At 40.5% G+C, this 122,469-nt stretch overlaps 6 protein-coding genes and 1 long non-coding RNA gene across 58 annotated transcripts; 1 reads left to right on the forward strand and 6 right to left on the reverse strand.

The window, feature by feature from the left end:
• Window positions 1-14,775: 14,775 nt before the first annotated feature.
• On the reverse strand, window positions 14,776-17,381 carry LOC112165743. Its single transcript, XR_002922938.2, has 5 exons — window positions 17,237-17,381; window positions 16,563-16,668; window positions 16,161-16,441; window positions 15,400-15,722; window positions 14,776-15,215 (listed from the first exon to the last, which is right to left on the reverse strand). It is a non-coding gene; the product is annotated as an uncharacterized LOC112165743 (long non-coding RNA).
• Window positions 17,382-21,184: 3,803 nt separating this feature from the next.
• Window positions 21,185-27,563, reverse strand: LOC112165742. Of its 18 annotated transcripts, XM_040506275.1 has the most exons (13): window positions 27,156-27,558; window positions 26,654-26,967; window positions 26,267-26,346; window positions 25,190-25,440; window positions 24,966-25,102; window positions 24,735-24,877; window positions 23,796-24,065; window positions 23,653-23,715; window positions 23,436-23,555; window positions 23,198-23,281; window positions 22,204-22,266; window positions 22,063-22,113; window positions 21,185-21,967 (listed from the first exon to the last, which is right to left on the reverse strand). In XM_040506275.1, exons 10-13 carry the CDS (start codon window positions 23,216-23,218, stop codon window positions 21,200-21,202), a joined length of 903 nt encoding a protein of 300 aa, XP_040362209.1. In that variant the 5' UTR covers window positions 23,219-23,281; window positions 23,436-23,555; window positions 23,653-23,715; window positions 23,796-24,065; window positions 24,735-24,877; window positions 24,966-25,102; window positions 25,190-25,440; window positions 26,267-26,346; window positions 26,654-26,967; window positions 27,156-27,558; the 3' UTR covers window positions 21,185-21,199. The 18 variants fall into 18 exon arrangements, 15 of the variants coding, with proteins under 15 accessions (XP_040362209.1, XP_040362211.1, XP_040362210.1 ...); XM_040506277.1 differs by lacking the exon at window positions 23,436-23,555 and having other exon boundaries at window positions 21,185-21,981; window positions 22,234-22,266; window positions 27,156-27,563; XM_040506276.1 differs by lacking the exon at window positions 23,436-23,555 and having other exon boundaries at window positions 27,156-27,563.
• Window positions 27,564-36,269: 8,706 nt separating this feature from the next.
• On the reverse strand, window positions 36,270-38,559 carry LOC112167543 (60S ribosomal protein L28-1). The gene is made up of 3 exons (XM_024304570.2): window positions 37,751-38,559; window positions 36,798-36,954; window positions 36,270-36,712 (listed from the first exon to the last, which is right to left on the reverse strand). The coding sequence occupies exons 1-3, from the start codon at window positions 37,763-37,765 to the stop codon at window positions 36,528-36,530; spliced, it is 357 nt and encodes a 118-aa protein (XP_024160338.2). The 5' UTR covers window positions 37,766-38,559; the 3' UTR covers window positions 36,270-36,527.
• A 293-nt stretch (window positions 38,560-38,852) lies between these two features.
• LOC112202329 lies at window positions 38,853-45,526 on the reverse strand. Of its 9 annotated transcripts, XM_024343314.2 has the most exons (8): window positions 41,423-41,817; window positions 41,223-41,345; window positions 41,080-41,144; window positions 40,918-41,001; window positions 40,613-40,716; window positions 40,150-40,275; window positions 39,735-39,860; window positions 38,853-39,060 (listed from the first exon to the last, which is right to left on the reverse strand). In XM_024343314.2, the coding sequence occupies exons 4-8, from the start codon at window positions 40,934-40,936 to the stop codon at window positions 38,965-38,967; spliced, it is 471 nt and encodes a 156-aa protein (XP_024199082.1). In that variant the 5' UTR covers window positions 40,937-41,001; window positions 41,080-41,144; window positions 41,223-41,345; window positions 41,423-41,817; the 3' UTR covers window positions 38,853-38,964. The 9 variants fall into 9 exon arrangements, 8 of the variants coding, with proteins under 8 accessions (XP_024199082.1, XP_024199078.1, XP_024199081.1 ...); XM_024343310.2 differs by adding an exon at window positions 45,327-45,526 and having other exon boundaries at window positions 40,918-41,345; window positions 41,423-41,593; XM_024343313.2 differs by lacking the exon at window positions 41,080-41,144 and having other exon boundaries at window positions 41,213-41,345.
• LOC112202328 (uncharacterized protein At4g02000-like) lies at window positions 45,087-48,846 on the forward strand. 6 transcript variants are annotated; one of them, XM_040519505.1, is made up of 5 exons: window positions 45,087-45,412; window positions 45,852-46,057; window positions 46,268-46,453; window positions 46,695-47,492; window positions 47,577-48,846. In XM_040519505.1, the coding sequence occupies exons 4-5, from the start codon at window positions 47,001-47,003 to the stop codon at window positions 48,621-48,623; spliced, it is 1,539 nt and encodes a 512-aa protein (XP_040375439.1). In that variant the 5' UTR covers window positions 45,087-45,412; window positions 45,852-46,057; window positions 46,268-46,453; window positions 46,695-47,000; the 3' UTR covers window positions 48,624-48,846. The 6 variants fall into 6 exon arrangements, with proteins under 6 accessions (XP_040375439.1, XP_040375441.1, XP_040375437.1 ...); XM_040519507.1 differs by having other exon boundaries at window positions 47,868-48,846; XM_040519503.1 differs by having other exon boundaries at window positions 45,829-46,057; window positions 46,695-48,846.
• A 591-nt stretch (window positions 48,847-49,437) lies between these two features.
• LOC112166359 lies at window positions 49,438-54,618 on the reverse strand. 20 transcript variants are annotated; one of them, XM_040519515.1, is made up of 12 exons: window positions 54,462-54,618; window positions 54,279-54,385; window positions 53,959-54,017; window positions 53,415-53,547; window positions 53,263-53,334; window positions 52,533-52,627; window positions 52,061-52,152; window positions 51,699-51,727; window positions 51,507-51,591; window positions 51,094-51,182; window positions 50,007-50,118; window positions 49,438-49,868 (listed from the first exon to the last, which is right to left on the reverse strand). In XM_040519515.1, the coding sequence occupies exons 7-12, from the start codon at window positions 52,143-52,145 to the stop codon at window positions 49,702-49,704; spliced, it is 567 nt and encodes a 188-aa protein (XP_040375449.1). In that variant the 5' UTR covers window positions 52,146-52,152; window positions 52,533-52,627; window positions 53,263-53,334; window positions 53,415-53,547; window positions 53,959-54,017; window positions 54,279-54,385; window positions 54,462-54,618; the 3' UTR covers window positions 49,438-49,701. The 20 variants fall into 20 exon arrangements, 17 of the variants coding, with proteins under 17 accessions (XP_040375449.1, XP_040375450.1, XP_040375448.1 ...); XM_040519516.1 differs by having other exon boundaries at window positions 53,415-53,552; XM_040519514.1 differs by lacking the exon at window positions 53,959-54,017 and having other exon boundaries at window positions 54,067-54,385.
• A 17,180-nt stretch (window positions 54,619-71,798) lies between these two features.
• Window positions 71,799-85,156, reverse strand: LOC112164559. 3 transcript variants are annotated; one of them, XM_024300788.2, is made up of 12 exons: window positions 84,441-85,156; window positions 84,141-84,338; window positions 83,379-83,463; window positions 83,147-83,209; window positions 81,605-81,762; window positions 81,324-81,396; window positions 81,158-81,217; window positions 80,350-80,460; window positions 79,507-80,243; window positions 76,606-79,404; window positions 72,707-75,490; window positions 71,799-72,207 (listed from the first exon to the last, which is right to left on the reverse strand). In XM_024300788.2, the coding sequence occupies exons 1-12, from the start codon at window positions 84,998-85,000 to the stop codon at window positions 72,150-72,152; spliced, it is 7,686 nt and encodes a 2,561-aa protein (XP_024156556.1). In that variant the 5' UTR covers window positions 85,001-85,156; the 3' UTR covers window positions 71,799-72,149. The 3 variants fall into 3 exon arrangements, with proteins under 3 accessions (XP_024156556.1, XP_024156555.1, XP_024156557.1); XM_024300787.2 differs by having other exon boundaries at window positions 71,799-72,213; XM_024300789.2 differs by lacking the exons at window positions 83,379-83,463; window positions 84,141-84,338; window positions 84,441-85,156 and having other exon boundaries at window positions 71,799-72,213; window positions 83,079-83,212.
• Window positions 85,157-122,469: the final 37,313 nt, after the last annotated feature.

A 122,469-nucleotide genomic window follows, 5' to 3' on the forward strand; every position in this document is an offset into this window, starting at 1 on the left:
GCAAAGGGTTTGTGGGCGGAGAAGCTCCCGGAGGTTCTATGGGCCATCAGAACAACCCCAACCTCCGCCACAGGTGAAACCCCCTTTTGCATGATGTTCGGAACTGAGGCTGTCCTACCTATCGAGGTAACCCAACCAACCGCTAGGGTCGAAAGGTACTGCCCCGAGACCAACAACGACGGCGTTAACCTCGATAGGGATCTACTAGAGGAAAAGCGAGACACAGCCCATTTGCGCAATCTCCAGAATAAGCGGCGGATATCACGTTTCTACAACGCCAGGGTCAAAGCCCGCAACCTCCAACTGGGGGACTGGGTAATGAAAGAAGTCATACCCCCGCCAACAAAACTCCGCCCAACTTGGGAAGGTCCATACAAAATTGTAGAGGTCGTTAGCCCAGGCACCTTCTACTTAATGGACAAGGATGGCGTCACAACCACCCACTCCTGGAATACCGAACACCTTCGGTATTACTACAAATAGTCATTCCGCTACCCAAGAGCATCTTGACTTAGCTAAATTTTTGTTCAATATTTAGCTAAGGGAAGCTACCCAACGGGTACGACCCCGCTTTTGTAAACGCTGTTCAAACAGCTATCAATGAAACGAGGAATTATTCAAACCATTGTTACCAAGTCTAGCCCTGAGGGCAACTGGCAACGCCAGTCAGCGGATTACGTCGGCCACATTGTGCACTTGGACCAATTTTAATTCCTTTAATGTTTCATTCATGGCCAAAAGCAAGTATCAAGACCTCTAGCGGCACACACATTATCACAAACCAAAAGAAACACAGTAGGAATTTGGGTGCCAACAAATTTCATTTATATCCCAAACTGAATTACATCTATGCCTCAGCGGCTACAAAAACTTTCCTACTCCTATTCAGGGGTTGGCGGGGTTGGCGGGATTAGCGGGGTTGGCCAGGTCGGCCCCGCTACCTTCAGCAGTTCCACCGGCGGCCTGCGGCGGATGGGAGCGGCTCGTCCGGTCTGACCCTCGGGCTATGGGACTGGGAGTCTCCATTGTGCCATCCGCCCGGGTGTGGGCCGCCAAGAACCCAGCGCGGGACACCTCGGACTGCGTAGGCGTCCGCTGGGAGTCGCCTTCTGGAAGCTCGCCACTCTCCCCGCTACCCGAACAGACTCCAACATGACCAGGTGCGGCAGGAGCGGTACTTGTTGTCGGCGGAGCTTCCTTACTTGGCTGCACGACCGGCATCGCCGCTTTCACCCAATCGATGGCGCCCTTCTGCCGCAGCATCTCCACATTGGCCAGGGCACCAGCCTTAGCTGCTTCATTTAGCGCATTCTTGTACTCCGCCGACTGCTTGTATGATTCAACAGCGGCAGTCGCAGCACGGCCCCCCTCTGCCTCCAAGCGAGCGACTTCAACCTCTAGCCGCTTGATCTCCGCTTGTTTGGCGGCAGACTCTCGCTGAAGGATCTCAACTTTCTTCTCCTTCGCTGTCACCTGGTCCCGCAACATGGACATGTCTTGCTCCAGCTTGGCAAACCGCTCATTCTGCTCCAGGTGCCGCTCAATGGCAACGTTCAGCTTGCCCCTGGCATCCGCCGCATCGCAGTCGACCTTTGTCAAGCGTCGCTCGACGTCAGCCAGCTTCTCCTGGGCCTTCCCCAAGTCCCTCTGGAGGCCCGCCACTTCCTCCCTCAGCTCCCGCTCAACCAGGGGCTGTTTGGACGCCGACTGGAACATCTCATGGAGCCCAATGGCGACGTGCCCAAAGGCTGTGTTGAAGGGCGACTGGCTGACGGCGGTCGACCGAACAATCCCTTCCAAGCCGCCGAACCCCAGCCGCTCGCAAAGGTGATACAGGAAGTCCCGCTCACCGTCATTGAGGAACTCGGCGTAAGCGGCAAATGAATCCAAGCCGCTCGTACCCGTCGCTGTAGCCACATCAGCGGGAGCCTCGGGCGGAGCCTGCCTTGACTTCTTCGGCTGCTCGCGGGCCCCGGTGACCTCCACCTCCTCCTCTTCCCCTCCGGAGTCGGGTTGACGGCGCTGAAGGGTCCGCGTACCTCCAGCAGCGACAGACCTCGCACCCCCCCCCTCGACGGCTCCAACCCCGCTATTGTTACTCCCTCAGTTGGGCGCACCGTTTTCTTTGGCACCCCGCGCAGTATAGCCGGCGCTCTTTCCTTCCGCGGCGCCGCCTCGCTCGCCGCGCCGGTCCCCGCCTGAACAGTGGGCAGCCCGTCACCACCAAGGTGAGAGTGGTGCGGCATTGGCAGCACCACCGGAACCTCTGATGGGCTCAGCGCCAGCGTATCGGGGTCCACCGCCGTGTTCTGCGCTGCCAGCCCAGAAGCATACATAGCCTCCAGGAAATTGTCTATTTCAGCGCGGTCCATCGCTTTCTTGAACGCGTCACGGCTGGCCTTGTTTCCCGGAGGAGTCTCTACAAAAGTGCATAATGGCAAGCCGGTCAGTATGAGGCAACGTCACAAAACATGCAGTACAGCAGAGAGTACTTACCAACAGCACGCGTCAGTTGTTGCGCTACCAGCAGCTCCCACCCCGTGAGGAGACGGAAGTCCAGTAAGTTGCGATTCCGCCAACAACCCCTGATGCGTGCTACGCGACACTCTTCCTCACGAGTCAGGTTATACCGCAACCCCGCTGCACAAAAAGGTCATTATCAGTATAGTAAAAAAAAAAAAAAAAAAAACAGAAACCACGCCAGTCGTGTTCAGCGGAAACGACAAACAACCTCGGATGGGCTGAAACTCTGACTTAATTCTAAACGACGGCTCCCCCTCGTTAGACCCCGCTTGGTATTCCCACCCCGCTGTGGCAATGCAAAACGAACCCCGCCAGTACGACATTGAGTCCCACAGGTTCTCGATCAGCTTGGGCGCTCCTTGGCGACGACTGAGGTTTACCTGCCCTCTACAATCCTAGCGCTTCACGTACACCAGTTCGTAGAAGTATAGTACCTCCGCCACGGTCGGTCCTTCGCAACCAGACAACCGCCACAGCGAGTTCAACGCCAGCAACAACCGCCACATGTTAGGACACACTTGCCCAAAGGCGATGCCGAACTCACACACCAGGATCTGTAGGTTAGACACCAACGGCAGGGTCACTCCCTCGAGGAATATAGCCTCGTGCACCGCGGTGTGACCCACTGGCAGAATCGAAGCCTTCTCCTCTACCGTCGGCCGACGCAGCTTCACCACGTCGGGCAACCGGAACACCCGCTTCAGCCGGTTGACCGCAACAGCGGTCATCCTACCTCCCGCCTCGTCAACGGGGGTGCCGTCCTCGAACACCCACGCCGACTCGGTATCCTCTCCCGCTACACCCCCTCCGCCAGCTGAACCGCTGGTGGCACTATTACTTTCTAGCCGCTCCTCGTGCAGAGTGTATGCAGCGGCAGCCTCCCCCGCCCTAGAACTCTCCGGACGCGATGAACGATCCATATGTACGTCCCACAGAATGGTCTGTAGAGGCTCGACCACTAGCGGTTCTGGCAGTGAGGTTCCTGCACGGGCAGACGGACGCAACGAGTCAATAAAATTTCTATCCGCCGCGCTGAACGACACTTCAGATCCGGAGTCCTCACTGCTCAAAATCTCTATGACGTCGGCCATCCCAAAACCCTAAAACCCAAATCAGTTAGCTCACACAAAGATCTAACCTACCCCTATTTCAGCCAGTGCCCAAGAACATCAAGAACACTCAAACCCAGAAAACGCCAAAACAAGAACAAACGCACTCAAACCCAGATTCGACCATCTAGAAAAGTCCTAACAACCCCAATTCTGTCAAACACAACCACCCTTCCCCAAACCCACTCTCACACCCTCACAATACGTCGACAAGTAACATATTACAGAAACACCCAAAACCCAGAAATTCACCGACGCAGACACCCAATGAAACAGGGAAATAGGCCAGAATACCAACCTTAACAGTGGAGCCTCTGACAGCAGTATGTACACTAGTCCTCGAAGCCGGAGATCGTCAGTTCTTCCACGCACGAAAACTCGCCAATATCACCTGACCTTTCTTCTCCGATCTCAGACACAGAACACTTGAAGACGACGAAGGCACAGTTCAAAGTTTACAGCAGTGCCAAATGTGCTCACTTCCCCCCCTTTTTATGTCAACGTCAAACGGCCCCACGCCGTCCATTGAAAAACGACATCAATTGTCAGCCGTACACGTGTCCCACAACTGCAGTTACTCTCCGGATTAACCGAGGCGACGCCTCGGTTACGAAATCCATCATTACTCGACATTAATGGCGAGGAGACGGCTCGGCGGAGGAGGCACGCCTCCGCACGCTAACCCTTTAGGGGTTCGCCACGTGTCCACCACCATCAGGCGAAGCGTCTAGTAGAAGCCACAACTTTTGCGAGGAAGGCGCCAAGTGTCGAAGTCCGCTGAGTGAAACCCCGCTAGCGGAACTTCTCGCTTGTCACTTTCCAAGTGTCGAAGTCCGCTGAGCGAGACCCCGCTAGCGGAACTTCTCGCTTGTCACTTTCCAAGTGTCGAAGTCCGCTGAGCGAGACCTCGCTAGCGGAACTTCTCACACCCCGCTAGCGGAACTTCTCACTTGTCACTTTCCAAGTGTCGAAGTCCGTTGAGCGAAACCCCGCTAGCGGAACTTCTCACTTGTCCCTTTCCAAGTATCGAAGTCCGCTGAGCGAATTCCCGCTAGAGACTTCCACTTGACAATTTGCAAGGGGCAGCCTCGGCTACACGTGGCACTGCCGGCATAACCCCCTCCATCTTGCAAACCCCGTGCGTTGCTGAGCGCAGTTCCGCTCAGTAACCACCGCCGAACACGTCTACCCGACGCTGTTTCCTGCTACATCCAGCGGGGGGTATCCGCCAGCGGCGAATCCCGAGGCTACGCCTCATTCTGACAACGACTGCCACGCGGCGTTACGGTCAGATCGTCCCTACGGGACACGGGGACTTGTCAACAGTCTACGACGACCCTGATCAGGTACGTTGACCCCCGTCACTTGGGTACTAAGATTGGGCTCGCTACCCAACACCTTCTGCTCCGCGCAGCTTCCCCTCAACAAACAATTTGCCGACCATCCGGAGGTCCGTCTTGGCTAGGGAGTGGGGGACTCCCTGACGGGCCTGGCAAGGGCCCACCCGAAAGGGTATAAAGCGTTTGCTCAGTAAATCCATGGCTGACAACGCACTGACGCTAATTATGCTGTTGCAAGTCTAGCGGAAGTAACGCTTCACACCGCCGATCAACTCCCCAACCAAGATTGCCCTCCTTGACTAGGGACTTGGGGGACTTGTACCTACATGTGCCAGAACGAGCATAATTAGCTATAATGAGCCACGCTCATTGTACCGCCAGAGGTACCGACTCCCACCAAGGGGATGACCTGCGAAGGCACGGCCAGGCAGGCTACCGCTTAAGCCCTGGACCGCCCCCAGATCACCGTTGACGCGCCGCCACGCGCCGCGTCAAGATAACATCAGAAGCTCCAGAAGCTGGGAATCGAAGCACATTAGTCCCATATCGGAAACAAGGAGAAGATCAACCTCTTCCTCAACTATAAAAGGTTCTCTCCTCTCTCCTAATTAATTACGCAATTACTACTCATTTATGGTTATGCTGCGCATATAGTGACTGACTTAGGCATCGGAGAAGTGAAGACCGCCCAACGCGGTCTCCTTCTGACGCCCTGTCTATCGTGTTGCAGCGAGCAGGAGTCACCTAATCCTAGGAGTAGCGGTCCGCCCACCGGACCCGCGTTAAGCAAGGAATCGGCTACCGCCGGACTTGAGCATTAACAGTCATCATTATTGTAAAGCAAATGAAGTAGTCGGTATGACACTCTTTGCTATTTGGTGCCTATTTGAATACAAGATTTTTGTGGAGTCCCCTATTATTATTTGGGAGATTTTCTCGAGCTGTATTGTGATTTGGGGGTTTATGCCTTATGTCTCCCCCCATCCCCCCCTCCCTGTGTATTCATATGTTTATTAATCAAGACTTGAGGGCAGCCGCGCAGCCAATATTAAAAAAAAAAAAAACAATTAATATTACAATCAATTCAAATCTTGAACTTCACGACAAATTTAACCAAAGTGACAAATTAGTGAATCACAAATGACAGAACTCACGGTAACAGTTCAAGACTTGAAAACTTCAAACAAATGAAAAAAAAATGGTACAATACAATATCTAGAAGTCCAAACAAATGATTGAATTAACAAAGCAATGTGGTTTTGAAAAACCAAACTTGCATTCCACAATGAAGCTCATCCAAGTCTCCAACAAACAAAAATAACATTCCCTTCATTTAAATTCATTCATTAGCCTGCAAAATTTTTAAGCATTAAAATTTACAAAGTTGAATTTGGACACGTCAAAATTTGAGTTCACTCTTGAATCAATTCTCAATGTTCTAAAGATGCATGTTTATACCAGGCATATAACATGCACTACCATCGGTAAATACATATTGCCGGCCCCCTGGGAACCTCCGGGCAGCTAATAGGCAACAATCGCTGATAAGGCATGGCTGAATAGTCACTCACAACGTGCGGATGACTTGCAAACTATCCTTAATTACTACAAAAATGTTAAATACTTCCGAATCAAGTAAGTCCAAAAACTCTTACCATTTCCGTACTATTACTTTGTTCAAATATTGCACTGATATCTGATTTAGGTATCAGAGGGTTTGTGACCGACACCCCCCCAGTCTCCCTCTTAACCTTGACTCTTTGTGGACAAGATTGTAGAACGAGACATCGGTGATTCAACCAGTCTACAGACCGGCAGGTCCTTGGCGCTAAAAGGAAGGTCCTTGGTGTTTATCACCACGATTCACCGGCATGACTAGCAATGATAACAGTGATCCCAGAACACTCACGTCTCGAGAAACTGCAAAGGAACACGCTGCGATGCTCGCTGCCCAAAACCGGATCGCTAAGATGGAAGCTGAAAACATGATGCTTCAAGCTGCATTCTAACCAAGGTTAGACAGAAATCAGACATTGGACTTGGCATTACTATTTACACCAATACCCACCCTGGCCTCTCAAATGTTTGTACCCCAACCCTCGAAACACGTAACCTGGCAGCGACACCCTCGGGCACAACAAGTGTATAGGTCACTTCCACGACATACAACGACATCATACCACGTAAAATTACCACTATTGCCACGATCCCCCCCTTCAAAATTACTTCTGTGGCCGCCGAGGCATAACCCAACATCATCTACCTTAATGTAGCATTATTCCTAGACCCACTGAATCAATTACCCCAGCATAGCCCACCGTCATAGGTAGCTCTAGTAGAGGTACTGGTGCTAACAACACACCTAACATCAACACCAGACTACTGCTTTAAATGAGCTAGACTATCAGCAGTCTATAATCTAGGATCGAGTTGGCAAAGAACAGAGTGGCATGGCTCCTAGCTACAACAAAATTTGAAGAAACACCGAGACCTTTTATAACAAGAGTGCAGACTGAAAAAGGCCTTCAGGACTCCAAACCATTTAAGATGGAAGGCTACAGTGGCGTCATAGACCCATATGACCACCTGGCAGTATTTCGTTCCCAACTCCATGCTACTCATTTCACTGACGCCATGACCTGCCACGCTTTTGAGAGACACTTTAGAGCAAGTTCACCCGTTAGGTCACCAGGTCACCCACTATTCACTGCTTTTTAGTGTTAATTTCACCCTCTGGGTCACGAGCACAGTGTATTTCGTGACCTGGGTCACCCTGTACAGTGTTCTGGGTCACCATGGTAACATGCACAGTGTATTTCATTCGTGCCCTAGGTCACGGGCACAGTGTATTTCGTGACCCAGAGAATAAAAATATACACTAAAAAGCAGTGAATAGTAAGTGACCCGGTGACCCAATGGGTGAACTTGCTCTTATGGCGAGGCCTTGAGCTGATTCCTCAACCTCTTAGCCAACTCGGTGGATAACTTTAGACAACTAGTGGACAAATTCCTTAACCGGTTCATACTTCGAAGCAGCGAGTACCAAACGATCACATAGTTGTTCAAGATAAAGCAACGGGAGGATGAGAGTCTCAGTGACTTTATTACTAGGTGGCAATAGGGGTGGGCGTCCGGACCCGAAAACCCGACCCGAACAGATCCAAAAAGCCCGATTCGGTTCGATTTTGACTTTGAAAATATCGGTTCGGTCTAGGGCCCGACCGCAATATATTTTCTCGGTTTGGTCTCGGGTCTCAAATATGCAGAGACTGAAAGCCCGAACCGACCCGTATTTAGTTTCTGTTGCCAGTGTCTGACTTGGCCTTTCGAAACCATCTCAGCTTCTCTCACTCTCCTCCCAAGCCAGCTTTTCCTCCTCCTCCTCCTAAACCTCCATAGACCAGACCTGACCTCCTCCTAATCCTCCTTCTCCCGCAAAAAGAAGCTAGCTCGGATCGTCGACTGGACCCGCATCTCCAGCAACCCGTCGACGGCAAATCACCATCTCGTTCCAAATCGACCTAAGGCAGCTCCCTAGCTCGCCGCCACGACAAGCAATATTGAACCTGAAAAGAAGAGGGCTCTCTGTTTTGCCCACATCGAAATCCCATATGCAAGAAGAAGAAGAAGAGGAGAGGAGGGGTCAGATTTTGCGTTTCAAAGAGACGTGGTAGTTTATAATCTTATATCTGGGATTAAAGAAAAGAAAAGATGCTGCTGGTACAGCTCTCCACGTTTCTCAGTTGCTGCCTCACTTCCCAAGCATTATAGAAAAGAAAAGTTGATGCACCTACCAAGACAAGAAAAGAAAGGACGGGGTGGAACGTGGAAGGGAGGAGAAGAAAAGAAAAGTTGTCTCCACCACCAAGAAAAGTTGTGACTTGTCTCCATTCTTCCCAAAAAAAAAAAAAAAGTAGTTGTCTGACTTCTCTCCACCACCAAGAAAAGTTGTCTAGGATGAAATAAATATATACTTTGCACTAATATTGTTGAGAGCCTCTCGTGCTTTAGTGGTTGGGAGTAAGGTTTTTGTGTAGGAGGTCAGGGGTTCAAACCTCGCTTCTTACCGAATTTTATGTATATTTTGTCAGAGTTGGGAAACTGGATTTTGGGCCCGAAAAGCCCGAAGACCGAACCGACCCGTTTGGGATCGGTTTTTGTCGGTTTCCAATTTTGAAAAAGCCCGAACCGGCCCGAACCGATTGTTTCGGGTTCGGTCTTAGTTTTACCAAATTCCAGGCCTGGCCTGACCCGAGCCCAGGCCTAGGTGGCAATCCGCAACCAAGTATTGTAGCTTGGACATAAGCATGGCCAAGATGGCATTTCACCAAGCACTACAACCAAGATGGTTTCTATTGCAAATCAACACCTATCCACCACAGAGTTATGACAAACTGATGGATGTCGCTACGACTCACGCCCAAGTAGAATATGACACATTTGGGGAGCCTGATACTACCCTTAGTACCATCCCCACTACTGCAGCAGTACTTTTATCCTTGGTGAGACCAGCGGTACAATAGCAACAGTAGGACAATATGAAGCACTACCAACACAGGGCTGGTAATGGTGAGGACAAGCGAGGTCAGCAGTATGGTAAGAGCCAAGACAAACCACGGCTACAGTAACCGTAACCGAGACACACCATATACTAAGCCATCAAAACACAGGTATGAAGTATTTACTAATTTGACTACCTCATATGAGGAGATTTGGAACAATCACCGAGACATTACACTCCTTCCTCTCAAAAAGAGGTCCAACAAGAAAAAACATAAAGAAAATAATGGTAAATATTGCACCTACCATAAGGATTCTGGGCACAACACTAATCTATGATGTGCCCTTAAGAATGCCATAGAATATTTGATTCAAAATGGCAAACTGCAGTAATACTGAACCCCTGCTACCGGTGCCAACGCCATTGAAGTCTACGGTAAAGTCTTGACTATACACGGTGGGGCACCGCGAGTTGAGGAATACCGACAAGCAAAATGCCAATGCCTTCGCGGTAAGGAAATGTTTAGAATCCATCAAGATTGCAACAAAGACCAAATCACTTGGGATTCGATTACATTTCAGCGGTCAGAATACCTCATACAACGACACCATAATGACCCATTCCTAATCACGATGCAGATTGACCATTACCTTTGTAGCAGGGTACTGGTGCACGCTGGGGATATAGTCTACGTGATATTCTGTGATTCCTACAAAGGACTAGAGCATGGCCGCATCAAGCTATATAGGAACCATGAACCACTCATTAGTTTCTAAGGAGAGATTACACAACCCTTGGGCTCTGATACATTACGTATCACGCTGGGAACCCAGCCTACCGTTGCCACCATCTCCACACAGTTTATCATTGTTAACTATCAGTCTTCTTACAACTATACTGGGACGAGGCGCTATCTGGGGCCTCCAGTATTTCGTGGCATAACACATGCTGACAATGAAGATTCCAACTCCCGAAAATATCTTGACAATCAGGGGGGACCAGAAGATGGTACGATAGTGCAATACTCTAACAGTAGCAAGGGCTACGGGCATAAGCCAGATTTTTTCACTCGGTGACAACCCATCTCATGTTGACAAGCCAGATGAAGTACGAGAGGACCCAATGGTTAGCAAAAACAAGAAAAAGATGAAGAAAGGAACAGGTACCCCAACCAGACTCTGTTGTCAAAATCATCTCGGTACTATATTTGATGAACACCCAGAAAGGAAGGTCAGGATCGGCTCACGGCTGGGCCTTGCCACATGTGACACCTTGATCGAGTTCCTCAAATCCAGACTGGAGGTCTTTACCTGGTCTTACACCGATATGCCAGGCATAGAGCTGGCACTTGTAACACACAAGTTTATTATCTCCCCCTCAACAACACCAGTATGCCAAAAACACAATGCTTTTAATGAAGAAAAGTATCGAGCGATACAAGTAGAGGTCAAAAGGCTACGCAACATAAGCTTCATTGGTGAGGTGACCTACCCCGCATGGCTGGCCAACGTGGTCATGGTGAAGAAAGCTAACTATCTTCTGGGCTTACCGAGAGTAGATTACTATCGGGGTTTGAAATCACGAATATGTCTTGTCTCAATTCTTTCTCTTCTCGCAATCTGTCTTACACAACAAAAGTCAGAGAGAGACTGGGTTTTCCGACCTATGACTCTTTGATATGGAACAACTAGCAGATAAGTTTGAAGATCAGTTTACTAGGAACAAGAAGAAAATAAAGTAGTTGTGTCTACATGTTTTCCTTAGTATTTCTAAACAGGCAGAAGATCGATGGCAGCAAGACCAGTAATCCAACCAAAAGATCTCAAAGCAGTAGAAGTGGGGCAGCAAATGACCCATATGCTAAGCGCGTTTGGATAAATGTTATCGTTGTGGGAAATCAAGTCATATTTCTAATCAATGTCCTCAATGACTAGCTGAAAAATGTCCTGTGAACTTTATAGAAGAAGAGGATGAAAAAGATGAGTTAGATGAAGAAGAAGTAGAAAAAGAGGAGGAAGAGAGAGATGAATATTCTGGTGATGATGAAGTCTACAACTTAGTTACTCAACGAGTCCTCTGCTCACTAAAACAGGAAACACAAAGACACCATATGTTTCGAAGCCCATGTACCATCAAAGAAAAGCCGATGACATTGATAATAGACAGTGGAAGTTGTGAAAATTTCGTCTCTATGAAAGTTGTGGATCACTTTAATCTTCTTTCTACGAAGGGTAAATTTCACAAACAGTACACCAAATAAAGGCCACCAATAATTCTTATACACAAAGTTTCAAACCCCACTACAACTCTTGCGTCGTGCAGCGTCCTCTCAAGGTTGGGGATTGGGCTATGAAGAGATCATACCAACACCAACATGGGATGGCCCCTATGAGCTCATTAAGTCTTCTAGCCCAGCTACATTCTACCTGAGGAGGACAGATGGCAACACTCTGCCACATCTTTGGAATGCCCAGCATCTGCGTTATTTCCCCAGGTAGGCGACAGCGACACCATCACTAGACTCTCGCTACTGCTTCCCCTCAACACTAACTGTCGGTTGCACATCTACTTTTCCAACCTTTTGTTTTTCAGTCTACCTATGTAATGGCTACTTTACAGCCTCCCTCATATGCTTGTATTTTGATACTGATTTTAGCAGCTTCTTAAAACAACACAGGGGGGATGATTCAGTATATTTTGCCCATGTCTTATGCTTTATCTCTTATACATGCCCAAAATAGTAATCCCTTCAAAGTGTCATTTTAAGCAAAATACAAAGGACTACACGCTAAACAGCATCACACACATGCCTAAACAGCTATAAATCAGTCAAAAGTATGCAAACATACTACTAGCTAACATGTATCCTGATCAAATACATACATCTTCCAACATATAAAAAAACAAATTTAACATATAAGAAGTATAAACAAATTCTGCTAGTTTATTCCACCCAAAAGCTTTGTGGCCAATAGCAATACACTAGGTTTCTGCATTTTTAGACTTCACATCATCTTGTATTGAAAGTTCAGCCTAATGTTGAACTATTTATCGTTGTTTCCAGGTAATTTGGGCCAATTGGGCCAAACTCTTTTCTTGCAACTGTCCAGGTTATTGTTTTAATAGATTTATGATATGGAAAAATTGGGCCGTAAATAAAAAATTAAAAGCCCAACTCAAACTGAACCCAAATTGGGCCGAACTGAATTTTTGGCCCACCGAATATTTCGGTCCACTCCATTTAGAAACAGTTTTCAGCCCAGATTTAGGCCCAACCGATTGAACTGGGTTGAACTTTCGTTGGGCCCAATACCGAGCCGGGCTGACCCGAGCCCACCCCTGGCTTTTACTGTACGGCCGCTTCTGGTTATTTCCTCATTGTTTCTGGTTCTAGAATCTCTGTTTGGCCGGACTAATAGTGGCAAAGTAGCTGTGGGTGCTTCTCTCTCTGCAACAGGTAAAAGCTCCTCATGGCTTTCTCTTTCTGCTGATTTCTCCTTTGGTTTTCGACAACTTGAAAACAGTGATCTTTTCTTGCTTTCTTTATGGTATGCCAAGATTCCAGACAGAACCATAGTTTGGTATGCAAATCATGGGGATAGTCCTGCAATTGTAGCTAAAGGTTCACTTGTGAATTTGACTGCTGCCAATGGACTAGTGCTTACAAGACCTCAGGGCACTCAGCTTTGGAAATCTGAGTCCATTTCTGGAGTTGTTGCCTTTGGGGTCTTGAATGATACAGGCAACTTTGTTCTTGAAGATGACAATTCAGAGACCTTATGGGAGACCTTCAATTATCCAACTCATACCATTTTACCAGGGCAGGATATCGAAAAAGGAGGGAAGCTTTGGTCTCAACAATCCGAGACTAACTTTTCGAAAGGAAGATTCCAGCTACGTATGCAAGATGATGGAAATCTTGTGCTTACCACCATTAACTTGCCAACTAAGTTTGCCAACGCGCCTTACTATGCAAGTGACACTACTGGTGACTTGAATTCTTCTACTGCTGGTACAAAGCTGGAGTTCAATAGCTCAGGCTACATGTATGTTCTGACTTCTGAGAGAGAACAGCGAAAAATCCCCCATCAAAGAAGCAGAGACAGTCTCAGCTAGGAGCTTCTATCTTAGAGGAACCCTCAACTTTGATGGGGTTTTTGCTCAATACTCTCACCCGAGAGATGCCTCTAGTAACTGGAGTGTTGTTTGGTCAGTGCCAGATAACATATGCACTATGGAGGTTGCTTCAGGTCTTGGTGTATGTGGCAACAACAGTATCTGCACTCTCCAAGATCAGAGGCCAACCTGTGCATGCCCAACAAGATACTCTTTACTGGATCCGAATGATCCGTATGGTAACTGGAGTGTTGTTTGGTCAGTGCCAGATAACATATGCACTATGGAGGTTGCTTCAGGTCTTGGTGTATGTGGCAACAACAGTATCTGCACTCTCCAAGATCAGAGGCCAACCTGTGCATGCCCAACAAGATACTCTTTACTGGATCCGAATGATCCGTATGGGAATTGCAAGCCGGATTTCATACAAGGCTGTGAAGAAGATATGCTGAGTCTCACAAATGGTATATACGAAGTTCAAATGCTGACCAATACGGATTGGCCAACCTCGGATTTTATGCGGTTAAATCCTTCTACTCCAGAGAGGTACAATCAATCTTGCTTTGAAGATTGTTTGTGTGTTGTTGCTGTTTACATGGTTGAAACTTGTTGGAAAAGAAGTTACCTCTTTCAGGTGGGAGAGTGGATAGCGGGCTTAATTCAACGGCCTTTATCAAAGTCAGGAAGGGTAATTTAACTCTACCAGTTCCTCAAACGCCAAATCCGGATGACAAGAAGGGGAAGAAACGTACAGACCACTTTATTATGAGTGGTATCAGCGCTTCTTGGTACCTCAATCTTCGCTAACTTAATGTTGTGTTGTAGTTTGTATGGGATTTTTCTTCATTTACCGGTAGAAACATGTGAGGCCTAACCATAGTGTTTTGGACTCGGACTTGCAATCTTTTAGTTATGAAGAGCTTAAAGAAGCAACAAATGGATTTAATGAAGAATTAGGAAAGGGTACCGGTGCTTTTGGAGTTGTTTACAAAGGAATATTGGCAATTGGTTCTGGTGTCCCCGTGGCAGTGAAGAAGCTAAAATTTGTGGTACAAGATAGTGAGAAGGAATTCAAGACGGAACTGAACATAATTGGTCAGACACATCACTAGAATCTGGTTAGACTTGTTGTATATTGTGACGAGGGACAAGAGCGGTTACTTGTATATACTAGGCAAAAAGCCCGCGCGTTGCTGCAGGTATACTATTGATATCAGTGAATTTACATCGAACTTACGTTATAGATATATAACATACAGTAAAACTATATTATACAATGTTGTACTTGGCCAGATTTCAAAATTATACATTAAAACTTCATTATACATTGTTTTACTTGTCCCAAAAATCCGGATGCTCATCCCCTGACCAACTGAACAGCAGTTTTGAGTCGGTTTTGGTCTAAAACTTGCTTTGTCAGGTCGTCCATTTATTGCCTATCCCATTGCTTTTCATGCACCAACTCTTGAATTATAGCCTTAGAATGATCCGTTTTGGTGCTTTTACCAATGATATGTTAGATGCATGTTGTTCTTCAAGATTCCAGATACGATTGAGTACTTGTAATTCTATAGATGTGTTAAGACCCCAATTGGACTCGCCCTTCCTTCCCTTATATGGTGCGACCTACAAAGATCAAAGGGTATCTGAGATTTCAATCTACCAAAAGGAGATATTGGGTAAATTAGCTTCTGAGTCTATGCAAGTCAATTCTGCACCGCCTTCTCAATCGTCAACTCTTGGTATGAACACGATTAAAAAGTCACATTCAATAGACTACAAAAAGAAAGAAAAAAAAAAAAAAGAATACCTGCAGCTCAATCAATGTTTCACGCTTAAGATCTTGCTTAGCTGGATCGATAGAATCAATGATCTCGCAGCAAACATTCAACCTACTGATAAACAGATTCTGCTTCTGTGGATTTGAAACCTCTTTGAGAGACAGATATTACCTCTGCTCCAGCTGAAATGCTTGCTGGGAAAACAACTGAAGACACCCGTTTGACAACATTTAATTTGCTTGCAAGAGAACTGTTTGAAAACCATGTAGCTTGAGTGTTTTTAGGATGATGCTGATGATACTTGATGCTTCTTCAGCTTTTGGCAACAACCACATTGAGTGACTGTCTGAATCTGGGCAGATGAATTATTGGAAACAAAGCAATTGTAAACATTGGTTAGAATGTAAAAGCAAAAGACTACATCAAGTTTTTTCCATGTAGTTTATTTCTCAAGTTCGGGATTTTCATAAGTTGTGGTAATGGAAGGAAAGAGAATGAAACTAAATAGTTGGGCACACAATACTCTGATTATGTGCACGAATTTGCCAAGATGACATTGGTGCACAGGTATGTCAAGCTTTTGTGTTTTGTGAGACAAAAGCTAAAGTAGAAAAACATTAAGCAACGCAATAAAAGATGAAGGCAACTGAAGTCTTCATTGAATGCGTGGAGTTTCCTATTTTTATTTGTTACAACAGTGTTTCCAAATTTTTTCAGTCACCAATCAATTTTGTGCAACTATAAAGAACTAAACTATGACAAACAAACATCAGACCAGAAGAAAACTCACCTCCATTCTCCTTGCGCTGCGATCCTTCCTTGCAAATTTTAGGCTAGCTTCTTCAAGAGGCCCATTGGATTGCCATCCGAGTCACACCACATGGGTTTCTTTTTGTGAATCTCATTATACTTTTCATTAACTACAAAAAATCCAAGTAATAACCTCTTCGACATTCCCAGATTGGACACGTCTTTAGAATCAATAGTCCAATGAGCTATTCTTCTTTCTAAAATATTTTACTTTTATATCTGCAGGTTTCGCATACTTTTTTTGGCATTTTCCAGTTGCACCTATGTGAAACATAAATGATTAAGGTAAGCAGTCAAACAAAACAGATTGAGAACCTACTAAGGCTTGTAAGCAAGCTACCATATTAAATGAATATCTAAGAGCATCAAAGGAGAGTTCTACCTGCAACCCCTTTTTGTAAAATCCTTCAGTGTAGACCCTCTTTGAGTCTTTTCAGCTGGAGACCCAAATGCAACACACAGAACCATCAGTATTGCAGTTTTACCACCTACACAGAACAAACCCATGTAAGGCAATAATTTTACACCATCTAAAGAGTAATTTATAGTTATGAATGAAATTATGTTTTTATTGGTATTATATTGTATAAGTTGAATTCAAGCATGTTGCTGAGATAGTTATTGGTTTGAAGAGTTATTAGAAGCTAGAAATTATCTTCATGATAATACAAATTGAAATAAAAAAGAGTTCGGAAATGAATTTACGAATTTCCTTACAAACCACATCAATTCTTGCAGATTATTTTGTAGCCGCATGAAAGTCTAGCCGTTTAATCATTTGTAGCCGTATGAAAGTCTGTCCGTGTGTGTGTTTGTTGTAGGAAATTGAAGGTGAAATCAAATGATATAGGAACGATTAAACCTTACCAAGATTTTTCTGATATTCAAACAACACACGCACACACGGTTATACTTTTACAATAGCCAATGATCAAGTTCCTATTCCTGAAATTCATACATAGCTATACCATGTATTTTGATATAACCTATGATTGATTTGTTTGTTGTAGGGAATTGAAAGTGAAATCAAATGATATAGGAACGATTAAACCTTACCAAGACTTTTCTGATATTCATTCCGATGCGTAAGGCTGAGGTCGGTTATGAGCAATCTTTGACAGCCATGGACCGTTCTGGAATTGATTAGATGCCGACCTTTTTGCTTATATAGGTTGGACTGCTAGGCAAAACGGTAATCTCATACTGGATCCCTCTCTATTACTGTTTGGCTGACTGCAAAATCTAGAAATATCGGGAATCCTCATCTTCTTTTCATTGTCTTTTCAGATGGTTGTTTTGCTGATATCACCTTGATTGATTTTGAGAGAACATTAACATTAATGGTGAGTGCATTTGTGATTGCAGCATTGAACAGAGCACATTTATTCTTGTTCTTATCAGTAAATTGAGACATAGTGAATAACGTAGTGTAACAAAAGCATTGCAAACTGTATTAATGTAGTGTAATATGTTATGAAATTTTTTACAATAATAATAAAACAATTAAAAAATTTTTGTTAGTATTTCTAAGTTTGATAATATTTTAGTCTATAGATTTCGTAGCACATCTTTATAAACTATATTTTTAGTATATTGATTTGGTATATCATTATTATTATTTATTAAAATTTTTAATCCACTTCTTGATGTTACTCTTGAAAGTGCTACATATAATTATCCATGACTAAAAACTGGTTCCGGCAAATATACACCAACTTGATTCAATGATTGACCCTGACTTTTATTAATAGTCATAGCATAACATGGTCTTATTGGAAATTGCCGTCTCTTAAAAATAAATGACCATCTGTTTTCAGATGCAGTAAGATCAATTCTCGGTATAAAAATTTTTTCACCAGCATTGTTTCCTGTTAAAATTTTTGTTTCTATCAATCTATCAAATAATTTTGTTATTATCAATCTTGTACCATTACACAAACCAGATGTTTGATTTAAATTTCTTAACAACATAATAGGCATTCCAATTTTCAAAATTAATTCATGTGATGGTAATCCATTGAATTCAAGTTTATTCAAAAATTCTATTGGATATAAAGGATTAATGTTCTCATTATTTCCAGAATTTAATATAATACTATCAGCGCTTAAATAAGTTGTTTTATTACCTGGTAATAAATTTATAACATAATTATTTATCTCTTAAACTGTGGTATTTCGTGGTGTAATAATTGCTCGTTCTCGTAAATAATTAAAATTATCATAATTAGTATAAAAATTTAGATAAGTAGCAAGAAAAACTGCTTGTATTGGATTTGTATATGTATGAATAAGCAAATCATTTGGAATTTCAACCCAAGATACATCTATATCATTTTCATCAATAATTGAACATATATTACCTTCTCCAATTTGCAATAACCAATTTGAAAATGTTGAAATATTTAACTTTTCTTCGTCAGTCATATTTTTTTTTGACAATCTCATATTCTCTGTTAAATGAAATATTTTAAATGAAGACCATAGGTATGAACTATTCAATGAAACTTCAACTACTTGTTCTTTACTGCCTCCTGTAACAACTGGTAAAATTTGTCTAAAATCCCCACCTAATAATATTGGTTTGCCGCCAAATGGTTTCTCTGATTTCATATTAGTATTATCTGATAAAATATCACGTAAAGATTTATCTAATGCTTCGAAGCAATATTTATTACACATTGGAGCTTCATCCCAAATGATTAATTCTGTTTTATCAATTAATTTTGCGAGTTGAGTTCCTTTTTTTATTGGACATATTGATAAATTATTAATTGTTAAAGGTATCTTGAATTGGGAATGAGCGGTTCTACCATTCGGAAGTAATAACGAAGCAATTCCAGATGAAGCGACTGCTAAAGCAATTTTGCCTTCATATCTTAATTTAGCAATTATCGTATGCCATAAAAATGTTTTACCAGTTCCTCCATAAGCATGAACAAAAAATGTATTACATGTTTTTTGTTCTATTCCTTTGATAACTTCATCATAAACAATTTTTTGACATGTGTTTAATTGAGCTATTAAATTAGTATGTTCACGTTTTAATTCAAAACAATCATAATTGAGTTCTTCTTTTAACAATCTGTTATTTAACTCTAGTATTTTTTCTATATCAGGCATTGGTAATCGATGATCTTTTAGTGAACTTGATGATTTGTTAAATATTTGTTCTAATTCAAATAGTAATTGATTTTTCAATTCTGATTCTGATAAAGTAAGATTTAAATTTCCAACTTCAAGTCGAGCTTTGTGTAAAATATCATCACACATATATGACCAATATTTATCTAATAATATTTCAGGGTTTACAACATCGCAGAACAATATTATTGTACTAAAAAGCTGACGAAATTCAAAAGCTGTAGCTGTATGTGAAGAGTCCGTTACTGCTTCAATCCATTCTTTGTCATCACCTAATAAACCTAAAACTTGGCAAGCTTCTTGATAAGAAGTATATGTAATACCATTAATTGTTTTTATTGAATCATAACTACGACAACCTTTTTGTACATTTAATAACATTCTCATAAAATATAATTCACCGCATGTAGGATGTACATATGCTATTCGACCAATAGTTTGACATTGTTTCCTTGGTGTCCAACATTTTTTATGGTCATCCCAAACAAATTTACTTGGAAATTCTGCATAAGTTAATTTAGATGCATCTGGATAAATTGAATTTGCTTTGAACCACGCAGTAAGCATAGTATCTTCTGTACTTTTTTGTTTGATAATTGATTGAACAGATTGATATTCATTAAAAACGATCTTTTGCTCTAAAGGTAGATGAATATGCAAGTGTTGAACAGCTGGATGTCGAGAATGAATCGGATATTTAAATAATCTCCATACAGATTCATGAGGAGTTAGATAACGACAATTAAGATAAGTTGCAATTTCATTATTTCCATTTTCAGATAATAGAAGTCGTGCTCGGTCTGGACCTTTATTGATATATTTAAACAAATATTTAATTAGCATAGATTGAGAGCATAATTCAACATTAATATGAGCATTATATCTCAATAATAAATTTGAATTATAAGGTACAACAAAATTATTTCCAACACGTACATTATTTTTTACTGTAAATTTAGTACAATCATCGCGACGTCTATATATTGGGGATCCATTTGTTTCAAATATAGTATTTGTATTATATGGCTTCAGAAAAAATTTTGAACATTTTCCATTTCTCATGCAAGGAGATTTTGAATTTATTTCTCCGCAAGGTCCGTGAATCATAAATTCGCTAACCATATCAAAAAGCCTTGGATTAACCTTTTTATCTGGTAATTCTGCTGAAATAATAGAGTCTATATCAAGTGCTGTATAACATTTATAATCTTTTTGTAACCAAAATAGCATATGAGCATGAGGGAGTCCTCTCTTTTGAAATTCTATAGTATGAACATATGCTTCAATCTGTCCACAAGGTTCTCCAGATTTGATGTAATTGATCATATTTTGTAATTTTATTCTAAATATTCTTGAAATTATATCAGGTCTATCTTCAGCTTTATACTTTGGTATCTTTTTAAGGTATCTTTCTATTTCAGGCCATTTGACATTGCAGGTAAATGTTATAAATAAATCAGGATTACCATATTGTCTACAAATTGCCATAGCATCTTGATAATTATTAATTATATGTCTAAGACTTCCAGTATGAGAGCTTGGTAAAATTATTCTTTGTCCTAAATCATAACCTCTCTTAACTCCTTTTGAAGCTGCGGTATAAATATCTTTAAATATTTCAGTTCGAAATTTTTCTTGGTTTTTTCTAATCCAATTTAAACGATCTTCTTCGACAGTTGCATATGCGTCAACTAAATATTGTTGAAATAACCGTCCACCTTTTAATAAAGTACTATTTTCATTATTTCTATCTTGAATTTGATAAGTAATAAAAGCTCGCATTGACATTCTTTCTCTCTTTTTTTCAGAATCACTTGCATTTTGTTGCAATAATAAATTTATTTTATAACCATCTTCACCATAAGGAAAAAGTATTGGTTACTGTAATGACATATATTTTGGATGTATTCTTGAAACACATTGCATTTGTCCACTATTGGATTCGATAATTACATCTTTATTTGAATTGAATTCTCCAATATCACCAACAACTAACCCACCAATTTCATCACTTATTGACTGTTCATATTGTTTACTATCAGTGGGTTGACGATTAAGTATGGTCATACTTAATGAGGGTAAACAATCGTTTTCATATTTATCTCTCATTGTTCGAAATTCTTTTGCTAACTCATTATTTTCATCAAACATCTTAATAAGACCTTCAACAATATCTGACTTAATATTTGAATTAGCATGGGTAGGATCAATAGCCTTTATACGATTTGATACCTCATTTTTTGTGTCACATACATATAATTGAGCATATTTAGGACATTCTCCGTTAGAAGGTAATATAGAACCCATTAAATGATGTATTTGACCGCTTATTTTAAAAACATAAGGACCTGATCCAGTATTGATTTTTTTATCAATTGTTGCTCCCATAGATGTAAAAGAGAACATTGAATTGTAAACTCTAATATTCTCTCTAAAATGTTTACTTTCTGAACCATTATTAGGATCTAATAATTTTTCCTGAAAATATGGCGTTGGTTTCGATTGTTCAAGCTTGATTTGACCCTTTTTACAACAGCTTGTATAGATAAGCGGTGCATTTGACGATGATTGTTTAATGGCTTCTCCAAACCAAAAACATGCATTGCAATGATTACATGCATGAATATTATCGCCTGAATTTTCATACTGGACAATCAATTCTGCAACAATAATTCCATTTTTTATCAACAATTGTTATAACTATTGTTTTCTGAAAACAACTGAAGTTCAACACAAAATACCTTCTCTATTCTTTTGATATGATGCCTGACCATATGCATGTGAGCATCGACCTGAACGTAAAATTGCACAAAAATCAGTTACATTATCCATAAAAATTAGTTACATTATTCTTAGTTGATGGTTAATTGCAAAAGATAAACCTGTGACCGTATTAGTTTGTACAAATTTACATGAATTAGTTTCCTTGAAATGCTCCGAGTCTCCTGCAATACAAACCAAAACAGTTTAATGATAGTCAAAAAACATAAACAATGGCCTACAGGTTCTTACTCCACTGAATCAACTGAAAATTAGAAAACAGAAATGATACACTATAAAATTTAAAAGATTGGAAAGCCAATGTCAGCTATGCTACTAACTAAACCACAAAAATACAAAAGCCAATTCATGACTCACATGTACTGTTTTTGAGTCCCAAGAACAGAAATACAAAGAAGAAATAAAAAAAAAATAATAATAATAATAATAATAATAAATAAAAAAAAAGCATTAACACCTGGCTATTGTCAACAGCTTTATCAAACAATCTCTGTAGCTAACACATTGTCATTTAACAACCATGAAACATTCCATGTCTAGGTTGCAGTTTAATACTAAGAAATAGAAACATTTAATAAGGGCACCAAATTACATACCTGTCATAGATAAACACAATCAACTCGTTCATATTTCAGCACTCACACATTTTATAACTCTCAAGTAACTTCCTCCATTAATTTCTAAACCAAACATCACAGAAACAAATACAAACCAACATATATGCTCTAAATTAAAGAACCACAATACAGTGGTTTTAGAACCCTTGTTCCACCAAGCAAACAGCCCCTAATAATCAAGCAAAGCCTTCAAACTCTAATAGATGAAGAGAAAACGAAGACCAACCACATAGAAATTTCAAATCGCCATAGCTAATCTTCAAAACTTTATTCTGTGGCAGCCATTAAGCTCAATCCAATTTCAACAAATAACTTCACCAATACTAACTCAAAAAATTCACAGCAACAAATACCCACCCCACATACAAAGTTGCCCGAAAAGTTTCCATCTTCACTTAAATTTCAATATGGCAATCAAAACCCAATTTCCACAATAAATAAACCAAATATCCAGCCATAAACAGAAATCCATTTATACCTTGAGCAGCATTTTCATCATTATCTCTCAATTGCATCTCATTCTGACATTCATTAGATCCTCCAGCATTGTCTGGATCAAGCACTGTAACCAACAACGAAACAATATGACTTAATTTACACTTGCAGACACAATTCAAACAATATGACTTAATATATTTACACTTGCAGACACAATTCTTTTTCTTCACACTACGTATAAACGTCAATGCTTAAGAAAGCATAAAACCTCTACTCACTTGCTTTCAATCTCTTTGATCTGACATGACTACATTCAGATTTTCCTTGATCAACTCGATCACCTGTAGATTGTTCTAAGAACCTCTTTATCCCTCTCTTGGCATTCTTAGCTGCCATCTCTGTATTTACACATATAATCCAATTAAAATGTGGAAGAAACAACTATTAACATTTAATTAACAGATCCAGCTAGTTATACATACATCTACTCTGTACCTTTTTAGATTCAAAGAGGCGTGTCCTCTTTTATATTCTTCTTTGGCTCAACTTTGATAGAGACTGCAAATACAAACAGATCAATTTCAGTGTATGATTAATAGATTAATATAAATACTCATAGAGGTTTACCCAATTCTTACTGTTCTAGATTTCGATTCCCTCGCCGAGGTCGGTTGATTATGGAGCTCGATTTCGATAGAGGCTTCCTGAGAAGGATGGATCACTTTCCTTCTTTATATATAGCAGAAGGAATTATAAATTGAAAATTGCAAAGAAAATATCTTGCACCACTGTTTTTGATTTTTATCTCTGAGGTCGGTTGGTTATAAGACTGGATTTTGATAGAGACTTCCAGAAAAACATGAGGTCGGTTTCAACTGTGGTTATCTATGTTGCTTCAATCGAGATTTCTGGAAAAGAATGAAGTCGGTTCCAACCCGTAATTAAAAACAAAAAGGAGGGTAAAAGCGTCATTCAATTGGGGCTCGAATGAACAGTGAACCGAGCTTTAGATAGATTTACTAGAAATAGCGGCCGCGCTTTGCTGCGGGATTTGTTATTGTTAACCATTATGTATGCAAGGTTTATTGATACAATGTAATAGATTACAACATAAGTTTGGGAATGAACAATTGAACAATTATAAATTCTAACTTAAGCAAACTATGACCCATTTGTAAACACAAAAAAAAAGGATCTCTAGTTATAAATGTTCTAATGTTGCCAAGAATTTCCTATTTGTGAACATTTTAGTTGTAAAAAGGAATCAAAATCATCAACACAACCGAAAAGGAGGTGATATTTGACTGAAGTGATAATTCACACATATCACACATCAAACTAATCATATTTTAACACAATTAAAGAAGCAAAACTAAAACTTCTAAATGAACTCAATGTTGGCAACTTGATGATCAAAGCAAAGCAATGAACTCAATGCTGGCAACTTGATGATCAAAGCAAAGCAAAATTCCAGAATTGAAGAGATTACAAATAGACGAAAATTAAGTCGATTACAGAGATCAAAATTATTGGAAAATTATTGCAAGATCATCATGTCCACCAGCAAATGTGCAAACCTTAAACGCATACTGAAATGTCCTCCAGAGCATTTTTGAGATTTTAGCGCATCCTTTTAATTGCTTCTTATAATTTTGGGTTCCAGTAGTCTACGCCTCTCCACTGGTCTGTACTTCTCTTATTTCCTGCAACAACATAAGGTCTATTTCAAAGTCAGTTGACCACTTAATGATTCTTAATAAGTTTTCCAAAGTTTAAACACAGTAACTAAATATGTGAAACTTTCTTACTGAACTACTCTTTAGCGCCAGCTCCATGCAACTTCTCTTACCCGGATGAGGATATTGAAGTCGGTGGGTCTTTTGACTGAAATTTCTTAATTTCTTCATCTTTTGTTTGCTCCGGTTTACCTATTTTTCCTTCTGATCTGCATGTTGCTTCATTTTTGTTAGTCAAGGGCAGAGATAATCAAAATACATGAAATGAAATTTTCTGTATAGGAGGTTGAGTTTACCTTGGTGAAATAACGCTCAGTCTTCTTAATGAGCAGACAAAAGGGGAGCCTCTATTTTCCAAATGTGTAGTTCTGTGATCATTGCATTTAATTATAATAAAAATGAAGACAAAGGGGAGCCTCCATATACATTAATATCAAGGCCAATCTTGAGAAGATGAGCAACATTATTCTTCAGATACTTCAGCACAGCGTTCCTCTTCTTCTTAATCGTCCCTAGCCTCACCTTTATGCTCTTTATATCAGACTTGCTGCAGCAAAAAGACCCAAAATCAGAATCCAGAACAAAACTTAAAAGAAACAGGAAACCATACTCTACATAAACTTGGGCAGAAAGACAAACTGGGTTTAAATTCATCATTAAAAGCCACAGTCACAATATATGCTGATGAATAACAAAAAGAAAAGGGAGTCTTGCATATTGTGTCAATAACATCTATAGCTCAAAAAGGAAAACATAGTTTCTGGCATTTAGAGGTGTTATTAACTTGGTACAATTATAAATAAAGCCACAGTTTTTCAACCAACAACAGATAGTCTTCAATTTTTTTTTCCTTTCATGTAATGTATACTGTGGTATGCTTAACATGATCAAACAAAAGTCTGAAAGAAAATGCAATGCTTCTTTCATAAGAAGAGAACAGCTTAGGACAACTTGAAGATTCATTCAAAGAGTATTACAATGTTTCCCACCTAATGAGCCACAAAATTTTCTGTAAAAAAATGTAACTGAGAACCAAAAGACACAAAATATTTATAATTTGTGATGATAAAACCACAAAGAATCATGAAAATCAAACCAGGAATGTTAGGGAAAGGAAAACATCTCCTAACGACCACTCAATGTCCAGCTTAAATAACATTCAAAAAGCAGGAACCAAACTTATACATTTATGTGATGAACCTAGAACTGATTTTTATCCTAGAACACAGAACTTAGCTGTTAAGAAGAAGTCCAAATGTATATTTAAAATGAATTTGAAGTATGTAGTTCGATAATTGAAACATAGATCTCTACCACTGAACATTTAGGGATGTGTATTTAACAACTCACTATGACCACACATAGCAACTCACCCAAATCCTACTTCCCTCAAACACCAAAAAAAGCTCCTTCCTTTAAGCACAGACGTACTGATCCAGTATCGTCCTGCTCCCTGCAAAATCACAATTCAAAACATCAATACGAATTCAACTACAAATTTCTTTGCAACTGATATTCAAAACACTTGCATCCAATTTTCTGTAAATTTAATTACTCTTACACAAAAAGTAATAAAACAAATAACACACTAAATGAACCATGAAAATAATAAAACAAAACGTGTGCCAAAGAAAATAATATATAAAGAAAACAAAGTTAAAAAAAATAAAAATAAAATAAAAACATGTAAGAAGAATTCAAATATATGGTTTGACATGAAGCAAAGTGATAAAAGAAAGGAAGGAAGCAACAAACTTTACCTTCTGAAGCTGAAGAAGAGCTCATTTTCCCATTCATCTTCTTCAATTAGCAAAGCTAAGCACACTGCAAAACTATCACTACATATCGTTTAGGAAAATTTAGAGAAAGAAAAAGCCAAAGAACCAAATATCTATTCACCAAAACATAAACCCAAATCCAATCCTTCACCGAAAAATTTTAATGAGCAAAGCTGAGAAGGGTCCAAATCTACATAAATACCAGAAATCCATAGCAAAACACCTTTCTTGGCCATAGAACACCTTGGTATCCACGATTAAGCCTCCGATGGCAAACTCCACACTACCAATGGACACTGAAAACCGAATTCCCAATCAATCAATCCATCCCAAAAAAAAAAAAAAGAAGAAGATGAATTCTTCCCAGAGAAATTAAGGAAACGAATTCCCAATCAATCAATCAATCCAGAAAAAAAAAAAAAAAAACAAAAAGATGAGTGTTTTGCAATGAAATTAAGCTTTGGGGAGTGAGGGTTTCGCTTACTTTTGAAGGGAGGGCCTCTTCTTCTCCCCCTTCTTCCCCTGTTTACTTCGCTCTATCTTTCTCTGTGTCCAGAAAATAAACCAAAACCCAAAAGCTGAAGCGATGGGTTTTCTTGTTGTTAATTTGACCTTCATGAATTTCGATCTGTTTGTCTTGCCGGTTTATGTATGATTCCTTCGGCCTTGCGTTGCAGAGCAAATAACCTCTCTCTCTGTCTCTCTCTGTCTTTCTGTCTCTGTCGATAGAGTGTAGGTGGAGGCTCAGTAAACCTACAGGCGGCAGGGGATAGGACCGTTATAGAAGAATGGCAAATTGTAATTGAAAGAAAAAGCAAGGGCAAAGGCGTCACTCCACTTGGAGCCAAATCACTGTTAGATGAACAGTATCTCTCCTTTAGTATATAGTAAATAATAGATATCTATCAATTACATTTCGCCAAACATTTACACTAAAAGTCTTTTCTGCCCCACCAACACTTTAGGGTGCCAACTTTGCAGGCATGACCGGCCACCATTAACGGATGACAGCATGCCACGAGACCCAATTTCCCTCACCGCCTATGCCACCTATTGCCGTTGGGTCTCCCCAGCCAATCGGAAGACAACGCTGCTCCAATATGGGATCTTGATCTCCACAGGCAATAGCGGACCATCTCTTTGCTGGAGAAGCGGGGCCTACCTGAGATTAAGCTATATAACCTATATCCCAATCCTGAGATTAAACTAAAAAGTCTACTGTGCTCACACAGGGGCATGCCTACAAGCATGGCTTTAACGAGAAGAAGCAAAATCAAAAACACAGAGAAACACATTTTCTTCGTTATCTTGATACTTCACACTCTACCATCGAAACAAGATCTTTGGCTTGGAAAACTTGACCATCAATGATATGCAATACAATGCAATTATGACTGTGTTGGAATTAAAACACCCATTCAATGCCCACAACGCATGGGAAGACTTATTGTCAGTTTACGAAACCCAAAAGCCAACCATGGTTAATTTAAAAACAAGCCACTCCAATTGGGCCAAATGGTGTCCAAATCACTAAGGCAAACAGATTATCCACAATAATCTTAAAAACAAAAAAAGGCTAAACTGGCTGTAGATACAAGAAATTTAATGAAAATAAAATTCATTAAATATATCGGTCAATCTTTAAAATTTTAGCTAAACAAGCTTAGTTGGCACATGAGTCATACAAAAGGTACACATGGCTCGTGCATCACCAAAATTATGTGAGCTTCGAGGATGCCACATGTTAAAACACGAGTGATCCATCGATTGAATGACGCGGAAGCATCAATTGTGGAAGCATCAATTTATTGCTGATTGATTGTTGCTCGAGTTAGTATTTAAAGCGGATCAATCGTATTAAACTGATTGATCTCGATGAAAATCAAGCATCAAAAACAAATATGGATCAGATTAAATTGTTTAATTCTGATTGAAATCAAGTATTAAATACAAATATCGATCAGATTAAGTTGTTTAATTCTGATTGAAATCAAGTATTAAATTCAAATATCAATCACATTAAATTGTTTAGTTCTGATTGAAATCAAGTATTAAATTCAAATATCAATCAAATTAAATTGTTTAATTCTGATTGAAATCAAGTATTAAATCAAATCATATTTGATTGGCATATTCCTTAAATAAAAGGTAATTAAATCAACGAATTAAAACTGATTGATTTAATTACATATTTACGGAATGTGATTAATGCTACGTCATCAATGCATTCCAAATTGAGGGAGGCGACAACACTATAAATACCCCCTCTCGAATCAAGATAGGGAGGACAACAGACAGACGCAAGCAGACGGAAGAAACCTCTCCAAAGCTCAGAAGTCTCTCAAGCTCGTGAAGAACCATCAAGCTGCCAAATAGCCAGTCTCTTCACCTCACCAACTTCAGACAAACAATGGAAATCACCTGCAAGCTCAGAAGTGGTCAAACTCGCGGAAAATCAACAAGCACCAAGCAAACGTGCCGATTCATCAGCCATCAAAGCCATACTCGCCACGTGACACTTCTCGTGGTTCAAGTTTGATCAAGATCAAGCCTCTATAGCCCTTGATCATCCATCGTCTTCAACAAAGTAAGTCCTCTACAAGTTCTTCATCAAGCTTGTGGAGAATCAACAAGCACCAAACACACGTGCCGGTTCGTCCCTACCAATGCCGAAGAACGCTCACCACGTGACACAACTCGTGGCCTAAATCCGATCAAGATCAAGCTTCTACAGCCCTTGGTCAATCGTCTTCCTCAAATCGTCAACATAACAAGAAGTTCACACTACAACCGTCCGATTCAAGATCAACTGCTCACCATCCTTGGATACCAACGTCAGAGATCAAATAAGAGGAGATTCTTGTGAAAGAGTATCCACATAGATTGTAACCCTCAAATTCATTAATAAAAATATATTATTTTGTACACGCACTACTAAAAAACATTGCAATTGCTTCGCTTTTTTACTTCGGCAACAATTGCCGTCTCAATTGATACCTTATTGCCACAGAAATTGTTCTGTCGTGATTGAGCCTTATCATTTGCGACGGAAAATCTTTGGCGTGGTAATTTTGTGCTCAATTGCGACGCTTTCACCCGTTGCTGTCGCAAAACTTATATGTATATGTACTTTACAAAAAAAAAAAAAGAACAACGGAAAGGGCAACACAATAATGTCACTATATTACTCTTTTTTAATATTGGTATGATTGTGCGTGGACATAAAATAAAATTTTCGATTTTAATTATAAAGACATTGACCTATACCAATTTGCCTCCTAAAGTTGTTTGACTTATACATTGCATTTAAATTGTTGGTGTTCATTCTAAAGCAACCATGAAGTGGAAAATAAATTTGGATAAATCAACCGCTCAATGGAGAGATTGTAATGTTTTATGGTGATTGCAAAAAATCCAGCCAATTTGGTTCTCGTTTAGAACTCGATCAACTAGGTCAAACTTAATTATTTTTATATATCATACACTCCAAATGACAACATCTATCAATTCAAGGAAAATAGGAAAACCGACCATTAGATGAGATTATTACAATAAATTATGAGTGTGGTAAAAAATGTAGCCAATTTCACCATATTTTCGAATCCGATAATTGGTCAACTGTAGTCACTTGTATGTCTTCTTAGTTGACCGATGGAGTGACAACCGCGAAACGTGCTTCTTTTTTCACATCACGTTTGTAAATATTCTATCAATAGATGTGCGTGGACATAAGATCAAAATTTTGATTTTAATTATAAAGACATTGGCCTATACCAATTTGCCTCCCAAAGTTGTATGAACTAAACATCACATTTAAATTGTTGAGGCTCATTCTAAAGGAACTATGAAGTGGAAAATGAATTTGCAAAAATCAACCGCTCGATGGAGAGATTGTAATGTTTTATGGTGGTTGTAAAAAATCCAGCCAATTTGGTTCTCGTTTCTAACTCGATCAACTAGGTCAAACTTAGTTACTTTTATAAACCTATATTTATATATTATACACTCCAAATGACAACCTCTACCAATTCAAAGAAAATGGGAAAACCGACCGTTGGATGAGATCAATACAACAAATTATGAGTGTGGTAAAAAATTGAGCCAATTTCACCATATTTTAGAATCCAATCGAATTGGTCAACTGTAGTCACTTGTATGTCTTCTTAGTTGACCGATGGCGTAACGACCGCTAAACATGCTTATTTTTTCACATCACATTTGTAAATATTCTATCAATAGATGTGCGTGGACATAAGAAAAAAATTTCAATTTTAATTACAAAGACATTGGCCTATACTAATTTGCCTTCTAAAGTTATATGACCTAAACATTGTATTTAAATTGTTGAGGCTCATTCTAAAGGAACTATGAAGTGGAAAATGAATTTGCAGAAACCAACCGCTCGATAGAGAGATTGTAATGTTTTATGGTGGTTGTAAAAAATCCAGCCAATTTGGTTCTCGTTTCTAACTCGATCAACTAGGTCAAACTTAGTTACTTTTATAAACCTATATTTATATATTATACACTCCAAATGACAACCTCTACCAATTCAAAGAAAATGGGAAAACCGACCGTTGGATGAGATCAATACAACAAATTATGAGTGTGGTAAAAAATTGAGCCAATTTCACCATATTTTTGAATCCGATCGAATTGGTCAACTATAGTCACTTATATGTCTTCTTGATTGACCGATGACATAACGACCCTAAAACATGCTTATTTTTTCACATCACGTTTGTAAATATTCAATCGACGGATGTGCGTGGACATAAGATAAAAATTTCAATTTTAATTATAAAGACATTAGCCTATACTAATTTGCCACCTAAAATTGCATGACTTATACATTATATTTAAATTGTTGAGGTTCATTCTAAAGTAACCATGAAGTAGAAAATGAATTTGAATTGGACAAACTAACCGCTCGATAGAGAGATTGTAATGTTTATGGTGGTTGTATTAAATCCAGCCAATTTGATTCTAGTTTCGAATTCGATTAACTAGGTTAAACTTAGTTACTTTTATGAATCTATATTTATATATCAAACACTCCAAAGGGTAATCTCTATCCATTCAAAGAAAATAAGAAAATCAACCGTTGGATGAGATTATTATAATAAATTATGAATGTGGTAAAAAATTTAATCAATTTTACCGTATTTTTGAATCGGACCATATTGGTCAACGGTAGTCTTGACGCTGGACCAAAAACTTGCAATATTATTTTCAATTGAAGGCTTGCTCTCCTTCTATGCTGTGATTGTGCTAAAAGCGCCAAAATTTTTGGCCAAATATTAAACTTCCCTCTCGAATGAAAAAGAAAGAGATTGAAGGCCGGTCAAATTTTGCTCACTCTTTCCCTCTCTCTCAAAATCCCCTCTGCTCCCAAAAGGCCAAAACCCTAACCATTGCCACTACTCCTTCTCCACTCGCAGCCCTATCCCCGCCGCCCAGCCTTCCTCCTCTTCTTCTCCAGCGGGACCTCCTGCAACGGCGTCGTTGAGGAGCTCAATAATTTCACCACTCGCTCCCCTACTTGCTTCACGTTTCCGGCGACGGAGGAAGCACTGCCGAGATTCTCTGCGTCCTCGGTAATTTCTAGTGTAATTTGTTTATGGGTTGTGATATTTTACGGATTGATTAAGGATTTGGTGTCTTGGTAACTAGATCTGCTAAGAAGTGTGATCAATTTCATGACTGAGTTTATTGATTTGGATGTCGGAATTGCTGTACGTTGTTGAGTTAGAATTGCTATATATTTTCAATTCCTTACTCCTTACAAATTGGGAGTTGAGGACAGAGAGCTTGTGTCGGTCTCTTTTGATGATTCCAAGCACTGCTGCTGCTGCGTTTGCTTTGGGATTGGGCTTTTGCTGTTTTAAAAGATTTTAATTCGAGAGAGATAGACTTGGTAATCTTTTATGTTTAATCAATTTGGGAACTTTGTGATAGTCTCATAGCAGAGAATTTTGATCAGATTGGTGATGGATTTGTAGTTTAATTGTATTTGAAGTAATGGGAATCATTATGAGTTCATCGTGTCTATGCAGTTCCATGTTTTACTTAGTTTATGTGTCGATTACATATGTGATTATGTGTTTTATGCAGTAGTAGTTTTCTGTATGATCAAAAGAGTAGTATAGTTTAGTGATACTTGCTACATGATTCCCATTTTGGTGTCTGCAACTACCTTAGTAGTTTCATTCAGGCTTAGATTTTGAACCTAGCAACTATTTTTGTTAAGGTCTTTCATTCGTAAAAGGTAGTATTAGTTTGATATATCTGAGCAGAGTGCCGCCACAGATAGTAATGTTGAACCAGTGATATCTCTGATTTGAGCCTCGTTTTTCCATTTACATCATTAAGATAAGTTAGTGTAGCATGTAGGACGGAAGGTGAGGGACAAATGGATTTATTGGTGGAATCTGAACCTGGGTTCTAGTAGTGTATTGGTGATGTCCTAGCCTGCTTGCCATGTTGCTTGTGAAGTGAGATTTGTTATGACTTGGCCTTGATTGATTGAACCCTGTTGACTAGTATTGCTGGTTTGCACAAGTCAGGATCAGATTAGGTGATCAGAACTACTGTTAAGCTAGATGTCTAGTGTTATATTTGATGCACAAGATGCATTAGTTGGTGTAGCTCATTTGCAGGACAACAAGCATCAGAATGTTGAGGACAGAGAGCTTGTGTCGGTCCCTTTTGATAATTCCAAGCACAGCTGCCTTGCATGAATCACACTCGTAGCATCACAAGTAGTTCTAAGGTACTTCTATTTTTCTGAGTTTCAAAGTTAACAGCTATCACAAGTAGTTTTTGTTCCATTGTGGATGTGCGCTTTGTTATTGCTGTAGGTTCTGGAGCATGCTTCTGTATGTCTCTCTGAATTTTTCATATTGGCTTCTTATAACTGAAGTTCATTCCATGTTTTCTTTGTGTATATGTACACAAAACAGGTGCTGATATAAGAATTCACCTCTGCCTCTAGCTGAAATAGGTAAACGCCAAGTTGACTTCTTTGATTGATTGTGTCATATTTATCTTGAACATGTATAAGATGTCATATTTATCTGGTATCATTAACTCTGGATACACTGGTTATATGAATTTGAACCAAGTAGCAAGTAAGATGAGTGAATTTGCTGGAAATCTGCAGAAACTGTCCTGCAGTACAGCCTTCTTTGGTATTTCTTTTTCCTGACTTATTGACCTCCAAATGACCTGAATTTTTGATATGTTTTACTTCTGTTAGTTAGCAAAGGATCTGGAAAGTTTCATTACATTTCGACATAAAGTGAATGTTTTGTGAATTTTCCCAGTTTGGTCTGTAATAGACAAAGTTCCAGAATTTTAAATGTTCCTCTGATTTTATGTTTTGATTTCAATGCCTTAATGTTTTTTATTTTGTTTGTATGGACACCTTCACGAAAGAATATGTGCATTTTGTTATTTATCTTGCTTACTGGACATTAAGCTAACATTGATTTTTCTATGTTTATATTACATGGCAAAAAGGGCAAAGCAAATGAAAACTCACAAGTAAAATGGTGCACTTGTGAGTGCGGTTATAATTTTCAATACTTGTAAATGACAACACATTTATTTTCATATTAGTGTTTGACTATTTGTATTTGAATATGGTACGATGACTCAATGGATATTTTTAATAGTAAACTACATATACCCCCTTGATAAGATTTCAAAACACAAAAAACTCCACAACATTTGGTTTTGAATATTTAAGGACAAAAGTTTACACTTAAGGACCATATGCTCTCCACTTGCCACATGTCATGAGTTAATTTACTTTTTTACCCTTAACTATTGATTTTGACTTGTAATCCCTTTATAAAGATTAAATCTTACAAATAAGGACAATTTGCTCTCCACTTGCCACATGTCATGAGTTAATTTATTTTTTTACCTTTAACTACTCATTTTGACTTTTAATCCCTTTATATTACTTTTTTTTTTCCGAGAATAATCCCTTTATGTTACTCCCCCCCGAGAATAATATGTTTATGATACTTTTTTCCCCCTTAACTACTCATTTTGACTTCTAATCCCTTTATATTACTTTTTTTTCTTTTTCTGAGAATAATCCCTTTATGTTACTTTTTTTTTTTAGAATAATCTGATTATATTACTTTTTTTTCTTCTTCTAAGAATAATCTATTTATGTTACTTCTCAAAAGCAAAAAAATAAATAAATAAATAAAATCTTCTACACTTTGCTAAGAGAAAGAATCTCAGACCTCACTCTCCTACAACTCTCATCTCATCGCCTAATCCTACTATTGCACTTGTCCAATCCTGCTACTGCACTCGCTGCACTCATACTCATCAAGTTCTGCTACTGCACTTGTACTCGTGTCCAGTTTTGCTACTCATGTTCTGCTACTGCACTCATTATCGCCTAATCCTGCTACTGCACTCGTCATCGCCTAATCCTGCTACTGCACCCGTCCAATTTGCTACTGCACTCATACTCGTCCAGTTCTGCTACTGCACTTATACTCGTGTTTTGCTACTGCTCTTGTACTCCTGTTCTGCTACTGCACTCGTCATCACCTAATCCTGCTACTGCACCCGTCCAATCTCACTACTGCACTCGCTGCACTCATACTCATCCAGTTCTGCTACTGCACTTGTACTCTTGTCCTGCTACTACACTCGTCATCGCTTAATCCTGCTACTGCACTCGTCATCGCTTAATCCTGCTACTGCACTCGCTGCACTCATACTCGTCTAGCTCTGCTACTGCACTCGTCATCGCTTAATCCTGCTACTGCACTCGCTGCACTCATACTCGTCTAGTTCTGCTACTGCACTTGTACTCTTGTTCTGCTACTGCACTCGTCATAGTAGTAGTCATAGTAGCAGTATTAGGAGCAATAGTAGTAGCAGGAGTAGTCGCAGGAGAAGTAGCAGTAGCAGGAGCAGGAGAAGTAGTAGTAGCAGGATCAGTAGCAGTAGCAGTAGCAGAAGCGATTCGAACTGTCAATCCATGAATGAAATTGAAGCCTCTAGTTGAATCTCGGGTTACTAAAATTTGAATACAAGATTCATCATTTCACCACAACTAAAACATCAACTTACAAAATAATATTGGCTACAATCAATCCAAAAAAAAAAACAAAAACAAAATAATAAGGCCGGAAAACAACAATCCATATATGACAGAAAAAAATACCACCTAAACGATAGAAATTCAAGCCCCACACAAAGTAAGACAACGAGGAGAGCTATATAACAAAATAATATTGGCTACAACCAATCCCAGAGAGTATGCAGGAGACAACAAGATGCTCCCATGCTCAGTTGCAAAAGCTTAATAATTTTCTCTTTTGATTTGGAAGGTAGGTTTCAGATATCAAGCAAAAAATGCATATTCACGACAAAAGAATGAAAGAAAAAGAGTGGTTGAGAAGCAATAGTTTGGAGGAGATTCCCAACTGCAGTAAAAAGAAAAAAAATTCAACTTCTAAGAAAAAGAAGATATATCTGCATATAGTCCAGAAGCAAGCTCTTCAAAGTTTTCAACGTCCAAACATAACTTTACTACTAATATCACATCAAAAAAACATCACAATTTGCATAAGAAATTTAAATAACCATATAACAGTTCAATACCAGGTAATCCAGAACCACTATAAACAGAACGACTTTGAATTTTCCTTTCACATTTCACATACCTATCAAAACCCGGTGACCTTTCCTTTCACATTAAATAACTAGTCATTGAATAAGTACATATCACAAGACATAAAATGAGAGGCAATGCTTCCTCTTATCCTATAAGTTTAATCTCAATACTTGCAACGTTACCAAGCATACAACTTGAAATCATTCAAGTCTTACGTACTCTATTTCCTATGCCCTGCATTCTCTGGTTACAATTCACTTTGTAAAGTTGGAAACTATCATATGCAATCATGCAATTCACTATCAGATGCTTCCTGGTCGTAGTCGTCGCCAGCAACACAGATTGGTCCTTACTGGACTGAATTATCACAGTTTTTTTGTTTGCCAACCCTAATCGATGAACCAATTCCTCAATTAGAAACCAAAATTTCAAAGCGAAACAAATCGAAAATGAAATTGAAAATGGGGGAATTACCAGATTGCTTGTAGGAGTGGAGATTCAAGAGGTTGCTGGGCTCCTTGCTGAACCTAACGCCGGCGTGGCTTCTGCCGAACTCCTTCACCAGAAAAGAGTTGTTCTTCTTCACTATCTCCCACATCAGTTGCCTGGAACCATCGCCATTCCTCTTACCCTGCACCAGATCACCCCAGATCGGAGATAAAAATAAAATCAATGATGAGTTTACAGCGGAGAAGAAGAACTGAGAGTACAGAGAGAGAGAGAGAGAGCCTGTTAGGATTTTGCTCTGGCCACAGATGAGAAATTTAGGGTATTGGATATTGGGTCAATGGCAATGTTCGTAAATTATGATGAAATTGGTGCATTTTGGTCATTTTCTATTAAAATTGAGATTAGGGCTTGCATCATTTGGCTTTTGGGCCTGGACTCATGTCCTTATTTGTATAAATCTTTTTGAAAGTGGGTTTTTTGTGTTTACATCTTTGGTCATGTGCTACTATGTAATTTTCTATATTTTTAACTATATTTTTTATGAGTTAATGTTAATTTCCTATTTGATTTAATGGATGCAGATATTAATTACTTAACTATTATTATTAATTATTTGTTTAATTTTGTGGAAATGGGTAAAAAATAATAATGATAATAATAATAAAACAAAATTAGCGTTTTGGACAACCATTTTAGCATCACAATTGGTATAAAATTATATAGGTTTATCTATTTATCAAAATATTTTAATAAAAATTTATAAATATATTTGTAATGGCAAACTAACCGTAGCACAATTTTAGCTGGAAGATTTGGCGGTTATTTTGAAAATACATACATTGCGACGACATCATAGCCGTAGCAAATACCTCTACATGGGCTACCCTGATGGAAATTTTGCAATGGAAGCTTGCGTAGCAAATTGCTGTCGCAAAACAATAACTGATGCGACGGTAAGAGAATACTGTTGCAATTACCTTATGCGACGGCATTTTACCGTCGAAAATGGATTTTGTGACGCCACCTATTGCAATGCCAACATTTCCGTCGCAAAAGGCTTAATTGTCCGCCGCAAAAGCCTAATTTGCTGCCGCAAAAGCAATTGTTTTTAGTAGTGACGTGTCATTCTTTCATTCGTTGCAGGATTTTCGTGTTTACAAATTGGCACGCCCAGTAGGACCATCTCTGCCTCTCATCTCTTTCTCTGACAATCTCAAGTCGCCATCCTCAACAAATGACTTCAAAGATGATTCAACTCAAATCAACAAACAAGACCAATAAGGTACCTACTCCAAAAATGAGTAGAAACCTTAACAATTGTATCGTTCGGAAAAGGTCGTCTCAACTTGTGAGATTCACAATTCATCCATCCAAGTCGTGGAAGATGATCACCACTTTCACAACAGTGGGGGCCAACATCACGAAGCAAGGGTGTTCAACATGCTTAAGCAACTCAACAAAACATTCTCCCTCGCCCATTGCCAGTGTTGATCTGCATACACACCCTATGCCCCAAATCATATCCTAATAACCAAAAGGAAGAGATTTTGGAAGATGCCTCTTTCGCTATGCAAGTCATGGTAGTAGGGGTCACCACCGTGGAAGAACAGGCCATCCAAATAGCCCAATTACACTACTAAAAAAAACTTCAATTGCGACGGCAGTTTGCGACCGCAAATAGTATTTTGCCGTAGCAAATACTTTTCGCGACGACAGATTGAGCATTTGAGACAGAAATGTTAGCGTTGCAATAGATGGCGTCACAAGATCCATTTGCGACGGTAAATTTCCATTGCAAAAAGTATTCGCGACGGAAAACTGTTGCCGTCGTAATGGCTAAACTATTTGTGACGGGTACTTTGATGTCGCAAAAAGATACTTCATTTAAAAAAAAAAAAAAAAAAGGTGAATTGGTTGCGACAGAAACTTTGCCGTCGCAAAAGAATATTTCATTTATTAAAAAAAAAACGGTGTGAGTTGCACACCAAAGCCAGTATCATCTACAACAAATATCAAAAATTAAAAAAAAATATTGCAAAGACTAGCCAAAGGTTGTTTAAAAACAAAGATCAGCCAAAGCAACCCATGCCAACACTACAGCACCTTCATTAGATGTCGAAGAAATGGCCAAACTATCAACATTATCAAAATCAAGGGCATTAAGTAAAAATTCTTCAGGTTTTGGAAAGTGTTAAATTAAATTCACTTGACAAAACCACATACTCATTACTAAGTAAACTTCCAGAATTCCCATCAAGCAGCTCACCATAACATACATGTCCCGCCCCTGCACCAAAAAACAGCTAAAGAACTCAATTTGAAATTCATGTAAATGACAGAAATTCATATTCCATTTCATTGACCAAAAAGTACAAAATGACGATGTGTAATCCTATTTATTCTGCTGGCTGAACTAATTGGCATCAATGGCTTTAGTCAGGTTAACAATCTAAGGGTGAGGGGTAAAATCATGCCACTAACACCATTACTGTTATTATTCTTCATCAATAAATACAATGCATAAGTTTGATTAAATGAGTGAACAACCAATAAAGCTTTTGCAAGAGTGTAACCTTTCAGAATCAAAATGAACAATGACTTATAAGTTAGCACTAATGAGATAATATCAAAATAACCAAGCAGAACAATGACAAGGATGAAGCACAACGAATCAAATGTACTTCAAAGTTCCAGTAGACTTCATATAAAAGAAGATATAACATCAACAAAGCCAAGACTAATATAGCATGTATAAACTAAACAACAATATAGGCACCTTCAATTTAAAGTATGCCAAAGACGTCTTCTCCTATATCAACTCACCCAGCCAAAAAACTCAATGTAGTTTATAGTCAGTGCTTAAGAGTTAATAGTTAAAACATCAAAACATCACAACATATAGCCAGAAAATGCACAAGTAATCAACGAACCATGGAAATATGAAATTGAAGAAAATTGTACCTCCTTGTCAACTTGATATGCAGAGGATATGTGGTCTGGATCCTGAGGTGCTGATGACACGTTCTCATTGTTTCCAAACTCTGATATTCCAGATTTCAACTGTTGTGTAATTTGATCCACCGGAGTCTGCTCAAAATTGTCCCACCAAACGAGGCAGTAAGTTAGTAGGTTGATATTGAGAGAGTTTGTAGTAATAGATTTTGTGACAAACTATTTCGTTTAATTTCAAAAATGAAAACAGAAAATACCTATAATATATAGAGGCTAGCAAAGTTCGGCTCATAATGAAACAAAATAACAAAAAAAAAAATGTCACTTCAAAACAGAAATCTTTAAGTACGTTGGATCATATTTAATTCATATGTCATCATGTCCAAATCTCAGGAACCATGTTTTTATGGTACAACATCTATACCTGCTTGGCCAGTGCATCCATCTTAGACTGATATTGGATTAACTTTGACCTCTGAAATCCCACCCATTTCCAGTTAAAGGCCTGGTTTAGGTTCTTCAGTGAGACTGCAACACAACGAAGCATTTTCTATTGCTGACAAAAACAAACTCCAGTAACTATACTTAACGTCTTAACCAGAGCTACAAAGCCCTGAATACAGAAAAACACACACATGCTTGCAAGGGCATGACATGTGTGTGGACACAGACAACTCCATTAAGTTATTCAACAATTAACCATAGAATGAGCATGCAGCCTAGCAGAGATGAAAGGGAATAAGAGATGTCCTGATTATATATGTTCTAGTAATCAGTTTTGAATGTATTATAAACTAAGATCATTACTTACAGATTTTATATCCACACACACATATTCTGACTATTTCATTTCAAATGAATTACAATCATAAGAACATCAAACTTACTTGCAGTCTTGTCTTAACAACCCACAATGGATTTGTTGAAATAGCTGTTGCAGCCCCAGCAGCAGCTATCATATTTTCACCAATTGAGAGTTTGCCACCATCCTCTACATTATGACAATATAGAATGTTTGAACCAACTACTACATAGTCTCTAGATCTCATAAATAAACCACTATTATGTACTTCATACAAATTCAAAAATCACAAACACAAATTGAAACACATAATTCCAATACATTAGGTACTAAATCTAGGACTGTTAAAAATCGAAACTTGCTCCAATAACTTATTGAACCCAGAATTACCTCTTTGACCAGTTAGCATGCCGTGGACCTAGAACCTGGTCTTGATGACATCCAAAGGGCAGATGAACGTAGCCACCATAGAACCTGAAAAGATCAAATTTTTCAATCTAAAAACAATTCAGAAACGAAGAGAATTTCATCAGATTCCTAAATGCGCCAAACCCTAGAAATTGAGGGGGTTGGACTTCTGCTGAACAGGAGGTCGGTTGTTAGAAGAAGATGATGCCCTAAATCCAAGAACAAAAATCAACAAATACACAATTCCAAATCAAACGAGATTAGTAGAAGCACTAGCCAAAGTGTACCGTCCTCGCCCTCATCCTCCTCCTCCTCCTCATCCGAATTGACCACCGCTTCGAGATCAAGAAAGTCCGCACCGGAGAGCCTCTTTTTGCTCCGCTTACGACTCCCACGGCCACCATGGTGTGCTATACCAAAACCACACTCAAACACTAAAACCCTCTAAAACGAAAGCTCAATAACAAACACCCAGAAACCAATTCACCTGTAGAAGCAGCCGGCGACGATTTGAAGCTCCGAGAAAACTCCGGTTGCGGAAATTTGACCCTTCTAGGCGTGCTTGGCTGTATCTGGGTCTCTGTCGACGTCTGCGGTAGTCGAGACAGCATATATGACTCAGAGCTTGGGCGAGAGAGAGAGAGAGAGAGAATTGAGGCTGTAGAGGGAAAAAAAATTGAGCTTTTTACCAATAACTACAAATAATCACATATATTTATCAAGAGCAGGCTCTATACTCCGGAAGCCCGTGCGGCCAAACATATTAACGGGCTGTTAGCCCATCTAAACCTGATGAGAGCAATAGCACTCGAAGTTTAAACAAATTACGCAACGTGCCATTAACACATGTATTAGCCATTTCTCCCAAAATCAAAACAGTCCCAAAATCAAAATCCTTTCTAGATCTATAGATCTAGGGCTCCGATGAAGCGACCGAAGCAGCGACACGGTGAAGCTAGCAGGAGAAGCAAGGCGGCGAAGTGATCGGAGAATCGAGATGGTGAAGCTAGGTAACGAAGCGATCGGAGAATCGAGATGGTGAAGCTAGGCAATGAAACGATCAGAGAAGCAACGCGGTGAAGGTAGGCCGAGAAGCGAGGAGGCGAAGCGAGATGGTGAAGTTAGGCAACGAAGAGATCGGAGAAGCAACGCGGTGAAGCTAGGCCTGGAAGCGAGGCGGCGAAGTGATCGGAGAACTGAGGAGACGAAGCTAGACGAAGAAGCTATTTTTTGGTCTTAGCCTGCAAATCTACTGGCAAGGAACTCGGCGAAACTAAGGTTTGTTCTCAGCCTACAAATCCACTGAAGAGTGAGATCAATATCAATTAAGATGAGTTTCTAAGCAAAGAAATTTGATTTTATGTGACTGATGATGAATTGTATGAGCTTATTGAGAGCTAGTCAGTACCATTAAAATGCTTGCAACATGTGCAATCTATGATTATTGAGAGTCAGTAGCATTAAAATACTGCAATATGTGCAATCTATGATTATATGGACCCTCTAAGGATCATTAACTTTAGTTTCTGAGGCTCAGTAGCTTTTGTTTCTGAGATTTGCTTGTTTTGATGGAAGATGATGAGTTTTGTGACTCAATAGTACAAAATGAATTGTATGAGCTTTAGTTTCTGAGGGTCAGTAGTCTTAGCTTCATGATTTCACTAACACTATGTTTATTGTCCTCAAACTTGTGTTAGAAGAATAGCTATTGGTTCTGGTTTTTGTAATTGAGTGTTTTGAATTGGCATGATGATGTTGCTGTTCAGTAAACTTTTGAGGGTCAGTACACTACTGAGGGTCAGTAAATTACTGAGGATCAGTAATCATATATTTGCTGGAGCTTTGTAGAATAGGGAGGCTAATTCATTCTATTTTTTTGTGATCTTCATAATTGACATGCTCTGTTGGAGAATGTTGTTATGAGTCATTATGGTGTTACTTAGATAGGTCTTAAATGTTTGGATAAATAATAGTGCCAAATCGTATCTAGTTTATGTTCCATAATGATTACTTTATTAACATGTCAAGATCATTCTTTGAGTGACATCTTTAAGTTTCTGATATATATGCAATGATGACATATGTGCCTTTCTGTATGTGATGGTTGATTTAAGAGGTTTGGGATTGTGAATGGTGTAACTGAAGTTAGAGAACCATATGTATTGCTATTGAGGGTCAGTATGCTATTAGTTCAGTAACCCTATGTGTATTGCAACCTCATTTGATGTTTTTTAATGAGGATCAATAGTTTTAGCTTCATGAGTGCATTCGCTTGATTGCATGAGGTATTCAACTCAATTCTATTATCGGTTCAATTGAGCTTGCATTTTTAGACAGGTTTATTAGCTTTACTTTATGAGAAGATCATTGCAATTATGTCTACCTATAGGCTCTGTGGATATTTGACCTTATTATTGCTGGTAGTATTGCTCTGTGGATATTTTCTTAATCAAATATTTGAGGGTCAGTACACTATTGAGGGTCAGTACTCATATATTTGCATTTCTCATAATACACAGCTTAATCGCAATGGCAAAAGAGGATGGTTGCTGCAATAGACCAAAAGGATGTATCGATTGGAACAAAGAAGATAAGAGCACAGAGACTGGATTACATACAGTTCTTTGTTTATTAGATTGGGATATTATTATATAAATGAGTAGTTTATTAGAAAAGTTAAGATGAAATGTAATAGTTCTCTGTTCCTTTGTATATTTCACAACCTCAAAAAAATACTATTTTGTATAGCAAAGACATAAGCATAAATGGAAAAAGTATGGGTTGATTGCTCATGAAGATAGAACTGATTCAATTCAAAAATGAAGAGAATCAGAGCTCGTTTCAAATGAAGAGGAAACTAGATCTACTAAACTGAACTAAATGAAAAACATATCCAGTTCTAAGCGAAGGGTATTTTAGTAAAATACTATTTAACAGAAAATTTGAAAGAAAACGGAAGTTAGCCCGCATGGGCTTGGCCTTTGCGTATGGGTAAGCTACAGTACCGCATGGATTTCCTCAAAATACAGCCTGCGCATGGAAAAAGTTGGGCTGAGTTTGTAGTTTGTGGTAATTTGCTAAAAAGAATTAGGGCTTCAGTTAGTGGGAAATTTGGCACAAAAAACAAAAGAAAAAACAGAGGGAAAAAAATTAGGATAGGTGTCACGATGTTATTTGTTTTTCTGATGGTTGTTTTCCCACTTTTCCGTGGTAAGATTTTTTTTCTTCTTTTTATAAATAAGTTTGGGAAAACTTCACCATGGTCATTAAGTTATGACTTATTCGACACTTAACTCACTGTATTTTCAACAATATCACTTAACTCACTCAGTTTTACATCTGTCTTTCACTTAACTCATTTTTTAAGTTAAAACTCACTCAGTTTTAAAAAAGAAAAAGTTAGAAATGCATTTTTTAAGTGTTTTGACAAATATACCCTCAATTTTAACGGCTTCTAACAGTAAAATTAACGGCAGTGAGTTAAGTGAAAGACAGATGTAAAACTGAGTGAGTTAAGTGATATTGTTGAAAATACAGTGAGTTAAGTGTCGAATAAGTCATAATTCAGTGACCATTGGTGATATTTCCCCAATAAGTTTTGCGACCGCAAAAGGAAAAAGGGTCGCAATTGATTTCAAAGTTACTATGGCAAAGATTTTCCGTCGCAAATAATAACTCTTAATCGCGAAGGTACATTTTCCGTAGCAATAGGGTCTCAATTGCTACGACAATTGATGCCGAAGTAAAAAGGCGAAGCAATTGATGTTTATTTTAGTAGTGTTAGCTGAAGCAGTTGAGAAGCTACAGAAAACTATTGAAGAGAAGGATATGGAAATTGCTGCGCTCATGGAGAAGTTAGAAACTCAACGTGGCGATGACTCAGAACACCTCACTTGGGATCCTCCAATTCACTCTAAACTCCTAGATCTCAACTTCAGTCATGGTATCGCCAGGCTAATCAATGGGAGTCCCATCACATAACTTCCACCGGCCATTGCTAACCCTGGCTATGGTACCTGCCGGTATCGGCTAGGCACCAGAACCCCTTCATCCCCTCCTCTATTGGCAATCCCAGCAGCAGGCTCTTCAGCCCTTTCACTCATTTTTGTCTTACCAGCCCGTTTAGGACCCATCACATCAATCTGCCAATAGGTACGGATATCAGTCAATTTCTCAGTCTAACTTCTTATACCCAAACCACAACCATGCCTAGATTCCTATTCTACCCAGAATCCGGTTAACGCAAGACCAGGATAGAATTGGAAACCACCTTTTCAAACACGACAAGTTGGTTTATATTCTACGATCATTATACATCCAAAATTACCCAACCTATTCATTTCACCAGTAGCAAAGCAAAACATAAACATTCAAATTCAGAAAGTCTGTACCTTTGAATTAATTTATGGGAAATTGTTGAATTCCGCAAGCGGTCGCGAACTCTTCGAAGCTTCTTCAACACCAGGAAAGACAAAAGGTACCACCTCTTTTGATACACTACCCACTTTTCAGAAATCTTCTCAACCTTTCTTTTTCTGGGTACACTGCACTCTCAGCAAAAACCTTGCACTACGCCAAAACCAGGGAAGGAGCAGTCCTGCTTTCCTTTTTTCCTTTATTTATATACCATAAAGAGCAACATTAGCCCTGGAAAAAATTTAAGGAATTAAGATGAAATTAATTGAGATTAATTTTATTTTTTTGATAACTGATAATGACACTCGGGGAATTTTTTAGAAAACTTTACTAAGGTGAATCTTCAATTTGTTAACTCGAATGTAAAGTAAGTTTCACGATGAGTTCGTGATAGTTTTTGTGCAAGTTTTCGGACGTCTAAACTATTTGTTACGAATTTTAGAATTTGCGAATTGATAAATTCATTTTTAATCAAAGGATTTAATTTCGGTGCAATCTAGGCCGTTGGTTTTGCACCGACAATATCTCCTCCGTCCGGCTATTTCTCGAAGGTGGATCACCGGCTCTAGGAACGTCTCGACGAAGCCTATGGCTTGGGTTTCCACCGACGAGCTCCACCGAAGCCAATTCGAAGCTGAGAAATTTCTACGGTTTCGGTGGTTCTTCTGCATTCTCCGGCGACTCCGAGCCGATGACGACATGCAAGGTAAGGAAATTAGTTTTCTCGTTGAGCTCTACGGTCTGGTATAACTATTTTTCGATTTTGATTGAGTTTTGAGGAATTGATGTTTTGGGTATAATTCGTCCATCGCCGTGTACAACTGTTCAGATTACAGGTCTAGATTTCCTTTGGTCATTTCGATCTTCAATTGGAACTCTGGGCTTGAGTTAATCCTAGAATATATCTTAAATGCAGAATGGTCGAGGTGGTGAGAATCCTAGAAGTGAGCTATCTCTGTGAATAGGAAACAGAATAGCTATTGTTGCTGCTGTGCTTGACAATATCAAGTTCGTTGTTGCCATGATAGTCAGTCATTGACTATGGGGAATGGAATTGAAGTGAACAGTGAGAGTTCATTATTATCAAGAATTTTCATTGAAGGTAATAGTCTCAAACTGCACATTGGTTTGATATGTAATTAATAAGTAGACGAGATTGATTTGGACGCTATTAATCATTTAGCTTGGAGTTGTGAATTTGACCTACTAGTAATTGTATAACTAGAATCACATACCCAGTACATGCATATTTGTATTTGGTCTGTGATTATCCACTGTTAGTGAAATTCATGGTTTTAGTATCAAGTATAAACTTGAGTTATGTCATCTTCAAAAATTGGCAGAATTGTTCAGACCAGAATATGCCAAGAATAGATGGAGAGAAAAATTAGGCGAAAGGAAAAAACGCGCCTCACGCGCCTTATCTTTTTCTCTCTGTGAAAGCAACCGATTGTGATAATTGACTATGGTGCTCATCGGCGTTGTCCTCTTGTTTCCGGCATCGATCGAGTCAATCTTGTAGTCTGGTGGCGTCCCCGGTGTTCTCCGCCCTTCCACCGGGAAGGGGTGGAGAAGAAGATGGGTCCTTGTTTCAACAGAAACGAAATCGAAACGATACGGAGCTGAGTTCTGAATTGGCAGCTCTCAGAATGGAAGACTTGGATTCGCGACGGGTTGAGACCTCTCCATCTTCACCTGTGCCCAGCTATGCGAGTCTACTGAAAAATCCGGTTGATCGCTTCCATCAAACCATGGTGGAAGACTTCGAAATGACTGATGAGGATTATTCTTACTCTGCTGGTAAGCATGGTCTTAACGTCTCCTTCTCTCAGAAAGTTCATAATAAACTCGATTATGACTGCCGTAGTGCTGTAATTGTGAAATTGATGGGGAAGCCAAATTCTACTAATGCGTTGGATTTTATGCTAAGGGGCTTAAGGAGAAAATGGCAGCTTAAGGGTGGTTGGCACTTGATTGATCTTCCTAATGACTATTTCATTGTTAAATTCAACCTTGATGAAGATATGAATCAGGTTCTCTATGGTGGACCTTGGATCCTAGTTGGGCAAACATTGGTTGTGCAGAAATGGAGACCTGAGTTTGATCCAGCTGAGGAGAAAATAAGTCGAATGGCTTTATGGGTAAGACTCTCCGGTTTGCCTGTGAAATACTTTAAGGAATTCACAATTGCTAAGATTGGTAGAATAATTGGGGATGTTGTGAAGATTGATCAGGTGACTCTTGGCCAAGCTAGAGGCAAATTTGCCCGTGTCTATATTGAAATTGACCTGAGTAAACCTTTAAGGCTATTTGTAGAAGTCGAGGGTGTGGTTTATGGAGTTGTCTATGAGGGAATTTCTATGATCTGTTTTGAATGCGGCTGCTATGGTCATGTTAAGGATAAATGTCCCCATATTCACACTAAGAATGTTACTTACTCAAATGCTTCTGTGAATGCTAATCATACATCCAGTGATGGCAGTGGCCCTGATGTTTCCAATGATAATACTCAACAGGATATGGATACTGCCCAAGTGAATGTGGTTCCCTCTCCACCCATCATGAAGAAAGACATGGGTCCTTGGATGTTGATGACATACAAGAATAAAAGGAGAACTAACACTAACAATGGGGATGTTAAGAAAGTTCAAGGCTCTGGATCTCGATTTGCGGTGCTTCAGGAGGTTTCTGGGGAGGAAAATATCAGAAATGAGATGAATGCTCCTCTTAGCAATGAACCAGCTTCTGCTTCTGACCCACCAATTGTTAAGCTATGGAAGAATCTACAAGAGAAAGTTCAACTAACCAAGGTGCCTAAAGAAAATGATGATAAAGCTTCTGATAAGAGCAATAGGAAGAGAGTGATGAATGAAGAAATGAAAAGATCGAAAGATAAGCTTCCTGCAAGAGTTCCGATGAAAGATGTGTCTAATGAAGTGATTGGACCCTCTGGTAGTGGAGCTGTGCCCAAATTCACTATGTGGTATCAGAGGAAGAGCAAAGTTTTAACTAATCCTGGTACTAGTACTATTGGTGTGGGTATTAGTACTAGTATTTGTCAGGAGAATAATGTGCAAAGTTGTTGTGTTCCAGCAGTGTTTGGCCATTGTCCTCCGGAGGAGAAAGTGTCGAATGGGGATTGTTCAATGGAGGAGACAATATCTAATGCAGCTGAAAATTTTGTTGAGAAGACCTTTACTGATAACAGTGTTTTGGCACAAGTTCAAGAGACTCCTTCCCTTCCTGTGGAAGGTATTGTTTCTGAAAATTAAGGGATCCCTCCCTACCTTATCGCCATCTTCCAATGTTTAAAATCTTATGTTGGAATGTGCGTGGTGCTGGGGGTAAGAAGTTTAAATCAGCTATTCCTGATCTTGTCCACTTTTATAAGTTGATATTTCACTACTAGAATTATGGCCCCAGACATCGGCCAAAAACCGATGAGAAACAAAAACCCAACCGATGTCTTTGTGGGTGATGAGAAAGATCCGGAAAATGCAGACATCGGTTTTTAGCCGATGTCTAGTATTCGTGTAGACATCGGTTCCTAATTATAAATCGATGTAAATATGTTTAAATGATAACAAACTTACATGTTTTACTATTGTTAAACCCACATTTTATTGTATTTAATGCTTAAAGAAATATAGATTACACAATACAAGTTTGCGTTTTAACATCGTTATTCATTTAAGAACCGATGACTGATACTGTTACAGACATCGGTTCCCATTTTGGAACTGATGTCTGGTACTGTTACAGACATTAGTTCCCATTTTGGAACTGATGTCTGGTACTCTGTAACATATCGTTTTCGACAAAAAATCGATGTCTGTATATTTTAGTAACATCGATTTCCATTTTGGAACTGATGTCTGGTACTCAGTAACATATCGTTTTCGACAAAAAATCGATGTCTGTATATTTCAGTAACATCGATTTTCATTTTGGAACTGATGTATCTGTATTACTAGACATCAGTTTTTATGGTTAAAACTGATTTCAACTTTATATCCAGACATCACATTCTATAAAGAGGATGATGTCCACAAAATATATAGCTGCTGTTATAAATTGCAATTTCGATAGTTGACAAGAGTGATTTGAATATTGAGCTATTATATCTGAAATCATCATCCTTAATAGTTTACAAAATGGGCAAAATAAAACCCCAATTCACCTACTACAAGGCTAGCCTAGCAATTAGTATTCATGTTTGTTCATAATTGCTACAAAAATGTAAATTAAAAGCTAGCCTAACTCAAAAAAGAGGCTGGCTTTCCCAACTTCTTGAATACAAGCAACCCCCATTACACCTGACAATCCTGCACATCACAGCACAATACTCAATCAAGATTGGTGTTCTTGGTGTGCGGTGCAGACAACTAATGGCTTGACAGATGACCGAAGAGACTCTGGTCCTTCTGCGGATATTCTCTTGCACACTGCATCACAGTTGCTAATAACCTCCGTCAACCTTCCTTTAAGTTCCCCAATCTCTACCTGCAGTGCATGAACTGTGTCCATGTTTCAATGTATAGGTTAATTTTACAAAGGTGTACAACTCATTTATCCATACAGTAGGTCCATCAACATCTGTTAAAGCAAAAGATCCTACGCAGAACTTATATTGCATATATGATGAGAATAACTACCTCCACATAAATGTTGCGAGGATGTCTTCATTGCTGTCACTGAATAATTAAAACGTTGCTTAAGTTTAACAGACAACGTGTCCGCAATTTCTATCTTGTTCTCTATCTCTTCCTGCCACAATTATCATCAAATCATGGTTAGATATTTCTCGTTGGGAGAAAGGAAGGCAGAGCAAGTCAATTTCCCAATATGCAGTCTTCCCAAATCTTAATTCCTAGGAAATACAATATGTAGTCTTTCCCAAATCTTAATTTCTAGGAAATACAGGCGCTCTTTATCAGATAGAGCAAACGACAAAACTCATTCCAAAGTCCAAACCATAAGATTTCTAATTTTCAAGACATGAGAATAACAGGGTATAATTCTGTCAATTTTGAGCAACTATTAAATGAATGCACAGATTGCAGAACCTGTTCAGCAAACCCGCTGGCTATATTATTAAAAGATAAAAGGAGCACGAGCTTAAGTTTAAATTGTAACATTTCCCTCAACGAGGTCAATCACATCCAATTACTTTTTATAACTGATTTTAGTATTAACCATGATCCCCTTGCTTCAGTTCCGTTGTTAACTAGAGCATCTAAATGGATCTCTAAGACAGTTAAACAAGCATTCAGGATGAATAATACTAAAAGATAGCTATATCAGCTCATCAACGAAACTAAAGAACTAGATGAGTTCATAATATGCCACCTATTATAGATGTGATAAAACAATGATCTCAGCCAACCCTGAGTCTTTTTGGGAAATTAGGACCTTCACCAAACTAATTGCATGTTAATAGTTTACGATCTAAAGTGAACCCAGATCAACCTAAAAGTTGGCCTGATGGAGGAGCATAAAGCCACACTGAAGAACAACCTAACGCTTATACTCACGAATCATCACACTGAAGATCAATATAAATCACGCTCCTAAAATCTTCCCTAAATTCTAAAATTAATCAATGTTCTTCCTGGACTTTGAGTTTTGCATTTGCGAAACCCTTCCAATAATCTTAAATAATAAATTGAAGTGCTGCAACATCTGTTCTATGTGTTGAAACTCAAAATTCAAAAGGCACTGATGCAACTTATTACAACAAACCTGTTTTTGGCTCAGCTTTTTGACATTCTCCTCCTGCCACTCACGGTACATCGAGAAGAGTTCCAGTAACACTTTCGGATCCACAATACCTATATAGACAATTCAGAGCAGACTCATGAGTAACCAGCCTCATCACCAAACAATTTCCACTTCGAGTCAACGAAATTCTTGAAACAATGTTGCAAAGACAAATACATAGGACCTATTCAATTTCAACCGCTGTGCTTATAGCTCAAGAATTAAAAATACTGAAGCATAGAATATGCTGTAGACCCTAGGCATTTAGCTAGTCAGTAAAAATTTCATACATTTATACTGCTCTAATCCTTAATAGCTTAATTTTACTCTTTTTGCAGGAAATTAATAAGAAGAAAAAAAAACCCATAACCACAAAATGTCAACAAGAAGCTTACTGGGAGCTGAAGAAGACGAAGGTTTCCTCACTAAAATGTCAGTCAAGCTACCCTCACTTGGGGGTGAAGTCAGTAATGGCGTCGACTGCAATCAACAATTTACTGCCATCAATAATATGAAAAGTTATCTCTTACAAGCAACTTCTCATGTCCTATCAATCCAAGATAATTTGCTGAAGCAAAGTTCACTACTTCTTTGCCATTGACTATTGTATGTGGCCCTGCAGCACTGAATAAATTCTACTCATTAGCAAAATCCCTTAGAACAAGGAATATACTGTTCTATATTTACCCATAGGCAACATCATTTTAACTCCAAGATATAACACTGAAGAAAATTGCAATAACCAATTATTTATTCTTCCAAAAAAAATAACGTACTGCTAATGGTCTCTCTCTCTCTCTCTCTCTCTCTCTCTCTCTCTCCCTCCCTCCCTCCCTCCCTCCCTCTCCCTCCCTCCCTCCCTGATAAAATTCAAAAAGAGGAACATCTAATTAAAGCATAGCTGAACTATGGATTGGTCGATGAAGAGCTAGGGACTAAGCTCACTCACCTTTCCAACACTGGGGGTTCATACTGCATATCTTCTGTGATAGGAGGAATGAGAGGTTCAGGAACCCATTCCTCACATAGATCATCTATTTCCTACATGTACCAATACACTAGCAAAGTTCAGTTAAGAATCCAGGATACATGTCATATCAGAAAGCAGAAGAATCAGAAGCATATAATCAAACTAGACATTTAGCAAGTTCATATGTGGTGATATGCAAATAGTAGCATACCTAAAAACTTTATTCATTGAGACAAAAGTTGACAACTAAATTGGTCACACAGATCTTTTCTTTCAAATCCCACGAGGAAGTATAATCAAATTACAATTTACAACAATGCCTCAACACTTCTGACTCCTTGTTTTGTTAAGTTACGAATATAAAAAGCAGTTCAATGGATTAAAGGAGGTGCGCAAGCAGAGTGTATTGTTCCACAAGAAAAAAGTACTGGCATAAAACTTTCACACAAACCTTCTCTGTTAAAGGCTTCTTAGGGGGCTTGTAACTTTTCTGGGAGAATAGAAAAACAATGACTGCAAAAAGAAGTACTTCTACATAAAGATGTCCTGCAAGAAAAAGGCCAAACAAGAGAGATTTGTTGATCAGAAGCTATCCCAGACATTCAAGAGAGATTTTTTCAAGCAAACAAAATTGAAAAACCAGAAACAACCCATAGGGGATATTCAATAAGTCAATGAGAATTTCCATTCAAGTCAATTATCCCAATAATCCCAATTTCAGCAAAATAAAGTTTAAACAAGTTAACACTCCACACCCATACCAAAAGAAAGCCCCTGCAGCTGACATCCATCTTAAGACTCAGACCAAAGAAAAGACACCACACAACTGTATCCACCAGAAAAAATTAAATATTGACTATTCAAATCTAAGAGATAGAACCATGTTTTTTCTGGGAAAAAGAGAGTATAAAACAAGCAGAGGAGAACTGTTGTCTAGTAACAGCCAAAAGGTCAGTCCAAACTGTATCACTCAAGTCCCCACCTTTTGGGAAGATATACTTAGAAAAGAAATGCACTCTCGGGTAACCCTACATGACCTATCATACAGAAGACTAAAATATATGCCATTGGCAATCCTGCATTGGATAATGCAAAATAACCCCTTGTATGATGTCTCAAAAACTGTAAGTTGAATAGAGAAGCCAGACACTACAAGATTTTCTACCATACTAATAATTTACCTGTTTATTAAAGTCATCCACAATATTCCCCTTCGAAAGTGCATCAACTGCTGCCAGCAATGAAATCAGTCCCTATAAGTAGTTTCAGGTGAAATTTAGTAGGGCTCATTTTAGGCAGCGTAGACAGCACAAGGAAATAAAGACAAACTTACAGATATTGGGGAGTCAGCACCAAGGTTTTTATCACGAAAAAATGATGCTGAATCCATTGATGCTACTGCAAGTATAATGGGCTTGGACTGCTCTGATGATGAAATATTGATCGGGGGAAGCGATGACCAAACACTGCCCTTAATAATGAAGATGCAAAAATTATACTTCATATAAACTAAAGAAAATTAAGAAAAAAGATAGTCACATGTTTTTTGGCTTGTTCAGTAAATTAATTTTTATCAGGAGTGCAGTACTAAATATAACTTTCAGGAATTCATTTGCCTTGTCAAACTTGTATGCCTTATTGATCAATAGCTACTGGGACTTGAAAGCAACAAAACCAACGACAAAAAAAAAAAAAAAAAGCAAAACCAAAAGGCAAAACCAAAAGCTAACAGAAAAATAAAAGCACGTATGCTTGCCTTCAAATAGGTAAAAGACTGACTCTACCAGTGATCTAAATAGCATACTTATGGTAATAAGGTAATCTGAATAAATTTGGTAGTAGGCCATGGAGGTGAGTGGCCTACTGAGTGGTATTACCGTAGCCCATCGCGCTGAACCAAATATTCTGCAGCCACCAGAAACAAATACCCAAATCCCTGCCAAAACATCAAAATCATGCTATAAACAAGGTCTAGACCCATTTACCTGCCACCATATATAATCCGTAGACTCATTCTGAAAAGCTTGAAACAAATCGAGACATGATCCCTAATTTCTTTTTCAGTTTTCTCCAGCCACCAGAAATGAAATTAACCTATATATCTGAGCTTGAGCACTAATTGGAAGAATATGTGAGATGATAAGAGCCGTATCAAAAGTTCATAAATTTAAGATTGGGTAATCAGGTCGGGTCTTACTATTTCGAGCAATAACGAGCTCTTGGAGCTCTGAGATCTGACTGTTGAACCCATCGATCAACGAATCCAACGACGCCTCTGCTTTCTCCGCTCCCATCTCACTCTCTCTTCACAAGAAAAAGACGATGAAACGCCGGATAGAAAATCAGTATTGGTGGTGGGGAGAAGAGAGAGAGGACCTACGTTGGTGGTGGTCGGAGAACGAGCTCGAGGCCGCTCAGGTCTGAGAACGAGCTCGGGGCGGGTCAGGTTGGAGAACGAGGTCGACGCGAAGAAGGAGGGCGCGCTGGAGTCCAAAGTGAGAGTTAGTAATTAGGGTTTGTAAGTTTTAAACAAAGTGAAAAAATTCTAAGTGTTGGGGAAATGAATATTTTGGTCCCCCGCGTATCTGAAAATTTCTACTTAGTCCCTCCGCGTTTTTTAAAATTTTTCCAACGAAACTTTTCTCATCGTTTCAGTTGGTGACTGATGTCTACAATAACAATAGAAATCGATTTTTTCACAAACTGATGTTAGCACGATTTTTAACATCAAGTGCAATCCTGACCGATCTAATAGTGGTGATGTCTAATGACATTATTCTAGTAGTGTTTTAATTATCTGTGAACCTAGAATCCTTTTCTCTAGAGTTAAAAATTTTCTTTGAAGTCAAGGTTTTCCTAATGCTGAAGTGTCTGAAGTAATGGGTTTTTCTGGAGGAGTTTGGGTTCTTTTTGATAGGAATAAAGTGAATGTTGAGTTTGTCGATAATAATTCTCAATCTGTCACTCTTAAAGTTTCTGTTGGTGGTGCTCAGGAATGGTTTCTTTCGGCAATTTATGCTAGTCCTACTACCTCTATGAGATGCCAACTATGGAATTATCTATCTGCCTTTGCTATCCGATGTTAGCTTCCGTGGTTAATCATTGGTGATTTCAATGAATTATATTGTAGTGCAGATAAAAATGGGGGCTCAATGGCTGGTAAAATTGGTGGGATGAAGAGGTGGGTTGATCAATATGGTTTGATTGATCTGGGATTTCATGGATTTGCTTTCACTTGGACTAATAAGAGGGTTAAAGAACGACTTGATAGAGGGTTTTGTAATGATTTATGGAGACTTGTTTTCCCTGAAGCTTTTATTCAACATTTACCATGCATGAAGTCTGATCATTGCCCTTTACTTTTACAGTCTACTTCTTCTGTCATTACCACTGGTGTGAATAGGCCTTTTCGTTTTCAGGTGATGTGGATGGAACACATTAATTATAATCAGTTTGTTCATGATCAGTGGAAGAGCTATAATGGTACCCTGCAAAATAAAGTGTTTCAACTTGCCTGTGATCTCAATGAGTGGAACTCCACTGTGTTTGGTAATCCTTTGAAGAAGAAAAGAAGACTGCTGACTCCTATTGCTGGGATTCAGAAATGTACGGACAGGAACTCTAATTCTTTTCTTATTAATCTGGAGCAACAACTTATCCAGGAGTATGAAGCTTTGAGGGACCAAGAAACTTTATATTGGCAACAAAAGTCCAGAGTGAAATGGCTACAAAACGGGGACAGAAACACCAAATTTTTCCATATGTCAGCCATGGTCCGCAGAAGGAAAAACAAAATTGAGGCTCTACTTGACAATGATGGAGTTTTATGCAGTGACATAAATGGTATGAAATCTATTGCAGTTGAGTTTTTTGCGAATTTGTTTTCTTATAATTCTGCTGAAGATGTGAGATTCGTTATTCCTTATCCATTTCCTACTCTGGATAGTTATGATTTGAGAAAGATGAGTAGATGCATTTCTAGGGATGAGGTTAAAAATGCTGTGTTCAATATTGGGGCCTTAAAATCTCCTGGTGCTGATGGATTTCCTGCTCTTTTCTATCATCGCCATTGGGATATCCTTGTTGAGGAAATTTTTCAGTTGGTTAATTCTGCTATGCATTATGGCAAAATTCCTAATGGTCTTAACCACACTCTAATTACTCTTGTTCCCAAAGTGGCTGGTCCTCAAAGTTTGGTTCTCTTTCGACCCATTAGCCTTTGTAATACTCTCAATAAAGTTATCTCCAAAGTGTTGGTTGCTCGAATCAGACCTCTTCTTAAGTATCTTATTAGTCCTAACCAGGTGAGTTTTGTGCTCGGTAGGCATATTACTGACAATATTATTATTGCTCAGGAGGTTTTGCATAAGTTTCAACGCTCTGTTGGTAAGAAAGGGTTCATGGCCTGGAAAATTGATCTTTCCAAAGCTTATGATAGGCTGAACTGGAACTTCATTGAGTCAGTTTTATATGAAGCTTGCTTTCCTGAGATTGTTAAATTGGTTATGAGTTGAGTCTCTTCCACAAGCTTTCAGGTTTGCATTAATGGTGAGCTTTCTAATACATTCAAGGCTAGCAGAGGCATCAGGCAAGGAGATCCCTTGTCTCTTTATCTGTTTGTTCTTTGTATGGAAAAATTATCGCATCTGATTACTTCTACTGTGCAAGTTGGGCAATGGAAGCTTGTTAGAGCCTCTGGTTCTGGTCCTTTTATTTCACATTTGTTCTTTGCAGATGACCTTGTTCTCTTTGCTGAGGCTAGTTGTGCTCAAGCTACAATTCTTAAGAGATGCTTGGATCTGTTTTGTGCTCTATCTGGGCAAGAGGTTAGTTATTCTAAATCTGTGCTGTTTTGCTCTCCTAATGTTTCTAAATCTCTAGCCAGAAATATTGGCAAAGTTTGTGGTTCTAATCTCACCTCTAATCTTGGTAAATACCTGGGGATGCCTCTTATTCATTCTAAAGTTACAAATTAGACTTATGCTTCTATTGTTGATAAAGTCCAAAGTAGACTCTCTGGATGGAAAAGCAAACTGCTTAGCTTAGCTGGGAAGGCTTACACTTATCCAATCAGTCACTTCTTCCATGCTAGTTTATGTGATGCAAACTGTGAAGCTCCCTGTGTCTATATGTGAGAAGCTTGATAGAATAAACATAAATTTTCTTTGGGGTGATTGCAATGGGGAAAAGAAAATCCATTTAGTTAATTGAGATCTTGTGTGCAGACCTAAGCAATATGGTGGTTTGGGCATTAAGGCTACTAAACATATGAATCAGGCTATGCTTGCTAAATTAGGTTGGCGACTATCTCAGGGTGATGAGGGCCTATGGAGCAAGGTTCTTCATAAGAAGTACATTAAAGGTGTTCCTCTTTTGCACCCTCAATACTCTAGTCCTTCTGGTAGCTCTAGTACTTGGAGAGGTGTTGTGTCGGGTTTTCAACTTTTGAAAAAATGATTATTGTGGAGGATTGGGAGTGGTACTACTATTAATTTCTGGACTGATGCTTGGTTGCCTATTGGACCTTTAATCAATGTTGTTTCTGTTCCTCCCAATGTTGATATTAATTTGAAAGTTTGCGACTTTTGGGAAGATAATGGTTGGAATCTAAATTTGCTTCGATCTTATTTTGATGAAGACATTATTGAAATGATTATACATATTCTTGTTGGTTTTGATGGAAGTGGCCCTGACAGAATTATTTGGGGGTGAGACTTCTAATGGGTGTTTTTCTGTGAAACCAGCTTACTTGGCCTTGATTAAGGAAGAAAAGTATGATGCGTTCCCCTAGTACTTTATTTGGAAACTCCCTATTCCTCCTAAACTAAAGACGTATATGTGGTTATTATGTCATGGTAAAATTCTCACTAATGTTGAAAGAGTCAAAAGAAGGATTGCTATCGATCTTTCTTGCCCTATTTGTCATGAACATCTGGAAACTCTTGTTCACATGCTTAGAGATTGTCCCTCTGCTAAGAATGTTTGGAATGGTGTTCTCTGCCTGGATACTATTGCAAGGACTATGCAGTTAGGATGGCATGAATGGTTGGCTGCTAACACTCACTGCAATAGACCTTGCTATGATGGGTTGATGTGGTGTAGTTTATTTTCTTATACATGCTGGTACATATGGAAATGGTGCAACATGGCAGTTTTTTATGGTAACTACTACCCTCCTTCAGTTTCTAGCAAAATCATTTTAGATTCAGCTAATGATTGGAAGAATGCTAATGTTAGTTCTACTGCTAGTCGTAGAAATCTACTATATTGTTATTCTACTATATTGTTATCTTGGTCTAAACCTCCTGACCACTACTTTAAACTTAATGTTGATGGAGCTAGAGGACAAAATGGACATATTGGTGCGGAGGGGTTTTGAGGGATCACAATGGTACTTGGATTTCTGGCTTTTCTGCTAGTCTTGGTATTGGTTCTGTTTTACAAGCAGAGGCTTGGGGGCTCTTTCTTGGTCTCCAATTGGCTAGTAAAAATCATTGCCAACATCTTATTGTTGAATGTGACTCTGAGGTGTTAGTGAACTAATCAACAATGGGGTTAATGACTTGCATCAGTTCTGTGCAGCTGTCATTTTTGCATGAACAGTTCTTGAGTTGTGACATTCGACATGTTTATCGAGAAATAAACTTGGTTGCGGATTTGCTTTCTAAAGATGGTGTTGGGGCTGATCTTGGAGTGCATTTCATGGAGCAACCTCCTCCGCAAGTTATCAATGTCTTGCTTGATGATTTATGTGCAAGTCCTAGATCTAGGACTGTAATTTGTGATCTTCAGTTGTTGTTTTTTTTGGGCCTTTTGGCCCCCATCTATCCAAAAAAAATAAAAAATTGAGTTATATCTGGGAAATGGATTCACTCTAGTAATGGTTTGTCAACATACAACGAAGGGGCTGGGTTTGAAATTTATGTCGTTAAGGTGAGTTGGGTGTTTGGATTAATTGTAAAGTTTGAGTTCGAAATATATATGGATGTTGAGTAACAAGTATGTTTTATCTTCTTGTTGATCAAAAGGATGTTGAGTAATGATGGGTTTCGTAACCGAGGTGACGCCTTGGTTAATTTGGAGAGTAACTGTAGTTGTGGGACACGTGTACGGCTGACATTTGATGTCGTTTTTCAATGGACGACGTAGGACTGTTTGACGTTGACATAAAAGGGGGGAAGTTGGCATATTTGATACTGCTCTAAACTTTGAACTGTGCTTCGTCGTCTTCAAGCTTTCTGCGTCTGAGATCGGAGAAGAGAGTTGAGACGATATTGCCGAGTTTTCGTACGTGGAAGAACCGACGACCTCCGGCTCCGAAGACTAGTGCTCACACTGCTGTCAAAGACTCCATCGTTGAGGTTGGTATTCTGACTTATATCCCTGTTTCATTGGGTGTCTGCCATGGCGAATTTTTGGGTTTTGGGTGTTCCTATGATATGTCCTTTGTTGACGTGCTGTGAGGGTATGAGAGTGGGTTTGGGGATGGGTTGATGTATTTGACAGAATTGGGGTTTTTAGGGATTTTTTAGATGGTCGAATCTGGGTTTGAGTGCGTTTGTTCTTGTTTTGGTATTTTCTGGGTTGAGTATTGTTGATGTTCTTGGGCACTGACTGATATAGGGATAGGTTAGATCATGTGTGAGCTAACTGATTTGGGTTTTAGGGTTTTGGGATGGCCGACGTCATAGAGATTTCGAGCAGTGAGGATTCCGGATCTGAAGTGTCGTTCAGCGCGGCAGATAGAAATTTTATTGACTCGTTGCGTCCGTCTGCCAGTGCAGGAACCTCACTGCCAGAACCGCTAGAGGTCGAGCCGCTACAGACCATTCCGTGGGACGTAGTTATGGGTCGTGCATCGTGTCCGGAGAGTTCTAGGGCGGGGGAGGCTGCCGCTGCCCACACTTTGCACGAAGAGCGCCTAGAAAGTAATAGTGCCGCCAGCGGAACGTGTAGCGGGGGAGGATACCGAGTCGGCATGGGTATTCGAGGACGGCACCCCCGTTGATGAGGCGGGAGGTAGGATGACCGCTGTTGCCGTCAACCGGCTGAAGCGGGTGTTCCGGTTGCCCGGCGTGGTGAATCTGCGTCCGCCGACGGTAGAGGAGAAGGCCTCAATCCTGCCAGTGGGCCACGCCGCGGTGCACGAGGCTATATTCCGCGAGGGAGTGACCTTCCCGCTGGTGCCCAACCTACAGATCCTAGTGTGCGAGTTCGGCATCGCCTTTGGGCAAGTGTGCCCCAACATGTGGCGGTTGCTGCTGGCGCTGAACTCGCTGTGGCGGTTGTCTGGTTGCGAAGGACCGACTGTGGAGGAGGTATTACATTTCTACGAACTGGTGTACGTGAAGCGCCAGGGTTGTAGAGGGCAAGTAAACCTCAGTCGTCGCCAAGGAGCGCCCAAGCTGATCGAGAACCTGAGGGACTCAATGTCGTACTGGCGGGGTTCCTTCTGCATTGCCACAGTGGGGTGGGAGTATCAAGCGGGGTCTAACGAGGGGGAGCTGACGTTTAGAATTAAGTCGGAGCTTCAGCCCATCCGAGGTTGTTTGTCGTTTCCGCTGAACATGACTGGCGGGTTTCTGTTTTTTTTTTTTTTTTTGGTACTCTGTACTGATAATGACCTTTGTTGTGCAGCGGGGTTGCGGTACAACCTGACTCGTGAGGAAGAGTGCCGCGTAGCACGCATCAGGGGTTGTTGGCGGAATCGCAACTGCTGGACTTCCATCTCCTTACCGGGTGGGAGTTGTTGGTAGCTCAACAACTGACGCGTGCCGTTGGTAAGTACTCTCCGCTGCGTCGCACCTTTTGTGAAGTTGCCTCATGCTGACCGGCTTGCCATTATATATTTTTTTGTAGAGACTCCACCGGGAAACAAGGCGAGCCGTGACGCTTTCGCGAAAGCCATGGACCTCGCTGAAATCAACAACTTCCTGGAATCCATGTACGCGTCTGGGCTGGTGGCTCAGAAGACTGTGGTGAACCCAGAGACGCTGGCGCTGAGCCCGTCTGAGGTTCCGGTGGTGCTGCCAATGCCGCACCAATCCCACCTTGGTGGTGACGGGTTGCCCGCTGTTCAGGCGGGGACCGGCGTGGCGAGCGAGGCGGCGCCGCGGAAAGAGAGAGCCCCGGCGATACGGCTTGGGGTGCCTAAGAAAGTGGTGCGCCCAACAGAGGGTGTCACCATAGCGGGGTTGGAGCTGCCGACAGGGGGTGCGAGGCCTGCCACTGCTGGAGGTACGCGGACCCTTCAGCGAAAATGCCGTCAACCCGACTCGGGCGGGGAAGAGGAAGAAGTGGAGGTAACCGGGGCCCGCGAGCAGCCGAAGAAGTCAAGGCAGGCTCCGCCCGAGGCTCCCGCTGATGTGGCTACAGCGGTGGGTACGAGCGGCCTGGACTCATTTGCCGCTTACGCCGAGTTCCTCAACGACTGTGAACGTGAGTTCCTGTATCACCTCTGCGAGCGGCTGGGGTTTGGCGGCTTGGAGGGGATTGTTCGGTCGACCGCCGTCAGCGAATCGCCCTTCAGCACAGCCTTTGGGCACGTCGCCGTTGGGCTACATGAGATGTTCCAGGCGGCGTCAAAACAGCCCCTGGTTGAGCGGGAGCTCAGGGAGGAAGTGGCGGGCCTACAAAGGGACTTGGGGAAGGCCCAGGAAAAGTTGGCTGATCTCGAGCGACGCTTGACAAAGGCCCACTGCGATGCGGCAGAAGCCCGTGGCAAGCTGAACGTTGCTATTGAGCGACATTTGGAGCGGAACGAACAGTTCACCAAGCTGGAGCAAGACATGTCCCTGCTGTGGGATCGGGTGGCCGCTAAGGAGAAGAAAGTTGAGATCCTTCAGCGGGAGTCCGCCGCCAAACAGGCTGAGATCAAGCGGCTAGAGGGTGAAGTCGCTCGCTTGGAGGCTGAGGGGGGCCGTGCTGCGGCCGCCGCTGTTGAATCATACAAGCAGTCGGCGGAGTACAAGAAGGCACTGACCGAAGCAGCGAAGGCCGGTGCCCTAGCCAATGTGGAGATGCTGCAGCAGAAGGGTGCCATCGACTGGGCGAAAGCGTCAATGCTGGTCGTGCAGCCATCTAAGGAAGCTCTGCCGATAATAAGTACCGCCCCTGGTCATGTTGAAGGAGCCCGCTCGGGTAGCGGGGAGAGTGGCGGACTTCCAAAGGGCGACTCTCAGCGGACGCCTACCCAGTCCGAGGTGTCTCGTGCTGGGTTCTTGGCGGCCCACACCCGGGCGGATGGCACAGTAGAGACCCCCAGTCCCACAGCCCGAGGGTTTGACCAGACGAGCCGTTCACATCCACCGCAGGCCGCCAGAGGAGATGCTGAAGGTAGCGGAGCCGACCTCGCCAACCCCGCCAACACCTGAGTAGGAGTAGCAAAGTTTTTGTAGCCGCTGAGGCATAAATATTTCATGTAATTCTCTTTGGGATATAAATGAAATTTTGGAACCTAAGCTCCTATACTCTGTATTTTTTTCTTTTGTTTGTGATGATGTGTGTACCGCTAGGGGTCTTGACAATTTTATTTTTTGCCATGAATGAAACATTAAAGGAATTAAAATTGGTCCAAGTGCACAATGTAGCCGACGTAGTCCGCTGACTGGCGTTGCCAGTTGCCCCCAGTGCTAGACTTGGTAACAATGGTTTGAATAATTCCTCTTTTCATTGATAGCTGTCTGAACAACATTTACAAAAGCGGGGTCGTACCCGTTGGGTAGCTTCCCTTAGCTAAATATTGAACAAAAATTTAGCTAAGTCAAGATGCTCTTGGGTAGCGGTATGACTATTTGTAGTAATACCGAAGGTGCTCGGTATTCCAGGGGTGGGTCGTTGTGACGCCATCCTTGTCCATTAAGTAGAAGGTGCCTGGGCTCACGACCTCTACAATTTTGTATGGACCTTCCCAAGTTGGGCGGAGTTTTGTTGGCGGTGGTATGACTTCTTTCATTACCCAGTCCCCCAGTTGGAGGTTGCGGGCTTTGACCCTAGCGTTGTAGAAACGCGATACCCGTCGCTTGTTCAGGAGATTGCGCAAATGGGCTGCGTCTCGCTTTTCCTCTAGGAGATCCCTGTCGAGGTTAACGCCGTCGCTGTTGGTCTCGGGGTAGTAGCCTTCGACCCTAGCGGTTGGTTGGGTTACCTCGATAGGCAGGACAGCCTCAGTTCCGAACATCATACAAAAGGGGGTTTCACCTGTGGCGGAAGTTGGGGTTGTCCTGATGGCCCATAGAACTTTTGGGAGCTTCTCCGCCCACAAACCCTTGGCCCTATCGAGCTTCTTCTGCAACAGCTTCTTGATTATTTTGTTTGCCGCCTCGACCTGGCCGTTGGTTTGGGGGTGAGCGACTGATGCAAAACGCATCTTGGTGCCCAGGTTGGCGGTGAAAGAGATGAGTTCCTTATTGTTGAACTGTGTGCCATTGTCTGTGATGATTGCATGTGGGACACCATAGCAGCAGTAGATGTTCTTCCAGAGGAAGTGAATTACCTTGGCGGTAGTTATTGAAGTCAGGGGCTCTACCTCTATCCATTTGCTGTTGTAGTCGATGGCGACAATGATGTATTTGAACTGACCTTTGGCGGTTTGGAATTTTCCCATCAAGTCTAGGCCCCACGTTGAGTGAATCCAGGGACCGACGATAACCGACAGAGGTTCCGCCGGGGCATGTGGAAGATCAGCATATTGTTGGCATTTGTGACAAGATTTTGATATCCGCCGGGCGTCATCACCAAGCGTAGGCCAGAAGTACCCTTGTTGCATTGTGCGATTAGCCAAGGATCTGGCACCTGAATGATTTCCGCACTCCCCGCCATGAATTGTTGCCAACACGACCTTTCCCTCCTCTAGGGTTAGACAGCGGAGGTTGGGGTGAGTGAATCCTTGGCGGTAAAGTTTGCCGCTCTGCATGTTGTAACGGGTTGCCCTCCGTTGGAGCTGTCGTGCCTTGATCTTGTCCGCTGGCAATGTCTCGTTGCATTTGTACTGAATAATTTCGTCCATCCAGCTAGGATTGGCCTCAATGTTAAAGATCTCCGCCAGGGTTTTTGTGATACTTGGCCTGTCCAGAGACTCTACCCTTGTGTCCGCTGGACTCTGGTGTGGCTGGGCGGTTGCCAGTCTTGCCAATGAATCAGCCTTGGCGTTCTTTTCCCTGGGGATTTCTGTGATGGTGTGGAACTTGAATTTTTTTAGCAGCGTTTTGGCGTACCCTAAGTATGCTGCTAACTGTTGGTCCTTGGCTTGAAAGCTGTCATTGACCTGGTTAACGACCAACTGAGAGTAGCTGAATATGTTGACACTGTCGGCCCCTGAATCAATGGTGAGGAGTAGGCCGGCAATGAGTGCCTCATATTCCGCCATGTTGTTGGAAGCTTTGAAGTTGAATTTCAACGCGTATTCGACGCTAAGCCCCCTGGTCCTGTTAAGATGATTCCGGCGCCGCTGGCCTTGGAGCAAGCTGAACCGTCCACATGTAGGTTCCAGTCTGATTGCTGGGGAGCCGGCTCCTCGGCTGTCACCATTTCCGTTCCGGGCGGTACATCTATCTTGGATTCTGGCTGACGCTCGGTGAGCTCAGCAATGAAGTCTGCCACCGCCTGGCCCTTCATGGCGGTTCGTGGTTTGTAATCTATGTCAAACTCACTGAGCTCGATGGCCCACTTGCTGAGGCGCCCTGAATGTTCAGGGTTCTGCATTACTTGTCTCAGCGGTTGATTGGTTAACACATGGATTGTATGGGCTTGGAAGTACTGGCGGAGACGTCTGGCGGCAACGATGAGTGCGAGAGCAAGCTGCTCCAAGGGAGGATACCGTGTTTCTGCTCCGTTCATGCCCCTACCGGCATAGAACACCGGGAGCTCGTCCTGGCCCTCCCGCCGGACTATGGCGCAGCTCACCGCTGACTGAGATACCGCTAGGTAAATGTATAATGTTTCTCCTTACACAGGAATGGAGAGGAGTGGAACTGCCGCCAGGTATTCCTTCAGGCCTTGGAACGCCGCCTGGCACTCTGGGTTCCAATCGATGACCTTCTTGTGGGTTGTTTTAAGGACTTTGAAAAATGGGGCGCACCTGTCGGTCAGTCTGGAGATGAATCGAGACAGGGCGGTTAGCTTGCCCTGGAGGCATTGGACGTGCACCTTCCACTCCGGGTTTTTTAAGTTGAGGATGGCTAGCACCTTGTCAGGGTTGGCCTCGATGCCCCGCTCACTGACAATATACCCCAGAAATTTGCTGGCGGTGACGCCAAAGAAACATTTCTCTGGGTTGAGGCGCATACCATAGGTCAGGAGGATGGTTAGTATGATTTTTAGGTTTGCCACATGTCCGCTGGCTTTAGTACTTTTGACCAACATGTCGTCTACGTAGACCTCGATTATCTTGCCCAGATGTTCCAAGAACATGGCGTTCATCAGTCGCTGATAAGTTGCCCCTGCGTTCTTCAAACCGAAAGGCATCACATTGTAACAGTACAGGCCTTTGTCGGTGGTGAAGGTGGTGCACTCCTAGTCATCGGGATGCATCCTGATCTGGTTATAGCCGGAGAACGCATCCACCATGCTGAGGAGCTCGTGTTCGGCGATTGCATCGACGAGTTGATCGATGCGAGGTAGTGGGAAGCTGTCTTTCAGGCATGCTTTGTTAAGATTTTTGAAGTCGATGCACATCCTCCACCTGCCGCTAGCCTTTTTGACCATAACCAGGTTGGAAATCCACTGAGGATAGATGACCTGGCGAATGAACCGAATGCCCTGCAGCTTGGCAACCTCCTCTCCTATAGCACGGTATTTCTCTTCGTCGAAGGCTCTGCGCTTCTGCTTGATAGGGTAGAAGGATGGTTTGATGCTCAACTTGTGTGAGATGATTTCAGGGGAGATACCTGGCATGTCTGCATATGACCAGGCAAAGACCGTAGCATTGTCACGTAGGAACTGAGTGAGCTCCGCCACTAGCTCTGGGTCTAATTGAGCGCCTATGCGGACTGTCCGCTCAGGGTGCTCATCAGAGATGCTGACGATCCTTAATGATGTCTCTGGGTTGACCGGCTCCTTCCTTACGTACTTCTTTTCGTCATCCCTGGGGTCCTCAAAAATATTTGGTGGTGGTGCCTGACTGCCTACCGCCAATATCTCATGGCGGCGGGTTGATTGAGCTATAGTAGTTTAATAACACTCGCGTGCCAACTGTTGACTTCCCTTGACACAGCCTGTGCCGTTGGGTGTGGGGAATTTCATGAGCAGCATATACCAGGCGATGATACACTTAAGTTTGTTGAGCGCTGGCCGACCAATGATGGCGTTATATGAGCTGAAACAATCGACGATTATGAACTCCGTATGTATTTCAGCCATACATGGACTGGTACCGATAACTAGCCGCATATAGTCAGAACCCAGAGGTTGCGTGGCGTTACCGGAGAAGTTGAGCAGAGGTTCATGATCTTGGAGTAATTTTCTGTTCCGCTTCAGGTCGTTGTAACAACCATTGAATATAACGTTGACAGCGGACCCGCTATCTACCAGGATTCTTCCCACTGACATTTTATCGAGAATGGCGTCGATCAAGAAAGGATCGTCATGGGGCAGATGCACTCCGCGTTCTTCCTCCTCTGAGAAGGTAATAGGCTCCCAACCAGCCCTTGGGAGTTTGGCGGATCTTTCATAGAGGATGTTGCAGACTTCCTTTGGGTGATTAGCTCGCGCATAACGCTTTCTAGCTCTGTGAGACATGTTGGTGATTGGAGCACCTCCGTCGATGGTGTTGATGTGGCCCATGGGCTCAATGTCGGCGATCACAGGTGGCGGTTGGTGCACCTTGAATTGCTCAAGCTTGCCGTTACGGTACAAGGTCTCAATGGCCGTTTTGAGGGCGTTACAGCTGTTGGTATTGTGACCGCTGTCTTCGTGGTATTTGCACCACCTGCTGGTGTTTCTTGGCTTTCCTGTTTTTAGGTACTTCCCCTGGGGCGGCGGTGGGATCTGATCCTTGCACTGATTGTATATTTCTTCATACGAGGCAGTGAGGACTGTGAACACTGCATACCGCTGGGAAGACTCTGTATGTTTGTTGCGGTTGTCCCCATGGGATGGGTGGTTCCCCTTGTAGTGTTGGTCCTTCTGTGGCTTGTTTTGGTACTGGCCCTACTGCCATTCCCGCTTTTTGTCAGTTGGCGGAGTGTTGGAGGTTTTGTTAGCGGTCCCCTGCTGACTGGAGGAGGGTTGTACTGACTTTGCCAATGCTGCTGGTGGCAGTGGGGTCTCTCCATATGTGATGAATTCTGCTTGGGCATGAATGACCGCCTCACTCATGAGGTGGTCGTATACCGCATTTGGATGATTGTAGTTGAGGTGATAGAGAAATGGCCCTTTGAGGAGTCCCTTCTTAAAAGCGCCGAAGCCATTGTTTTATCATGATCACGGCATTGAGATGCCACCGCTCGCCACCTTGTGACGAATGCCTTCAGTGTTTCCTCCGTGCCCTGCTTGACGTTGAATAGTTGGCTTGTGTTGTGGTGCCCGGTGGACAGTAGGATGAACCGGGAAAGGAAAGCGTGCGATAATGCCTGGAATGAGTCAATGGATCCCGGCGGGCATTCGAAGAACCAATTCATTGCCTCATTGTCCAGCGTTTCACTGAACAAGTGGCACAGGGTGGCGTCATCGAATCCCTTGTTGTTGGTGACTTTCTTGAAGGTGTCCATATGGACGAAGGGATCAGTCTTACCACTGTAATGTGACATTTTGGGAGTCTTTGCATACGCCGGTCTGACGGCCAGCAAAATTGCAGCAGTAAATGGTCCTGGCCTGGACGCGAAGAGTGGATTTGAAGTTGGTGCTGGGTGCCTGATTCCGCCCGGATTAGCCTTTGTTCCAACTGCTGCATCCTTTCCAATATTTGAGCGGTTGCATCGCCGGCGGGGTCTAGTCTAGTACTCCGCTGAACTGATCCTCGCCTGGGAGCGGGTGGGTTTCCCTCTGTTCTTGCCCGAGGTCTCGAGCGGTGAGTGTGCAGTGATGATTCTGCCTCCTGTTCCAACATTAGCTGGGGCACGGGGGTGGTCCCATTCCCGCTAGCTCTTGTGGGTGCAGCGGGACCTGCATATGCACGACTGGTACTGGTATCAATGCTCCTGTGCCGGGTCGGCTGTGCCTGGTGCTTCGTGACTGCTCACTTCATGCCGGGTTGGCGGTTGCCTCCAGCGTTTTCTTTAGCTCATCGAAGCGGGACACAAGCGTGGCCACTTGCTTTTGGGCCTCGGCCTTCTCCTTGCCTTCTTGTTCACGCTCTCTGTTTGCCTTGTGAAGATCCGCCAGTGCCAGCTCATACAGAGAGGCGAGCTCTTGGCCTGGCGGGCGGCTACTACCTGGGTTTGTCTCACCGTCGGGGTTGACCGGGGTGGTGAATAATGCGCGGTTAATGCCTACCGCTGGGTTGGTGGGCTGGGGAATGGCGGACTGATCTGCCTGCTCGTCAGCGTCTTCCCCGCTACCGTTAGTCATGGTGATTGTGGCGAGATGACCTTTTGTTCAAGGCTTCCCACAGATAGCGCCAATGTTAATGCTCAAGTCCGGCGGTAGCCGGCTCCTTGTTTAACGCGGGTCCGGTGGGCGGACCACTACTCAGAGGATTAGATGACTTCCATTTGCTGCAACACGAGAGACAGGGCGTCAGAGGGAGAGTGCGTTGGGCGGTCTTCACTTCTCCGATGCCTAAGTCAGTCACTGTATATGTGCGGCATAACAATAAATGAGTAGTAATTGCGTAATTAATGAGAAGAGAGGAGAGAACCTTTTATAGGTGAGGAAGAGGTTGATCTTCTTCTTGTTTCCGATGTGGGACTGATGTGCTTCGATTCTCAGCATCTGGAGCTTCTGATGCCATCTTGACGCAGCACGTTAGCGGTGATCTGGGGGCGGTCCAGGGTTCGAGCGGTAGCCCGCCTGGCCGTGCCTTCACAGGTTACCCCCTTGGTGGGAGTCGGTACCTCCAGCGGTACCATGAGCGTGGCTCATTATAGCTAATTATGCTCGTTCTGGCACATGTAGGTACAGAACCCAATTCAAATTTCAATTCAAGTAATGCAAACTCCAATTCCAAGTCCGATCCCGGCACCAAAGTTGTCGAGAATGCTGTTGTCCCTGCAACCGCAAGTACTTGTACTCCATCCACTAGTTGCTTATTTGCTTCAATTTGGATAGTTTGGAATTTTAAATGGCAGTTTGCTCACTTGCTGCTTTGCTTCAATTTGGATAGTTTGTTATTTGGAATTTTGGATAGCTTCATTTTGCAAGGTTGTGCTTTTGCTTCAGTTTGCACTTTGTACTTTGTAGTTTGTAATTTGGATAGCTTCAGTTTGCAGTTTGTGAATCTGCATTCTGCAATTCTGCCGTTAGCAACTTTGCATAGTTTTGCATATTTTCTGTTTTCACTTGTTTTGTGCAGCTCCGGCAACTTTTCTTATGAATTAGTCAATTTTGTTTATGTATTGAGACTGAAAATGTCATCATTGTCATGTGGAATTCTGAAAATTTGAAGCAGGTTACCTAAACAGCAGTAAAAACCGAAATCTGGAAAAACAGATTTCTTGGCCAAAAAAACCGAACAGATTGTGTTCGGGTCGGTTTCTAATCGGTTCTGACATGCAAAAAAAATCGATCTGGACCGAACCGATAGTGTCGGTTTCAGACTCGGTTTCCATCTTTTCAGATCGAACCGATCCAAACCCAGCCCTACTCCAAAGAGAGCATGTCTCTTCCACATCTGAAATGAACATGACTCAACGTCTTCCAACGCCTATATAAGGCCAAAAACCTTTCACAACAAGTAAGTTCTCTAATCTAATTCTTCTCTCGATATTGTCAACATTTACTGACTTGAGCATCAGAGAGTCTTAGGAACATTTATTGTCAATCCGTGATTCCAGACCCTGTCAGCAACTAGCTCTCGGAAGCCCCTGGAAACAGTCACCCAATAGGAAAACTGGTCTGATTCAACAGGCTTATCCCCACCTCTAACATCTACCACATTGTCCACCCACCCTTGCCGACTCCCTTGTCCCTCTTAACTCTCTACAAGCTTTCAACAATTTTCATCTATCTACTTCACTCCTCTCTTTCATTCTTGTCAGCAGAAGCAGCAAACGGGCCGCTAGGCATGAGCACGGCACAGGCCCCATACGGCCCAAGCCTGTTAGTGGTCCAGCACGACCCAAACACGTTAGAATAAAGGGTCGGGCTGGGCCTAGAAATATTGACCCATTGGCCCGGATTGGGCATTACAGGCCGGCCTGTTACAAACACAATGTTTCATTTTGTTTTTAAGTATATTAAAAAATTACAATGATGTGATTTGAACATCAGACCTCTTTATTCAAAATATCATGACAATTCCACAAATGTTATTTAATTAATGTTGTCAAATTAGTGAAATAAAACATTATATCCTTATTTTGACATAAGTAATTTTTCTAAATATTAAATATATGTTTATTAATAAAGACTAATCTCACAATAATACAACTATAAAAAGGAGAGACAAAAGTATGATACTAAATCTTCATTTGATTAATAAAGATTAATCTCACAATTATACACAAATGACTTTTAAACAAAGGGCTAGCTTTCTCTCGTCCTATAGCCGCATCGTTTTCTTCTTAATCTCTATCAACACTCGTCTGGTGGCAGCCCAGCGCTGGCGTCGACCATTGTCGCGCTAACGTTGCGGTGTCGCTGCCAGATGGGTGATGCATCTAGGGCATGCTCTTTGGTTTTGGAACAGTTTTGGCTTGAAGACTTGATAGATTTTTTTGCTGCATATCTGAGGTCGATGCGGGGGCACCATCTCAAGGGGTGGCTTTAGCCGGAGTAGCTGGAGGCGGCGACGGCTTGATGGCATCTATACAGGGTTAGGATGTTGGTGGTGTCTGGCACCGTGCTCCGACGGTCTGCACAAGATGGCAAAGGCTGGGCTAGGTCAACTATTGAGCATTAAGTTGGACTGTTTCTCTTCTAATTAGCTTAGGTTTTCTTTGCTTTCCTAATTCCTATTTTTGTACGGAAATAATGCACTTTTTGTGTTTTTAGGTGCCTATTTACTATGTATGTTTCATAGTTGATACGCTCACTTTAAAATAAGTGAGCACTGATTGTCTAATGGGTAGTGCTAGCATACCACGTCCTAAACCAACCCTAGAGATGACATGCATTCCGTGCCTTTCTAGCTTGCGTTGAATGAAATTGATACTTCTACTAAAAAAAAAATAATAAATAATAATAATAATAAACAACTTATTTTTGAGATCTTATGGTGGAATATATATAATTATTAAGAAACTAATCTTTAAAAACTAAGATTAAGAAAAATGTTTTGATGAAAAAAAAATTAAGAAAAATGTAAAACTTTATTTATTTTAATTTCTACATAGTTAAATAAATCAATTGTTATTTACTCAAATTAAATTTTTTAAATCGTGTTTTATAATGAAATGGCACGAGCACGCACCGTTTATTAACCCGATACGAGCATGATCCAACACGATATGAGCTCGAGCCATGGGCTAGACCGGACTTAATGTTTTAGTAAATGGACCGGCACGAGCCCAGCACTATAATAAATGAACCGTGTCGTTTCAGTTGATTTTTTTTGTCTCAAAGCAAAATAAGATTTTAAAAATTACCAAAAAAATTGGTATGTCAACATGCTAATTTGAGATATATGAAATAATTTTAGAAAATAATAATACTAATTCACATGACATGTCTGCAAAGGGCAAAAAGATCCCAAAAAAAATAAAACAGTTATTGGTCCAAGTTATTGTCCTCATGATTGAATCATTAACAAAGCATATGTAAAAAACCGAGGGGAAAAATTACACTTATTCTGTACCCACATACAGCCAAAAAGGGCATGTCTAACACCATGCCAGTTGGTGCCGTACTTCTTGGTTGCAGAGCCCAAGTTCACTTTTGTCATTACATGCATATTTCAGGAGTATTGCTGATTCCCTCTAAATTGTCTTCAGCAGGACCATGGGGTCCTAACTCTCTCCTCCTCCTCAAGCAGCTACTTACTGTCTTCTTGGACGACCTCAGTGAATTTGATTTTTCTTCTTTTCTCTGCTCTGGCCCTTATAACCAAAAATAGAAAAAGACGAATTGAATAATCATCATGAATGATATCAAAGAAAAATGAATAAGCTAGTTCTGAACTCAGTTTTTTAAGTCCTCTAAAATTGAATAGACGACCATCAGCATTAAGAAATCGAAGAGGATCTCCCTAACGGAAAGACAAACAGAATGAAAAAGAAAAGACAATTGGAGTTTATGACACAACAAAATACCTTCTCAGGAGAATGTCCCAATATTATTCCAGAAGCTAGTATTATTTAATAAGAAGCTTTTATATAATTGTTTATTATGGGAACTCTATTTCCTTCTGAATTTGTTTATTATGGCATGGCCACAATTATTGAATTATATACAAGATCTAAGAAAACCAACATGTCTAGTCAGCCAAAAAAAAAAAAAACCAACATGTCCCAGGTGGTGACCATTGTTGATCATCATTTCATACTTTGTTAAGAAAAAAGCAAAAGAAGAATGGTCTGTACAGCGACATACCTTCTCAATACAATGTCCAAACGTTGTGGATATTTGGGTTCGACTTTGTTCCTGCTATGGAAGTCAGGTGTTGAAAACTGGGGGCACCTCTCCACATACAAGTATTCCAGTAAAGGGCACTTAATAGCACTGCCTGTACTGCCGCAGAACCTTGTGAGTTGTGGAAGCTTTATCAAAGTTAAGTTCTTCAGTTCTGGAAAAACAATCTTGTTATCCACTGTGTCCTTACTTGCTTCAATAATGTTGTCCAACATTGGGCAAAGCTCCACTGAAAGATCTTCCAAGTGCAAAAGACGTTGAGCTACATCAGCTGTGAAGAGATTTTCCAGTTCAAAGCACCTGGAAACTACCAAACTCTGAAGATTCTGGAAGATTGCACAAGGAGCAGGACCATTCCATATCTTTATTAGTTTCCCTAGATTCTCCAATCTCATTTCCATCAATTGTGTCAATATCATTTGTTCTGGCTCAAGCCCTTCACATCCAAAAACATATTCCAATTCATCTATCTCTTCACAAATCAGTTCTTCCAGATTTTGTAATCTCTGCAGCAACTGTGACGGTAGGAGTGCATCCACCAATTCATAGCAATGTTTCACCTTCAGTAACCTGAGATTGCATAGAGACCCAGGTGGCAATTCACCAGCACATAACTCCTTCAGGCAATCCACTTGAACGAGATGCAACTCTTCCAAGTTCTGAAACACTGGTTCATTCCAAAAGCGTGTTACTGTGTTCATCAATATTTTCAAGTTCTCATTGGGCCCAATAACAGATAAATACTTCAGTGCATGTAATCTCCCAGAGTCATATTCCACAAGAATGTTATCTAATCCCCAACACATTATGTACTGCAGTTTCTCTGCTTTCATTGTCACCGCATTGATAAACCAACCTGGTAAGGCATTGATGGTTGTATCAAGAGTCAAGGCTCTTGTAAAAGCGGGTGAAGAACTTGAAACCAAGGACACTTTTCTGATGGATGGGTCTCTGCTGATACAAATATCAAAGTTTACCCAATTTGGTTCAACCTCCACATCTTTAGGCAAACATTTAGCATCAGATATGAAAACCTTCAAAACATTTAGACATGACAAGCCAGTTAACTCATCAAACGCAACAATATTTTCTTCTCCTGCTCCCTCAACTTTACTCCCCCAGTCTGCAAAATTACACTGCATGTATAGTTCCTCTAACAAATTAAGGTTGCATATCACTTCAGATGGAACATTATCAACATAATCACCAGTGATGTCTAACATCCTTAGATGGCTCAAATCTCCGATTTCTTTTGGCAGTTCCACAAGAGGAAGTTCTCTCATACTAAGAATCTCAAGTTTTTTCAATTTTCCGAGTATGGATATGTTTTCTATGGTTGACAAGCAACCATCTAGATACAAGGTCTGGAGGTTGATCAAGGTATTGAATGATGTGGGTAGAAAAGAAATTCTGGTTCGGCTTAGATCTAATACCCTCAACACATTCAGACTTTGAAAGAAATATTCTGGGATCTCATTCAACCAAACATTACTTTGCAAAAACAAAATAAGGAGTTTCGGACATACCAACTCTTCAGGAAGCATGCAAATTTTACTCATAATTAGTGAAATAGCAGAGTAGCCTTCATGTGCACTAATACTTGGCCATTCCTTTAATTGACAACCAGCTTGTACAAAAAACAGTGGGCCATCCTCAGACCACGAAATCCTTATGGCCACATCCCGAATGACATCATGCATCTTTACACATCCGTCCTGTTCAGTTTCCAAAAGCAAGCTACAATCTTTAAGGTACTTGACCACCAAATGTGCAGTTACTCTGGCATCTTGCATTGTGCAGGAATCTTGAAACAATCCTTTCCCCATCCCATACTTTAACAACTCTTCAATTTGGATATCATAGTCTTCTGGGAAGAGGCAACAAAGCAAGAAGAATGACCTGGCATCATCAGATATCAAGAAATCATAGCTTAATTTTATACAATTGAAGACAACTTTCCCATCTTCAAGGTTGGCAGGTTGCGAAGCCTCTAGTCGTCTAGCCGCTTCCTTCCAGTCATCCAAACACTTATCACCAAGTGCCTTCGCAACTGCTATCAACGCAACTGGAAGACCAGCACATGCTCTAGCTACCTTCTTTGCAACATCACACAAATTGGTCGATTCAAAAGACATTCTTGCTTTGTTCACAAATAAGGTCCAAGAATCTTCTTCTGATAAGACATCAAGAGAAATGTTTGATTGGCACTCCATGGCATGACAGACATTTTCTGTCCTTGTGATGAGTAGGACTTTGGAATTGCATCTTTGAAGCTCGTAGTAGCTGGGAATTCCTATGTTTAACAAATCTATTCTCTCCCAAATGTTGTCCAAGATTACAAGGATCCTATTTCCTCTCCTTATCCTCTGCATCAATCTACGAGCTCTTCCAATTTCTGTTTCCTCCTCAAATATAAAGCCCAACATATCTGCCAATGTGCCTTGAATTTTTCTCAAGTCAGGGTTTTGGGATACAACAGCCGAAATCACCTGATGAAACATCCCATTATCCCGAACTTCTGCACAAACACGTTCAACCATGGTTGATTTTCCAACTCCTCCCATTCCGTAGACCCCAATGGCTGTGACCTCATCAGCTTCTAGTGCCTTCATAACCTTATTCATGGCCTGTCTTGTTGCTTCAAATGCTTGAAAATCTCCCATGGGCATTGTAAACTCAGTTTCAATAGGTCGTAATGTACTGAACACAGATTCTGCAATGGCTTCAATGTGTTGTCTTTCAGTCCTACAAAGATGAATTAAGGTTTAAATAATAATCAGGTATATCAACAATAAACCCAAGATCACAACTACAACTCTTGGTAATAAAGACAGTTTATGAATTAACGGCTATATGAATAATGGCATTTAGACTTCCCAAAAACATGCCCCATTGAAACATTGCATCAACACTAAGCCAGGTTGTCTCACAGTAGAAGGTTGGCTGAGTATTGGCACCTCAATCAAATTTGCAGCTGAGAGATCAATTGGTAAAGATGAAAGATGTGGGCAGGATAGAGGTGTATTATTGGGAATTATACAAGATTTAGGATGTTTGGAATAGAGAGAGGATTGAAAAAGAAGAATGGTTGATCATTACAAATGAAAATTAAGAATCAAGAATGAAACAGAAGGTTGTTTAAGATTTGTTTGATGGAGAAATCTCTCTCCCCCTCTAAAATGAGAAGACACTTTTTCATTCATATTCAATATTTTTTTTTTTTAACCTTAATTTCACTTGAAGAGTAAAAGAAACCATTACTAACAATTCATGAGGGACAAAAATGTGAAATGCAATAAACACATGATGAAAAGTAAATCAAAAATTAAAAGCAAAACAACCTTCGACCACTCACTGCCACACATATCAGGTGTGGTTGTACTTTCTAGTATAATATTATGTTTAAATGTTGAAACTTCCAAAAAAGTAATTTGTTAAAATAAAGTCAAAAGAACACAGTGGAACAAGACAGAGGCTCCATGTTTTCTTCAGTCTCACACCCACTCTTTCCTACTCCTAACTGTAAGGTTTCATATTTTTTTTTTTTTAATTCATATTAAAAAAGAAAAACAAGAAATGGATCTTTAATTCATATAAGAAGCTTTTATATATTTGTTTATTATGTGGAATTCTATATTTCCTGGTGCACTAACACATAATAATTAACATTTTGTATTTGTTTATTATGGCATGGCCACTATTATATACAAGACCTAAGAAAACCAACATGACTTAGCGGCGACCAATCTTGATAATCGTTTCATACTTTGTTAAATGAAAAAGAAAAACAAGAAAATGAAAGACAAATTATACGATAAAGAAAAGAAACTGATGCAAGTTTATGCCAACGTCTGACATACCTTCTGCCAAGTAGACCAAAGTAATGTAATTTATCGTTGACTTGGACTTGGTTCTTGCTCTGGAAGTCAGAAGCAGAGGCTGTAAACTGGGGGCACTCCTTCACATACAAGTGTTCCAAGGAAGGACAATCGATATCAATAGTAGCACCTCCACTGTACAATATAGGAAGTTTCTCTAAACCCAAGTTCTTCAATTTTGGAAGAATGATCTTCTTGTTGTTCACTCTTTCCGTGCGTACTTCAATTAGTCTTTCCAATAAAGGGCAACTGTCTACAAAAAGGTCTTCCAATTGAAAAAGAACTTGAGCAGTATCAAACGAGAAGAGACATCCTAGAAAGTTGCAATGATAAATGAACAAACTTTTAAGAGCTTGGAACATTGCACGTGGAGCTGGACCGTTACATATGTTTCTTATAGCAGGTAGATTGATAAAGGTCATCTCTCTCAGTTTTGATTGCTCTGGCTCAAACCCTTGACATCCAAACACATGTTCCAGTCTAGACATATCCCTACAGATTATGTTCTCCAGATTTGGCAATCTATGTAACAATTTTGACGGTAAAAGAATATTCCCCAAGTTAGGACAATAATGGACCTTCAATAACTTCAGATTGTATAGAGACCCAGGTGGTAATTTTCCAACACATAACTCTTTCAAAGAAGTCACACACTCCAAATGCAACTCTTCCAAGTTCTCGAACACGGGTTTAACTGGAACCCATGTTATAGCATTCATCAGCTCTTCCAAGCTCTCACTGGGACCAATAACAGAGAGATGTTTCAGCATATGTAACCTCCCATGGTGATATTCAACAAGAATGTTATTCAACCATTTGCACTTTACATACAGTAGCTTCTCTGTTTTGACTGTTACCTCACGGACAAACCAAGCTGGTAAGGCACTAATTCTTGTGTCAAGACTCAAGGATCTTGAATCTTTATGACTGTGTTGAGAGCCTTGATTACTTATGTCTCTCGTAATGTCTCTGCTGCTTGTGTCTCCTCTAATACAAATATCAAAGAACAACCAATTGGGACGAAACATAAGCTTTTCAGGTATGCATTTTGCAGATAGGGAAACCTTCAAAATATTTAGACATGATAAGCCAGTTACCTCACCAAAGCCAATATCAGTTTCTTCTCCTTCTCCTTCAACCTTCCTGACCCAATTCCCAAATCGAAATGGCATGTACAGTTCTTCTAATCTATGCAACTGTGATATCACTTTCGATGGAATTTTGCTAATAATTCCGTCAGTAATGTCCAGCATCCTTAGATTGATCAGATTCCCTATTTCTCTCGACAATTCTTTCAAAACATTTCCTCTCAAACTAAGAATCTCAAGCTTCTTTAGTTTTCCGAGTACAGAAAAGTCAATCAGTCTCTGGCAAAAATCTAGATATAAAGCTTGGAGGTTCATTAGGAGACTGAATGATTGAGGAAGTGCAGTAATGTTGGTGAGGCTAAGATCTAAGACCCTTAATTCATTAGGACTTTGGAAAAAAGTTTCTGGGATCTCATTTAAATCAGCATTCTGCTGTAGTAATAAAATCTGGAGTTTTGGACATACCAGCTCTCCGGGTAGCTTCTGGATATCATTTTTCATTAATGAGATTGCAGAGTAGCCTTCATGCCCTTGACGTGGCCACTCTTTTAAACCACAGCCAGCTATTACCAAAAATCCATGCCCATCTTCAGAATTTGCAATCATGATGGCTGTAGCCCGGATGACATCATGCATCCTTACGCATCCATTTTTTTCACTTTCCAAAAGCAAGCTAGAATCTTTCAGGTACATGACCACTGAATCTGCTGTTCCTCTGGCTTCTTCGATTGTGTCAGCATCTCGAAACAATCCTTTCCCAGTTGCATACTTGAACAAGTCTCCGGTTGGGATGTCATAGCCTTCAGGAAATAGGCAACAAAGCAAGAAGCATGACTTGGAATCTTCATCTTTCAAGTAATCATAGCTTAATTTTATACATCTGAATGCATCATCTTCATGTAAAGAGTTGGCAGATTGCGACTTCTGTAGTTGTTGAGCTGCTTTTTCCCATTCCTGCAGATTCTTATCTCCGAGTGCCCTTGCAACTGCTCTCAATGCAATTGGCAGACCAGCACATTCTCCAGCTACATTCTTTGCCACACCCTCGAAAGTGGTCGATTCAAAAGACCTCCCTGCATTTCTCACAAACAAGGTCCAAGAATCATCTTTTGATAGGATACTGAGGTTGATCATGCTTTGGCATCTCATGACATGACAGATATTCATCATCCTTGTAGTGAGTAGAACTTTGGACTTGCACTTTTGAAGCTCCATGTAGCTGGGAATCCCTATCTTTGACAACTCTATGCTCTCCCAAACATCGTCCAAGATAATAAGGAGTTTTTCTCTTCTCAACATGTCCTTATGCAATGTAGCAGCTCTTCCAAATTCTGATTCCTCCAATTTAATGCCCAACAGCTCTATCAATGTGTGTTGAATTCTTTGGAAGTTGGGGCGTTGGGATACAACAGCCATAATCACATGATTAAAAGTCCCATTTTTGCAGGATTGTTCAGCAATATGTTTTACCAAGGTTGTCTTGCCGACACCTCCCATGCCGTAGACACCAATGGCAGTGACCTCGTCATCTTTTAGCACCTCCATAACCTCATCCATGGCTTTTCTTGTTGCTTCAAATACTTCAAAACCTCCCGTAGTGATTTCAATAGGTTGTACTTTTTTGACTTCCAAAACAGATTGTACTTTCCTCCACACATATTCCACAATGTCTTCGACACATTTACTCTCAGTGCTACAAGGAAGAATTAAGGGTCAAATAATGGTCAGCTATATTAATAAGCACAAAGTATAACTCTTGGTAATATATTGAGATAGCTACTCTCATGATGCTTACATGTAATTCCTTGTATCCCACCCGGTCAAATTGGCCGTTCTTCTTAAAGCATCTCTCCACAGCTGGACCTTCTTTGGTTCGTATCGGCCAGACCTTTCATGCTTGGTGAAAGCATCTTGAAAACTCCCCTTTTGATTTCTTACATCATTAGGGTCGACATCATAAAAAACTGGAAGAATTCTGTAGGCGCTCTCCATGAACTCACAAATCTTTGTAAGTTCATCCAAACACCAAGCAGAATAAGCATAATTTTGAGACAGAACAACAATTGTGAACCTTGATCCTTCAATTGCCTCTAGGAGAGTGGGAGAAACATCATCCCCTACTTGAAGATCTAGATCATCCATGAATGTTGTGATTCCTCTCTTTTGCAGCCGATCGTATAAATGTAATGTAAAACCCCTTACAGCATCTTCACCTCTGCAACTCAAAAACACATCATAGATCCACGGACGAGCTGACGATGATGATGATTCAACTGATGAAGGAAGAGATGCAGCAGTTTTTCGAGGAACCGAGGCATAACGGTGCCCGTAGTGATTGTAAGGAGATACTAATCCAGAAGACGTGGGAGGAAGGGGCTTATTTACAAATGGATGTTCTAAAAGCTGAGCAGCAGTGGGACGATCATCTGGCTTAACTTTTAAGCATAGATGGATGAAATGTTGTGCCTCTCTTGAAAGAGAATCAGGAACCAGAGGGGGGTCCCCCTTTCCAATTTTCCATAATGCCTGCATCTGTTTAAAGAAGAAGAGATAATGTTATCCAAACAAAATAGAGGTTGAAGAGATAAATAGTCTAGTCATTCTGAACCATAAAGAGTCTAATGAAAATGGCACAAACCCATTCGAGATTAGAGTATGGAACCATCCCAGTTAACATCTCCAACACAGTACATCCAAGACTCCATATATCAGCTGGAAGGCCATAACCTTGACTCTTATGATTAACAACCTGCACAATAATAGCTTGGCTAAGAAATCCTAAAAAAGTGGACACAACGTACTACATGCTAGAATCATCATACGCAGCGTTTTGGTCAATAAACTGGTAATGTATAAGTGTCTTGCACCTTTTCAAATTTGCAAAAGCCAAGACATCACCTAAATGCTAGAAAAAGATAATTCATATGATACAAAGGAAAAATAGAAGCTGGAACGATTCAGATTGCAAGATACCTACAACCAAAATCCCATCCCAAACAACCACAAACATCCATCAGCCTATAAAGCTATCTAGCCTTAAGAAAAATACATGTCATTACATTGCCCACTTTATAATTCCCATCTTCTTGTATTTCAAATTTGATTTTGTGTTATGGTAGAAATAGAATATAAAAAGTTATATCAAGTTATATCATTTTACTGATTCCTCCAGCCAATTGTTTACCAATATCCTCTGTTTCTAATAAATGTTATATTTGGAATCCAACAACCTAACCAAAGCAACTACCAACAATTCTGTTAGAGTTCAAGAAGCAAGAATCATTCGTGAAAGTCATCCTACAAGGATCACCATATTTATCAGCGATGGCAGTAGAATAAGACACAAGTGATTGATTTGAAAGTATTATAGGCATGTCCTCCAATAACAGAGCTCATAAGCACACAAACTAATACAAAATTTTAAATTCAAAAGTACAAAGGCAAACCTCAGGTGCCATCCAGTATGCAGTTCCTTGGCAAGATTTTATGTCATTCATTTTGATAGTCTGGAAAGAGGACGCAACACACAGTATAAGGAGAAATAATTCACAACCTTGTGGAAACTACTGCAAACAATAAAATACAATTGAATTTGGGGAATGGAAGACAAACCTTTGACAATCCAAAGTCTGCAAGCTTCACAGATCCATTAGCATGCACCAAAAGATTTGCACATCTAATGTCCCTGAATACAAGAAACACAGAGATGAGAATAGATGTACCAGGCGAAGGATGATCAGGAACATTGTGATGGTGCGCCAATTTGTTTTCTCAGTTTTTTCGAATGAATCCTCACATAATTATGGCTCATTGGTGGGACTTCACAATATTCTGAGATCAATACAGCCAAAACCATAATTTTCACATAAATATACATATGTCACATGAGTTACCTGTGAATCACTTTTCGGTCGTGAAGATACTTCAGACCTTGCAAGATCTGTCTAGTGTATACAGAGACATGCGAATCTGTAAGATGGTGAATCTGATATAGCTTTTGAAGGGAGCCTTTGGTTACAAGTTCCATATAGATATAGAGCTTTGATTCATCCTGCAAAGACCAATCAGGAAATATAAATGATATAATGGTGCTCACAAATAATATAAAGATATAGAGCTTTGATTCACAGGGATAAGAGCTATGAAAAATCAATACTGAATAAATAAATGTAACTGCTTCACAACAAATACACATGCTAGTATTGATACAACGAGTTCCTCATACTATTGGACTCAAACTGAAGTATTATATAGTATGGACCTAAGAAGCACCGATACGGGTACGAGTATCTGGATACGATACGATCGGATATGTGGATACGACAAATCTTAAATATAGTTGGATACGGGTACCAGAAGGATACGTCAATTAAATAATATATAATATTTATATATATATATATATATTTATACTTATCTTCTTCCTAACATACTAGTGATGAGTGGCAACAACTAATATTTTTTATCAAGGTATTAAAATATCCTTATCGTTTTAGCATCAAACCCATAAAACCATCAGAACCATCAGATTGTCATCAAAAAAAAAAAAACCAGAACCATCAGACCTTTCTGGTCGAATCGAAGAAATCAAACCCATAAATCCTTTCATCCTTATCCTTTTATCATCAAACCCATGAAAGCATCACACCCTTAAAACCAATCGAAGAACTTGTACCATCACAGAAGCAATCAAATTCATATGGGTAAGAAGAAGAGAGGGGAGAACGTAACGAAGCGAGCCTAATTGAAGCTCCAAACTCCAAGCCCCAGGTGAATCGAAGAAGAGGAGAAGAGAAGAACAAGTCTGATTGATCTGTAGTCTGTGACTTGTGAAGAAAGGAGAAGAGAAGTGAACGACCAAGCGGCGTATCCGGTTTATTTACATACTACGTATCCGCAAAGGATACGGACGTATCCAAACCGTATCCAATCCGGGTCCGCGTATCCAAGCCGTATCGTACCCGTATCCCGGATCGATACGGGATACAAGGCCAAATTGCCGTATCCGTGCATCATAGGTATGGACACTAGATGATAAGGTAACCCCTCAAATAAATGCTTAACAGTGGGGACAAGCATGTTTACAATTACCTACAGTGAGTTTGTATGTGGGAAAAAATAAATTAACAAAGATGCTAACTGCATAAAATAAATCCTGTGACAGAAAGGTAAAATATACATCTGTTTGTGATTATTTCATACTCTAATCTGTACATTAAAGGAATGTGCAGACCAGCATCAAAGATCATCAATGTCATGTCAATAAGTTTCAAATAAAAGCCAGCCTCTACATATCATTACATGAATCTGTAGCAAAGTAGCAATATCATATCATGAACGGAATTTTGGAAATCCATGAGTACTTACTATTGTAGAAAAGTTCATAGCATAGCCAAATAACCATCCATGGGAATAGACTATAGAATAATGGGTACCTTTTCTGTGCCATAATACTGAACTATGTTCTCATGTTCAAATTGACTCAGAAGAGCAATCTCCTGGAAGAAAAACAAAAACAAAAACAGACAATGAGAAGAAGAGCATCTCAGCAAGGAACAAAAAACAAGGTAGACCCTACCGGTATACGATCACCGAGTCAATTAAGTAATAGTTAATATCAGGGACATGCAATTTCAGGACATAACATGACATACAAGCCAATGTCACCTGTTCAAGTTGAGAAACTCTTTGCCTCCCCAGGCTTCCTTGATCAAGCAAGGAAACTTCCTTGACAGCAAAGAAGCATCCGTTACTGAAACAGAGCAAAATCATATTCAGCAAAGATCTTGAAAATATCAGAGCTAAAGAAAAGATGAAAACGTGGAACCACTCTTTTAATAAACATTATATGAGAAAATTTGTTAGTATATAAGTGCACTGGAGACAAAGAAAAATTCACTTTAATACAGTTATAAATTTTTCATAAGGCCATAAGGGAACAAGGATTTTATCCATGGAAGTAAGATACTGCAGAAGTTGCAAGCATAAAAGGGACAAGTGGATAGGCGTCCTCACTCCCCTATTAAAATATAAGAGATACCACAAAGGCTCAATAGTCTCATAACGGGCCTAGCTAGAGCATGGAAGGTTCAAACTTCCTCTTCACACTGCGCAGAGCTGGTCTTTTCATCACTATATCACTAAGTCCACTGAGTTTATCTATCTTCTTCCCTCACTTGAGTTTATCAATCACCCTAAAATACTGGTTATATCGCATCACATATTGAAGTTTCGACCCTTCACAGGCTTGGGTTTACCATTCAATCCACCTAATCCTAAATGTAGAGATAACTGTGAACTAGAGAAACGAGATCTGTATACAATTGAACAACTCCGACCTCAAGCAATGCAAGATAATGAATTTTAAGACATCTCCAAGATTGAGCATTCATAACTAAGCAGCTAAAATGAGTTTTGAGCAGCACTTACTAAATTCCTTCATACACAGACCCGAAAGAGCCGTTGCCGAGAAAATCACCCTTTTCCCAAGTAGTGACAGTAGAATACCCACTCCGCCCCGCCAATGTGCCTAGAATTTTTGTCAAGTCAGGCCTCTGGGATACCACAACAGGTTGTAGTTTACTGTACACAGATTCCACAATGTCTTGGACAAGTCCCTTCTCAGTGCTACAAGGAAGAATTGAGGGTCAAATAATGGTCAGCTATATTAATAAGCACAAAGTATAACTCTTGGTAATATATTGACATAGCTACTCTCATGATGCTTACTCGTAATCCCGTGTATCCCACCCAGACAAATTGGCCACTTTTGTTAAAGCATCTCTCCACTGCTTCACCTTCTCTGATCCGTATCGCCCAGAGCTTTCATGCTTGGCGAAAGCATCTTGAAAACTCCCCTTTTGATTTCTTACATCACTAGGCTTGACCTTATAAAAAACTGGAAGAATTTCCTCCATGGACTGACAAATCGCTGTAAGTTCATCCAAACACCAAGCAGAAGAAGCATAATTTTTGGACAGAACAACAATTGCGAAACTTGATCCTTCAATTGCCTTTAGGAGAGCGGGAGCAATAACATCCCCTGCTTCAAAATCTGAATCATCCATGAATGTTGTGATTCCTCCCTTTTGCAGCCAATCGTATAAATGCAATGTAAAACCCCATTGAGTATCTACAGCCCTGAAACTCAAATACACGTCATACTCCCACTCAACAACTGATGAAGGCTGATGCATCGGAAACCAATTGAATGCATCAGATCTTCGAGAGAACCAGTCCATCGAATGCATCTCTTCCTTCGGATCAGATCTTCGAGCGACCAAGGCCATTGAAAACAACCAGAAGAAAAATCGAGGTGGCAAAGAAACCAAAAGCAAGAGGAATAATGGAAAAGAGACTATCTAAATCGACTCTCTGAATAAAAAGCTCCAAATCTTATCGCGTCTTTGTTTACTCAACGTGTTGCATTATTGTCTATATTCTTATCTTATCGTGTCTTCAATTAAATAGAGAGCAACTAGTCCTTGCTCCTTTTAAATAGAGAGCAACGTGTTGGATTGATTACTATCTTACAGATAGTACGATTCAGGTTGACAGATTGAGTCTGTTGATTGGTTTAAGTCAGTTAGATATTATCAATTTAGCTGAAATTTGCACAGATAATCTATACACTAGTACTTAAAAACTAAACGGTTGAGATGTGGATATGCGACCGAAAAGCCACCCAAAACTCGAAGTTCACACTTTAATTTCAAAGCGGAACTCTGCTTTAGATAAAATATATATATATATATATATATATATCTATCTATCTTTAAATTTCATTTCCCTTACACTATTCATTGTGCTACTACCACAGACTCTTTATCTACCCTATGTCTGTAGATGGAGGATATGTAATGACCCTTTCTGACTTGAGTTATCAATATATCGATATGATATTCATTCAAAAAAATTAACTTTACCTTGCTGGTTTGCAGATTTGGTTCTATTCGGTTTGGTTGTTATATGAAATGAAGTTTGCCACTTCAAACTATTTAGCAATTGCTGCTAAAATAAATTTTGGGGTTGTGCCTGTTTGCCCAAAATTTCAGGGTATTTTGCCCAGTCAATCCATCATCCTTGTATTTTGCTCATTTACACAAATTTTAGGGGAAAAGACTCATAAGGGTAGTTCTTTCTAAAGTAGTACCTAGTGTATCATATGCTGACTTTTGAGTCCAAACTTACATTTTCTTAGAAAAACCTGTTCCAATTTCTGAGAAAAACAAAACTAGCCTTCAACATGCCCAAGTTTTTCACCTAACGGCTCCCTGCCTAACGATTACTTTAACAGGTGTAATCACTGCTGCTTGTTTTTATCCTAAACTGAGGCAAATTTTCTTAAGAATCTGAAAATCTGATCTTAAAGTAAGTACAGGATAAAGGCAGGATATAATACTTTAACAATAACAGATAACTTTTAAAATTAAGAAAAAACTTGATGAAGTGGGTGAACACACTGAATCTATTTATATAAACATAATTACTGTTTGGACCCAAAATGAGCATTTTGGCCTGACAAGGCATGTGTTGGAGAAATTGAGCCAATGTCAGTGGCTCAAGCTATATATTGTCGACAAGTTCGAAATATATTATTTAGAGGCTAAATAAAGCCTACTATAGAGAATTATGCGAGCTGTAAGAAAATGAAATGATGGAAGCATGGAAATGAAAAGTCAACTTTAGCACATTTTCTTACTTCGGCTAGGAGAAACCGAGCTAAACAAGGAAAGAGGGGCGGAAGACTAACCAAACAAGATCCAAATAAGTTGAAACTTTCCAGATTAATACTAGACATCCAAAGGATAATTTCTTATGAAGAGTGCAAGATCTAGTTTCAAGTGAAAAGCCTTCAAACAATCAGCCCAATTTTCTACAGAAGCAAAACTGAAAAACTGGACCTGTAAGAGGTCCAGCAGCGTTTCTGGCCCAACCACTATACCAAAAGCTCTGAAATTTTACCAGAATGATCTACACTCATAGTGGAACATTTGTTATGAAGAAGTCACGGTCAAAATCTGAATTCTTGATGGAGATATAATTGAAGGAATAAAGGAGCCGAAAGTGCTTCCTTATCTCCAAAATTCATCATTCCTTATCTCCAATTATGCTTCTTTATCTCTTTATCTCCAAAATTAATCATTTCTTATCTCCAATTAATGCTCCACTATCATTTGTTTAATGCCAACTGCTTTGGCATGGTAGCCTATAAATAGAGGTTACAAATTCATCACAAGACACAAATTCACAACGTACATCAAAACATCTCTAAGATGATCTAAGTTCTCTCTAGAGCAACCTCTATAAGAGCAACTCCTCTCCTTCTCTTTCTCTTACCGGTGATCACACTCCTAGTCCTAGTCTTCTCAGAAGCTGACTTTCAGTGCCACCAAACCCTCTGCCAACGTACTTAGGTCCTAGTCTCCTCGGGAGCCGACGGTAGTGCCGCAACCACAACGGTTACAGAACCAGCCAAGCAAGGGTAACGCCCTAGCAACCCAGCCAAGCTAAAGTCACGCTTTAGCAAGTTCTCCTCACTTCCCAGTGGTTCTCGCTCTGCTCGATCTACAACATCGAGTATCGATTGTGATTTTCAAGAAGCTCAGCAAAAGTCCTCGCCACGAGGCACAAAGAATCCCGCGACGAGGTTGGTGCTCTCCTCGTTTACAATCGCTCGACATAAGTCAGGTCAAGGGACACCCCCGACGACCGCACCCGACTGTGTTGGCACGCCCGCACAAGAAAAGAGACTGTTGATCAGCTGCAACAAAACTGGAGCCAAACATTTTGGCACGCCTAGTGGGACTACATCATAAGTTTTTCTCTTGAAGCACATTCAACCACCGGGCTTCAAAACAAACATTTTGGCACGCCTAGTGGGACATACTGTGAGCTGTAAATCACACCACTATTAAGAAATTGAGGTTAGTAAGGGGTTGTGAATCATAACGGAATAGGTGAAGTCTCTTTTGTTAATATTGACCTAAACTCCTTATTGGTGCCTAGTTCAGGTCCCTTAAGGTTAAGGGCGGTTTTTATTAACACTTGTTGAACTGTCTTCACACTTATGATCTTTCTCATCTTAGTAAGTATAGCCTATGTGAAATGGTGTCTAGAAATGGGACAACGTTCATAACAGGTTATTGAATCCAGAAGTGCGTGCAAATGGGCCTAAACCACTATGTGGGAGTAGTTCATACCAAAATGGATTCTACCTCTTTTGTTCGCCCTCCCCCACCTGGCCATTTCAGTAAGGTTGCCCAAAGGATTTGAAAGAAAGTTTGTGTCTAGGCGACTATACTTGGACCGCAAGTCTAAACCTTGATTCACAAAGTCTTATTGAATTCAGCTACTTATACAATACAGCATACTGCCAGATATTCACCATTGGGAAGTCAGACGATAACCCTTACCAAAAGGTTTACGTCAACTGCCTGAAACATAAGACCCCCAGTTACAGACAGCACACGCGTGCAGACTGTCGTGGTCTTTCAGAAGAATTAGTAATTCAAAGATTTTCTCTCCACACGCCATCAATAGAGATGACGACCGAACGAGGAGAAGGTCAACAGCCCGAGGGCGAGACAGTTCTCACCGTCCAGCCTAATGAGGCCGGAAGAGTGTTTGATGCCACCAGGGTGGCTGAGGACGAGGTGAGAGCGGATATTTTTGTACCCATCCCTATCCCAGAAAACGCGAGCCTGGAAGCGCAACTTAACATCATGCGAAAAAACAATAGTACATTCTGGGCAAAGACGGCTAAAAGATTCGAGGAGCAGCGATGGATGTCCAACAATCTGATAACGAAAGTCAGGCTGGAGATGGAGCGCAATACGGAGCTGTTGCAAGGGCATATAGACCACACGTCACGACAAGCCCAGGAGCAACATGAACAGCTCGTGACCTTGATAAATGCCCAAGCTGCGCAGACTAAGGTAGTTCTCACAGAAGTCGCGGCTATTCGCAGTGAGGGATCCAATACTGCGATCCAAGTTGCCATGCAAAAAATGAGATGGATCAGGCAAGAGATGTCCTGAATAAGGTGTTAGGGGACCCCAATGCTATTCTAGGGTCCCTCGGCCAACCTACAGGGTCAGGTAAGTACATACCACCAAATGCTCGAGAAAAAGCAAGCGGCGGCAGTACAGCCACATCCGCTACTGCCGTATCAGTCAGAGGTAAAGAGACTACTCTGGCAACAGGTGGGAAGAACAACGCCACGTCATTAGTCACGCAAGGGACCAGGACTTTGAAAATCAATGAAGGGGCCTCTGTTGGTCATAGCCTGTTTCCCCAATATGACTGCGACGGAGTTGAATACATGCACCACGATCCACCTCCAGCAAGTTATTATGGTATCGACAGGGTTGAAAGTCCAGCGAAGGTCACCACAGCCACAAAGGGTCAGCTAGCAGTGGGTCTTACGTCGCAAACGTCAACCCGACACAAAACGACCCATGGAGGCGACATATCTTTGGTTAATCAGGCTTCACAGGCGCCACCGCTGATCTGGCTAGTTGATGATACAGTGGTTCACCCACCTCCTCCTGATCCAAGATATATAAGGAGAGAGGAGGTAGAAGCAATGATCAGGGCCACGAACCAGAGGCCTAACCTGGAGGAGGCCTACCAAGGGCCCTTCCCACCGCATATTACACAGACACCTTATCCTAGGGGATATAAGAACATTACGTTCTCTACTTTCTTGGGAGAGGAAGTCGAAAATGCCGCTACCCATTTGGTTAGGTTTCGAGTACAGTGTGGCCAGTACTAGAATGACGACAATCTAAAGTGTAACATCTTCGATACTTCTTTATCGGGGTCTGCCTTCACCTGGTTCACTAAGATGCAACCGGGATCAATTGCGAGTTGGCCCGCGATGGAGAAGCTGTTCAAGGAAACCTTCGGGACTATCGAGTTGGACGTAGATCTGGCTTCACTCACTCAGATGGCTCAGCAGCCAACTGAATCTGCTGTCATGTACCTTCAGTGCTTTCAGATCTAGAAAGGAAAGTTGAACGTGATTCTGCCGGAGAAAGAACTGTTGAAATTGGCAATCAAAGGCTTAGAGCCCCGCCAACGCAAAAAACAGCATGGAAGCATGTTCAATTCCATGGGGGAACTGATCACAGAAGTAGGAAGTTTCGAGCACTTGCTCAGGGAGATGGACGCTATGAAAAACGCCTCGAAGGGGACATACATCCCAGGGAAACACCGAATAGTGGCTGCACTCAGCCATCAATCCAGTTCCTTTGATCCTTACTACAAGAGTGAGGAATCTAGTACAGCAGAGGCTGATGAGTCTGAAGAAGATGAGATAGCTGCCCTGGAACTCACAGGGAAAAAGGCTTCAACGTTAAAGCAACTGAAGCTATGCAAAGAGCCGGTGAAGCTCAAGTCGGTGGTTTTCACCAAACCAAAGTTCGCAAGTTATACTTACGACGCGAACAAAGCGCATGAAATCTTGGATGAAATGATCGCCGCGAAGATGGTGAAAACTGACTTCGGCCCATTTCCCAAACCAGAGCAGCTAAGGGGGAAGAAATACTGCAAACTCCATAATATGTTGAATCATAATACAGCCGATTGTGTTAAGCTGAAGGATCAGATCCAAATCTGGTTAAATAATGGTAGTTTGCAAGTAGAGGCACCGAAAACAGCAGCAGCGTTGGTGGACCTAGATCCCTTCCCAGATACCGGCATCAATATGGTGGACGTGGTATGGGGTGAAAAAGATCAGCAGAATCAAAGTCCAGACCATGCGGCTATGGATTTGAAAAGGGTTGGAGACAAAGTCATGAAGCAGGAATCCAAGACTCGTTTACCCATCATCCTATGCTCGCGGTGCAAGGAAGAATGTGACACTTAAGCCCTAGATGAGGAAACATACCAGACTATCCGCTTTGGATCTCTACCGCCAATATGGTTAGTATCATCCTCTAGAAACTTCCAACCATGCAGCCCAAGAGTATACAGTGGTTCAGAAACTCTTTCTCCAAGGGACTCAAACTTATTCAAAAAGTTGAAGACCTCGAGGGAAGAAGAGCAAGTAGATAAGCGGCAAGGGGTTTTAACCAGACCTTACATTCCGCTAGTGTCGACGTCCTCCATCAAAGAAGGGAGATGGTATACATAGAAGAAGGGCAAGGCAGTGGAGATGAGCTCTTCAAGGAAGAGAAAACTCCAGCGGAGGTTTGGAGAAGCAAAGCGAACCTTGGAAGCACTAGATCAAGGACTGATCAAACCATCGCAATTACTGAAACCTCCAGAAGAGTATCAGAGACAATTGGAGGCACTGGCCTCCAAGAGATTCGTTTCCCCGCAAGTTCAGAAACAACAGCCCAAGGTATCACACAAAGAGCAAAAGCCACGTGCCCCCAAGAGCAGCTCTCAGGAGAAGTCCCTAGTTCCCGCGAGGCAAGAACCGCCGCTAGCTCGTAAAGTCAATGTTTGGCGGAGAGTATCTCGGGAAGAAAGAAATAGCGAGCCTTCCATCTTTGACAGGCTGGGGGGCAAAGACAATCGGTCCGCAATTGTGAAGAAAGTTCAAAGCTTGGTGGTCGCTCTCCCAGAGGAAGTGCCAGCGGCAAAACAAATTTTTGAATCACTGAACCAGGTTTCCATTGTACAGGAGCACGAATAAGCCAAGGTGGTGATCCCCGCAGAGGAATCATTGGTTGCTTTCATGGTTAAACGGTTCAACGCCGATATCCCAGCAGATGAACCCAAGCTCAATCTTGATGATAACATGGATGAAACAGAAATGGTGAATACCTCTTGCAATATGGTTTATGTGCTCCCTGCTAAGTATGCCTTACCAGTAGCTGAGCAGGAATATGTAGAAGCTGACGCGATTGGAGAACAGCAGTTGCAAATCACTTCAGCCGCAACAACGCAGGTGAAAGAAGCATTGTTCCTTAAGACTGATGATGCTAACAGCATGGGTTTCTTCATGAGCTTCACAAGACCCACACCCGCCATGGTGCAACACATGCGACCTTTGTATATCATAGCAGAAATGAATGGGACTAAGGTCAGCAAGATAATGGTTGATACCGGCGCGGCTGTGAATGTCATTACTACCAGAACCATGCATCTACTAGGGATCAAGAAAGAGAAGATCCAATCCACGTCCCTTACGCTAAAGAACTTCGCGGGGACTGTGACCAAAACATTGGGTTTAATTTTCCTACGAGTCAAAGTGGGTCCAACAGAAGGGGTTTACGCTTTCTTTGTTACAGATTGCTATGCGGCATATAGCGCAATTATGGGCCGCGACTGGATCCATAGGAGTTATTGTGTCCCATCCACCCTTCATCAGGAGCTGATCATATGGGACAGAGTCGCGCATAAGGCAGAAATTGTTAAAGCAGACCCGCGACCTTTTTCGGTGTCCGCCAACTACTTGGACGCAAGGTATTACCTAGAACCAATCTCTCCTTTACAAGTCGTTGGTATTGATGATAAGGGCCGCCCCACAGGGGTGACGACCTCTGAATTGGCACAATGGGGGCTCGCGGTCTCAAAAAACGACCTCGAAAGTCCTGGATATGCGGTGCCATCTCCAAGTGCTAATTAATGGATCACGAACTCATGGAGGAAGAGGTAGAGGCCTTCCATTCTTTGTATGAGAGGCTATCCTCATACTTGGTGGAAACAAAGGCCTATGATCGAGTCGCGACCTTAGAAATTGTTAATGAAGAGTTCACGGATCAAGAAGAAGAGGAAGAAGAGATTCAGATAAGACATGGGGGATAATTCTAGTGTTCCTACAATTGCAAAGCCCATTCATGAAGGCCTGTTTTTGAGGCCCATAATCATTTCTTCGCTATGTCTAGCAACACTAGGGGGTCAACACTATACAATACTAAGCCCATTTAGCCTAAAAAAAAAAAAAAAAAAACCAAGTGTTCCTACACTCGCGAAGCTACTAAGCCGAATCAGCGGCTCCGGAAACTTTTTCCAGCTTTGCCCTCACAGGAAAGGTTGAGCTCAAGGGAAATGTAAGAGCCACCACCGTGACCACCACCTCCATCGGAAGTAGTCTTCATGTTGCCAAAGATGTCCTCACCGTGCATGGGAAACAGTGGAAGGGTTTTAATCTCCTGGTGATCTTCTCCTCTTTGTTCCATGATGGATCCACCAACACCAGCAGAACTAGTTGACCCAAAATTGAGATTAATGGATCCACCAACAAGCCCTGATCTTTGCTTGGGCACTTGAACATCCGAAGTGAGCTTCTTCTTCTTCAGCTTCTCCCGAGCCCTTTGATTCTGGAACCAATAAAAGACGTTCTTGTTCTGGATCTGTCGGTACCATTTTAACTGGAGAGTGATCCCCTGAACCTGCTCTACAGTGGGGGACTTAACTCCCTTGTCATCATAAAGCTCCTTGAGGATTCTTATCTGATCTATAGTAGGAAGCCACCTGGTATTACTCTGCTTGCAATGCATGTTAGGACTACTCTCGGCTGCTTTGTTGCTTCCTCCATCCTCGGTTGGATGCCGGTTTTGTGGTTCCATTGATGATGGATTGAGAGAATGTGAGAATGGAAGAGTGATGATGATAAGTAATTAAGAAAGATTGCTGTTGATGAAACGATTTTGGGATTGGAAATTTGGGTTTATAATGTGGAGGAAGATATAGGCATGCAAATGTCCACCCTTGGATGGACGGTCAAAGAGAAGAGTCAAGTGTCAGTAAAGCGTGATTAAAGTTGCCCTAAATTTCAGAAAAGAAGGAATTATTGGCGCGTGAGAGAACCGAACGGTTTTCGAGGATGTAACTATTCCATTTTCAATATTATCTTCTCACGGTGGAGTTTTCAACAGCTAATTAATGCAAATTGAGTTGGGGCCAGCAAGTGGATCCAAAAGAAAATATTTTCTCAAAACCCTCGTTGCGAGGCTCGATTTGACGCAGAACATATTTTAAAAGTTTATATTATTTTCAATATACAACTATGGGGGCCTATATTTGAGGCTTTGCGAGACACAATTATTGGCTTCTCACGGATATTGGAATATCAGGATAAGAAAATATTATTGAATTCATAAAGTGGCTGTGCAGCCAAAAGCAGTACATTCATTATAAAGCCAAAAGTGGCTAGAATACAAAACAGGAATCTTCAGATATCTTCTGAATCTTTTCTCAAGTGGAAGCAGCTATGGAATCCAACGTCGGGTTGAGCCGTGCCATTATCTCAAGGAGCGCAGACTTCAGGGAAGGAAAAAGAGGAGTAACAGAGCCCCCGCACCCCCTTTACATGGAAGCGGCATAGGAATACAACATAGGCTTGGCCAACGCCAGTATCCATGAGAAGGGGAGACTCCAGTAAAAGAAAATGGAGCCTCCAAGCCCCCTCAATTGGAAGCAGCTATGGAATCCAACGCTGGGTTGAGCCGCGCCATAATCTCAAGGAGGGGCAGAGAGTGAAGGAACCGAATATCAGCTTGAGTCTCTGCACCCCCTCTAGCCTTGGTAACCACCATTAGTTGGACGTGAAGTATAGGAACAACCATTCTGTAGCTTGAACCCATTCCTTCAAAGAGTCCATCCCTTCTCATCCCTCCAAGATTCTATCAAGAAGAGAAAGGGGAAGAAGGAGGTGAGAACCAAAGCCCCTTCCATCTGGAGGGCATAACACGGGCCGGGTCCAGAAGGAAGGAAACAAAGGAGGAAAGATGAACCTCAATTTGGCTTCCCTCCCTTCCCCGATTTGCTCCATGTGGGGGATCCTAATAAAGATGATCTCGCATGATCGTGGATCTCACACTCGGAGCTCCCTCGTGTTTCTAAACCAATCTGAAGCCTGGCATTGTTGTTGCAAAATTCCAGAAAGGCGAAACAAGGGGTTGCCTAAGATTACGCCATAAGGCCTAACCCAGGCTTAAGATTACGCCATAAAGCCTACTATTTAGAGGCTAAAGATCATTTCATGAGGGGAAGATTTGTGAAGAAGGAGAAAGAGAAGCAAGGATTGAAAGGCCATTTCTTGAATGTTTCAGAAAATTTGTTGTGAGTATTCCTTGCCTAAAATACAACTATTTAAAGGGACTTCAGGAAAATCCCCACCTTTGGATGGATGGTTAAAGAGTCAAACCGATGTCAGTAAATCGAGATTAGTGATTCCAAATCTCGGGAAAAAAAGGGACTAGTAGCATGTGAGGAGCAGTTTTTGAGGAGTTAGCTATTAAAAGAAGAGATTATTGGCATTTGAGGAGACCGACCGGTTTATGAGGGGGCCTACAAAGATTGGCCCGCAAAGCTCAATTTCAAACAAAGTTCCTCCACGTGGCGTTTCGCTGCAATGGCACCAGCTTCGGCCTGAGTGGCCCGATCTCTGATACGGGCCAGGTTGCGGCCCATTTCTTCAGAAGCAGCCAAAGGCTCATCGAGTTGAGCTTCTTCTACAACAATCGCATTCTCAACAAAGGCTAAATGGGCTTGGAAGTCCTCGATCTGAAGTTTGAAGTCGGACCTTTGGATTTGTAGTTCCCGCAGGCAGATGGATCGTTCATTTAAAATATCGCGGGAGATGTCCATTTCTCAAGAGACACTATTCAAAGCCTCTTAAGCGTCGTGAGCCCTAAACCCTAAACCGATGTCAGTAAATCGAGATTAGTGATTCCAAATCTCGGGAAAAAAAGGGACTAGTAGCATGTGAGGAGCGGTTTTTGAGGAGTTAGCTATTAAAAGAAGAGATTATTGGCATTTGAGGAGACCGACCGGTTTATGAGGGGGCCTACAAAGATTGGCCCGCAAAGCTCAATTTCAAACAAAGTTCCTCCACGTGGCGTTTCGCTGCAATGGCACCAGCTTCGGCCTGAGTGGCCCGATCTCTGATACGGGCCAGGTTGCGGCCCATTTCTTCAGAAGCAGCCAAAGGCTCATCGAGTTGAGCTTCTTCTACAACAATCGCATTCTCAACAAAGGCTAAATGGGCTTGGAGGTCCTCGATCTGAAGTTTGAAGTCGGACCTTTGGATTTGTAGTTCCCGCAGGCAGATGGATCGTTCATTTAAAATATCGCGGGAGATGTCCATATCTCAAGAGACACTATTCAAAGCCTCTTAAGCGTCGTGAGCCTGGGTGTTCGAGGCCGATTAACATCGGCAGGCCATATCAAGTTCATTCAGCAGAGAGTCGATAGCACTAAATTGCCACAGAGTCAAAACCTTCTTCTGGCGAAGATACCGTAGAGCTTCCAAGACTCGCGGGAGGATGTCAGTCTCTAATACCTGAGGGCCCAGATGTTCGTGAAGCACCATCTTAGCCTCATCCATAGCAGAAGGAGGAGTTACCTCCAACATCCTCATTAATCTCTCGAATCTGGTAGGAGAAGGAGGCGGCAGAGGCGCCACAGGATCATGAACCACCAATGCAAAAGGGTGGACAACTTCCTCAGTTTCTTCATCTTCAATAGGTTGGTCTATCCCTTTAGCCGCAGGAGAATCTGGAAACTCAACTCGCCGCTCACCATGGGCAAGTGGAGCAGATTCAAGCACAGGGCCCTCGGCTTCGACTGTTGTCTCATTTATTCGCGAGACTTGGGGGGAACCACTACCGTCAGTATCATTTTCCATCTCTAAGGCGACTGTCCCGCTGATAGGACCCTCAGTGTTTGTAGCCACCTCCTCGGTACAAACAAAATCCTGGTCAGATTCAGAAAGTCAGAGAGCGGGGTTGGATCAAAAAGGAAAATGGAAAGCATTGGCCAACAGTGGCTTACCTCTCGAGCTGTCGGGTCAATATCTAGTACGTGGTCACCAAGAGGAAGAGGCCTCACCTCATTCAGCTCTTGGACCTCTAGTGCCGCGAGAATCTCTGTCGTCATCAGTTCCTCATAAGCGGCAGAAGCCTAAGAGTGGCTTTCCACACTTTCATGCTCCAAGGAGTCGTCATCGGAGATCGTTATTAGAATGGTAGGACCTTGCAGATGCTCTGTAGATCTGGGAGACGGAAGAGGCACCACTGGATTAGTTGATGCTTGAACTAGCGAGAGAGTTGGCTCTTCTGCAGCGGCTGAGGATCCAGCCTCACTCAGGCGAGAGGGATCAGTGGTCCATTGACGGACCTGTCAAAAGATATATAATGAAGATCATGCCCAGATTCTAAAATTTAAATAGAATAAGAAGGGGCCGGAGTTTACCAATCGCATTCCCAGAGGTTCGTCATCTTCAAAACTCTCTTCGACGGATTGAGACCTATCGCGTTTGCAAGCAAAGACAGCAGTGGCCTGTACGAGAAAAGAATCACAATTCAAAAAGGGGGAAAGCACGAAATATGCAAGTTTGGGATCGTTCTTAACCAAATTACCTCAGCAAGATCTTCATCATGAGAAGACTCTCCATCAGGAGTCTCCTCTACTATTGCCCTTTGTTTCCCGGCCTGAACAGAGTTTGTCTTGCTCCGGGTAGTTTGCTGCAAAACACACTCAGGAATAAGAGCGGGAAAATCATTTCATGAGGAAAAGGAATGGTGAAGAAAGACAAAAACTTACTGTTGCCCTAAGCTCGTGGATTTGTATCCCTGGACGCGATGAGCGAGAAGGTAGAATAGGTCGCGGGGGTTGTGCTGCAGGGTTGGAGAAGCGCTCAAGAATCTCGCGGTCCTCCCGACCAGGACTACTCATGCCACGAAAGATCACGACGAAGAGTTCGTCATGTGGCAGGTCCCAACAGTTCACGGACACTTCTTTCCACCAATCAGCATAATCATCGTTGACATCGTTGAGGGGGTACAACGCTCTGACCCAAGGGGGAATCACTATCAAAGTAAACTGACTCTGAAAGGGGGCAGACCCAGGTGGGGCTAATCTTCGCCAAGAGGTGTAATAATTGGCAGAATCAACCAGAGGCCAGGGTACCAACTGGGCCAACCCAAATTGGCGAGCGAAGTGGTTGGGGCATAGAGCTCATAACTTACGCAGTCGGTGGCAAGACGAATATCCAAGCAGGAGGGCTCTTTCGCTATGATCCCGTCCACTGGGTAGAAAGCCATCGTCAAGGGGAGGAGGGAAACGCCTAGAAAGGACTATTTTTGGGTCCGGCATCTCTCCCAGCAAGTACAAGTAAATAAAACACTCAGAGTAGGGAGGAGCTCGATACCTTACATTGCGGCAAAGCCAGTTCCGCAAAAGGGAATCGACTGGAGGTTCCTTTGGAATATCATCGCGACAGAAGCGAGGAAAATAAATCTACAGCCAAAAGGCAAGAATCCAGAAAGGGCCACTAATGTCAGTATCGAAGGGGCGCATTACGACCCTATAAAGGGAACGATATAACGCACCCAATACAGGTTGCCCAAGGCCAATGCAAGTACCATTGTAGAGAGTAGTGGCCAGAGAATTCCAAGGCCTAGTAGGTTTGTTAGAAGAAATGCAAAAGATAAATTTGCAAAGCCAGAATTCCAGGAATGTGATACCTCCTGTATGGTCATGCTGGGTGCAGTAATAGTCGCGCCAGATTGGGAAGGATCTGCTGTGATGCCCCCGACTAGCCATATCCATTCTCAAAGAAAATTGAATGTCATCAAACTGACCATGCACATAGGGGTCAAAGTCAATGGGCAACCCCGTGATGGTAAGAACATCCAGCAGAGTTATGCTCATCTGCCCAAACCGGAAATCGAATGTATTGCTGGAGGTGTTCCAGAAGCAAAGAGCGGCGGCTAGCGGTGCAGGGCTAGTATTATGGGGAAGACAGAAGCATAGATCGATGGTTTGGGTGATACCCACCACATCCCATCTGGCCAAATCTCTCGCTCGAACCTCCTGATACCAAACCTTTTCCTCGGGAGCAATGATAGGCCAAAAGTCTACTTTCCTCCTTGGTCCCCAACTGCTAAAATCACCAGGCACCTGCCAAAGAGCCGCTATGGGACGGCGGATGGGAAGCCCATAATAGGCCATAGCATCATCTGGCAAACTATCGCGAGGTGTGGGACCCAGACTCGCTTGACTATCACCGCCACCAAAGCCCATCAGTCGACTTCTCTCCTCTCCGGTCTGACTTCTACATCGAACACTCATGTTAGTCCACCAGGTGAATGCGGCTTTCTCAGTGATTTCATCTGCCTGATCGATAACGAATGGTTTCTTGGATGCCATTTCTAGGTCGCAAGGAACACTTCTCCATTACACCTTGATTTATAGCTCAGATATTTTTGGAGATTAATTTATTAGCTGGGCCAGTGAGTGGCCCTAGCTAGTTGATAATTAATAAGTCATTATTCCATCTTGAGAATCGCATCTAAGGTGACATTGAAGATACTTCTCCATTACACCTTGATTTATAGCCCAGATATTTTGGAGATTAATTTATCAGCTGGGCCAGTGAGTGGCCCTAGTTGATAATTAATGAGTCATTATTCAATCTTGAGAATCGCATCTAAGGTGACAGTGAAGATACTTCTCCATTACGCCTTGATTTATAGCTCAGATATTTTGGAGATTAATTTATTAGCTGGGCCAGTGAGTGGCCCTAGTTGATAATTAATGAATCATTATTCCATCTTGAGAATCGCATCTAAGGCGACAGTGAAGATATTCCACCTTTTCCAACCACTGCAAGGCCAGCATAGTGGCCTGATGTTTTTTAATTAAAACATGATTAAAACCGATGCGGTTTTAGATGCTAAAGTTGCAGCAAGTATGGTGGTTTCGCTTGGTCACATGTCATGATGTCGATAGCCATGATCCAATCATCCTCTTCAGCATAAGACTCACAAATGATTAAATGACAGCAAACAGTTTGCTATTCTGCGTCTTATTTCGCCAAGTACGTAGGCCTTGATCAAACTTGATTTAGCCAGCGAAGTGGCTCCAACACCAACTTTTGAGAAAATCAACAGAGAGCCAGCGAACAAGGCAGATACTTACTGCTATACACATGGCGAAGTTACCACCAAGGAAGAGAAGGATCCTCATTCGTGATAGAAAGCAGTCTCCTTCGCATGGGGGGGGGGGGGGGAGTGGCACGCTAAAGTTCTGATCTCCTACAACCTACCCAAGTTTCACCAATTCACTGCATACCAGACATCAGATACATGAGAGGCAATAAAGTTGATAAAGAAAACGTCAGTTCATGACAAAGGCAATTCAGATTGTGGTGTTCAAGCTTTATGGCCTATTTAGAGGCCTATATGGAATCAGTCAAGCAATTTCAAGCCAATAAAAGTGGCTTTGGAATGACAACTTTGAAGAAACGACATTATAAGAGCGGTACTAATTCAAGACCTCTTCAGTCAAGACGAGGACCTTTGACTTCGAGGTCTGGGGGGCAATGTTTGGACCCAAAATGAGCATTTTGGCCTGACAAGGCATGTGTTGGAGAAATTGAGCCAATGTCAGTGGCTCAAGCTTTATATTGTCGACAAGTTCGAAATATATTATTTAGAGGCTAAATAAAGCCTACTATGGAGAATTATGCGAGCTGTAAGAAAAGGAAATGATGGAAGCATGGAAATGAAAAGTCAACTTTAGCACATTTTCTTACTTCGGCTAGGAGAAACCAAGCTAAACAAGGAAAGAGGGGCGGAAGACTAACCAAAAAAGATCCAAATAAGTTGAATCTTTCCAGATTAATACTAGACATCCCAAGGATAATTTCTTATGAAGAGTGCAAGATCTAGTTTCAAGTGGAAAGCCTTCAAACAATCAGCCCAATTTTCTACAGAAGCAAAACTGAAAAACTGGACCTGTAAGAGGTCCAGCAGCGTTTCTGTCCCAACCACTATACCAAAAGCTCTGAAATTTTACCAGGATGATCTACACTCATAGTGGAACATTTGTTATGAAGAAGTCACTGTCAAAATCTGAATTCTTGATGGAGATATAATTGAAGGAATAAAGGAGCCGAAAGTGCTTCCTTATCTCCAAAATTCATCATTCCTTATCTCCAATTATGCTTCTTTATCTCTTTATCTCCAAAATTCATCATTTCTTATCTCCAATTAATGCTCCACTATCATTTGTTTAATGCCAACTGCTTTGGCATGGTAGCCTATAAATAGAGGTTACAAATTCATCACAAGACACACATTCACAACATAAAAACATCTCTAAGATGATCTAAGTTCTCTCTAGAGCAACCTCTCTAAGAGCAACTCCTCTCCTTCTCTTTCTCTTACCGGTGATCACACTCCTAGTCCTAGTCTTCTCAGAAGCCGACTTTCAGTGTCACCAAACCCTCTGCCAACGTACTTTGGTCCTAGTCTCCTCGGGAGCAGACGGTAGTGCCGCAACCACAACGGTTACAGAACTAGCCAAGCAAGGGTAACGCCCTAGCAACCTAGCCAAGCTAAAGTCACGCTTTAGCAAGTTCTCCTCACTTCCCAGTGGTTCTCGCTCTGCTCGATCTACAACATCGAGTATCGATTGTGATTTTCAAGAAGCTCAGCAAAAGTCCTCACCACGAGGCACAAAGAATCCCGCGACGAGGTTGGTGCTCTCCTCGTCTACAATCGCTCGACAGAAGTCAGGTCAAGGGACACCTCCGACGACAGCACCTGACGGTGCTGGCACGCCCGTGTAAGAAAAGAGACTGTTGATCAGCTGCAACAAAACTAGAGCCAAACAATTACAAGCTAAAACTTCAGAGCCTCATCCTCAGGTAAACAGCTAAGAAGCTGTTTAGCTATCCATAAGAATGATTACAGATACTTACTCATAGTGTAAGCACACTACTTCACACTTAGACAGGAAGGAAAGAGCACACTGCTACTATAGCTTTTTTACTTCTTGAGAGAATTTGATTCTTCTCAATTTTCTGATCTAGAACTGATATGGAATTTATCGAATGCCTAACAATTGAAACTAAAGCTCCTTATATAGGGAGCGGACTAAAACTGGAATTCTAAACAACAAAATGTACAGAAAGACTCCTTGATTTCCTGCTTTCCTGAGTGCTCCTGCTGGTGGAGGTAGGACGGGGAAAAACAGATTCCTCTAGGTGAAATGTTTTTCACCTTTCTTTTCTGAAAAGCAAAAGTAGCTTTTGGGAAAGATCTAAAAGTACTTTCGGTGCTTTCTACACCTGCTACTTTACATGTTTTCGTTTGTTTCTGAATTGTGACTAAGGACAAACAAGTCGTTATCTGCCTGGGCCATACGAGCAGTTGCTGCATTGTCTTCGACATCTGTATCAACATACATCTTGTAGTGGTTGTCTGTTTCAAGCTTTTCAACCCACTGTAAGTGTTAACGTTTGGATCCATTGGGGATCTAATTAACGATAAGTAAAGAGAGAGAGATTGACACAAGGTGTATAGTGGTTCACCTCCCGCCTTAGCGGGAGACTACGTCCACTTGAAAGCTTATACTAGTGTGTCGAGCCTTGCGGCCCAACAAGATTACAAGAGATGTAATGGGATTATGTTGAATGGTGTTTAAGTGGGAGGAGGCATTCCTTTTATAGGTGAAGGAATGCTTCTCCTTTACATTGTTTTCGATGTGGGACAAGCAACCATAACTATTCTAGTCTAGAGAGCCTATTTGTGAGGGCATGTTGGCAAGGCCGGGAAGGTGGCTTCCCGGCGACGGATTTGCGACTTCCGGATACCGTAGCTTAGCTTGAACATAGGGCTACAAGATGCATGTCTCGGTTGGGCCTCACCATGGCTCGTGGGTGTCTTAAAGAGGGTGTTACTTATGCTTGATGATGTAGTAAATACTCCATATTGTTGGAGGTATGTACAGTAAGCATGCCAGTGTCGAGTCTATCTCCTTTCTTATGAGAGATAGGAAAAGGTCATTGCTGACTACGTCAGGATGATCGTAAGCAGTGATAATTATTTTTTCTCCTGCTGCCAGGAAGGTGTTCTTTATATCTTCAGAGATGATCTTCTCAATGTACTCCAGTGACATGGCCTTCATCCATGGAATGCTTGAATTTGGCTGGCCATTGTAAGCAACACAAGCAGGCTGAAGATATCTTCTTTGAATGATTCTTACATAATGATACGGAGAAATATATTCAACTTCACCGTTCGTTTTCTGAATCCATTCTGGCGGGGTGGATCTGAACTTTAGTCTTAGCATACAGTCATTTTTCCTGACATTCTTGACCGTATTGACAATAATAGGGGGCAGTCCCTTGAGATCATCATTTGTTTTAGTCCACAGATTATGGACAAAACCATTTTCAACAAGCCAAAGCTTGTGTTCTTGAGGATGTTCACTCTGAACATTGACTAGGTATCTTCCAACATAAGGTCCTGCAATAATGAAGAGAGTTGGAGGAATACAGGCCTCAGAATTGTGCCTTCCTATCAGATTATGGAAGTCGAACCAGTCTGATTCTTTCAGTGCTATGACAGGAACTCTAGCACTTTCTGGATCTTCAAGGAAGTGAATCTTTTCATTTCTAACAGCACTCTGCTGTGTCTGAACTGCTTCAAACTGTGGTCTGCCATTTTCATGGAGCTCTTCTGCTAGTGCAAACAGAGCTGGGAACATAATACCACTGTTTCTTTCTTGAAAGGCGAATAAGATATTATCTAGGATTGTCTTCTGGTGGTAAGCAAGTCTCCTGCCAGTTCTGAACACAGGAAGATCAAATGTTTGAAGTTCATAATTAAAAACATTTATTACTCCAGTTGGAGTTGGTTTGCTTTTTGGCAAAGCAACAGCCGTCAACGGTCTTGATGAGCCTTTACGTCTGCCGTTTGAGACGGGCTAGCCAATCCTTTACCCTGGGATTGATTAGTTGAAGCTAGTCCTTTTGGACTTAGCAGGAATCTTTTGAGGATTTTCTCTTTAGGATCCTTAGTAGGTTCATGTTCTTTCCCAAGTCTTCTGCTTCTGGGATTATGACCTTCGTCGTCATCTTTTCGACTGAACATTGTCATTTCTCTAGTTAAAGCGTCTGGAAGATAGTTCTTGTTACCTGCAATTAATTCAACATTATAATCATATTGGTTAAGAAATAATTGCCAGTTAGCTAATCTTCCTCTATCAGCAACTTTATCAAGTTTAAAATTTTTTGAAATTCTTTACTCTAGCACAATCGGTGCAAACAGTAAAGGGTTTTCCAAGAAAAGCTGGAGAATTTAAAATTGTTTTCTTGATAGCCAAAATTTCTTTTTCCCTTGTGGGATAGTTTAGTTCTGCAGGGCTAAACTTGCCACTACAAAATTTACAGATCTTTTCAGTGTTAGTTCCTGGAGTTTTTGCCAGAACAACACCGGACCAGTAATTATCACTCACATCTGTTTGGAGGATAATTTCATCATTTTCCTCTGGTTGTTGTAAAGGAGGAAGGTTTTTGCAGAGATTTTTTATCTTCTTCACAATTTTTTCATCATCTTCAGTGAAGTTCCATTTTCTCTTGGAACTTGTTTAAGGAGATAACATTGCTGTTAGTCTCGAGATTTTGGGAATGAAATCTCTCCCATAGTTTATGACTCCTAAGAATCTCTCTATACTATTAGCATCAGGAATTCTATCTGGGAACTTCCAGATTTTCTCAAGGATGTGAGGTTGGAGTTTTATCACCCCATTCTTGATGTTTATTCCTAGGAAATCCACTTCATCGAGGATAAAGAAGATTTTCTTTTCTCCTAAGATAATTCCATGCTGAACTATCAGCTTCATAACCTCGTGGAGGTGTTTCATGTGTTCTTCTCTGTTTTTGGAGAAGACAAGGATGTCATCAATGTAGACGACGCAGAACTCCGCAACATGCTTGAAGATGTTGTCCATCTTTCTTTGGAAGATTGAGGGAGCTTGCTTTAGACCAAAAGACATTACTAACCATTCGTAATGGCCTTGTGGTGTTCCAAATACAGTGAGAGGAATACTCTCAGGATGCATCTTGACTTGCCAAAAACCTGACTTTGCATCGAATTTTGAGAAGACCTTAGCTCCTCTGAGTTGGTTGATTAGTACTCATACTTGAGCAATTTAATAACCGTCCTTCACGGTCTTCTTATTGACCCAGTGGTTTTCTGCATGATTTCTCACGTAGAATGCTGGAGCATGATGAGGGCTAGTGGATGGTTGAATTAATCTCTTGTTCAGGAGATCTTCAATATCTTTTCTGAATTCTTTCTGATCTTCCTCTTTGTACTGAGGAATGGCTTTGACATGACAGATAGCATTCATGTCATGTAGTCTCAATTCACAGACCACTGGGTCTTTTTCCCAAAACTTCTGGGGATCTACATCGATATTCTGTTCGACTAGTTTCTTGATTTTATCAAGAGTAGGAAAAAAATTCAGTATTGTCCCCAAACTATGCTGCCAAGGCCAATTTGACATCCGAACTTTCAAAAGTATCAATGTGATACCCAAAGACTTATTTTGACATCAACGTGATATTTTCGTCCAAAATCTCTGACGGTGCTGTCAACTTGATGACGTGGCAAGCACGTAGCTCCCTCAAAAAAATGAAATGACCAATTTACCCTTTTTTTTGTTAATTTATTTTTTTTCTTCTTTTCTTTTATTTTTCTTCTATTTTTTTCTTCTTCTTGTTCTACTGCTTCTTCTTCAACCTCAGTCTCCTTCTTCGTCTCTCTCCTCTCCTTCTCGTTCACCCAAACCATAACCAACGCTGCCAAGATCCTCTCCAATTTCTATCTCTTCTTCCATATTTCTCATCCAATTTTGCCATTGATGAACACCTCTACAGCTCCACCTCAACCAAACCCACTGCAATTCGATCTTCAAATCCTTAAGGAAATTACGGCAGCTCATTTCGAGAATCAATAAGAAGGGATGGGTTCTTGGGTTCAACTGTTAACTATATAAATCCAATTGGACAACACAACAACATAGTTACTGTACATTGAAACAACAAAAACCAGAGGCAACAAACGGTGGGAAGAGGCAGAATGTAATGGGTCACTCAGATTTTGATCGTTGGACTCACTTATGGGTTTATTTTGGTTTGGGTAGTTGTTGTTCTTATGTAAAGGTTGAGTCTTGTAGAAAGTTGTTTTCCTAAATTTTTGGTACTTTTCTCAGCTGACTATACCTCTGAAATTATTGAACGAAATGTTCAAGAATTTGAGGGGATTAATTGGGGGAAAATCCGAAGGGAAAGAACCGTTCATGGAGTTGCTTGAGACATCTAAGTAGGTCAATACGCGAAGAACAGAGATTGGCTTCGAGCTGCCGGAGATTTTGCAGCTCGAAATGTCTAGGTGTTGGACATTAGTGAGGTTGGCAAGATCAGAAGGGAGAGCACCCAAATTGTTGTGAGAAAGGTTGAGGATTTTGAGGTGTGGGAAACCAGAAAGAAGAATAGAGTTGGTGAACCTGTTGCTGGAGAGATGAGCTTCTGGACTAAGGAAACCGAACAGTTGTCAAACCCGAAGCTGCCACCGAACTTGTTTTTGGAGAGATTGACTTCGACTAAGGTTGGATGAGACAAGAACCAACCTGGGACAGAGCCTTTGAGAGAATTATTTGACATATCGAGGTTTCTGTGGTACTTCCATGAGACTATGCTGCTAAGGTTTCTAGAATGGAGCTTGATTTCTGTGATGGGTGGGTTTGAGCAGTTGGGAGTTTGATTTTGGAACCAAGAAGGATTTGCATGTTTTGCTTTTAAGAGATGCTGTTTCTTTCCCAGATTCTAATTCAATACCCGGATCATCACCGCTCCTTTCTCCTCCTCCAGCTCTGACCTCCACCTCAGCTCTCCGGCCCAGAGTCTCCTCCTTGTCACCGACATCGGCAGCGATTCTCGCTACTCCGACTGTTCTTCATAAGCCACAAACACTTTTGATCAAAAAAAATTTCTCCATTTCGGCTGTTCTTCATAAATCCAAAAATCCACTCCCAGTGATAGAAAGGAGAGAGAATCAGATTGGGAAAGGGAGAGAGAGAGAGAGAGAGAGAGAGAGAGAGAGCTCGATCTCGTTTGCTTTGTTTTTTTTTTTTAATTAATTAGTAAAGAAAGACAATTTTACCCTTGCCACGTCATCAAGTTGACAGCACAGTCAGAGATTTTGGATGGAAGTATCATGTTGATGTCGAAATAGGTCTTTGGGTATCACATTGATACTTTTGAGAGTTCGGTATCAAATTGGCCTTGGCAGCATAGTTTGGGGACGGTGACTGAATTTTTCTCTCAAGAGTAGGAATTTTCTGAGACTCAAGCTTATATATTCTGGAAGTGCTTGAGGTTATGCTCATGGATGAAACTAGCTTCTTCTTCTTCACTAGTTTCTTCTTCTTCTTCTTCAAAAGATTCTTCAACAAGTAGTTCTGGAGTATGGTTTCAAATTTGGGTTTGTAGGGGGTAAGATCACCACTATTCTGTTGCGATCTCTGATATTGTGTAGTAAATTTTGGACCTACTACGCTTTTGGCTTGAGTAAGCCGATCTGCCCAGAACACCCGTTCTCCTTTTCTGAAGCATATCGCTTCTTCATCCTGGATGAATCTCTGTTGGAGAATAAAATCATTTCCCAACAAGAAATCTGATCATTGGCCTTCAGATTGCCAAACATTATGGATGATAAATGTTCCTCCACCAATGGTGATATGAACATTTTTTGCTACTTTATTCATTGTAAGATGGCTTCCATAAAACGTAACACCAGTAGCTGTTCTTTTCTTATCTTCTTTCCAGAGTTCTTCTGGAATTGCAAATCTCTTTGCAACTGTAAATCCCGATCCATTATCTACAAAGGCATGTAGATGATATTTTTTGTGATCTGGAAATTTGAGTCCAATCTCTATGTAGTTGCTGTATCTACTAGTAGAGACGACTTTCGATTAGTGAAACTCATTTTCTTGAGCTTGTTCCTGAGGTATGAATGGTTTACATTCTTCTGGAACAATTTCTGGTGGTTCAACCAGTTCAATATTTTCATCGACTCTTTCTTCATCGATTTTTTCTTCCTTTGTTTCTGAGGAAGATGGTTCCATGATTTCTTGGAACAAGGTTTCTACTTCTTTCTCTTTTTGCTCAGAGAAATATTCTTCATATTCTTGTTCTACTAATTGGCTGACAAGGCCATTCTTGATTTTTCTTCTTGCTTCAGCTATGAAGCATTCGTTGTGATAAGTCTTTTTAGACCTTTCACAGAACATAGGAAGTCCATTCTTTTCGTGACATAAGCAGTAGTCACAAACGAATGTACCAGGGTTCACCTGAGAAGAAGACGTTATTGCTTCCGTCTTACATTCTTCCCAGTTTTTGACATGTAGAACATTCATCTGTCTAGATTCCAAGTACTCTACTTCAGAATCTATTTCAGAATCAGATGATTCTTCTTCTTCAGATGAGGCAGAATATACTGACCTGTCATCATCTTTATTATCAGAATAGGCTATTTCGTAGCCCTTCATGTTTGCTGTTTCTACTATAGGCTCATATTCTTCAAATAGAGCTTTAGTAGTTCTTTTACCCTTTTCCGGGCATTCATTGGCATAGTGTCCTTCAGTTTTACATAACCAGCATCTACAAACTTTCTTGCCTGGTTGAGTATTCTGATGGTTGACTCTGTTATTCTTCTTTTTCTTGAAGAATTTCTTTTTAGGATCTTCATCCTGTTGCCTCTTATAATTGGAACTTTTCTTGAATTTCCAATCTCTTTTCTTATTACTCCTTTTGAATTTTTTCGAGTAATATTTTTCTTTTCTTTTTCTGTGGAACTTGGATTCATGACATCCCCAGTTGGTTGGCATATCCAGTATTCCATAACAGAAATTTTCAACTCCTTTGAGTTGTTTCTTGGCCATCTTAGCTCTAAGATTGGCTTTGCACTGTTCTTTCAGTAATTGCCTAATTCTGTCAGCAATTCCTCCAACTGAAAATCTTTCAATTGGTTTTTCTGCTATACTTTCTCGCACAGCTGTTCTCCATGGTTCAGGGAGTTTCCTGTGCAATAGGTTGACTAGATCAGTATTCTCTAGTTCGCCAATTGTACAGTAATATTCTTGAAATTCATTCAAGTATTCTTCAAAATATCTCATGTCACAAATTTTGAGAGCATAGATATTTGATTTGACCGTTTCTTTAGCCTTTTCATTCAGATTTGAAAGATCTCCACAGAATTGATTGTACAGGGGTACTGCAAAATCATACAGAGACTTTGAATTTTTGATCTCTTCTAGCCAGTCTTTCCCTCTGGCAGTTTCTTTAAAAGCGAAGTAATACTTTTTTGCTACTCCGGTAAGAGTAGTTTCATAGTACACCTGAAGATCTGGTGCTTCAAATTTTCCAAGGGTTAGAGCAGAAGCCATCTTCAGGCTATCAACCCATTAGTCAAGAGTTTTTCTCTTGTCTAGAGCTTTATCTATATTTAACCAGATACCATGAGTAGAAATTGGTATTCTGGGTATGTTGTCCTCTAGGACAAATCTTTGAGAATTTCTTTCTCCATTTTTGCCCGTATGGGCTTTCTGTAAAGGGAGTTTTACTTTTCCCTTTTCTCTGGTGATGAAAGTTTTGGAGCTTTCTCCTTCTTCCATTTCAATATCTTGATAGGGAAGGACTTTTCTTGTCTTTCCTGTTTTGAACTTTTTCATTTCTTCGATTAGTTTTTCTAATCGTTCAGGATTTTCGCAGGATTCTGCTTCATCATAAAGATCATAGAGCTTTTGTGCTCTAAGCATATTGACTGGTCTGTTCAGATCAGCTTCTAATTCTTCTTCAGTGATAGGCTTTGTTGGTTCTTCAACAGAGAATTTGGTACCATTAACACTAGCTTCTCTAGTGCTATAGCTTATTCTAAGAAGATTGTTGTTTACCCTAATGTTCTCAGGACAGATGTCACTTTTTCTGTGATCTTCGAATTTTAGACTGATATCTCCAGTCTTTCTTCTTTCATATATTGTCTCTTTGGCATTTTCTGCTGGTTTTTTCGAACCAGATAATTTCCATTCAATAGGAAAAGTTACTTCATTCCAAGTAACCTTATGAATCTGCTGTGAATGGTTCTTCTGACTGGTGAGGAATCCAGTAGTAAGACCTGGGATATTTGATATCCTCGTCTTTGGTTCTACTGTGGTGCTCATAAGTTTATAGTATATTTTGTATACTATAGCCAGTTCCTGCATATCTTTTTTCATGGATATGTCATCTGTCTTGACTCTCAATCTGAGACAGTGAGCTGCATCTTTCAAGCTGGTTGAGAAATTTGGGAAGCAGTTGAAATAAGCCACTTGATTGTATAAAGATGCCTTAAGGGTTCCCAACAGACTAGCTTGAAAATCTATTAGTCTATTGTCTTAGAGCACACATAGAACTGAACAGTTTATGCCTTCTCGAGCAAGAAATTTTATGCCTACTTGGATTGCTCCAATATGCATAAATTGATAATTTTTTGCTTTTGCTCGGGCAACTTCTGCAAGAGTGATCATCAGTAGATCGGTTGCTCCTGTTGTGGATGGGGTTGTAAATTCCAATAATTTGAAGTGGTGGCTATCCAACATGTCAAATTTTCCCCTTTTGTAGATTTGTTTAAAATCTAACTTTGGAATTATGGAGTTTTTTACCTCATGTTCAATTTCGTTGAATTCGAATTCTTCAGCATTGAGGAGTTGTACTCCTTTCTTTTTTCCAAAGATGCTCATCATTTTGACATCTCTTTTTTCTTCTTTCGGGTTTTCATACCGAATACTAGTCTGACTAGTAGATGGTCCAAGAAAAATCATGTTTGGAACAAGATTCTTCTCAGGTTTTTCTAATGGTTTAAATCCATTAGCTTTCTTTGGTTTTACTGTAGGCACTTTCTTGTCCTTCAGTATATTTTTCATTGAATCCAGCGTTTTTTGCTGTTTATTGATTTTTCTACTAACACTTATTAGCTTTTCTTCTTCCGTTTTTGGAAGTTCCTTGATATAATCTAGTTTGTTTTCCAATTTTTCTAATTGGTAGATTATAGCAGGTAATTTTTCTAGATGATTGACATCTAGATAATTCCTTTAGTAGGATCTGATGTTTCTCATCAGAGGATTTCAGTAGAGAATTCAACTTCTCTAATATTAAATCAGACATTGTCCACATAGTGGGATTCCCCTTTTGAGCTATTTTACAAGCTCTGATACCAGTGAGATGTGGATCTAATCAATGCTCAAATAATCAAGAGGTTTTTGTTCGTCTTTAAGAGTATATAAGATATCTTCAATATCTTGTTTAATTTTATAGATTCTTGTTTGAAGTCTATAGATGATATCCCAGTAATCGGGAGTTTCTCTGTAGAGATTATCTCTAAAGCCTTTCAATTTTCTCAGCTTTTCTCTTTCTTTTTTCAATTCTTTGCTAATACTGTTACAGATAGCAACTAATTCAAGTCTGTCAACAATCGAAATTATGAATAGTAAAATGTTACTGCTTACCTTTGAATATAGAGGATGAAATATAGTTGCAATTATAATCTAGACAAATATATTCAAGATGGGTCCACCACGTTTCATCAAAAGGAAAATAATAGTAAAAGAAAGCATCAAAAAGAGAGAGAGAGGGGTACTAATGGTATAAACATTTAGTGAAAGGAATAGTTGGGAGAAAAAGAGAAAACTTTTGTGTGAATGGGGTTGAAAATAAGTTAGTGGAGTGTATGGAGTGTATTTCGGTATTTTGTGGGTAAGTGGTCATTATCCCTTTATTTCTAATAATAACTTTGTGCATCGATTATTAGCCAATTACAATTGCCTCTTATTGTCTGTAAAATTCTATTTATCACTGTTAGGACGCCTGGGCATTTTAGCCCGAAAACCCGAACCGAATAGACCCGGACCGCCAGGTCCGAGCCGGGCTTTGAGAGAAAAAATAGATAAAAAAATAAAGCCCGGATTGTTTGAGTTTTAATGGGCCGGTCCCGGGCCCTGATATCCATAACCCCAAAAGCCCGAAGAAGAGCCCGATTGAATATATCCCTTTGACTTTCCACACTTCTACTGGTCTTTGTCTTAAGACTCTGAAGATTTTCAGTCAATATTTAACCCTCAACCGCAACACTCAAACACAACACCTACCCCGAGTCCTCAACCTTTCTCAGTCAACACTCAGCTTCGGGGTTTGATTTCCTTGGAGCTATCAGAACTTCAGAAGGGTTTCAGGTTTCTGTTTTTAGTTCCTTTTGAAGCTCGAACCCAAATTTCGAAGCCCTCAATCGATTTCCCGAAGCTCGAAGCCCTCGATCGATTTCCAGATTTAGAATTTGAAGCCCTAATTTCTAGAAACCCAGCAGCAATCCCCTTTGGCCTTCTTCACTAACTCGAAACCCAACAACAATTTCAATTTTCCATTTTGAAACCCAATCCTAAGGTGGAACCCAAAGCCTCTCTTCATCAGTTTGGCAATGGAACCCAAAGCTGCCATTTGTGAGGACGAGTTGGTGATGGCTTCGTCGGTTATTGTTGGTTTTGGTTATACTTGGATAGGATCCTTCATTTCTATACTAATGTTTTTCGGTGATAGTGAGACTTTGAATCTGGTACTGTCATATACTAATGTTTATGGGGAGTTTGTGACTGGTGGGCAATGTTTATGATTCAAGGTTTTGTAGGTTGTGCCTGTTGGCTTGTGCTTTTATAGAACTGGAGTCTTTGGGACAATCAAGTTGTAAGATAATTTTGATTGCAGCTAGCTAGAACTGCAGCAAGCTTAATAGCTTGTTTGTTCTTGAAATGCAAAAATTTGAAAAAATTTCAGTTTTGTTATTGGGCCTGAAAAGACCATAGGACCGGCCCGTTTAATAATGGTCCGGGCCGTAGTGGTCCCTTAAAATGAAAAACTACTTTTGAGCCCGGCCCGAGATATTCGGGCTTGGTCCCGGGCCCTGTAAAATCCATACTGGGCTCGGCCCGTGCCCAGGCCTAATCACTGTTAAGGTGAATTGGGTATTTCCTTGTAGTTTCCCACCAACACATACCATGTAATGTTCCCAACAACTTCTAATTTCTGAAACCATTACTTTAATTTAATTGTTAGAATATGGATTAATGATTTGGGGTTTTGCCTGTATGCCCAAAAACACTATGTATTTTGCCCAATCAGTCCATCAAGGTGGTATTTTGCCCATTTACACAAATCTTAGGGGAAAAGACTCATAAATGTAGTTTTTTTTAAGGTAGTGTCTAATGTATCCTATGCTGACTTTTGAGTTGAAATTCACTTTTCTTTAGAAAAAAACTCTTCAAACTTATAAAAAAAAAGAAAACAAAACTAAACAAAACTAGCCTTCAACATGCCCAAAAAGTTTTTCACCTAACGGCTCCCTGCCTAATGGTTAGTTTAACACACGGAATCATTGCTGCTTGTTTCTATCCAAAGCGGAGGAAATTCTTCTTAAGAAATAGAAAATCTAAACTTAAAGATAGTACAGGATTAAGGCTGAACACAGATATAAAATAGCAACATAAAACAACTGAAATATGAAATATTGACGAAGTGGATGAGCAATCTGAAATTATTTATTTAAACATAATTACAAGCTAAGAACTCAGAGCCTCATTCTCAGATAAACAGCTAGCTGTTTAGCTATCCATGAGAACGAGTACAGATACTTACTTGAAATGAAAGCACACTACTCCACACTAGACAGGAAGGAAAGAGCACACTGCTACTATGGCTTTCTTACTTCTTGAGAGAATACTCTTCTGCTAACTTCCAATTTCTGAAACCATTACTTTAATTTAATTGTTAGAATATGGATTAATGATTAGGGGTTTTGCCTGTATGCCCAAAAACACTATGTATTTTGTCCAATCAATCCATCAAGGTGGTATTTTGCCCATTTACACAAATCTTGGGGAAAAAGACTCATAATGGTAGTCTTTTTTAAGGTAGTGTCTAATGTATCATATGCTGACTTTTGAGTTGAAATTCACTTTTCTTTAAAAATCTTCAAACTTCTAAAAATAAAAAAAAACTAAACTAAACTAAACAAAACTAGTCTTCAACATGCCCAAGTTTTTCACCTAACAGCTCCCTGCCTAATGGTTAGTTTATCAGACGGAATCACTGCTGCTTGTTTCTATCCTAAGTAGAGGAAATTCTTCTTAAGAAATAGAAAATCTAAACTTAAAGATAGTACAAGATTAAGGCTGAACACAGATATAAAATAGCAACATAAAACAATTGAAATATGAAATATTGACGAAGTGGATGAGCAATCTGAAATTATTTATTTAAACATAATTACAAGCTAAGAACTCAGAGCCTCATTCTCAGATAAACAGCTAGCTGTTTAGCTATCCATGAGAACGAGTACAGATACTTACTTGAAATGAAAGCACATTACTCCACACTAGACAGGAAGGAAAGAGCACACTGCTACTATGACTTTCTTACTTCTTGAGAGAATACTCTTCTGCTAACTTCCAATTTCTGAAACCATTACTTTAATTTAATTGTTAGAATATGGATTAATGATTAGGGGTTTTGCCTGTATGCCCAAAAACACTATGTATTTTGCCCAATCAGTCCATCAAGGTGGTATTTTGCCCATTTACACAAATCTTCGGGGAAAAGACTCATAAGGTAGTCTTTTTTAAGGTAGTGTCTAATGTATCCTATGCTGACTTTTGAGTTGAAATTCACTTTTCTTTAGAAAAAACCTCTTCAAACTTCTAAAAAAAAAAAAAACTAAACTAAACAAAACTAGCCTTCAACATGCCCAAATTTTTCACCTAACGGCTCCCTGCCTAATGGTTAGTTTAACAGATAAAATCATTGCTGATTGTTTCTATCCTAAGCAGAGGAAATTCTTCTTAAGAAATAGAAAATCTAAACTTAAAGATAGTACAGGATTAAGGCTGAATATAGATATAAAATAGCAACATAAAACAACTGAAATATGAAATATTGACGAAGTGGATGAGCAATCTGAAATTATTTATTTAAACATAATTACAAGCTAAAAACTCAGAGCCTCATTCTCAGATAAACAGCTAGCTGTTTAGCTATCCATGAGAACGAGTACATATACTTACTTGAAATGAAAGCACACTACTCCACACTAGACAGGAAGGAAAGAGCACACTGCTACTATGACTTTCTTACTTCTTGAGAGAATACTCTTATGCTAAATTTTCTGATGCCTTACAAACTGAACCTATGACTCCTTATATAGAGAGCGGAACTCAAACCATAATTCAAAATGCAAAAATGTACAGGACAACTCTATTATTTTCTGCTCTCGTGAGTGCTCCGAATGATTGTGGTCGATTGATGAAAAGCAGATTCCTTTAGGTGAAATGTTTTTCACGTTCTTCTTTTTGAAAAGCGAAAACATCAAAGCCAAAGTTTCTTTCGGTGCTTTTCTACACTTGCCGCTTCACCTGTTCTCATATGTTTCAGAATTGTGGCCTAGGACAAAAGAGTTGCTTTCCATCCTAGCTTTGGTTCCATTTTCCTCTATATCTGTATCTTCATACATTTTGTAGTGGTTGTCATTTTCAATTTTTTCGATCCATTGAAAACAGGCCAAAGTGAAGTCAATGTCCTTTCTCTTGAGGGATAGAAAAAGGTCACTGCTAATAACCTCAGGATGGTCATATGCAGTTATTATGATTTTCTCTCCTGCTGCCAGAAATGTATTTTCAGTATCTTCTTCGATGATCTTTTTGATGGATTCTAGGGACATAGCCTTCATCCAGGGAGTACTAGAATTTGGTTGGCCATTATGTCCTACACATGCAGGCTGAAGATATCGTCCTTGAATAATTCTCACATAATGGTATGGAGAAATATAATCAACTTCATCATCCTTCTTCTGAATCCATTCTGGTGGAGTAGATCTAAATTTCAACCTAAGAATGCAATCATTTTTCCTCACATTCTTAACAGTGTTGACTATGATGGGAGGCAATCCTTTGAGATTATCATTTGCTTTTGTCCAGAGATTATGGACAAAACCATTTTCAACAGGCCAGAGTTTGTGTTCTTGAGGATGTTCACTCTGAATGTTAACCACATATCTTCCAACATACGGTCCAGGGACAATGAAGAGGGTTCGGGGAAGACATGAGTCAGAATTATGACTTTCAATAAGATTATGAAAGTGGAACCAATCTGATTCTTTTAGTGCTAGAATAGAAACTTTAGCACTTTCCGGATCTTCTAGATATTGGATTTTTTTTTTCATTCTAGATAGCACTCTGCTGCGTATTTTCATAAAGTTCTTCAACTGGTGGTCTACCATTTTCATGAAGTTCTTCAGCTAGGGCAAACAAAGCTAGGAACATGAGTCCACTATTTCTTTCCTGGAAAGCATATAAGAGGTTATTTAAAATAACTTTCTGGTGATATGCTAGTTTTCTGCCAGTTCTAAACACAAGATCATTAAAAGTTTTTAGTTCATAATTAAAAATATTTATAACTCCAAATGAAATTACTTTGCTTTTTGGCAAAGCAACAGCCTTAGCCTTGATGAGCCTTTACCGTCTGCGGGCTAGCCAATTCTTTACCCTGAGATTGATCAATTATGGCTAAACTTTTCGGATTTAGCAAAAACCTTTTGAGGATTTTTTTCTTTGGGTTCCTCAACATTTTTAGGTTCTTTTCCTGTTCTCCGGTTTCAAGGGTTGCGACCTTCATCGCCTTCTCTACGACTGAACATTACCATTTCTCATGTTAGGGCTTCTGGAAGATAGTTCTTGTTTCCTGCAATTAACTCAACATTATAATCATATTGGATAAGAAATAATTGCCAATTTGTTAATCTTCCTCCATCAGCAGCTTTGTCAAGTTTAAAGTTTTTAAAATTCTTTACTCTAGCACAATCGGTGCGTACAGTAAAAAGTTTTCCTAAAAAAGCTGAAGAATTTAAAATTGTTTTCTTGACAGCCAAGATTTCTTTTTCTCCTGTAGGATAATTTTGATCTGCAGGACTGAACTTGCCACTACAAAATTTACAGATCTTTTCAATGTTAGTTCCAGGAGTTTTTGCTAGAAAAATACCAGACCAGTAATTATCGCTAGCATTAGTTTATAGAATGATTTCATCATTTTCTTTTGGTTGTTGGAGAGGAGGGAGGTTTTTGCAGAGGGATTTTATCTGCTTCGCAATTTTTTCATCATCTTCTGTGAAGTTCCATTTTCTTTTGAATAGGAGATAACATTGCTGTTAACCCCGAGACTTTGGGAATGAAATCTTTCCCATAGTTAATGACTCCTAAGAATCTTTCTAGACTTTTAGCATCAGGAATTTTATCTGGGAATTTCCAGATTTTCTCAAGGATATGGGGTTGGAGTTTTATCACTCCATTCTTGATATTTATACCAAAAAAATCAACTTCATCTAGGATAAATAAATATTTCTTTTCTCCTAAGATGATTTCATGCTGAATTATCAGCTTAACAACCTCATAATGGTGTTTCATATGTTCTTCTCTGTTTTTGGAGAAGACCAGGATGTCATCAATCTAGACGACACAGAATTCAGTAACATGTTTGAAAATATCATCCATCTTTCTTTGGAAGATTGAAGGGGCTTGTTTTAGGCCAAAGGGCATTACTAACCATTCATAATGACCTTGTGGTGTTCCAAATGCAGTAAGGGGAACTCTATCTGGATGCATCTTGACTTGCCAAAAACCCGACTTTGCATCGAATTTTGAAAAGACTATAGCTCCTTTGAGCTAGTTGATCAAGTCTCTTGCTTGAGCTATTTGATAACCGTCCTTAACGGTTTTCTTATTGATGTCTCTATAGTCGATCACCATTCTATCTTTTCCTCTAACATTTGCTGCATGGTTTCTCACGTAGAATGCTGAAGCATGATGAGGGCTAGTGGATGATCAAATTAATCTCTTTTTCAAGAGATCTTCTACGTCTTTTCTAAATTCTTTTTTATCTTCCTCTTTATATTGAGGAATGACTTTAACATCACATATAGGATTCATATCATGTAATGTTAATTCACAGACCACATGGTCTTTTTTCCAAAGTTTATGAGGATCGACATCTATATTTTGTTCGAACATTTTCTTGATTTTATCAAGAGAAGGAATTTTCTGAGATTCAAGCTTATTTTGGAGATGCTTGAGGTTATGTTCATGGATGAAACTAGCTTATTCATCTTCGCTAGTTTCTTCTTCTTCAGAAGAAGAATCTTTTATAAGCAATTCTTTTTGTTGCCTAATTTGAAGTACAGGTTCAAATCTAGGCTTGTAGGGCTTATGATCACCACTATTTCGTTGCGATCTCTAATATTGAGTAGTAAAGTTTGGACCTACTACACTTTTTTCTTGGGTAAGTCTATCGGCCCAAAACATTCAATCTCCTTTTTTGAAGCTCATAGCTTCTTCGTCTTGATCAAATCTCTATTGGATAAGGAAATCTGATCCTTGGCATTCTGATTGCCAAAATGTATGGATGATAAATGTTTCTCCACCAATGGTGATGTGAACATCTTTAGCTACCTCATTCATGGTAAAATGGCTTCCGTCAAATTGAACACCAGTAGCTTTTCTTTTATCATCTTCTTTCCAAAGTTCTTCTGGAATTGCAAATTTTTTTTTTGCAACTGTGAATCCTGATCCATTATCTACAAATACATGTAGATGATATTTTATGTGATCAGGAAATTTTAATCCAATCTCTATTTAGTTGTTGTATCTACTGGTAGAGACGATTTTCGATTGTTGAAGCTCATCTTAAGCTTGTTCTTGTGGTACAAATGGTTTGCATTTTTCGAGTTCAATTATTTCTATATTTTCATCTATCTTTTGTTCCTTTATTTCTGGAGAAGATAGAGCAATTTTTTTAGTAATTTTTTGGATCAAGACTTCTGAATTATTTTCTAGTTGTTCATAGAAATATTCTTCGTATTCTTGTTTCACCAGTTGGCCTATATTGCCATTTTTGTTTTTCTTCTTGCTTCATCTATGAAGCATTCTTTGTGTAGATACCTCTACTAGTAAGCTACTTTGTTACATCACCAATCATAAGTAACACCCTCTTTGGGGGGCCCACAAGTCATGGTGGGGCCCAACCGAGACATGCATCCCATAGCCCGATGTCCAAGCTATACCACGGTAGTCGGAAGCGGCCAATACCTCGCCAGGAAGCCACCTTCCTGGCCTTGCCAACATACCTCCACAATATGGCTTTCTAGACTAGAAAAATGGGTTTAGCATCCTACATGGAAGAAAATGTAATGTGGAGGGGTTCCCTTACCTATAAAAGGGACCTCCATCCACTTAGATCACCATCCCATTACATCTCATGTAATCCCCTTGGGCCGCAAGGCCCAACACACTAGTTACGCTTTCAAGTGGACGTAGTTTCCTATTAAGGCGGGAAACGAACCACTATACTTCTTGTGTGTGTCTCTCTCTCTTACTCTCTCTCTTTCTCTAAAGCTAACTAGAGACCCTGCGGACTCTAACGTTGATTAACACTTTGTGATAAGTCTTTTTCGACTCTTCACAAAACATAGAAAGTCCATTCTTTTCATGACATGAACAATAGTCACAAATAAATGTACTAGGGTTAACCTGATATGAAGACATTATTTCTTCTGTCTTACTTTCTTCCCAATTTTTTACTTTAAGAACATTCATCTGTCTAGATTCTAAGTATTCTATTTCAGAATCTATTTCAGAGTTTGATGGGGATTCTTCTTCTTCAGAACAGGCAGAGTAGACTGACCTGTTGTCATCTTCTTCATCAGAACAGGCTACTTCATAGCCTTTCATATTTGCTATTTCTACTATAGGCTCATATCTTCAAATAGAGCTTTTGTAGATCTTTTATTTTTCTTTGGACATTCATTAGCATAGTGTCCTTCAGCTTTACATAACCAGCATCTGCATGCTTTCTTTCCTAGTTTGTTCTGATGGCTGCTTTGATGATTCTTCTTTTTCTTGAAGAATTTCCTTTTGGGATCTCTATCTTGTTTTTTGGAGCTTTTTATTAAACTTCCAATCTTTTTTATTTTCATTCTTTCTAAATCTTTTTGAGTAATATTTTTCTTTTCTTTTCCTACGAAACCTGGATTCATGACATCCCTAGTTGGTAGGCATATCTAGTATTCCATAACAGAAGTTTTCAACTCCTTTGAGTTGTTTCTTGGCCATTTTGGCTCTAAAATGTGCTTTGCCTTGTTCTTTCAGTAATTGCCTGATTCTGTCGGCAATTCCTCCAACTGAAAATCTTTCAATTGGTTTTTCAGCTATACTTTCTCTTAAAGCTGTTCTCCATGGTTCAGAAAGTTTTCTGTGTAACAGGTTTAGTAGATCATTGTTTTCTGGTTCACCTATTGTACAATAGTATTCCTGGAATTCATTTAGATACTCTTCAAAATATCTCATGTCGCAGGTTTTGAGAGCATAAATGTTTGATTTGGCCGCTTCTTTAGCCTTTTAACTTATATTTAAGAGATCTCCACAGAACTGATCATACAGCTGTACTGCAAAATCATATGGAGATCAATTTTGAATTTTTTTATTTCTGCTAACCATTCTCTTCCTCTGAGAGTCTCTTTGAAAGATAGGTAATATTTTTTGGCTACTCCAGTGAGAGTAGTTTCATAATACACCTGAAGATCTAGTGCTTCAAATTTTCCAAGGGTGAGAGCAGAAGCCATCATGAGGTTATCTACCCATTGGTCAATGGCTTTCCTTTTATCTAGAGCTTTGTCTAGATTCAGCCATATATCGTAATTTGTGATTGGCACCTTAGGCAGGTTGTCCTCTGGGACAAATCTTTGAGAATTTTTTTTCCCCTGTTTTGCCTATAGGAGCTTTTTGTATAGGGAGTTTTATTCCCTTTTCTCTAGTGATGAACGTTTTCCATCTTCCATTTCTGTATCTTGATAGGGAAGGACTTTTCTTACCTTTCCTACTTTGGAATTTTTTTATTTCTTTGATTAGTTGTTCTAATCGAACTGTATCTTTGCAAGATTCTGCTTCATCATAAAGTTCATAGAGCTTTTTTGCTCTAAGCATATTTACTGGTCTATTTAGATCAGCTTCTAATTCTTCTTCAGTGATAGGATTTGTTGGTTCTTCTACAACAAATCTAGTGCCACTAGTACTTGCTTCCCTAGTACTGTTGCATCTTCTGAAATTTCTATTTATCCTTAAATTTTCAGGACATACATCAATTTTTCTGTGATCATCAAATTTTAGACTAATGTCTCCAGTCTTTCTGCTTTTATAGATTGCCGCTTTTGCACTTTCTGGTGGTTTCTTTGGACCAGATAATTTCCATTCTATAGGGAAAGTTACTTCATTCCAAGTAACCTTGTGATTTGTTGTGAATGGTTCTTTTGACTGGTGAGAAATCCAGTAGCAAGACCTGGGATATTTGATATCCTTGTCTTGGGTTCTACTGTGGTACTCATTAGTTTATAGTATATTCTGTATACTATTGCAAGTTCTTGCATATTTTCTTTCATTGATATGCCATCTATCTTGACTCTCAATCTTAGACAGTGAGCAACATCTTTCAAGCTGGTTGAGAAATCTGGAAAGCAGTTGAAATATGTCACTTGATTGCATAAAGATGCTTCAAGTGTTCCCAACAAACTCGCTTGGAAATCTGTTAGTCTATTGTCTTGTAGAACACATAGAACTGAACTGTTTATGCCTTCTCGGGTAAGTAATTTTATGCCTACTTGGACTGCTCCAATATGCATAAATTGATAATTTTTGGCCTTTGCTCTAACAACTTCTTGAGGAGTGATCATTAAGAGATCTGTTTCTCCTATTGTGGAGGAGTTGTAAATTCCAATAATTTGAAATGATGGTTGTCCATCAGTTCAAACTTTCCTCTTTTATAGATTTTTTTCAAATCTAATTTTAGGATTGCAGAGTTTTTTTTTTTTTTTTTTTTTTTCCAATTTTTCTAATTGGGAGATTATATCTAGTAATTTTTCTAGATGATCTTGACATCTAGATAATTCTTTTATCAGATTCTGATGTTTCTCATCATAAGATTTTAATAGAGAATTCAACTTCTCTAATAATAATTCAGACATTGTTCCCATTGGGAATTCCCTTTTGAGCTTTTTCAGCAAGCTCTGATACTAGTGATTTGCATATCTAACCAATGATCAAATAATCAAGAGGTTTTTATTCCTCTTTAAGAGTATCTTTGATATCTTGAATATTTTTCTCAACTTTATAAATTTTTTTCTGGACTATAAAGATAATATCTCAGTAATCTGGAGTTTCTCTTTTAAATCTAGTTCTATATTCTTTCAGCTTTCTCAACTTTTCTCTTTCTTATGCTAATTCTCTTTTAAATCTAATCTGGAAATGAATGAAATTATGAATAGTGAAATTAACTGTTTACCTTCGAATGTAGAGGATGAATTTTTAACTGTAATTGCTATCTATACAAACAATTTCAAGACATGGGCCCACCACGTTCCGTCATAAAAATAAAATATTGCTCACTGTAGTAATAGTGAAACGATAATAATAAAAGAAAAAGGAAGGTGAAAGAGTAGGTAATGGAATAAAAATTAAGTGAAATGAATAGTTGGGAGAAAAAGGAAAAAGTTTTGTGTGAGTGAGTGAGGAAAAAAAATAAATTGGTGGAGTGTATTAGGGCTGGATTCGGTACTAAACTGAGGCCTTTTTGCCTCAACCGTCAGCCGAACCGACTGTGTCGGTAATCCAATTCTCAAACCGATACCGATCCGACATGATCGTTATACCGGCTATCGGTAACCGAGATCTAGGTTGGCATCAATCGGTTTTGAGTTTTCAGCCGATAGTTCTAAGTGAAATTTGGAGGAGAAGAAAGAAGATGATACAACAAAGAAACAGAAGAAATCAGAGATCTGCAACCTAAAAAACGCAGCGGAAATCATGGAATTAGGTACTGAGATTGTTC

This window comes from Rosa chinensis, chromosome 5 (genome assembly GCF_002994745.2).
Source record: "Rosa chinensis cultivar Old Blush chromosome 5, RchiOBHm-V2, whole genome shotgun sequence".
Classification (NCBI taxonomy): Eukaryota; Viridiplantae; Streptophyta; class Magnoliopsida; order Rosales; family Rosaceae; genus Rosa; species Rosa chinensis.

Bases quoted from the DNA above. Each gene is read 5' to 3' on its own strand.
- LOC112164559 (XM_024300787.2), bottom strand. From the start codon at position 85,000: ATGGCCTTGGTCGCTCGAAGATCTGATCCGAAGGAAGAGATGCATTCG. The intron at 83,464-84,140 runs GTAAGTGCTGCT...GCTCTGTTTCAG, and splicing joins TCTGTGTATGAAGGAATTTA to TAACGGATGCTTCTTTGCTG. The intron at 81,218-81,323 runs GTTTGTCTTCCA...TCCTCTTTCCAG, and splicing joins CAGACTTTGGATTGTCAAAG to ACTATCAAAATGAATGACAT.
- LOC112166359 (XM_024303188.2), bottom strand. The intron at 50,119-51,093 runs GTTTGTTGTAAT...TAATTGTGGCAG, and splicing joins AAAAGCTGAGCCAAAAACAG to GAAGAGATAGAGAACAAGAT. The intron at 49,869-50,006 runs GTAGTTATTCTC...ACATGGACACAG, and splicing joins CTCGCAACATTTATGTGGAG to TTCATGCACTGCAGGTAGAG.
- LOC112202328 (XM_040519503.1), top strand. From the start codon at position 47,001: ATGGAAGACTTGGATTCGCGACGGGTTGAGACCTCTCCATCTTCACCT.
- LOC112202329 (XM_040519522.1), bottom strand. The intron at 39,861-40,149 runs GTATAGATGTTG...AATTTTGAGCAG, and splicing joins TGGATGCACTGGCCAAGCAG to ACTCCGGTGGATCAAATTAC. The intron at 39,061-39,734 runs GTACAATTTTCT...TTTTTGGTGCAG, and splicing joins CATATCAAGTTGACAAGGAG to GGGCGGGACATGTATGTTAT.
- LOC112167543 (XM_024304570.2), bottom strand. The intron at 36,713-36,797 runs GTAATTCCCCCA...TTCATCGATTAG, and splicing joins CCACTCCTACAAGCAATCTG to GGTTGGCAAACAAAAAAACT.
- LOC112165742 (XM_024302384.2), bottom strand. From the start codon at position 23,553: ATGGCAGCTAAGAATGCCAAGAGAGGGATAAAGAGGTTCTTAGAACAA. The intron at 22,267-23,197 runs GTATAAATGGAT...TTTGTATTGCAG, and splicing joins TGATGAAAATGCTGCTCAAG to GAGACTCGGAGCATTTCAAG. The intron at 21,982-22,062 runs GTATTTTGTGTT...TTATTGTTGCAG, and splicing joins ATATCAAAAGAATAGAGAAG to AATTGATTGTCCAGTATGAA.